The 118,432-nt window shown below is 39.1% G+C and overlaps 11 protein-coding genes and 1 long non-coding RNA gene across 18 annotated transcripts in view; 3 read left to right on the top strand and 9 right to left on the bottom strand.

Annotated features, from left to right (window-relative positions):
• The window catches only part of LOC141776836 (TSC22 domain family protein 2-like), a 25,335-nt gene extending 14,034 nt beyond the window's left edge, over positions 1 to 11,301 (bottom strand). Inside the window, exons 1-2 of one of the 2 annotated variants that reach the window (XM_074650654.1) lie at positions 9,116 to 11,301; positions 102 to 176 (exon numbers count right to left, since the gene is read on the bottom strand). In XM_074650654.1, coding sequence (XP_074506755.1) covers positions 102 to 176; positions 9,116 to 10,935 — 1,895 coding nt within the window. In that variant the 5' untranslated portion in view covers positions 10,936 to 11,301. The remainder of the gene's footprint in view (positions 1 to 101; positions 177 to 9,115) is intronic. The other variant, XM_074650655.1, reaches the window with a different exon arrangement.
• A 7,449-nt stretch (positions 11,302 to 18,750) lies between these two features.
• On the top strand, positions 18,751 to 25,174 carry LOC141776832 (profilin-2-like). The gene is made up of 3 exons (XM_074650651.1): positions 18,751 to 19,099; positions 21,050 to 21,242; positions 23,196 to 25,174. The coding sequence occupies exons 1-3, from the start codon at positions 18,971 to 18,973 to the stop codon at positions 23,291 to 23,293; spliced, it is 420 nt and encodes a 139-aa protein (XP_074506752.1). The 5' UTR covers positions 18,751 to 18,970; the 3' UTR covers positions 23,294 to 25,174.
• Positions 25,175 to 32,974: 7,800 nt separating this feature from the next.
• LOC141776842 (alpha-2-HS-glycoprotein-like) lies at positions 32,975 to 36,017 on the bottom strand. Its single transcript, XM_074650665.1, has 7 exons — positions 35,704 to 36,017; positions 34,879 to 34,989; positions 34,628 to 34,709; positions 34,357 to 34,514; positions 34,151 to 34,246; positions 33,870 to 33,941; positions 32,975 to 33,752 (listed from the first exon to the last, which is right to left on the bottom strand). Exons 1-7 carry the CDS (start codon positions 35,899 to 35,901, stop codon positions 33,234 to 33,236), a joined length of 1,236 nt encoding a protein of 411 aa, XP_074506766.1. The 5' UTR covers positions 35,902 to 36,017; the 3' UTR covers positions 32,975 to 33,233.
• A 2,044-nt stretch (positions 36,018 to 38,061) lies between these two features.
• LOC141776837 (sentrin-specific protease 5-like) lies at positions 38,062 to 45,969 on the top strand. Of its 2 annotated transcripts, none has more exons than XM_074650658.1 (10): positions 38,062 to 38,303; positions 39,921 to 40,998; positions 41,100 to 41,205; positions 41,702 to 41,849; positions 41,970 to 42,017; positions 43,111 to 43,188; positions 44,013 to 44,150; positions 44,281 to 44,364; positions 44,476 to 44,526; positions 44,631 to 45,969. In XM_074650658.1, the coding sequence occupies exons 2-10, from the start codon at positions 40,164 to 40,166 to the stop codon at positions 44,745 to 44,747; spliced, it is 1,605 nt and encodes a 534-aa protein (XP_074506759.1). In that variant the 5' UTR covers positions 38,062 to 38,303; positions 39,921 to 40,163; the 3' UTR covers positions 44,748 to 45,969. The 2 variants fall into 2 exon arrangements, with proteins under 2 accessions (XP_074506759.1, XP_074506758.1); XM_074650657.1 differs by having other exon boundaries at positions 39,918 to 40,998.
• Positions 45,970 to 47,514: 1,545 nt separating this feature from the next.
• Positions 47,515 to 58,332, bottom strand: LOC141776833 (protein crumbs homolog 1-like). Its single transcript, XM_074650652.1, has 8 exons — positions 56,901 to 58,332; positions 55,458 to 56,432; positions 52,457 to 53,007; positions 52,171 to 52,336; positions 49,772 to 50,684; positions 49,639 to 49,680; positions 49,384 to 49,506; positions 47,515 to 48,282 (listed from the first exon to the last, which is right to left on the bottom strand). The coding sequence occupies exons 1-8, from the start codon at positions 56,947 to 56,949 to the stop codon at positions 48,030 to 48,032; spliced, it is 3,072 nt and encodes a 1,023-aa protein (XP_074506753.1). The 5' UTR covers positions 56,950 to 58,332; the 3' UTR covers positions 47,515 to 48,029.
• Positions 58,333 to 59,521: 1,189 nt separating this feature from the next.
• On the top strand, positions 59,522 to 79,441 carry zbtb41 (zinc finger and BTB domain containing 41). The gene is made up of 12 exons (XM_074650653.1): positions 59,522 to 59,681; positions 61,956 to 63,224; positions 63,464 to 63,671; positions 64,641 to 64,710; positions 64,869 to 65,016; positions 65,253 to 65,382; positions 65,499 to 65,594; positions 65,683 to 65,789; positions 67,125 to 67,230; positions 67,365 to 67,453; positions 67,835 to 69,291; positions 79,187 to 79,441. Exons 2-11 carry the CDS (start codon positions 61,979 to 61,981, stop codon positions 68,467 to 68,469), a joined length of 2,835 nt encoding a protein of 944 aa, XP_074506754.1. The 5' UTR covers positions 59,522 to 59,681; positions 61,956 to 61,978; the 3' UTR covers positions 68,470 to 69,291; positions 79,187 to 79,441.
• Positions 70,879 to 75,532, bottom strand: LOC141776844 (complement factor H-related protein 1-like). 2 transcript variants are annotated; one of them, XM_074650667.1, is made up of 8 exons: positions 75,419 to 75,532; positions 74,685 to 74,842; positions 74,405 to 74,596; positions 73,437 to 73,616; positions 73,095 to 73,286; positions 71,602 to 71,700; positions 71,246 to 71,332; positions 70,879 to 71,093 (listed from the first exon to the last, which is right to left on the bottom strand). In XM_074650667.1, the coding sequence occupies exons 2-8, from the start codon at positions 74,743 to 74,745 to the stop codon at positions 71,032 to 71,034; spliced, it is 873 nt and encodes a 290-aa protein (XP_074506768.1). In that variant the 5' UTR covers positions 74,746 to 74,842; positions 75,419 to 75,532; the 3' UTR covers positions 70,879 to 71,031. The 2 variants fall into 2 exon arrangements, with proteins under 2 accessions (XP_074506768.1, XP_074506769.1); XM_074650668.1 differs by lacking the exon at positions 71,602 to 71,700 and having other exon boundaries at positions 70,883 to 71,093; positions 75,419 to 75,529.
• Positions 79,442 to 79,597: 156 nt separating the features above from the next.
• On the bottom strand, positions 79,598 to 85,798 carry LOC141776840 (complement factor H-related protein 1-like). Of its 2 annotated transcripts, XM_074650663.1 has the most exons (11): positions 85,641 to 85,798; positions 85,361 to 85,552; positions 84,390 to 84,569; positions 84,090 to 84,281; positions 82,591 to 82,689; positions 82,424 to 82,510; positions 81,980 to 82,036; positions 81,426 to 81,587; positions 81,160 to 81,330; positions 80,036 to 80,061; positions 79,598 to 79,861 (listed from the first exon to the last, which is right to left on the bottom strand). In XM_074650663.1, exons 1-11 carry the CDS (start codon positions 85,699 to 85,701, stop codon positions 79,850 to 79,852), a joined length of 1,239 nt encoding a protein of 412 aa, XP_074506764.1. In that variant the 5' UTR covers positions 85,702 to 85,798; the 3' UTR covers positions 79,598 to 79,849. The 2 variants fall into 2 exon arrangements, with proteins under 2 accessions (XP_074506764.1, XP_074506765.1); XM_074650664.1 differs by lacking the exon at positions 82,591 to 82,689.
• Positions 85,799 to 90,623: 4,825 nt separating this feature from the next.
• LOC141776838 (complement factor H-related protein 1-like) lies at positions 90,624 to 97,461 on the bottom strand. 3 transcript variants are annotated; one of them, XM_074650659.1, is made up of 13 exons: positions 97,260 to 97,454; positions 96,527 to 96,684; positions 96,247 to 96,438; positions 95,306 to 95,485; positions 95,006 to 95,197; positions 93,542 to 93,640; positions 93,375 to 93,461; positions 93,186 to 93,272; positions 92,977 to 93,033; positions 92,423 to 92,584; positions 92,157 to 92,327; positions 91,038 to 91,063; positions 90,624 to 90,887 (listed from the first exon to the last, which is right to left on the bottom strand). In XM_074650659.1, the coding sequence occupies exons 2-13, from the start codon at positions 96,585 to 96,587 to the stop codon at positions 90,876 to 90,878; spliced, it is 1,326 nt and encodes a 441-aa protein (XP_074506760.1). In that variant the 5' UTR covers positions 96,588 to 96,684; positions 97,260 to 97,454; the 3' UTR covers positions 90,624 to 90,875. The 3 variants fall into 3 exon arrangements, with proteins under 3 accessions (XP_074506760.1, XP_074506761.1, XP_074506762.1); XM_074650660.1 differs by lacking the exon at positions 93,186 to 93,272; XM_074650661.1 differs by lacking the exons at positions 93,186 to 93,272; positions 93,542 to 93,640 and having other exon boundaries at positions 97,260 to 97,461.
• Positions 97,462 to 99,723: 2,262 nt separating this feature from the next.
• Positions 99,724 to 105,531, bottom strand: LOC141776993 (coagulation factor XIII B chain-like). The gene is made up of 11 exons (XM_074650897.1): positions 105,372 to 105,531; positions 105,085 to 105,276; positions 104,305 to 104,484; positions 103,962 to 104,153; positions 102,164 to 102,250; positions 101,956 to 102,012; positions 101,810 to 101,820; positions 101,551 to 101,680; positions 101,290 to 101,460; positions 100,162 to 100,187; positions 99,724 to 99,987 (listed from the first exon to the last, which is right to left on the bottom strand). Exons 1-11 carry the CDS (start codon positions 105,427 to 105,429, stop codon positions 99,976 to 99,978), a joined length of 1,116 nt encoding a protein of 371 aa, XP_074506998.1. The 5' UTR covers positions 105,430 to 105,531; the 3' UTR covers positions 99,724 to 99,975.
• Positions 105,532 to 108,439: 2,908 nt separating this feature from the next.
• Positions 108,440 to 109,353, bottom strand: LOC141776845 (uncharacterized). The gene is made up of 2 exons (XR_012595814.1): positions 108,913 to 109,353; positions 108,440 to 108,764 (listed from the first exon to the last, which is right to left on the bottom strand). It is a non-coding gene; the product is annotated as an uncharacterized LOC141776845 (long non-coding RNA).
• A 768-nt stretch (positions 109,354 to 110,121) lies between these two features.
• Positions 110,122 to 116,087, bottom strand: LOC141776839 (sushi, von Willebrand factor type A, EGF and pentraxin domain-containing protein 1-like). The gene is made up of 10 exons (XM_074650662.1): positions 115,912 to 116,087; positions 115,622 to 115,813; positions 115,014 to 115,193; positions 114,674 to 114,862; positions 112,538 to 112,633; positions 112,339 to 112,431; positions 112,159 to 112,227; positions 111,943 to 111,990; positions 110,417 to 110,578; positions 110,122 to 110,321 (listed from the first exon to the last, which is right to left on the bottom strand). Exons 1-10 carry the CDS (start codon positions 115,970 to 115,972, stop codon positions 110,137 to 110,139), a joined length of 1,275 nt encoding a protein of 424 aa, XP_074506763.1. The 5' UTR covers positions 115,973 to 116,087; the 3' UTR covers positions 110,122 to 110,136.
• Positions 116,088 to 118,432: the final 2,345 nt, after the last annotated feature.

The raw sequence follows: 118,432 nt of genomic DNA, 5'->3' as shown, positions 1-118,432 counted from the left end.
CCATGCATGTGGAGGAAGCAAAGCTCGCTGCTACTGAACACTGCACACATGTTGTTGCACTCTCGCAGGCCTGTCCAGTCCAATCCAGTATAGTACTGTACCTATCAATGTGGGCCTTTGAGTCCCTTATTCTGCTGCCAGACTGGAAGGCCTGGTAGAAAGCCTTGGAGGGGTTCCTGTGTCAACCACATTCGGGGAAAGAAGAGAGAAGAGACAGAGATAGGGAGGAGTTGAAACAGTGAAAACAGACTGACGTTCTGATTCCTAGAAATGTATTCTTACGTAACTTCATTCCTCCTCAGACAACTCCCTCGCTCGTATCGTGCAGTTGACTTGGCTGGAGAAAAGGCTTAGTAGCTTTCAGTAAAACATATGGGACATTTGAAAAGAATAACGCCGAAAACACACACCCAGAGCAGTGCTGAAGTGCGGCCTCCGAGATCAGCGGAAAAGGGAGTCTTGACCTCAATGCAGGAATGTATGTTAAAGGTGCTTCGTGAACTTTAAGCGCCTCCCTCAGGCCATTTCCCTACGGTATGGTGGCCATCACTCATGCTTAGGTTGTTTGTTTCCTCACAACTAAACACACACGGCTGAAAACTCCTCCTCAGTTGTGTTGAGAAATTGCCAGTTCATTAATAAAGCTGAAATTTGTTGCCTTATTACATTGTGGAGCTTTACGATTACCTCCTATGCTCCTGGTGGTTCCCGGCTACGAGTACACTGTGTCCTATGCCATGGGATGCATATTCGGGAAAAGGAAAGGAAATCCCCACTCTGACCCCTACACACACACACACACACACTTGCGCACACACACACATTTAATCTACTCCAGGCTTGTGCCTCTCAAATCTAACTTTTTCACTACCACATTCACACAAATGCACTCTGGCATGAGCATATGCACACATACGCAACTACACACACAGAGGAGCAAGCCAGCGCAGGCAGAGTTACACACACACACACACACACAGGAATGAGGAGTTTCTTTACAGCATGTGCGTGAATGTTATAGCAGCCAAGGCTCTTTTCCTAGAAATCCCTGGCACACTAACTCCCTTTGTCACATTACCTCATGACTAAACACTCTCACAAACCTCCCCCCTATGCCTCTGCTTAATTTTACTTCGCGGGCAACGGCCCTAGAAAAACCTACACAGATGCACGCGTGCGGCGAGCACACACCTCCGCAGAAAACTGCAGAGCTCTGTGCGAGCCAGCTATCGGCTGTAAACCGTCGAGGTCAGATGACTCGGAGTTCGGCCATCTCTTCGCGAATGAGGCAAGAACCGGAGGAGTCATCATTCCTTGTTTTCAAGTAGCAAACACTCGGCTCTCAATGGCTCTCTTTGTGACTTTAAAATCTAACATGTCAATATCCATTTATGAAAGCCCCTCTTTGTAAACCAACTAGTCAATGTGTTGAGCAGTGGTGCAAGCGCCGGCCCCATAAACCCAGAGTATGGCGTGTAAGAAGGATAAAAAGACAAGGGAGTGACCTAGCAGATACAGTATGTATACAAAGGAGCAAACTCGTCTTTGCATTCTCTCTCAAAGCACATAAGCTAACCTGACACAAAAAAACGATGGTTTCACATGCTCAGGCTTTGCCCGATAGTGCCCCAAAGCAAATGTATGACCTGGCAGCAGACTAAAATAACCTTTCGGGCGCATTCTTGCTGGTTGATGTCACACATCTAGCCGGAGCACGACACATGGTTTTTCCTTCAATGTTGCGGGCGCTTGCAAACCAGCGGCCGCATCAAAGGTTAACTTTCACGCCGTTGAACCTCTTAATAATCTTGCCAACTCATTGAGCACGAGAAAAACCACACAGTGGCCTTAAGTGACGAGTGCAAAAAGTGCAAAAATGGGAGAGAGAGAGCAAAGAGCGAAAGGAAAGTACACAGAAAACAAAAGTGTTATAATAGAGTTTTACTTCTGCGTCGAGGTGTTGTGGAGGCGTCATGCATTTTGGCTCCACCCCCATGTTTCCAGTGCCAGTAGAGTAGTGATAGAGAGCGAGCTAGCAAGGCCGATTCCAGTGCAAACCCTGGCCATTCAAACGAGTGTAGCTTTATTGTGTTGGGGCACAGGAAAGAAGGCTGACAAAGTGGGGGTAGCAGAAGACAGACAGGTAGGTCAGGGGGTGCAAAGGGGGAGGTTCGAGAACGGTGTTGAAAGCTCTCACTGTTGGTGCTCATGAGGCTTCAGGTTCTCTGCACCATCCATCCATCTGCCACACAGCAAAAGTAGGTCAAAACTATTTAGATTCCAGCTGCCCACTGGGAGTTTCTTTCAGCAGGTTTTGGGTTGTAGACGAGGGACATGGGAGTACAGGGAGGACCTAGAGCCATTGTATGATTACAGCATGGCCACCGGGGGACATTGGAAGCTTGGATGCTAACATCCCACTAGCATAGGTTAGTGACCGGACATCCAGGAACGTTGAATCTAGTTCAACTTTTTGATCCTGGGCTGCAGCTCTCCAAAAAAAAAAGTCCCTTCTTCCACGGTACTTCCAAGAACTCACTCGGTGTGGAAACGGGTCAAGCTGCTTTATTGTGTGCAGAATGCAGTGAGGCTACAAGCAAGCACTGTTTGTTTGCAGTATAAAAAGGATTTATATATTTGTATACCAGGATTTTTGTTTTCACTGAAAAGCGAACAACAGTTATGCAGCCAACTTCCCAAAACTAAAACACGAGAGAGATAATGAAAGAAACTGTGTGAGCAGGACAGGAAGTGAGAGACGCTAAACTGAAACTTATTTGACAATTCTTTCATTGATGTAATGTATTAAAAAGGGTTCCCCAAAAAATTTTGTTGGGGAGTATTACTGTATGTGAAAAGTTGTATAAAGCCTTTTGTGGTTCAAGAGGGAGTTGTGTGAAATCTGATAAATTTCCTAAAGTGATGTCACTCAAGGACTTACATTTTTAAGTAGATGTTTACATGAAAATAACTGATAGTACAAAAATAGTTAAAGGTGCAGTGTGTAGGATTTGGCAGCATCTAGCGGTGAGGTTGCAGATTGCAACCAACTTAAACTTCTACCGTGTGCCAAGCGTGTAGGAGAACTACGGTGGCTTACACCAAAACATTAAATGGCTCTCTCAGAGCCAGTGTTTTGTTAGTCCTTTCTGGGCTACTGTAGAAACATGGCGGCCGGCTCCGTGAAGAGGCCCCGCTCCGTATGTAGATATAAACGGCTCATTCTAAGGTAACGAAAACACGACGATTGTTATTTTCAGGTGATTTATACACTAAAGAAAACATACTTATTCATGATATTATATTTAATTTCTGCCAATAGATCCCCCTAAATGTCACACACTGTTGCTTTAAATAACTATAAATAAATAATTTAAAAAATCATGTACCATGAAAATAATTATAAGTGTCTGCCTAACTGGTGAAAAGCCAGAAGTAGGCTACAAAATAGCTGAAAAGTGAGTCTCTGTAATCCTTCTAGTTACTTAAGTACCACTTTCCAAAAACAAGATAACAAGCATATTCTCAGCTCGGCTTATCTGCAGCACAGTACAGCACATCCCCAGTTACACAAGCCTTTAAAAACCTTGGACTGCAGTTGGTGACGTTCTTTTCTGCTTGTCAGAACAATGGAGGGCCTCCATACCTGGGGTGGGTTGGGGTGGAGGTGATGACTGAAGCGAAGCCTACAGACTTACAGGCTAGTAGCATCAGCCAAACCAGAACAATACATCTTTCTTTGAAAATATCTCTAAGGCTGAGAGAGAGCAGGGGTCACGAGGATGAACAACTTCACTTGTGTAGACAGAAACATACAAAATACACAGTTCATGGCAGGAGCAGAAGATTAATTATTACACTCAGTTGCCACTAGAGATGTTGCGATACCATTTTTTCCTTCCCGATACTGATTCCAATACCTGAACTTGCGGTATCGGCCGAATCCCGAGCACTGTTCCGATGCAAGTGTGATAAAAAAAATATATATATAGTTATTATTATTTACTACTGACCATGTATGGTGGTGATATGATTACTATCTTTGTTGTATGGCCTCGCTCAGGTTAAACTATTTGTAAAACATGAAAAAATACATACAGAGAATGAATGCAATAGAACTTTCTTTTATCATTCAATAACATAAATTAATAATTAAAAATAAATTAAAAATATGTTATTATATAATATATAAATAATAAATTAATAATAATAATATATAGAATATAAAATAATCTTGTTAAATAAGCAGATTTTTTTCTGGGTTAATAAATTATGTTGTGTTATCAGTGCATAGACTGGAGTACTCGCCGATACCCGATCCCGAATTTTGAGCAGTATCAGACGCATTTCCGATACTGGTACTAGTATCAGAAAACAACTCTAGTTGCCGCTTTATTAGGTCTAATACAACAGTCCCATAACAAGTCCTTCCTTTACCAATATTATAGTGTTTTATAGTGAGATGTTTATTCTACTTTATGACCATTTTGGGGGCTGTAGTTTGTGGTGCTGTTACTCATTATACTGAGAAGTATTAGAAAAAACACCTTTCAGTATGACGCAGCTTCCACAAAAAGACAATCATTACAGTGTACAGTTATAGGCAACTGTATTGCTCCTTTAGAGATACTAGATGAGGTGCTGCAGAGCTAAAAAAGTACAGTATTACAGCATGAATGATGGATTACTATTGAGGCCAAAGATGTCCCAAAAAAAAAAAGAAAAAAAAGAAAAGTGAGGCACTCTGGATAAAATGTGCCCGCCAAATGTCATATGATATGACCAGAGAGCCCCAGTGCGGAAGCGGCAGAGGAGAGAGAGAGCTAAGGAATATTAAATGAATAGAAGGTGGAGAGAGCAGTGTGAGGGACTCGGACTGAAAACAGGATACGGCAGTAAAGCATAGGTCACAGAGGGGAGGGAAAGACCCCATGTTGTCTCTCTGTGTCACACATACACCCACACTTCTTCCACCATGACTAAAAATGAGTCAGCCGTTTAAAGCTGCAGTGGGTAGAAATGGAGCAAACATGATTAAAAAAAAGTTATTTTTATAAAACGGTAACTATATCCTGTCAGTGCATGAGATAGGTAATCAGAAAAAAAATCACGTTTCCTCCAGTGCTGGTATCGGCATCTGCAGGATTTCACAGACCGGAGGAAAACAACTAATCAGAGCCGAGCTGGAGCCTGCCGTCTCTGAGCAGCTGTCAATCACTTACAAACGGCGATCAAACGGTCAAACTAGGCAGCGCTGATCAAATATGAGTCAATATTCTGTTACTGTAATGCCTATTTCTCACCTCAAATGTTTTCAGAAACATCTTGTAGTGTACTGTTTAGCTGTAAAATGAGAACATTTGAGACATGGCAGCCATGTTGAGAAGAGTTGAGGAAATACCAAGCACCGCCCACCAGCCGGAGCACAGCCAATAGGAACGCTCTCTCTCTCTGAAATGACCTGTGATTGGCCAAAGTCTCCCGTCCCAGGCTAGATTTTTTAAAGCCTGAAAACAGAGCCATGAGGAGGTGCAGAAGTCTAGTTATCTATCAGAACACTTGAATTACAATATGCTGAGAGGTTATTATGGAATTGTTGCCCAATGATCCCAAAAATATTCTGTCTACTGCCACTTTAATGGTGAATTTGTTGAAAAGTAATGCCCCAGTTCCTCAGCGAGCGGCCCCAAACCCCCAACATGGATACTTCTTGTGCACACATAACCAAGCTGAGTCGACCCATCCCCTTTTACAGACACACCCCTCATCCACCCACACGGACACAGTCTCTCAATTCATGTCGGCAGTAACTTGCTCCACTACGTCCCTCCCCTCTCCTATACCTCCTAAATCCAATTTTACATAAGCGCTGTCATTACGTGAGGGACAATAAGCCATACCTCCCCAGCACGACTTCAATTACACACAGAGACTACAGAAGCAATACATTTATGCAAATGATCACCGCAAAATAGAAGCAACTCCTCTGCGAGTGCAACAAAGACGGTGTGACAGTCCACCAGTGTTATTTTACGCCTTCAGTAGTTGGAAGCCATCTGGGAAACATTAAGCTGAGCGAATCATATTCTCAAGTATGAGAACAACATCTTCAATCTGTAGTCTGTATCTGCTTTAATTGCTTGCAGGGAAAACTACAGGGGTGGAGGAAGATAGGGACAAACATGTGAGGGCTATACCAAATGGCCGAGAGAGGTTTTCCAGGTTGTGCAAGCTTGTGGAAAGTCGACAACACGCAGTCAGAACTGTGCGCATGTACAATAGCTTTCAGTGTTGTGCAGATTCTACATATTAGGTACTGAAGCAGTTCATTTGAGGAGAAGATGGGAGTGTTTTTGTTGTGTGGGGCAGTAAGAGACAAAATAAACAGTGCAGTGGAAATGTAGAAATGAAGCAAGAGACTAAATAAAGCTTGGGGGCGAGGGGGTGTACCAAGCATAGCTAAAATGCCTGGTGAAGTGAGGCACAACAAGTTTCACTCTGCAGCTTCCTCCACCTCTTCAACATACCACAGTCGCTGCTACAGAGTAATGTCATTCAGCACTTCATCTGTACATGAACAACTGTCATGCCATGTCTGTCAGTCCATCAGTGGGGTAGTAGGTACAAAGCAGCGATCGCACTGATGCTGCACCAAAAAACAAACAAACCAGCTCTGAATGACTGCTGCAACATGCGTGTGGGTTTGACCACGTCCAAAGGCCTTAAAACATACAGCTCACATTGTATTGCAAAAGAAAAGGGCCAACAAGCCCAGTTGGTTGACACACCCCACTGTCAGGTCTCTTATCGGCAGAATAGGGGCACAGTGGAAAGACCACTGCTCAATGTCTGATAGGGCTTACAGCTGTCGTAAGAGGCTCCTGCTCTTATCAGCCTGGGAGCTGGGTCCTCTCACGAGCAATACATAGGTACTCCAAAAACACACCGCCTGTTGCATTGTCACAAACCTAAATAAAGTTGTAAATGGCGTGAAGGTATATCTAAAGTAATTTGGCCTGTTATTACAAATCAACAAAGAGATCATGTTTCATAAGTTATAATTATCTGACCCAAGTGCTTGAATAGTATTTTTTTTTTCTTTTTTTAAGTACTTCCTGAAAAACAACTTTTGTGCTTTTTAAGGACTAAAATAACTCCAGAAACTTTCGAACTGTGAGGCAGGAGAGTTGAAGGGTGGGCACGGAGAAAGAGACGTGAGGCAAAGACAGTGGGTGCTATTTAGTACGCTAAAACAGTATGTGAGATATTTAGTATGTCCGAAACCTTAGTATGAAACCAATAGTACGCAAATTGCATAGTATTTCCGATGAAATGTTACGGTATGCAACGCTGGACACTACAGCAGCATAAATGTCCCACAATGCAATGCGGCAGTAATGAAAACGTTCATAACGGACAGCTCTGTAACATCAATAACGCTTCAATTTCACTGTAAGTTAAGGCGTAATATACATTTTTAATTAATTCAGACTTTGATTCTCACAAACTGCGTTGTCGTCACATGAAGTTGGCATGGATTACCATGGTAACACGTCTCCAACCGGCAAGGAGGCTCTCAGGAAGTGACGACCTAAATTACAGTTCAGTTCGATAAGATACTACTGTTTATTCACACAAAAGTATGTTGAACGATAGTACACCTGTTCAGTGTGTAGTGCATAGTGCATAGTATGCGATTTCGGACGAAGCCGATGCATGAGGTGAAAGGGACAGCTACATCACGTGTTCTTAAAAACAGGATTTTTAAGGGGGTAAAATGAATACAATGACAGTTGTCTCTGCATGCATGGGTGCATTACAAACAGGAACTGCATGCATGGGTGCATTGCTCACAGGAACTGCTAATAGCTAATTCGGCATGCTTTTAATGGTGCCAATTTGCCATAATGTAAACAAACACAGGCTAAGAAACATTAATATTAACCGTTCACGATGCACTACCGACACATCATATAGGTGTGTGCAAAGCCACTTAACAATTGAGGTTTGGTCGGCCGATGGCACAGAAAATAAAAAAATAATAAACTTGTGATCTAAGACTGATAAGTGTAAACTTCCCTAAAGTGCATGGCACACTCAAACACTGTTTAACAAACTGTACGCCCACGTGAAGAAAAAAGTAGTGCCAGTGTTCTGCAGTCTGCATACCCTGTCTGGTCTGGCGTATCTGCAAGACTGTAAATGGAAACCACCGAGATTTCAGGCACACTATCATTTCCGCTCCCGTGTGCCACCTACTACAAGTGAAACTGAGCACTAAAGCTCAGGAATTAAGAAACAGATTACTTTTGCAAAGGAATTTTAGACATACACTTTCAGAGGATATCATGATCTCCGATTTGCCTGAGAGAATCATCACGTTTTTAGGATTGTGCAACCTGAAGGCCAACACTGTAAAATCCACTGTAAACATACTCCAGAGGAGAGCCCGATGGGGTTTTGAGTGGAAACCGTGATATCATAAATGTGGCAACACAAAATCAAACACTATGTTTGTATTGGGAAGTATTTTCCGGAGAAGGAACTAACTTATTAAAAAAAGGTTGAGCATGCAGCACATTTAGCAAGTGGCCAGGAGTAGCCTGAAGCTAAATAGAAAGCTGAGTGCACAGTGGCAATTAGCAACACATCTTTGAATGATTGCAGCCAAGGCCATCACCTCAGACACTGTCCTGTGGGGTGATAGCTAAAGAGAGGGGAAAAGGAGGTTGGTGACCTGCAACGAAATGCTTCCACACACAAAAAAACACACGACGAATCATGGTATTACAGGAGTCATGTGCATGTTTAACAAGTTGTTGCCTGTGCAGTGGAAGCCATGGATGTTCACCTTCTTACTACTAGGCCCTAATGAGAAACATTAAATTTCCTTCCTGTGTGCCACCTCTCTCTTCCGTCTACGCCCTCCCTCCATACCTCCCTGAAACAAAGGGGGGAACCCGGTTGATCTGAAACACTAAATGACCAACGCTGCCTTCTTGTGATCATAACACATGGCCAGATACGCCTGCTATAACAAGCTTCTCTCCTACTGTACACGGAGACAGTTATGTGAGTGTTGAAGTTGTGCATATTAAGATCTAGAGACGGTTACCTGTCCCCTTCCACGTCGACAGGTATGTGGATTCCAAACAGGCTGTTGACAGTGGGAGTGGCGAGCTGCAGGCTCTCAGGCATGAGGGGCTTCACCGGTTCCTTCCCAGAGACGACAGGAAACTGTGCGTTGACGAGACCCTCCAACTTCCCTCCACCAAAACCACCACCCTCCATGTGTCCAAATCCAGCTGCTGGGAGGCCCTGCATCCCCAAAGCCACTAGAGTCCTGCTGTGGGGTATCTGACCTAGAGGCAAACTGGAGGTCGTCACATTTGGCATGGCTGCACTGGAGGCACTGGGCACGGCGGCGGGCACAGTGGCGGGCACACTGGAGCTCGCCGCGATGGCAGGCACGTTTTGTACACCGGAGGATGTAGGGTGGAGGCCGTGGGGTTGAGGCTGTCCGGCGGCAGCGTACGGACCCACAGCCTGCTGCTGCAAAGCGGATCCACCGACCAGCATGGAGCCTCCGACGCCTCCCATTCCTCCGGTCTGCTGCTGCAAGAGGCCCGGAACCGTCGGCTGACCGGTAGGTACGGATCCCCCTCCGGCTCCTGCAACGTCTCCAACCTGACTTGGCACAGAAGCTCCTCCGGAGGCTGGAGGCAACCCCGAAGCGTGTCCTAGTCCCACAGGCTGTGGTCCTGCAGAGAGGCTGGACTGGCCAGTGGAGAGCCCCGGCTGCATGGAAGAGGGCTGCTGATAGTACTCCGTATGGTTCTGTAGAAGTCCAGAAGACTGGCTGGTCAGGTGGTGACCCATAGGAAGCTGCTGCTGCTGCTGCTGGGGAGGGTAAGCGACGGGCTGGGCCGAAGGAGGCATGATGGGGGACTTCTGTATGTGGACGACAGATTGAGGCAGGCCGTTCTGTCCGACGGGCAGCCCGCTCTGGGGCGCAGAAGGCTGCAGACCTCCCACCGTCGGCTTGCCGCCGGAGAAAGCGCTCTGCGTGGCCGACCCACTGCCACCCTGTTGCCGGGCACCGTAGTTTTGATGGTGGATCTGCGGCTGCTGCTGCGGTGGCATCTCCACCGAATGCATGCGGGACGAAGGCAGAGAAGCATCCGCCACAGAACCCAAGCCCTGACCCGAGTGCGTCGCCGGGGCCACCACGGATCCTCCCGTGTGCCCGATCCCACTGTCTCTGTCCGCAGGAGGGTCCAGTGTTGTTGTTGTTGTTGCACTGGCATGCCTAATGCTATCTACAGTCCTACTGATGGCGGAGCCCTCGGAGTCCTTCTCGTAGAACTCTGTACACGTCCACCGGCCTCTTCGGAAGGGTTCTCCGGTACCATGGTCGAGTTTGATGACCCGGAAGCGTGAAGTGCAACCCACCGTGGAGGTGGCAGGAGGAGGAGCTGGACTGGTCAGTGCAGCAGGTTGGGATGTGTTTACTGAGGCTGCTGGAGCAGACTGCTGCTGCTGCATGGCCCCAGGTTGAGTATTAAGGGGTACACCTGGCTGCTGACCACCTTGAGCTGAGCCAGACACTCCCACCTTTCGAAACTCCCCCATGGAGCTGCTTGACAACTGACCAGCTTGATGAGGTATGTGTGACGGTGCCATAACAACAACACTGCTCGCCTCCGGCTCTCCAACGTTATTCAACGCTTCTTCAGACGAACTCCTGTCGTCGCACGCAGGCTCGTACTCAGCCCGCGACATGTCGTATATCTCCGACGACACATCTTCCGTCCGGGACTCGTCCGGGTCGTCCAGACTCTCCGTGTCATCGGCGGCTCCTATAGCCGCCACCTGGGCCTGAGTCACACTAGTGATCTGAAAGCAGCTCTTCTTCTTGGCCGGCATTTTCGACATCTTGTGACAGAGCACTGATTCTCCCAAGTAGTCCTCCGTACGGCTTGATGTTTATATATCCTCCGTCAGAACCTATTTTACTTAGCTTTAGCTAATCAAGATGAATCTACGCCATCCTCTCTTCCTCTCTCGATCTCCTGTTGCGTTTCATGAGCTCATAACGACACACTTCTTCGTTGTCGGTCTTGTCCAGCAATGCGGCTTCTCTAGAGATCAGCAGGATCTGACGCGGATCTGTCAGTCCAGAGCCGGCCTGCTACTAGTCCCGGTTGTACAGTTGTGAAACAGGCCGATGTCGCAGAGTGTGTATCCCAGCTGCAGGACCTACTTTAGGCTGAGGAGGGCCCAGCAGCAGCCCTCCACTCTCTCTCTCTCTCTCTCTCTCTGAAGCTAGCTAGCAAGTGAAGCCAACTGGCTGCTGCACACTCCCCCTACGTCGGAACAAGTCTGCGAGACATCTTCAGGAAAGAACAGTCCTTTTGTGTCCACTCACCTCAAGCAGCTCAAAGTCACTCGGTGGCGACACTTACTCTGATAGCTAATGAAGATCGAGAGAGGAAAACAACGCTGTTAAAATCCACGCTTTTAAAACAAAATGAGGATCTAAACAGCGCCGACAGTTTCACCTCCCTCACTCAGTCACTCCTGACAAGATGGCTATGTTGTATGCAGCCGCGCTGCATGGTGGGTAGGCAGCGTGCGCAAGGATTAGTACGTAAGAGGCGTTCGAGAATCCCCCCCCCGTTCTCATGCTGCCTTCAGGACACCGTCGGAAAAAAAGTACACTTTCACATGTAATCATATTTAGTCAATTCAATTCACTGTGCTTTATTGGCATGACTGTTAGGTGAACAATATTGCCAAAGCTACAATTCAATAATAATGATAATAATAATAAAAAGAGCAAAATAAAAACAGAAACATATATATAAAAGTAAACTTACACAGGTAATCACAATACAACTGAGAAAAGTGAACATTTTCTTAGATAATATAGACGTTTTCATCCCAACCAAATCTCTGTATAGTCTTTAGTCATATTGATAATTTAGTCAATTCAATATGCTTTATTGGCATGACTGTTAGGTGAACAATATTAACAAAGCGTCAATACAATAATAATAATAATAAAAAAAGAACCAATTAAAAACAAAAACATATATATATATATATATATATATATATATACAATTCATTAAGCAAATTACAATATACAGATATTTAAAAAGAAGATGATAATCACAAAACAACAGAGAAATGTATTTATTGCTGTTTATTTATTTATTTATTGGTTACTTAATATTTATTCTGTATTAGTCTATCTCCCTATTTTTTCTGTAAAGAATAATGCAAATTTGTGGATATTTGATTTTGGGTATAAGAATAATGTATGCATGGTCGGATGCTGTGTATTGTATGTATGTATATATGTCTATATATATGTAAATATATGTATATGTGGTATGCAGTGTGCGCATGTAGTGCAATGTGTGGTATATGTGTGTGTATGTGTATGTATATGGGTATGTATGTGTATGTATGTATATATTGCATGTTGTATTGCATGTGCATATTGTATACTATAAATTGTATATTATAAATAATAATTTGCACATATAAGAAAAGATAACAAATAGTCAGTATGATTAAGATAAATATGTAAGTAATGAATAGGTATTGTGATTAAGTTATATTATAAGTAATGAATTGGTATTCTGGATTGATAACAAATTTGTATTTTGATAAGGATAATTATATCAGTAATTCATTTATATTTCTGTATGACACAGATTAAAGGTAATAATTAGGACCAAATACATTTATTATTAAATATAATTAAATTTTCTCTGGTTGCAGATGCTCACATTTGTCGCTTTTCTCAATTCGTTTCATTGTCAATTAAATACTTATAAATAAATAAATAAATAAGAAAACTGGATGCCTGTCACAATTTCTCAGAACCTAAATTGACGTCTTGTCTGACTATAATCTGTCTATACCACCCCGTTCCTCCCACTTTCTGTGTCTTTTTATGTTGGAATAACTACCTGACCCCAGACTTGCTGTGTGGTGATTTAATTAAAACATTTGTTTAGGAATACACACACCACAAAACTGATATGATGAAGGCCCTTATCAAGTCTGTTCATTTTGTCCTTAATTTATCATATTTGAGGACTAATTTTTTATTAAATAGCACAAACTAGATGATAGTCATAGCAACTAGTGATGAAAATAGTAATGTTACATATAATTATCAAGTATGCACATCCTGTGTGAATAAATTATGTCATTGAGCATTTTCCCTTGTTGATTGACTTTGAGTTGTCATGCATGTTTTTATAAACTGAGCTGTAGGATATTTTCCTAGCACCTAAAACACAGCAGCCATCAGAATACTACTGTATAGCATACATTTATTTTGTCTATTCTCTTGTTTCTCGGATCAATCTATTACCTAGGCCAATTATTCCTCTTAACCACAAATGTCAGATTTTATTGGAATGCACTTGAAGGCATCAACTTTCTCTCTCTCTCCCTCTCTCTCTAGGAATTTGTATGCTGCAGTGTTTCTATATGCCAGCTGATATTATCAGAGTTCTCCTACAGGAGCATTTCTCGTAGTGGTTGTACAGTATAGTCTCATAAAAAAAAGATCACAGGATCCTATAGTTCTTGTTTTGTGAGGGTGCTTTGTTAGAAAATTCCTTGTGTGCAATCTACCCCTGCACTTTTATAGAGTCATGGAAAGGATCATAAGAATATCACTACTGAAGAGGTAGACACAATCCCACAGCCTTTCTTACCCAGGGAGTCTTTGATGAGTGAGCAAGGAAAGTTGTTTTTTTAGTTCTCCAGTTTCTTTTACAGTTTCAAAATTGTTGATTTTTTAAAATTAATTTAGATTGCACCATTGCTTTTACACTGGACCTTATTGGTTCGGGGGCATTATAACAGCCAGCATATGACAGAGCATGCAGTAACCCCTGTGATCACCACACTACTTTGTTTCTACCAGTTGGTCAAGAATAAATACATTTTAAAGCATGTCATAGAAAGCAGTGTGTTCTGGAGGAATTGACCAGAGGTTGATTGACCAAGCTGTGGTTGAAGGAATAGTATGAATCATGCACGAGTAAGTCAGAGCACTGCATTACATCTGCAGCATTTGGTGAATAAGTGAACTCCATATGGGCTTTTTGTTATCTAACAAGGTCAACAGAAATAATAATAAAAAAGAAAAAGAAAAAAAATGCTTGGAGCTACAATGTGACTTATATGAGAAGATTTGCATACAATTTAAAATGTTGTATACATCAATCAACCGGAATGGCATTTACAATACATTTCTAAAAATTATCAAAGGAAGTAAATACCTGTTTTTAAGACAGGTTTTTCTTCTGTACTGTGGACTAGTCATGAGTATTTACAAACCATAGAGAACACTGCCCCTGGTGGCCAAGAGGTGAATGTGTCACTTTGAAAGGATGTCATGCTTCTTTATTCCTTTTTTGGTCATCTTCAATGAACCTTGAACTCTCCACCATCTAAGATGGCTTATATCCCTTCATGCTCATTGTTTAATGTCAATAATTATTTGCTAGTATATTAATAGCAAATGCAAATTCAAACAGCGTGCGAGTCTATCGATGATGATCACTGATCTCAAAAATAGAAGAATTTTACACACAATTACATCAACTCATGTCATATAATTCATATAGCATACATATTACTTTTTATGCATTTTATAATGCAGTTATTTGCATTGAGGTTTTTTTATTGAAATTGCAGGTGTTACACCCTGGGAGAGCTTGAACATTTAAACCAGATATTAAAATAATCGTTTCTCATGTATCAGGTCCTTAATTTGTTTATTAAAGGATTGATTGTTTTTCAATTTGAGTATTTTTAAAATTAACTTACTTACTTATTATAAAGCTTATAGAATAAGACACAATTTTATTTTATTCAACCCGGGTGTTTTGTTTATATTGACTAATGGTTTGACCTTTTGGGGACCAATAGAGCTAGGTGCTTTATAATAAGCAGGGTGATAGGGCTGCTTCTGGTATTATTGAACCATTTCACACAAATAAATAGTATTGGTTCAAATAATTTTGGACTTTGTGTTGGTGTGGGAGACAAATCATCTGGTAAAAGGTAAACTTTGTCTTAAATTCAGGCATAAACTCTACCAAAATAATGTTTTCCCTATTGCATGTGACTAGGGTAATGGAAATCTGGGATTAAAATCTGGCCAAGGTGCCTGGTTTGATCCCTGGTTTTGGCAAGATGAAGATGGCCTGAGAGGTTCCTCTTGAGCAGGACACAAAACTTCTCCAACACTTCACTGTAGCACGAGATGAATTGGAATATGGAATAAGACACAGTTTTATTTTATTTTATTTAACCCTGGTGTTTTGTTTAAAATTACTTTACTTCCTAATTGTTTGGCCTTTGTGACCCAACAGAGCTATGGGCTGTTGTGTAAAAATGAGTGATGATAATACCAATGCAAAATCAACCTTTTTTTCCATCAAATATTATTTTTGTTTTCTTCTGACCTCATTAAACCCTTTGCCACAAACTGTGATTGCACATTTGATAAAGGTGATTGAGCATACATGAGCATAAAGCATTGTTGTTACACAAAATTAGATTATTTTATGTTTTATATGCTATATGGCTATGCATGAACAAATATCCTTTTGTTTGTAAACCACAAGTTATGCTACATAGTGAGGTCAATTAGACGTCAAACAGGACTAATTTTCTGTAGCAGACTTCCTCTGAAACATGTCATCAGTTCAAATCATGTTTATAAGCAATTCTCATACAATTAAGAAAAGTCATCATGTATTAAGATGATTAGACAATGTTAAGTAAATGTTGTTTGAGCTGGTCTCCAGGAACCCCCAAATAGAACACTAGGGCTACATTTCTGTTACTTCTTTTTTGTTCTTTATTTATTTTTATTGACAATATGTAAGTATTTGAGTGCCTTAAACATGCAGTAGGCAACACATTTTTGGCATCATTGGGCAAAAATTCCATAATAACCTTTCAGCATATTGTAATTCAAGTGTTATGAGATAATCGAAATGAGAATTTTGTGTACTGTTACCGTTAGTTACTGCAGAGTGGCATTTAGTGTAGCCTATCTCAGTACTCATGAGTAGCCCAGATTTAACAGGAAAATATGACTTGTTAGTAGCCATCAGTGAAGAACTTCCAACCAGGCTCCCACCATTTAAAAACCACATTCTGAGACCCGACTGACTTTACTGTCTTTCAGAGGCTCTAGTAGGTTCAGTGTAGTAGGGCTAGAGTGAAGACACATATATCATATGAAACTAAAACAACCTAAGGAATACATTGGTACCAACCATGTCATGCTACTGTGTTGGGAAGGAGGCTAAATAACGCTACAAAGTTGGGCTAAATTTTAGTGAGGAAAAACTGGCATGGCCATTTTCAAAAGGGATCCCTTGACCTCTGACCTCAAGATATGTGAATGAAAATGGGTTCTATGGTTACCCACGAGTCTCCCCTTTACAGACATGCCCACTTTATGATAATCACATGCAGTTTTTTTCATGCAATATAAATGTGTTATTTTCGCCTATTCTAAAAATGGTGTATTTAAGTATTTCTGCAAACTGGGGTCCCTAAACAGTCTTGGAATTACATAAACTTGGTATCACTGTAAAACTGAGACTCTTGTGGATCCAAATGAGCCCAATTGTATTGACGTGTGATGATGTTAGTCCCCATATTAGCCATTTCATTTGCCATTTCATTTGCCCACTGTATAAAATGACCTGTGGTGACCTCTAGGATAATCACAGCCTTTAAAGCCAGAAACTTTAAAACCACAAACTAGAGACCTAGAGCATTCAGAGGATGGATGACTTTCCTAGGTAGATTGACAATAAGGGGGTTTCTGAGCAGTTTACACAACAGAAGTGCTCACCATCCAATCGCTGAAAAAATGCAATCCTTTCAGTAATCTCAAAGGTTTTTGATACCAAATCACAGCATGGCTTTTTCTATTGTGTTCCTCAAGGTCTTGGTGTCTTAATTTGGTGTTTCGGAGGGATTATTGATTATTTTTTATCAATTCTCGAGTGGTAAAAAATGGTTAAATTTAGCACCAAATCTGTTTAACAAATGGTATCAACCCAAACATTTCTGCAACAACTTATGAGACATAATAGAACATGGGAATGGACATCATATTCTTTGATCATCATGTTCTAAACTTTATATACTTTTACAATTTAAAATGTAAATATTTCTGATTTTTGACTAGAACAACTTGACACACAGTGCTGAGCTACATCTCAAATTAATCTTCAGGTTCCCAGCTTTCAGATGATGTACATCACTTCTATGTGACATCTACTGCTGACCTGTTATCTCCCCCTAAAGACCCCCTATAAAAAGACAAGATCTATTGTGGGTCTCAGAGGGATGAGCAGTAGTTTTATGAAAGTGAGAAGATCATTTTATCCATCAGGGCATTTTGTTTCCATTCGCACTGACTGTAAACTGCTATCCTTATAGCTATACACAAACTGTCTGATGTGACTTGTCTTTGCCATTATTCTTACAACATGAACAAATACCTTCAAGAATCTGGCGATACAATACATATCACAATGCAGGGGTTATGATTCATTATATTGCAATACTGTAATTAAGGCGATATATTGCAATTTCTTAATCTAATTTGAGCAAAACTGTCATAGTATAAAGAACACACCACCATATGCATAAAGGATTGTGCAGGTGGAAATCCCAACCAACCCGAGACTGACACTACTGGGGGACCTCTCAGTTTTACCAGTCAATCTGAGGGGCAATATTCTCTTTATCAGACTAACTAGTCCTAATCACGGCTAGTAAATGTATAGCCATTCGCTGGAAAGATGAGGAGCCCCCTAGTGTATATTTTGGGTTTAAAGAGCTCTCATCATATTTACCTTCAGAAAAGATTATGTTTAATCTCAAAAAGAAACCATGGCTCTTTGATAAATGCTTTTTAACCTTTTTACATACTGGTACTTTTCTTAATGGTGTTGTCCATGGTCAGACCATTTAAGAGAATATACTGCATGTATATAGCTTGTCTATCTCTTGTACTACTATTACTTCTGTAATTCTCTCTTTATTTATATGTGTATGTATGTATATACAGTGCCGTGAAAAAGTATTTGCCCCCTTCCTGATTTCTTATTTTTTTGCATATTTGTCACACTTAAATGTTTCAGATCATTAAACAAATTTTAATGTAAGACAAAGATAACCCAAGTAAACACAAAATGCAGTTTTTAAATGATGATTTCATTTATTAGGGGAAAAAAGATATCCAAACCTACCTGGCCCTATGTGAAAAAGTAATTGCCCCCTAAACCTAATAACTGGTTGCGCCACCCTTGGCACTGTATGTATATATATGAATATATATGTTCTTTCTTCCTTTTCTATTATTTAAGGGGAAAAACTCAATAAATATATTGTTTAAAAAGAAAAAGAAAAAAAATATTGATTGATACCAGCTCCTTGATTTTTAGGTCATTTTGGAGCAAATTCCAGGCTGAGGGTGCAGAATATGCAAAAATACCTTCAATGAATGAAAGAATGACTGACTAAACGATTCAATCAGTACACCCTCATCTGCCTCTGTGTGAACCTGCAGCATTCACCTCTCAGACAGTTGACTCTTGGCTGAGCTGATAAGTGATAAGTCCCTCTTTATTCTTTATTCCGCCGCCTGCTGCCATTAAAGCGCCGGTGGAGCTCATTGTGCGGAGTGATCTGATAACGGACTACACCCAGCCCGCTGCCTCATCACCACCCTGGCTTTCTTTGCTGCCCCAGCCTTGACGTTGGTTAACGTCGAAGTGCGGGTTTAGATTGGAGATTCGTCTGTTAAGGTCTTTTCCCCCCTTTCCTATTTAACTGTCTCCTTGTTTGTGCAACCCGTAACTTCCATTGAGTAGGGTTTTTTTATAGAGCATCTTGAATAATGTCTTGGCAAAGCTACGTGGAGAACCTGATGGCCGATGGCAGCTGTCAGGATAGCGCCATTGTTGGATATACGGACGCCAAATATGTTTGGGCAGCACATGCCGGTGGTACCTTCAACAATATCACGGTAAGAGCTCACACATTGGTGTAATTTAAGAGAGAACGTGTGGGTTTGACTGTGTTTATGTATCAACCACCACGTTAGAAAAAAACGCTCCGCCACACTGAGGAGCGTTAAAACCGTTAAAACCGTTACCTCGCTGGGGTCTATTTAAATGACTAACCGTTAGCTTTAGCTGTGGCCTGTCTCGGTTGTTTCCTGCTGAGGAATCGTTGCGGGATTAGACCTCGTGTTGATCAGATAAGGCACTCATTGTGGGTTTGCATGCACCATAACAAACCTGAAAACAATTACCGTTAGCAAACACTAATATAAATGTTAATGCACTGCTGTATTAAAGCTAAAACCAGCGAGTAGACGGTGTCCGACTTAAGAAAAACGGGCATGCTTTTGTGTGCACGGTGGCTTTGATTAGCTCACGTTAAGCTGCTGCTGCAGCTGCTTTACCGGCTACCTGTGCTTTAAAGGATAGCTCTGGCGGACGTACAACGAGGCTGCATTGCTATTAACGCCAGCAGTGTAGTCGTGTATTCATAAATGTATATTTTGTGATGGGAATGACTGTGTTTTAATTCATTGAGAGGAGGGATGTGCAGGAGAGCTAGAACCGGTGCAGAGACGTCACTGGACTTCCGCTAACGCTCCTCACTGCAGGGATGAGGATGTGTGTGTTGAGTCTCAGACATTCTGCAGCTTTCTTGTGTCTACATAATGTCTGACAAATAGTGAAATATGCTTACTATTATTTCTCAGAACCCCCCAAGGTTGGGTATTATTACAATGGCTCAGTTTACTGTTGAAAATTTAATTATATAAATAGATTTTTTTATAAAAAACAATGTGGAAGTACACAAAGCAGCTGCTCCTGGTGCATGGGGTAGACGTTGTCAACAAGGGAGGAAATGTATTCCACAAAAAGTCAAGGCACACTTTATGGTATTAAAGATAAAAGGCCTTTTTTATTGTAGCTATATTATTATAGCCACTATAATAAAGTTGTTGTTTTTTTTTTTTTACCTCAAAATAGCAGTGCCTTTTTTTAGTTTTGGGGAATTCATGTTCTTTCTTGTGGGCATAGTTAATTTTGTGCCTTTTTATTAGGGCTGTATATTGGCAAGAATCTGGTGTTATGATACATATCACATAACATAAGGTGATATATTGCAATTTTTTAATCTAATTTTAGGAAAACTGTCATAGTATAAAGAACACACCACTATATGCATAAAAAAAAAAAATCCCCAAAAAGTCAAGTCACACTGCTTTGTCAAGGTATTAAAGATAAAAGGCCTTTGTATAGCGTACCTATATTATTACAGCCACTATAATAAAGGCCTTTTTTTTTTTCTTTTTTTTTTACCTCAAAGTAGCAGTGCCTTTTTAGTTCTGGAGAATTCATGTTCTTTCTTGTGGACATAGTTCATTTTGTGCCTTTTTATTAGGCCTGTTTATTGGCAAGAATCTGGAGATATGATACATATCACGATGCAGGGGTTATGATTCAATATATTGCGATATATTGCAATTTTTTAATCTAATTTTAGGAAAACTGTCATAGTATAAAAAACACACCACCATATGCATGAAATTTGAAAAAAAAGTTTACTTTTTTATGCAATCAGAACAGTGGGATCTGCAGTTGCATTTATCACAGTCCCTTTAACGTCCAACATCATAGCACTACTTTGCGAGTACGCATCTCTTTGTAAATTAAATGAAGTATTGATTGAGTTAATCTTTACATGTTAACTATTAATTAAAAATGAATGTAGTGTTTTTGAGAATCAATACAGTATCACAAATCATAATATCCTGATATTTGATTTTTTAAAAATATTTTCTTACACCCCTACTTTTTCTAGAAGAATTAGTCACGTAGCTGGAAGCATATTTGTTACATGTGTCTGAGGATCTGACTGACGTTGTCCCAATCCTGTGGTTTTGTGTTTTTTTCAGCCTCAAGAAATTGACATACTTATCGGTAAGGACAGGGAGACCTTTTACACTGGCGGTCTCACTCTGGGCTCAAAGAAGTGTTCAGTCCTCAGAGACAACCTCCATGATGACATGGACTGGACAATGGATGTGAGGACAAAGAGCGGAGGAGGAGAACCTACATACAATGTCTCTGTGGGAAGAGCTGGAAAAGGTAAACGGTTCATCCGCTGTACATTCACTTGATATTCTCAAAGCCAAACTAACTCAGTCTTCTGCTCCACTGCACACAGTCACCGCCGATCTCGCTCTCTGGCCTCACCACTTACTTCCCACAAACACACCCACTCTAAGCACTGGCTCTGCTCCAAATTAGATACGCTACTCTTACAACAACTGGCTCTCGCCATTCGCGTTTTCATGTCGTCCACCGTAGTTCTCCAACACGCTTGGCACACGGGAGAGGATGACCTCTTCAACCTCACTGCTAGATGTCGCCAGATCTCACACACTGGATCTTTAAGACACCAGATTGTGACGAGCGCTACCTCACATGAGTTTTATGGAAGTGCAGACTGACAATCAGGGGTCTGTTTAATTAAATTTACAATTTTTTTGTAAAAATGTTTCAACCGGTCGCCGTCAGACCAACAACTGGTGATTGCCAATTGATTTGCGCAGGTGATTTTGCTGATTTAGTGCTTCCAAAAAATGAGCGAGATCCGCTGCTCTGTGAGCAGCTGGCACAGCGCTAAAAGGAGGTGTGGCTTTGCGAGACTACTAAGCGACAGACTCTAGTTCAGCGAGCTACAAGTAGCACAAAGGCCAGTAACAGCAGAGAGAGACAGTGGGTGCCAGCATATTTTCACATCTAACTCGGTCACACAAACATCTGCGCGAATATATCGGCAATCGCCGGCTGTTGGGCTGACGCTGGCCGGTTGGAAGTTTTAACATGTCGCCCAACCCAACGCTTAACCTTCTAACACATGTTTTCTTTGCAATATCCACCGGCTCATTAGTGTTGAGTTACATCTGATTTGCTGTTAAAAGCAGAGGTCAGCTGAAGCTGTCCTGATCAATCAAGTGCACTGATCTTCCCGCAGCTTATAATTGTTACACAAAAAATTAAAACGCGCTAGAATGGGGATATTCAAGGCATGTGTTATGGATGACACGCGGGCTCACTTGTTAACTCAGTGAATATTCCCTATTTAAGAAACACAAGTGAGTCATAAATTGCCGTGTTGGACACTGTATTCTCATCATTTGGCAGTCTGAAATGTATGGACTAGGGCTGCACAATTAATCGAATATTAATCGCGATCACAATTTTGGCTTCCTACAATTAAATGAACATGATCACCTGCGATATTGACGTTTAAAATGAACGTTCTGCCCATAGAAAACTCTGCAGCACATCAAATCAAGCGCTTCCTAAACTAACCACTTGATGTTTTGGCTTCACTTTTGGGTATAGATATTATCTATACAACCAATGTGTTTATGATTAAATTAAGAGCGTAAAATTGTTTATCTAGCTCTTATTGTTGCTAATTTTGCTCATGAAGTGCACCAGATTGAAGCATTTACATAACTTTCAGAACTCTAAAATGTAGCTAACAAAGGGGTGGGATGATATATTCCTGTATTTTTTTTCATATTGCAATATATATATATATATATATATATATATATATATAGCAAAATAAAATATTGCAATGTCAGTATTTTCCAACATGGTGTAGTTCTAGTTTGTACATTAGCAGGAATGTAGCACAGCATGGAAGGGAAAACAGTGCTCTGTTTATTTTAATGTGAAAGTGCAATAAAAATGTCGTTGCTAAAATCAATGAATAATCGTGCTATCAATACTGATCAAAAAAATCGTGATATCAATACTGATCAAAATAATCGTGACTATCGTTTTGGCCATAATCGTGCAGCCCTAGTATGGACAATGTATGGTGTCAATTGGTAAAGTTACCTAGTAATGAAATCACCTATTGTGTTCTATGGTAGCAAAGACGACCTGCAGACGGTTAGCCCTGCATGGCACACAGTTGAATATCCCTGGACTACACAAGTCTAGTGATGATACTTGGAATGTCTTTCTTTACTGTTTTTGCTTTCCTTAACTGTCCCTTTTCCATCTCTTCTCTTTCAGTTTTGGTTCTGGTAATGGGCAAAGAAGGGGTCCATGGAGGCGGATTGAATAAGAAGGCTTTCGCGATGACAAAATACTTGAGGGATTCAGGGTTTTAATGTTTTCATGCTCACTTAGATAAAAATTGAGAGACAAAAAGAAGAGAAAAGAAATATTGCTGTTAAGATTTCTCCTGCAAGCAGTCAAAATGTCTTGGAAACTTTTAATAGCAATGAAGAGTGGTAAGATACTGTGTCACCTTTGTTCCCCCCCTTCATCCTGTAGGGGCGGGAGACTCTTCAAATTTTGTTCATTTCTCTTTTTTTCCTTGTGTGCTCCAGTATTGGTTTTAGTCATGGGAAAGGAGGCGGTCCATGGTGGAAATCTTAACAACAAAGCACATTCAATGGCTGACTACCTGAGGAGGTCTGGATATTAAGCAACCTCTCCACCCATCCATCAACTTAGCAGCTCACTCCCACCCACCGCATTGTGTTGGCACTACTTCCAGGATAAGATGGCATACAATGTTACTTCCTTTCCCCAGTCTATTTTTGTAAACAGCCTTTTGTTTGCTTAAGTCTCTCCACACTCCTCCTCCTCTTTTTTTTTTTATAAAACTTCCCCACTTTAACATTGTACTTCTCATGTTTTTGGCACTACAGTAATGGCATGTTCATTTATTAACCAAAAGTGTTCAAAAAATGATTGCAAAGTGTAAAATAAATCTGGACTCGCCTTGTATAACATTCACTTAGCAGCTGGCTAATATTCCAAGGGGAAGTACACATGTAATGGTGGTGATAGTTTGCATAGTTTTGCTTTTTGAGCTTTACTAAAAAGATGCCAGTGTTCTTTTTTTTTTCATCAGCATGTGGGCATTTAAAAATTGCATGCATACCCCTCTTTAGCATACAGATCCCAGCCCCTATCCCCCCCCCCCCCTCTCTGTTCCTGCATAATATTCCAGCCAAAACCATCTTCTCTTCTGCCTCCATCTTCAAAGTCTTCAAGCCTCCATTAAATAAATGACAAATTTCCTCTGACAAAAAGTCCCGTATGTGTGTACCAATTCGCCACCCTCAAGCACAACGTCTCTACCATCACATGCTTTTGCTGTTGTACCTGAATGTGGTCTTAAAGTTAATGATGTGGTGTTGGGCTGTTGTTTTGAGTGTAGTGTAAGGTCAGCATTGCTGAGGTCTCAAAGATATTGTCATGATACTTCACCACATCCTGGAGTCTCAGTGGACATTCCACCTCTGTGACAGCTCGGTCTTTTGTCAGTCAGCTTCTGCTATTTGTACATTTTTCTGTAAAACACTACACACCTGTTACGTGGAGTTATTTTTTTCTCCCCCCCTCCCCTTTGGACCAATTGTCAATAAAAAGAGGATTATCAGAATTACTTCAGCTTATTCTGATGGATGATTGTTAGCATCTCCTGTTGACTGTAAATCATTAAGACAACTTCAGATGACTGTAAAACATTTAACTGCTTCCTTAGACTTCAACACTACTTAAACTTCTCATCACTAATTGATTGGTTGCTAACTTCATATCCATTAACCAATGAAACGGCAATGTCATTTTACTACAGTATGAATGCATTTTGACTGTAAACCGAGGCTGTTGGGCTCCAACACTTTGGAATTATTTGCCTTGTGCTTTAGTCATCAAAAGGTGTATTCACAAATTGTCATAGTACGGTACTTAGAAGTATATTTAAAAGAAAAAAAAACGACGCTGTGTACACTAAACATAATGAAAATGGTGTTGGTTGGAATAAGAACATTTGTAAGTTGTCTTGTGAAAATTTTCTGAGAATAACTGTATTCTGTGCCATAAAATCGATCTGATCTGTTGCTACTACGAGTTGGATTTTTAACTGCTGCCCCAGCAAGAAGTAACTTTTAACGGCACTTTCCTAAGGGATATTTTGGCATCAGTAATCTCCAGACTTTGTGGAATATGTACAGAATTAAACAACAGAAAAAGAAGTTTGCAATATTTTGTCCTTTTTTTTTTCATGAGTTGGAAATTCCTTCTGCCACACAATCTGCTATTTCAAATGCCATGAATTGATGAGACATCTTGTTTACAGACAGATCAAATAAAAGTTATTCCAACCAGAGGTAAAGCCAATATGTCCTGTCTGTTGCCTTGTGAGTACAAACTTGTATGTTGACTGATTCAAGAGTTTCAAAGTCGATTTGTTCTAATTCAGGTATTCAGTTCTAACTTATTATATTGATGATCCACTACATTAGCAACGATGCATACGTCTGGTGGTGGTTTTAACTGTTACTGAATCCCAGAAATAACTAGCCTACTGATTGTTTCTTTGCAGAAAGCTGGAGGAAAATCAACCACATTTTCAATGGGCTGCAGGCTGTCATTGATGAAGAAATTCATTACTCTGAAGGGAATCTGCCTGCTCAAGTAGTGTCGTATTTCAATCAATAAGTTGTTGTGAACAATAAGACTTTTTCAATGTCACAAACATTTTTATATCTAATAACAAAATGTAGAGACTAATTTTCTTGATCAGACTAAAGGAAAGATGGCATGATTTGACAAGGGGAATAAACTACTGGCTTTCATTAATGGACTGCTTTTACTCAATTAAACCATGTAAAAGGTAAACTAAACAGCGTTTCCCTGTTCCTCCCTTTTATTTCCCCTGTGTCTCATATATTCTGTATCTGCTTGTTCCAACTCTTTGAAGCTACACATAATAATTCATATTAGCTGCACAATGGATTCGTTCTAGATGTTGTACATAATTCTAGGTGCAGACTCGCATATTTGGTATTCTTGTAACCTTAAGATGCCCACTAGAATTTAAAATAAAGTTATGTAGGATTGAACAGTGTTTTGCTGCACAGCATGAGTTTGTGACAACAGACCCAACAGTGGCTTGTTAAGGGTTTAAACCCTGACGATACAACGTTGTTGTCCACAGTGTGGCGCGTCCATTTAGCACCCAGTTAGGCCTGAGAAAGACAGCCATAACATTCTAAGCACCTACTTTGTATGCTTTATTCATTTTGAAGATATTTATGTAGCGTTATCAATGTGAAAAACTATTCTCTGCAGGGTCAGGGAAAAGCTAAACAGATACAGGCTTAAGCAAATTCAAATCATATGACTTAATGCATGAAAAGAAATATGATAATCAAGCCTAAAAAACGTGGCAAGGCTGCCAAATAAGCCTTACAAGAAGAACAATAAAATGTTTGTATTTGTCATATTACTCTGACGTGACAAAGACAAATGCAGTCACTACAATTTGTAGTCTTCTACTGCCAAAGACTACATTTCAGTATCTTGGTGTGAGGCGTTCAGGGCCACAAATGAATGCCCCGCCCTTAATTTGCTTGATTGGCAACACCTGCTGTGGTCAGGTGTTTTGATTAGTTGTAATTAGGACCAGACCTCAGTCTTAAATAACTGCCTGACTAGAGGAGAGTTCAGCATTTGCAGCAAACTGCTAAGGCAATTTGCCCATGTTCAGTGCTTTTTCTGTGTTCCAATGGCGTGCCGAGAGAGAAGGGACAGTAGGATTTTACTATGTTTAGGACTTTTAGTGGTTGCTAGTTCATTTTGCCATTGCACAAGACTGACAAAGCTTAAAGCATTGGATAAATTGAGAGGAAACTTGACGCTTAGCAAAGGTCAAGCTAAAGGACGTGATCTGCGCCGTGGAAGACTCTTAATCGGGCAAATTTCTCTGCAAGGTGGTGAACTCCGAGGAACCACAAAGAACTTTCTGGATGTTGATACAGATTATCAAGCAGATATGGGTACGTAAAGATGAAATTCTTATCACAATCCTGCATGAAATACACTACAAAAGTTATTTTTGACAGCGAGGCCTATGCATGTATTAGATTAAAGGCTTTATTAATCTCCAATGGGGAAACTCATTTGCCACCAAATCAACTCCTACAGACTATAATATAGACATTGCATTCACAGTACACAACAAATACACAATACAAGAAATGAATAACACCATAAAGAGCCATTTGAGAAATGATGGAGCTGAAAGATGAGAAGAGGTAATTAAAAAATCAGACCCTTCCTGGAACAAAAGACCTTATCCGCCTGTTCAACCAGTACGCTTTAGTTGAATGTGTGCACCTTGTTGTTAGGACAGTTAATAATGGCAGTGTACCCATTTGAACTTAAACAAAGCCTTGTTTTTAATAGGTTGGGGGGATCCCAAGCAACCTCAACTACAGGGTGATGTCTTTTCGAGGCCGAATTCAAAGCCAGACAATGCGGCAGTGGATCGACTCCTTAAAATGGATCCAAAGGTTGAATGTACTGGAGACTCCATGAAGCTTCAAGTCCAAGATGCTGCTTCTACCCTAGGATCTCTGTTCTTTGTGGACAGGGGTAAGTTTAATCTCTTTTGGAGTTGTTAATTTATAGCTTTATCATTTATACTGAACACAATACTTGGTAGAATCTGCAAAGTAGTTTCATGCACTTTTTAAAAAAAAAAAAAAAATTCTGTCTTTTAATTGCTCAGGAAGTCGCCTGTCTCCTCTGCCTCTGTCCAAGTTGCCACCGAGCTGTGGTTACACCATCAGGTCAACAATGAGAGATTTGGTCTTGGTTGCACCTTACGATGGCTGCTTTGTCGCTCTTGAGGTGGGATACATTTTATTCTGAATGCCCTGCACACTTGAACCGTGTACACTTGCAAAATTTTGCTTTCTACTTTTAGGAGGATTGCTACGTTCTCCCGTTGCGTTGGTGCGGGTTACCCGTGAAGATGTCATGCCCTTTGATGAAGCAGTCTTCACCCAACCCTCCGATGGTCACCTGCCACGCTCAGGGCATGGTCGTGAAAACGGGATGGACAGTATCTGTCGCTAAAATTAACGTAAATTGTAAGTTTTGGGCTTTTTTTTTCTTAATTTCTGTTTAAGATAATCAACACTGAATAAAGGCATGACATGCATTCTGTTAACAAGGTAATGAATCACAAATAATGAATACATCTATTTGGTTGTGTCAGGATAATTGTATTGTCCATCAGCACCATCAATACAGTGATGCAGCATACTATTTTCTGGGGGGGATAATAATTGTATTATCTAAATTTAGCTGTCCTAACTCTTACTATAATTGAGCATATTTTCTTTTTAGTCTTGAAGGAAACTTGACCTCTAATTCCCAAATTGCTGAAAATTTGGGTCTAAACATGGATTACTGGTAGATTTTTAATTAATGGTGTTCAAACGGCTTCTATTTATGCAGTGATAAAATGGTCTGATAGTCTTTTAATCATGTGTTCAGAGTAGCATTGGTATTACAGAAGTTGAAGTGGAAACACTTAACGCTTGGAGGCTGTTTATCTTCAGTAAGCTATGATAACATTATCCACTGGCATTTAATGTATTTTGAAAGGGAAAGAAACTTTCAGTTGTGTCTAGAAGGGAGTCCACAAAGTGTATAATCTGATCTGAGATCCTCAAAAACTTTCATAAAACTCGTGGGCCACGACATGTCCTAACCTTAAAATTCGAGGTCCACGCCTAACCTTACCAATCTCGCTACAGTTTCCCCAATTTGCTAGTTCCCTTCTGGCCACTACCAGAACTTTCTGCCCAGTGTGACTAGATGTCCGTTTACCTTTTTTGTACTTTGTAATGTATTACTTTACAGTGACTGGTAACTGGGAGCCACTGATGAAGGCTTCACCCAGATGTGGGTTCAGTGTAGTTGTACATCCCGAAGGTGTGGTCATCTCTGTTCGTTATGCACCCTGCCTGGAGAAAAAGGTACAGTACAAACTTGTTTTTGAAAATTCCCCTTTAAAAAGAAAAGAAGTTTGGTATAATCTGTTGACCTTTTGTGTTCCAGGATGGAATGTACACCCTTCAATTGGCTGGAGAGGAAGAAATTAAAATTTCCTGTCCATCACTGTCACCAGCTCAAACTGAACACACAAGGCCCACAAATGGTCCAAAACTGCAAACTGAAACCCCAAGCAAAGAGTTGTATCCCTCCACCCCTTTGCCGATAAATCCTACACAAGCTGCTGCTCCAAGACCTCCACAACCTGTTGTCCGCTGGGGCCGAGTACAGCAGCCCTTCTATCCCTTCCACTTCTACCCTCAGCCAGTGCCTGAAAAGCCAACTGCTGCTCCAAGGCCCCCACAACCTGAAGCACCTCAGCCAGAGCCTGAAAAGCCAACTGCTGCGCCAAGGCCTCCACAGCCTGAAGTGCCTCAGCCAGAGCCTGAAAAGCCAACTGTTGCTCCAAGACCTCCACAGCCTGAAGCCCCTTGGGGCCAAGTACAGCAGCCCTTCTTCCACTTCTACCCTCAGCCAGGGCCTGAAAAGCCAACAGCTGCTCCAAGACCTCCACAGCGTGTTGCACCTTGGGGCCAGGTACAGCAGCCCTTCTACCCCTTCCACTTCTACCCTCAGCCAGAGCCTGAAAAGCCAGCTGCTGCTCCAAGGCCCCCACAACCTGAAGCGCCAGAGCCTGAAAAGCCGACTGCTGCTCCAAGACCTCCACAGCCTGAAGCCCCTCGGGGCCAAGTACAGCAGCCCTTCTACCCTTTCCACTTCTACCCTCAGCCAGGGCCTGAAAAGCCAAGTGCAGCTCCAAGACCTCCACAACCTGAAGCACCTCAGCCAGAGCCCGAAAAGCCAACAGCTGCCCCAAGACCTCCACAGCGTGTTGCACCTTGGGGCCAGGTACAGCAGCCCTTCTACCCCTTCCGCTTCTACCCTCAGCCAGAGCCTGAAAAGCCAGCTGCTGCTCCAAGGCCCCCACAACCTGAAGCGCCAGAGCCTGAAAAGCCGACTGCTGCTCCAAGACCTCCACAGCCTGAAGCCCCTCGGGGCCAAGTACAGCAGCCCTTCTACCCTTTCCACTTCTACCCTCAGCCAGGGCCTGAAAAGCCAAGTGCTGCTCCAAGGCCTCCACAACCTGAAGCACCTCAGCCAGAGCCTGAAAAGCCAACTGCTGCTCCAAGACCTCCACAGCCTGTTGCCCCTTGGGGCCAAGTACAGCAGCCCTTCTACCCCTTCCACTTCTACCCTCAGCCAGAGCCTGAAAAGCCAGCTGCTGCCCCAAGGCCTCCACAACCTGAAGCACCTCAGCCAGAGCCTGAAAAGCCAACTGCTGCTCCAAGACCTCCACAGCCTGTTGCTCCTTGGGGCCAAGTACAGCAGCCCTTCTACCCCTTCCACCTCTACCCTCATCCATTGCCTGAAAATCCAACTGCTGCTCCAAGACCTCCACAGCCTGAAGTGCCTCAGCCACAGCCTGAAAAGCCAACTGCTGCTCCAAGACCTCCACAGCCTGTTGCTCCACCTGTGTACTGCCCTCAGATTTGCCCATCTGGATTTTCTAATTGCTGTCCACAAATTGCTTTTCATCAACATCTCCATCAAATTATTCCTGCTGGATTTGCTAGTCAAGATGCACCTTCAGTCAATCCAGGACTGCCATTCCTCCCTTCATTTGCATATTCTGGGTTTGGCAATGGCTTGGGTTCTGCTCCCCTTCCACAAAGGCCAACTGAAGCAATGACGACGCAACTTACCACAACTTCCACCTCTGCACCCATTTCTTCTCAGTCCCTTCCATCAGGAAATAAGTGGCCACATCTTCAGCCACCAGATGGCATCCCTGCTGCACTACTCTATAATCCCAGCAAGCCTGCAAATCCTGAACAACCAACCTACCCTTATTTTGTACCAAATTCACCATATTCTAATTGGCCATATCTACCACAAAATGAAGAGCTGCAAATTTTACCCCAAAGCCATGCTTCAGGCAATGAACCAGTAAATCCAGTGCTGCAATATGAGCCATATAATGTACAGCCCCAAAAGCACCAGAACATCCAATTCTCAGCTGGGGACATGAACAATCCATATGGGCCTAATTTTGTGTCTCATATCAGCCAATATCTACAACAGCAGCATATAGCAAAGCTGCAAAGTACACCTACAGTCAACCTACAACCATCTAACAACAAAGCCAGTGAATCTGAAAGGCAGATGCAACCTGAAGTCCAAAGTGAACTTGATCGTCTTGTGATCCCTTATTATATGCTTCAAGATGCTCAAGTACAACTTTATGACAACTCGATGGCCCCTAACAATGCCTCACAACCACAGCAATTTGTGAGTGGCCCAAAGAAATCCACTAAACCTGATCAGACTGTGCAGTCCTATTCTGAACCAAACAGTTATGTGCTGCTACAGCATGGCCCACCAGGTAGGGAGCCCAACAGTTTTGAGGAATCACCGCTGCCTTTCAGAGATCTGGTTCGTGATGCTAACTTCTTTGCACAAAATCTTGCAAGGCATCACAGTAGTAAATCCCCAAATCCTCAGAATTTAAATCCCCCACAGGAAAAACCCCAACACCCCAAATGGCTGGGGAGAGGAATGTCCTATCCCTTACCTGATGTCAACTACATGCCAAGGCCTGGTGATGAAATCAGAAGATTAACCAATGGTTGACCTTCTGATTCATCTCATGGATGGCCCTCATTTCGTGCCTTTGCCCCAGAACCCCTCTGTCAGTGATTCATTAATTTTAAACCCTAAATTTATTCAGACTTCTGGAGGTCTACAACACCTTTAGGCTCTGGCCAAAGGATTCAACCTCATGTTCCAGGAAATGCATTTCAACGAAGGAGCTGACCACCAAGCAAATGGTATGTTAAGTCAACTTTTTTTTTTTTTTTTTTTTTTCTTCCTTCAAAATCTTTTTTTCTCTTGGACTAATGTGTGTCTCTTGCAGGACTCAACCAACCCATTCAGAGAGGTGGAAATCAAAAGCAGGAATGAGCTGCCTTCATTATGAATAAACAATTGAAACAAATACCTAAGCTTATTTTCTTTTTTTTAAATATGCTTATAGGGATTTGTCAGATGGTTGTTTTGTAAAAGTGAGTGGGGAAACAAACTCTGAAAGCAGAATGTTATAGAAGTCGGTTTCAAAGTTGACAGCTTACCCTTGGTACTTGTTGGCTTATGCTATTTAGAATCAAACAGTGCATTGCCCCTGTTGAACTTGTCTTGCTTATTTTGCCTTGCCATGAACTACCACTTCCTGAACATTGACCCATTCTTGTAAATACACTTACTAGAATTTCACCAACAGTGGCCTCACTAAGTACAACCTTAAAATCTTTGTTTGCTCCTAAAAAGAACTGATTTATTTCAAATATCCATTTGGTTAAACATTCCCTGATTTTTAAAAAAGCCTTTGCCTTTTGAACAAGAATATCCTAAACTTTAATCTGCACGAGATTAGTGAGTACTGGATTTAAATGTTGAAAATGAATACACATAACCTGTAAACTGCCCAACTCAAACTGCCAGACCTTTGGATGTTAAAAGAATCTGCAAACATTTGAGTAATGTTAATTGTTAACTGGGACAAACACTTTTTTTGCTGTTTTTTTGTTTTAGGGGAAATGTATTTGTGGAAATGTCAATGGGTTCACAGGGATGGAAATGCCAATGGGTTCACAGGGATGTTATTGGCACAAGTCAATACAATTGGCAAACAGCACTTTGTTTTGCAGTCACCCTGAAAGATGTGGCATGAATGATTAAATGCATTTTGGTACCAGTTCATTTATTCAAAGTTCTGTGTAGAGAGCTTATCAGTGTGTCCTCATCAAACCTTTAAAAAGGCCTTGGGTGACTTTATCCTTCATTGACTGCTACTAAATGTACTGAACTAGAAGTTTTTCCAATACATCTTTAAGGATGCATGATGACCAAAAAATAAGAACAAAAAAAGCTTTGACTTGAGAGATTTATTCAGCATGAAATGCAAATCTTTATCATCCATTTTACAGATATTTCAAGAATTGTTTTGCAATGCACAATGCTTGTGTATGTGATTTGACAAAGTCAAATAACAGATTTTTCTTTATTTGTAAGGATGTGTATTGGTGTTACATCTACCTACAGGACATCAGTTATCAATTAGTCATAAATTACTCTAGTGCCAGTGTCACTGAAGGAAGCAAGTATAGAGAGTCTGTGGGACCTGAACACTTAAAAGAATCTTTTCCTTCCTGGGCACACTGGCGTAAGAACAATGATGGGGTCTGTTTGAGTCGCAGCGTCAACCATTGCGGTTGCGGCAGATGCATCTCTCTTAAAATTAATATGCGGGACCTCCTTACTGGATGAATCTGAATCTGAGGCTGATCCACTGTCAGCAGCTGGAGCTGGATCGGCTGGAGCTGGATCGGTTGGAGCTGGATCGGCAGCAGCTGGAGCTGGATCGGCAGCAGCTGGAGCTGGATCGGCAGCAGCTGGAGCTGGATCGGCTGCAGCTGGAGTAGGATTAGCAGCAGCTAGAGAAGGATCAGCCACTAAAGGTGTTATGAGTACAACTTCATTTGACTCTCCTGATTCAGACAGATGGCCGCTTAGCTCAGGGTTATGGAGAGTAGTCAGCTGGTGGAACCTCAGACCATGCTTGGGTGACATGCTACCTGTTTGTACATGGACCACTGGTGGCACAACAGGAGCTGCATCTGCAGTGCTGTTGGCATCTACAACAGGCACCTGAAAAAGTGTATACATCAACAGAGGCTTAGGAAAAATCATCAGTATAAAAGTTGATCTGTGACTTATTTTTGGCCGTCAAAAAATTATTTGGAGAAGTTAAATACAGTATTTTACCAGATTTAAAAACATCCTGCAGTCCACTGTGTGGGCAGTGCTCAAACCTTTGGCAGTACAAATACCACGTGCCTGGTGGAGAAAAGAAAAACATGATTTTTATCACAATTATGTTTATTTTTTTGCTGTTTAAGGGGAGCTTTGGTGTCCAAATTTATCACTTTCCTATCTCCTTTAATTAGCTTATAAGCAGGGCTAAAAAAAAAAGTGTACATAATAAATTATTCCAATAATTTAGAGAGCGTCTACTAAAAAACTAAACTGATGCTTTGTGTACTTACAGCCATGGCGTCATCCAGGGGTACGCAGACATCATTAGTGCAATTAGCCTCAACTACAACATATTCCGCAGAATAGATTGGCCCACCAGACACAATCTGAAACAAGGTATTGAGAATTATTGATGTACTTATAGACACATTAACATGTAGGTACTTTAAATCTTATGGGGGAAAAACTGAACTTAACAGAATATGTTTGGGCCCACCTGTGATGTCATCCTTCCAACCTCCATAACAGTATACGTTGCGTCGTCCACAGACATGTTGTTGAAGGTTGCCAGAGAGGCTTGGACAAAGTCCAGTGCGTTGGTGTTATTTAGGGGAAGAAGGGAAGGACAGCCCACGCACAGGTCCTCTGTTGATTCTATATGTCATAGAAGAAGGACGCATACAGGTTTTTGTGCGTAGGGTGACACTTTGTGTGGCTGAATATATGTGGGTGTCATACGGTGTGAGTGTGTGATTAGAAAGGTGTACCTTCTGTTTTACACTTGAATGCTGTGACAGTCAGAGCTCCGCCAACCCTCTTCAACACCACATCGCAGTCTCCTTCTACTGCCTGATTGGAGACAAAGAATCAGTCCAAATAGTACAGAACAGTCAATCTGGACATGTTCTATTCTCATTATTTTATATCATATTATTAAACTATCAGTATCTTGATATTTGGTTGAATTCATGTAGCTCAAGTATGAGAGCTTCTCTGTAGTAATGGTATGCAGTCTCACCGTCAATTCTTTCGGCCTGACTGTGCAGTTGGCAAGAGGTGTGGGATCCAAAACATGACAGTCTGTCTCCAGCAGGTCAACTTCCAGGACAAATGTGTCGACTCCATTAGGCTAAGGACAGATAAAAGGAACCATTATTATTTATTATTTTTAAAATCTACTGCATCAGACAGTCATTTGACAGAACTCTGCTATGTGTTGTATGATGACCACATAGACAGAAACCTTTAAAGTGAAATGTTCTGGTGTCATATTTGCATGGATGAACATCTATATGTAGTTAGAAAATTATAATGAAAAATAGTCAAAATGTTGATTTTTAATCTTTCCTGACATGTTTGAGCAAGTGTTTGCATGCAGAGGCATCACACACCAACTGTTTAGGAATGCACTACATGGCTTGTGTCTTAATTGGGGTGCTGACATAAAATAACACAATTGAAGGAAAGAAATGAAATATGTACAATTTAAGATGTGCAATGATCAAGGGAAGTAAAGACGTATCCTCACCAATGTACTACTCTATATAACATGTACTACTTTATCTAAATTATGCAGTTTTTACCACATTTTTTAAGCTTGGCATATTTTTATGGGATTTGATTTCCTTATTTTCATTATTCAGGGTTGTGTCTACATCATGTTCAAACAAGTTACACATTACAGTTCACAGTTTAATCTTTCAAATTATGTGATCCTGTGTGATGAGTATTCTGCATCCCATGTTCCTGACTCAAAGTTGAACAACAGGAGAAGAGAAGGAGTAACTATCTGTATAAAAGTTTTTTGTCTGTAACCACACAAACTCTACACCTGCTGACTTACTTCAGTATAGATCTTGATGTCTTCGATCCTGTTCAGTGCATACTTGTAGCCATGAGTGTGCTGGGCATTGAGGTAATCCTGAGCCACCAGGGCAGCCTCTTCTCCCTCAGCGGAGTCGCACAGTGGTCGTACCACATTGATCTGAGCCCAGACCCCCGTCAGTAGTCCCAGAACCACAGTGATGCCCAGAGAATTCATTTCTGTGAGAAGTCAAGCAATCAAGCAATCAAGAAGTATCAGAGCAGTCAAGCAGATAAGAGTGAGAAGGAGAGGCCGAGTTCATGCAGCCTGCGCTGTATATATCCTGTACTTTAAACAGGAAAACAGCCAAGTCAAACACCACGATCATCCCTCCTGACTCCTGCGTCACATGTGAGTTGTACGCTGTTTTAGGATTGCTGCCAAAACAAATGTAAGCTGACAAAGTCTGGCGTGGGATGAGCCTAAATCAGTCATGGTTCCCTATGGCGAGACATCTAGAAACATCCCACACTATCTGTGATTTACAGTTTATGGAAGGGCCCAAATCTGACACAAATGTTTCTTGAATTAAATATCATACGAACTTTGTGAATAGCTTCATGTTCAAACACACATTTGTGTAACCAGCAGGGGCTCAGTGACTGGCTCAACGACACATGAGCAAAGAGGATATTTACCAACAGGTGGGGCATAGCCTAGTTCAAGGACAGGGACACTAATGCCACCCACTATTTGCTCTGTATTTCACCATTTGCACATTACACTAGTGTCTCTCCAGGTCATGACTGTACTGATTAAATAATTACTAGTAAAAAGACCCACTTTTTATTTTTTTTGTCTTTGGTTTGGGTTACTTTTCTTTTTTTCCACGCTATTTGAGATGACAATGTTTCCAATCCGTCCAGAAGTGCATGTTTAACTGATTTCTTTGGCAGGTATCCCGACATATTCTGATTATTAGTGCCGTGTGGTTTAGGGACATTGCTGCCACCCACTATTTGCTCTGTATTGGACCGTTTGCAAAATACACTATAGTGTCTCTCCAGGTCAGGGCTGTACTGATGAAAGAATTACTAGTACGTTGCACGTTTAACTCATTTCACTGGCAGGTATTCCCACATATTCTGATTATTAGTGCTGTGTGGTTTAGCAGACATTTAAAAAAAAAATGGTAAGTAGATGGTCTTCCACCAAGGCTCAAGAAGGCCTTAATTACCAGTTCACACGAAAGCCCAAATGACAGTTGTTATAAATATACACAAGCTGTTTCTCTGCTTGCTACATAGACTTAAAACTCAACAGATGCCTATAGGTTTTGACTACTGGTAAGAAAACACTAGTTCAAATAAAATGGAAAGAAAGAACAAATAATACATTTTAGGAGTAGATTTTTATAAGTAAGAAATAATTTAACTTAAATCAGAATCAGAATCTTGTTTATTGCCAGGTGTATGAGGTATACACTAGGAATTTGCTTTGGTTTTGTTGGTGCAAATAAGCAGTAAAAAACAAGAATAGAATAGATGAAAACGTTAGAATAAAATAAGAATAACAAAAATGTAATATATACAATATACAATATAAGCTGAAAACTAAAAATAAACATAATATAAACAGATAGTGGTTGGTTGACATTGCTTTTTTTTTTTTTTTTACTTATTTATTTTTACGTAAAGCTTCTTTAAAAAAATGTTTTATTGTAAGACAAGACAATACATTAACACAACAACAAGAGGACGACAAGAAAAGTGAATACAGGCCAGTTAACACATTTCTGCCATAGGATGAGAGAACCAAATGGTGTGTGCGTGTGTCTGTGTGTGTCTGTGTGTGTGTGCGCGTGAGCGTGCGTACGAGCATGTGCCTTGGGGTGGGGTCTATAGAGTGGATACATGGAGAAAGGAGAAGTTAATATCATTTTTTTTTAAGTATATATATACAGTACATATATATACATATACATATATATATATATATATATATATATACATACAGCATATACATAAATAAATACACAAATTAACAAAAAAAATAGTAAGTAGTTAACTAAGGGGAAGCATAGGGAATGAAATAACTAAATAAATGAGCAAGGAACATAATTAATTCTAATAATAATTAGACTAATCATAACAGTTATATATATATATATATATATATATATATATATATATATATATATATATATATATACAACGATAGAGTCGGGGGTGGTGGTTGGTTGGCATTGCTAAATAATAAAACCAAACTGGAAGAGCTTGTTTTAGGAACATATCTAAATCATGGATGTATTAAAAGAAAGATCTACATCATCTAAAAGCTGCATTTGTCGCTCCTAGTGACACCTCTTTCTCTCTAAAGTCTGATTGGTCTGCGCAAAGAGTGGCGCGTTTCACCCGCGACTCTCAACATGCAGTGGATTGTATACATGATGCTCAGTGCTCTTCTGCAGACTGAGAGCTAAACAGCTAAACAGCCAAACAGCTAAACAGACAAACAGCCAGACATCGTGTCATAAGTTAAAAGTGCATTAATAGTCGAGGCAGTAGACGTGGTAGACGTTTATCAGACCATAGTTCATCCCACTGAGGAGGTACAATGAGATGAACGAGGCAGTAACGGTAAGACATGTTGATGCTACAGCTAGCAGCTCACAGGTGTTGTGTTAGTAGACATGTTCGCTCATTCAGCTAGAGGTATCTGCTTGGAAACACGTGTCAAGAAGAAACTTAGCAGACTGGTAAACCTGTGAGCCTGGAGGAACCCAAATATGAATGTTAACGTCACCTGTGTGGGACATGTGGGACTCACAAACTGAGCTGTGCTGCAAAAAGCTTTGACAACCTTTGAAGCTGCATGGATTCAGGTCTCTCAGGTCTTCCAGGTCTCTCAGCTGCTGGACTCTACTACAATATCTGTGTGTAAATAAATAGTGAACGCGACTGTCTACTGTTTTGTGTAGCTTTAAACGAAGCTCTAAGCAGCTGGTTGCATTGGTGGAAGAAGTATTCAGATCCTTCACTCAAGTAGAAGTACTTTCTATGCAGCAGCAGTGTGTGTGTAGGTATATATATGTATATATACAATATATGTGTACAGTCAGGGAATGAAATTAGCATCTGCCACCTGCCAATTACAGGGTAAATGTTGGCAGTGGCAGGTAAAACATGTCATGTCACCTGCCACCATGGCAGGTTTTCCTTATATTAAGAAATATTATTTTTAAAAAGCAATTACTAAATTAAATATAATTAAAGATTAAGGTTACATGATATATTCCATAATTCTATGGTCTGGTACCACTGACTCAGTATTTATAATTTTAAAGTGTTCTACCTACTGTAGATGTCAGAAGTGGCAGACGGTAGAAATGTTCAGCGACCTGCCACTGTGGCAGGAGAGGAAACAACTTAATTTCAGACCCTGCATACAGTATATGTGTGTATATATATGGTAGCTATTACATACATGTAGTGCAGTAAAAACTACAATATTTCTTGCTGAAGAGTAGTGGAGTACAAGTATGAAATAGAAATTTGAAATACTTAAAGTACGGGTGTCTTTAAACTAGGGATGCACCGATCCGACTTTTTCAGTCCCGATACTGATACCTGGGCTTTGGGTGTTGGCCGATACCGAGTACCGATCCGATAGCAGTGTTTGATTAATAATCTGTATGCCTCACTGTGTGGGAGTGACTGGGATCATTATTTTATGTGTAAGGCAACATCTGACTTGACTTAAACATTACTTTCCCAACAAATGAATACATGTAAATTTACTGAATTGTTCTTTACGCTCCTGAAATCGTACACCAGCAACATGGCAAAAAAATCTTCAAAATTACAATTCAAGTATAAACCTTTTTTTATTGCATCAACAAACTGGTAAAAACTTAAACAGGAACTAAAGTTCCACTATATAATGTATATAGTATATAAACATAGAATTGAATTGAATAGATCGGCCCCATGCCACCGATAACCGATCCAGCTAATTGAGTCAGTATTGGCCTGATGTCCGATCCGGTATTGATGCATCCCTACTTAAAAGTATACTTAAATACAGGTATCGAGTAATTGTACTTAGTAACATTCCACCACTGTCTAGTTAACTACACATTTCAGAAACAAACTCATCTGCTTACCAGGCAAACTATGCATAACTTTTTTTAAAAGTGAGATGAAAATGTGTAGGAGCCCTGACTATAATAACACATCCATTCTGTATTGCAGCAGTTGTTCAGGCTTGGTATTACTCTACCGAAGAAGCCGTCAGAAGCGGAAGCAAAATCTAGGACAGCTGAGTAAGCGTTGAAAATCCTGTCACGGTGTGTGGGTGAGCCGACAGATACATCAGGATCCAACGCGAGTACTCACCTTTCCACTTAAAGTCTACACCGGCTCAGCTGGTAGCAGCTGACCTGATGTTTCAGCTGGGTTCCATATGCATCCAGCAGCTGAAAGGATACCCACAACCCCATGCTCTCATGTGACCCTCCATCGTTCACTCTGATCAGTCTCTCCCAGATGCACCGAACGCAGAGCCACAAAGCAAAATGCCTCAAGAGAAAAAAGCGATTCCTGTCTTCAGTCAAGGGAGTTTCTCATCTCTCCAGGCGTGCCAAGAGACGCTTGTGTTGTAAAATACAGCTTTGGATGTGGAGGAAACGGAGGGAGAAATGCCGTTTTGGGTTATTCAGAGTAAAGAAAAGAGCTTGTGGGATCAGCTCCAGCCCCTGCCTCAGCTTAGAGACACAATCACAGAACAATAAAGTCCCAACATACCACACATCACACCTAGAAAATTCAGTCAGAACAACAGCTCTTGTGTCACCTCTCAGATGTGATAATGGAGATTCAGAAGACACGCTCAGTGGGCAGAATTGTCTGCTGAAGCTGTGTGAATCTGTCATTGTGTCAGAAACGTTCACTGCTTCCAGTTCCTTGGCGAACCTGGTTATGGACACAAATTTTTCTGCGGGTAACATCAGTCAAACCGTGCTAGCAGCGATGGTGCCGTCTCAGAAAACTGAAACTTTGGTACAGCTCAGTGAACATACCCACCATTTAAAACGTTCTCACACTGTCAAACCCCTGTTGAGTACAGAGAGCGATGCATGTGGGTTAACTACACATTTTAAAGAACCAAGGACAATGGTACCAGCTCAAAGGCTCGAGGCTGACGGCCCATCAGGACAATTCACTACTGTCACTCCAGGTCAGGACCAGGCTACAAACAGAGACACTGATGAGAGAATCACTAGTAAAAAGACTTCTCAAACTGATGTCAGCCTTCTAACAAAGGACATCCACGGTAAATATTATTTCACTTTTATCATTTTCCCCTATTTTTAAAATTTTTACATGTCTGTTTTCACAGCTATTTGAGATGACAATGTTTCCACGTTTCTTTAGAATTTCTTGATGACTGCTACAGAATATATGGAAGTTTCATCCCATTACAAAAGAGAGACGTCTTGAGACATCTGGAGAGCAAGTTTAACACAGATTTCAGCGACAGGTAAATCTTTGTTGCCAAATCTTTAAACTCTACAGCGTGTGGCTGGTATTGTTTTCACCTTGTGAGTCTGTGTGTGTCATCATGGCAATATGTGGTCCTGGTTTACACCTACTGTAGCAGGAACTACCACAGAAGCGGTTTTGAGTGCCAGGTGTCTATACTGTTTGTCTGTTTGTGGACAGATTTTGTTAACGTAATAGAGTCACAAAACTCTACAGGTATGTAGTTGAGGTCGAAATGAAGGCAGAGTTCGAAGATGGGTGAGGTCCGAGCAAGGGCCCAAGGAAGTAGAGGGGTAGTAAATGGGGAAGGGGGTATTGGGCCCCCCACTTTTCACCCCTGTCCTGTTGCTCCTGGTGTGATCCCATCACAAGATGGTCTCTAGTTTTTTAGTTGTATTGATTTTTTAAAGGTGTTTAGAAGTGGACCATCCAGAGTGGTATCTGTCATGATTTTATCCCTGGACCAATTGTATTGTATTTTTCTACCTGTGCAGAAAAAAGGTGATCTTCTCAGAAGTTACCAAATACCGAACTGTGGTGGTTCAGAAGCCTGTTCCCTCCTTCCAGGTGGTCTACAAGAAACACACACTGACACTGGATGACTTGTCCACACTGGCAGATCAGAACTGGCTCAACGACCAGGTCATCATCTAACACACCAAGACTTTCAATTTTCATGCAGATTTTTTTGAGTGGAACGATTTATGTGATGAAGAAAAGCCTGAATGTAACTAATATGTATTTTTTTTCTTTCTGCTTAAGGTCATGAACATGTATGGAGAATTAATTATGGAGTCTGCCCACCACAAGGTAATCTTAAATTCTACATAGATAGCATATTTGTTTCTTCTTTTCTAGTTATAATTGGAACACCAGATGGTTGACATTTTTACCTGCGAGTGTTATTGAAATATTGCCAGCTATTAAAGGAATGTTTTGACATTTTGAGCAATGCGTATATAATCACTTTCTTGCCGAAAGTTAGATGAAAAGATGTCTGTTTGCTAAATATGAAACTACAGCCAGCAGCCAGTCATCTTAGAATAACATAAAGACTGGAAACGGGGGAAACAACTAGCCCGGCTCTGTATGTGCTAGGACTGTCGCAATATCAGATTTTCACTACACAATTATTGTGGCCAAAAGAATTTACAATAACAATATTATCGCGATATCTATAGAAAAGTTCAAATTCATCTTTTTTTCTTGTACCTTTCTCTTTTTTGGCAAAAGAATTACACTCAAAATACGAGTGTAGAGAGATAGAGAGAGAGTCTGTTACCATAACTGTACAAAAAACAGTTTATATCTCGTTCGTGTAATCCATACTAAAGCCTAAGTGTGAAAATGACCAGTTGTGGTTTTACAAGGCGGGATATATGCGGGACTATTTCTCGGTCGGACGTAGCGATTTCTTGGAGAGTTGTCATCACTGTGAGGTTGCCAGGCAACCAGTGGATACAAGGGTTTTACCACACTATTCCTTTAGTTAATCAATACTTGCATATAATCGCACTTGCATAAACTATAACTACTGGAAAACAAAAGAAGTCAGAAAGGTATGACATAGTTTTCCTGCCTTTTATAAATGGTTATTGTTAACATAAAATAGATTCAGAAAGTGACAGCATGTTTATTTATATTGCAAATGTTACAAATCTATACTCCATTCAAGTCGCCACTGACAGGCAGTTGCTGTTTACCGTGATGACGCTGCCACCTTGTGGTTTTCCGCCGCGCCCTCGCAATATGCGCGTTCATGAGCAAGTTGCAGTATGTTTTTTAAATCATGTTATATAGCCTCCAGAATAATATCAATGTTTTAAAAATGCCCGTTGTTCTCCTTTAACTTGCACAGGCCTAAATGTAAACATTTTTTATCTCCCTTTGTCCCCACTCTTAGGTCCATTTTCTCAACAGCTTCTTTCACAAGCAGCTCATGACCAGAGGATATGATGGTGTTAAGAGATGGACGAAGCAGGTTAGGTCTAAGATGGAATTGGTGTGATGATTTCTGTGTTTCTAATATAGATGGCTATTGTTGTGTGTAGATTTTTGAAAAAACAAGTCTGCATGATCAAATTATTATGAGATTGACTTAAATGAAAAGAAAGCAGAGTGATGACTGACATTTTTATGACATACTCTGATACTGTGAAATGTTATGGTATATTAGGACTTTTTTATTACTTTTGTTTTATGACATACTATACTAAGACTTTTATATGGCATGCTATACTATTACTATTTTTATGGCTATACTATTACTATACTACTCCTATTATTACTACTACTGTACTATAAGGGTGACCCCGAAGAGTCGACTATTCAACTATTCGATCTACGGAGCCTGATTCGACGGCCAATCTCACAGTTTAATCGTCTCGGTAACGGGAAAATGCGGTAATGAAACAAAGACTCATAATACCAACATAAGGCTGATAGTGTTTCAACTTAAAAGAATATGTCTACATTTATTAATCAGAGCACCCACTTACATAAGAGCATACCACTATCAGAGCACTAAATATCTTTATGAACGATTCTCTACAATTGCGGCACTATAATAATAATAATGTCTTTTTATGGCATACTATACTATGACCTTTTATGGCACACTAGAATATCACTTTTTTATAACATTATTTCATGACTTTTTTATGACTTTTTTTATTACACACTATACTATGACTTTTTCATGGCATACTATACTATAATGTTTATTTTATGATTTTTTTATGACATACTTTACTATACTTTTTTATGACTTTTTTGAGTGGCTTTAACCCCATCTTTCTTGCACAGGTGGATTTGTTTTCTAAGAGTTTACTTTTGGTGCCCATCCACCTGGAGGTTCACTGGTGTTTGGTGACAGCTGACATAGTCAAGAAGAAGATCTGCCTTTACGACTCTCAAGGGAACGCACTCCAGAAGGTTGCAAGGGTAATTTCATCTATTTTTTTTTTTGTCTCTCTAACATACTCTCTGTACTTAAACGTTTCAGTTGCTTTTCCTGCAGTAAGTTCTTTAAGTAATTTTAAAACTATTTTCCTTTATGCTTTGCATATGATAGAACATCCTGAAATACTTGATGACGGAAGCAAAAGAGAAGAAGCAAACAGATTTTTTAAGTGGATGGGTCGTGTCATTCAATGAGGTATGTTCTGTTGGTGTCATAGCCCGTAATGGTAGACTACCAAAGCTAGTGGCACAAAGGACTACAACAGATCTGATGTGATGTTTTGTCTCCCCCTGCTGTCCTTTACAGATAATCCCACAACAGACCAATGAAAATGACTGTGGAGTTTTTGTCTTGGAGGTACCAACATGCTTCCCAAGCTCAATATGCATGATTTCAGTCATTATGGTGTCTAATTGTTTGAACTCATTACATACTAACTCTATTTTCTATCTCCTTTACAGTATTCTAGATGCCTTGCTCTGTCAAATCCTCTGCAATTTTCACAGAAGGACATACCAAAGATACGCAAGAGGATCTACAAAGAGCTCTGTGACTGTAAGCTCCATGATCAGTGCTGACGACTATCTTACAGTTGTATGTATGTATTGCTGATATTATGTGCTGTTTCTGATTAGGGTAGGAAATCACCAGTCCACACTTGTCTCTTTTTAGGCCCTCATTAGCAGCTCTACAACAGCCTTAAGGCCCTGACACACCAAGCCGACGGTTGGCTATCGGACAGGCTGGGGCCGTCGGTGAGCGTCTTGTCAACCTAGTTTTTGCGGTGTGTCCCACAGCGTCGGCTCTAGTCTGCCCGTGTCGGAGGCTTTTCGGACAATTTACCATGTTGAATCAGCGGCGGAGCTCGTCACTGAGAGAAATCACCCTGATTGGCAGTTCAGCTTAAGCGAATCAGTGCACGAGAAGAGAGTTATTTCATCTCACGCAGGCGCATAACGTACGTGCTAACTGACCGTCGGCTTTAGACTTTACAGTGTGTTCAAATGCAACCGGTCAGCCAAGACAAAGGCGACGTAAGGAGACGCAACAGTCGGCTTTTATCGTCGCTATTTCTTTGATGTCGGCTTGGTGTGCCTGGGCCTTTACAGCACTGTGAGTGCCATGGCTGGCCCCGTAGGAGTGTCTTATATCAGGTGCACTGTCGCAAAATCATAATCCTTGGATGATTACTGTATTTATATGATCAATATTTAATCAGGCATGTTATTTAAGAAAGAGATCCATATGTTCCTGTTCGGGATGTTAATTTGGAATTTCTTTTGTAACCGATATCCGTCCCTTGTTTACCGATTATCAACCGTTAACCGACAAGATTAGTGCGTTTCATGCAGGTGTGCGCAAAACAGACAACTGTGTCCCCAGTTCACCCGTCCGGGAGAGTTACTGTAGCAGCCACGACGCTGCGTTTATTGTTGTGGACACATGCAGCCACTTTCCCACATCTACAGTGCACCAACAGAGCCTTACCGAATGGACTGCCTGTCAAAATGGATCTAATCTGTCAGGGTCTGTGTTTAAGTGTGTTACTTATTTTCTGATATCTGTACACCTTATTTGCACATTTAATAAGTCAAATTTTGCTTCCATTGACATTTGTTTGCATCATAGTTTACCTGTTAGCACCAGATGACTGAATAGAAGCTACCGGTATGTGTATTTTGTTTGTAAAGAAAGTTAGGTTGTCACACTGGAATCAGTGTCCAAAGTATTATTATTTTGTTTGTCTGCAAAATAGAAATATGTTTATAAAGTTTTAAATAAAAGCAGAATGTTTCCAAACATTTCACAAAGTTTATTTTATGTTTTCACCATACAGATCAGGTTCTATATGCACTGCATACAAAATGCACTTTCATGAAAAAGTCATATTATAGTATGTCGAAAAAATTCATGAAAAAAAAGACCTAGTATAGTATCGCGAAAAAAAGTCACAGTATAGCATGTCTGAAAAAATTCCTGAAAAAAAAGACCTAGTATAGTATGTTGAAAAAATTCATGAAATATAATCATAGTATAGAATGTAGAAAAATTTCATGAAATATATTGATAGTATAGTATGTCGAAAAAAATCATGAAAAAAAGTCATATTATAGTGTGGTGAAAAAATTCATAAAAAAAGTCATAGTATAGTATGTCAAAAAAATTCATGGAAAAAGTCACAGTATAGTATTTCGAAAAAATTCGTGAAAAAAAGTCATAGTATAGTATGTCAAAAAAATTCATGAAAAAAAAGTCATAGTACAGTATGTCGGAAAAAAATTTCAGCAATTTCATGAAAAAAAGTCATATTATAGTATAAAAAAATTCCTGAAAAAAAAGTCACAGTATAGTTTGTCGAAACATTGCCTGAAAAAAAGTCACAGTATAGTCTGTTGAAAAAATTCATGAACAAAAGTAATATTATAGTATGTCGAACAATTTGATGAAAAAAGTCATAGTATAGCATGTCGAAAAATCTCACCAAAAAAAGTCACAGTATAGTATGTCGAAAAAATTCATGAAAAAAGTCATAGTATGTCACATACTATGACTTTTTTTTAGTCTTTCGCCATACTATACTATGACTTTTTTTCCGACCTACTATCTATTACATTTTTCACATTTAAATTTATATGACTTTTTTGCATTTTCTTTGACATACTAAACTATGACTTTTTTTACATACTATGTATGAAATTTTTCAATTCTTTCAACGTACTATACTATGACTTTTTTTTCGAGATCACATACTCTGACATTTTTGCATTTTTCAACGTACTATACTATGATGTTTTTTTAGATATACTATTACATTTCTTTAATTTTTTCCGCATACTATACTATGAATTTTAAATTGACTTTTTTTGCATTTTTTTCAACATCCTATACAATGACTCTTTGCATTTCTGTCAACGTAATTTATTATGACTGTTTTTCGACAAACTATACTCTGACTTTTTTTTGCATTTTTTCGACATACTATACTATGACTTTTTTTTCAACATCCTATACTATGCCCTTTTTTGATGTTAATCGACATACTATACTTTGACTTTTTTGCATTTTTTCGACATACTTCACTGACTTTTTTTTCGACATACTATATTCTGACTTTTTTTTTCGATACACTATACTTTTTTGCGATTTTTGTGACATTTTTAAGACACACTATACTATAATTTTTCATCATTTATGACACTTTTGAGTGGCTTTAGCCCCATATTTCTTGCACAGTTGGATTTGTTTCGTAACAGTTTACTTTTGGTGCCCATCCCCCTTAAGTTTCACTGGTTGCAAAGGTATTTTTAATGTTTTAAATAAAAGCAGATAATTTCTATTTCTACATTTCACGTTCACGTTTTAAGTTTATTTTATGTTTTCATCGTACAGATCAGGTTCTGTATGCACTGCATGCAGAATAGCCTTTATCATTTATATTAGGCTACATACATATTTGTAAATACACAACTTCCTAGCTATAGATATAGGTATTTTTTTCATATCCAGTAGATTATAACTGTATGTGAGTGTGTCCCTGAACAGTTATAAAACATATACTGATTAGAAAAGTGTTCCAGATAAAACGTGGAAATTTAAGGCACAAGACAAACTCTAAAGTGTGGCTTTCAGTATGAGAACCAGATAAAATGTATAAATATACTGTATGGAGCAATTAGTATTCATTACTATATAGTTCTGTTCACAACAGACACACTTCTATTACTGGCATTGTCAGTACACTAGATACACTAGGTTCCTGATAACACATTACATGATTTTTGGGTACCAAATTTGTTCAATTTTACTCCAGTGTGACCATCTACCCGGATCAAGTTTAGTCTCGTTTGACAATCAAGGGTCTAATCGTTGACGTTGAATCCCCACTCAATTTCTGGCTCATCGTCCATACGCATCAGAAGGTAGGACGCCAACTGGAAGAGGTTCTGCCATAGGCCCAAGAAGAGGTACAGGTAGAAATCACTGATGTCCATTTGGCAGTGTATCCCTGAGTGATTGATATCACACACGCACTCAAAACTGTTCACATAGTTGACGCAGAAGCCTCCGTTCATACATGGGTCTGAGGCACATTCATCCACATCTTTCTCACACCTGGAAGGAAACATAAGGACAGAAGGGTTATAGAACAAAAACAAGAAATAGTAAAACATAACTCTAGAAAGTTAGGGCTATCCCAAACAAACTGACAGAGCGTTTATCTGCCACAAGAGGCACTGTGGTTAAGCCATAGTGGTGGTGGGCCATTGTAATAGTTGTGAGGGAGAAAATAGTGTAGTGAAAGTGTTAAAAATTTACACAATTTAAAATCCAAATGGGAGACTTAATCCTGTAGTAATATATTTTTGGCCACTTGAGGGCAGCAGGAACAAGCTCCAGTGACATATTATTACCTTTTAAATTGATATGTGAATTTGTCAGCAAACAGTGTCTTATTTGCACATAGCATTTATTTGAAGTCGTGCTTCTGGCCACAATGTAAGGCAAATATTCACTCTTTTTTTAGCTCTGTTTTTGGTCTCCACTAAATCCTGTGGGAAATATCTGGACCTTTAGCTGCTAAACGTTTCACTGTGTTCACCAGCTGGTTGCTAATTTTGTCTGTCTGCAGTTTGGTGCTCAACAGGTAGCATACAGTGAGTTTTTAGAGCTTTTTTCAGCAAAAGATGCATCTAAAATGAACACTGATGAAAGCGTTGAGAGTGAACGAAGACAGACAAGTTGCTGACTGTAAAACCAAAACAATGAGCTGAACTACAGAGTTGGGTAATCATTTTCTGTGAGTTTGTCAATTCAAACGATTCATCCATCCATTATCTGTAACCACTTATCCTATTGGAGGTTGCGGGGGGCCATTCAATCCAATGTTAATATCAAAACATTGGCGATAGCAGCTTTAAGAACAGACCTGGCTGGTTTTTGTCAACCTTTTCTGGCTCAAGATCCTGATTTTAGGTCCCAAATTTCTCATCTGCAGAGGTATTTACAAATTAATTTACTGGCAATTATGCTGTGTTTAAAACCAAGAAAATTATTCCAATTAATTTAATTTTCAAAATGTATCACAGACTTATGATATATCAAACCTTTTCTGAATATTTAGTGACTCCATGTGCGGCCATTAGGTGCTGAACCCTAGGCTTAAGAAACCTCTAGGTCAGCAAAGAGGATTAAATATTAATATGCATGTCTTACCACTGTCCCGTGAAACCAGACAGGCAGTAACAGGCGTTGTCTGCTTCAGAGCAGTTCCCTCCATTAAAGCAGTTGTAGTTCCATCTTGTACCCGTGCATGTTGATACAGGCAGCTGAGGAAGTCTTAACAGATAAAAGAACACAACAATAAATGACAATGCCCTTTCAGATTGGCACAGGTGGATTTAATATTTAGTGGGATAGTGAAACAATGGAAATGTGTTTATTTTTAGTATTTAACGTAAAAGCACTTACGGATTGGTCTCAATGTACCATGGGATTTCAGGAATTTTCTGCCTGTAAGAAACCAGTTTATATTATAGATATAGATATATGCTACTTTAAGCTTGGTGTCACAGAGATATTTATAAACTCTGGAAGAACTCACTCGCAGTATTGGCCCGTCAGATTATGAGGGCAGAGGCACGCGTAGCTCTTGAAACCTTTGAGGCAAATGGCGCCTTTGCTGCAATTGTTGTTTTCACACATGTCAACTTCCACTTCACACTGTTTACCGCGGTACTCCGGCTCACACACACACTTGAATCCTTCAGTTAGGTCGATGCAGTCGCCGTGGATGCAGGGGCTTGAGATGCAGGTGTCTGTCGGGTCTTGACACAGTGGACCCTTCCACTCAATGGGACATGTGCAATGGTGCAGGTCAAACAGGTCCTCACACACACCTTCGTTATTACAAGGGTTGGGTTCGCACACATTGGCTCCCCAGCAGCCGTAACGTAGGGCAGCGTTGCCGTTTATCCTCTCAAACTGCTCCTCCTGAGGTCTGGGGAAGTTCAACTCTGTGTCCAGGTGGAAAGGGAGAGGAAGGCCTCCGATCTCCACCAGGCCCAGACAGCCAGACAGGTTCACTCCGGTGTCCAGACTCAGTCCCCCCAGGAAAATGTCTGCTCCCTCCTTAAGAAAATCCACGTTCGTCACAGCTGTTTTGAATACGCTTAGCTCCTTCTTGCCTCCATCCACAGCCATGATCCACCTGGAGGTCGAGAGTGTCTGGTTCTCCGTGCTGAGCTCCACAGTGTGCCATTCTCCATCACTGATTGGACCCTTGCTTTGAACTGTCACCTTGCGGGAATCAGCCCCCGCCTGGAGCTCCATGACCACATGAGAGTCCAGGAGGGAGACGGTGAGGTAGTCCGAGTCCTTTTGTGCATGCAGTAAGGTGGCAGCGGACTGTCTTGAGCGGAAGCTGAGGGAGACACTGCTGAGGCTGCGCTTGATCTTCCCATTGCTCCGGTAGTGCAAAATACTGCTGTCAACCCGAAATGTCACGTTGGACAAACCTGAAGGAGAGAAATGGAAGAGACTTAATGAAGTGAAATGAAATTTTACAATTTACTGTAATTTTTCCATTCATTTAATCTATTCGCTATTCTTATTATAATCATCCCTGCTGAACCTTAAAGCCTCTGAAAACTTAGTTTCAAATCTTAAAGAGTAACTTAACACCAGGCTGTAAAGCGATTACTGCTCTCGTTTCAAGCCTGTTGCATCTGTAGCCACGCCCACTGGTGATGTCACAGTGTCCTAAAGTACACCTGTACATCACTATAGGAAGACAAAAAGTTAAACCAAGAGGTCATCAAAATCAAGCTTTTCAGGGTGTATTAAGTTAGTCTTTACGATTTTTCGCATAACATTAAATACTCGTGTCTAATAGCAAACAATCATCTTTGTTATTATTTATGTTTGCATGAAAATCTGCTTCATCCGGACTGTGTGATTTGATTTTATTAAACTTGACTTGCGGTTGCCTGGCAAACTAAGCAATAACCCGACAACTGTGATCACGCTTTGATGAAAGCATTGCTCAATGGTATTATGTGAAGTCATCTTTTTCCAACTTAGCCCACTTTAAACCAGTGCGAAGATCACAGACAAAAACAATATGAAATGTAAAACAAATGTAAAAACTTTTCGAACTTTGGCAAAAAATCGTGTGTTCATGTAGGTACCCATCGGTCAAAGTGTCAAGCTAATTTTAAAAATAGATTTTATGGGTTTAACCATTTAAATAGAGCAGTTTAAAACATTATTGTCTGTTTGTCTGAACAACAGACAAAACAAACCATGGATAAACAGCATATTGTTCATCTATTGGGTGATTGGCGGTGACGTGACATCGACGAATCCACAAAACAACAGAGGAAAAAGGCTTCCAAAATGTGTCAGTAATAACACAAAGAGAAAAAGAGGAGAGCTGCCGTTGAATGCAGAAAAGTGAGAAAACTAATTGTAAACATGTGTGCAAAATACAACCACTTGATGGCATGGAAAACTCAGGGAAAAAAAGGCTTGAACTGGCAGCTACTCTGGATCAACGGCTCCCCTCCTTTTCTCTTTGTGAACATGTGACATCTCCATGAAGACTTGTCATCATAAACTCCCACAGGCACTTGGCGGTAGACTTAATCTGACCGGGGATTAACACGTCTTAGAGGAATCCTATGTGGGATCCCTGCCTCAACTCTGTCCCCTCTGTAATCAGCCTCGCTGTAATTAATCAGTGCCCGCGCACTGCAGAGAGTCCCTCCAGTGGATACAAACCAAGACCGGAAATGGGCTTATACATTTATTATGGATCCTTTTTCTTGGCAATGTCTTTACGTGTCAGGGTGGATGTACACATTGTACTATTCATAGCATGGATCCTATCCCTTTCCATTCTTAGAAAGCCACTTAGACTTTTTTAGCCCATGTATTTTTAAGACAATGTTCTTTCCAGGACAGGAATAGTGCAATAACAGGTCCTCATCTCAAGACACTCACACTCAAAGCCCTGAGAGCGGGGTTGGCAAACAGTAGCGGCGGGGCAGGGAGAGAGCTCGCACCATTTCACTTCCTCACAGCGCTGCCCTGCGGTGTTGGGGGGGCAGTTACAGATGAAATCGTCCCACATGGAGTAACACACTCCGCCGTTGAGACAGGGGTTGACCTAATGAAGAGAAAACAAACCCGAGTAAATCAAGCCTATAGCCTCCAGTGTCCTCATTATTAGTGCAGATAAGGAATGAAAATGTGTTACAAGCTCATTAAAGACAACATAATGACTCACAGCACAGGCATTGTCACTGCTGCATCCTTGTGCAACATTGATGAGTTGCTCCAGGCTGTAAGATCCCACTGGAGTTGCAATGGCATAGAACTGCAGTCGTTTGCTGTTAATCCTCAGATCCTGGACACATCCTTTAAAGTAGCCACCAAACGAGGCAGAAGCCCTTGAGTCTGGTAGTCCGCCAACAAAAAACAGATCCCCGGGATGGGCTCGAATGGGCCTAATGGGCATAGAGCCCTGGCTTCGGGCTGACTGGAACAATGTGGCCGCCGTTCCTTCCAGCTTCACAGTCACCAGATGGAAATGTCCGTCATTGACCGCATCCCGACCAACAAGGGTCTCAAAGTTGTTGACCTGAACTTTGACCCTGCCCTCTTCCAGCCACAGACGGAGGTACTGGCTGGTGCTGTTGGCCAGGATGAGGAGCAGGCTGCTGGACTGTCTGGTGCGAATGAACATGGATGTAGTTACAGAATCACCTGGGTCATCATCCAATGAAAAGGACGCATAACTCTCCAGGTCTTTGTTTCCAAATCTTGCTGTGATATGCTCTGCATGGGCACAGGGAAGAGAGAGAAAAGGCCATGACAGTCAAACTTAAACAAGACTTCATGAACAGTGCATCTTAAAGGAATAGTATGATATTTTGTAAAATATGCTTAAACGCTTTCTAAACAGTCAGATAAGAGGATTGAAACAGTCTTATGTCTGTCCATTAAATATGAAGCTACAGCCAGCAGCCGGTTAGCTTAGTTTAGCTCCATCCAGGAGTCTCCACTGGTTGCCTGGCAACTGCTCAGAGCCAAGAAAGAGTCCAGCACATAACCCCCCGTAAAACGATAAATTGTCGTTTTTACACTTCGTTTCTTGTGACTAATGAGATACGACTTGTTAATAAATTAGTTTAAATCATAGACTGAATATAAAGATGGACGATGCGTCTCCACTTCCTCCAACTGTACAGAAGTGAAGCCAAAATGTCCCGGATACGGGAGCTGCCTTCTTGAGATTTTGATGTCATTTGGAGCCAGAGTCTGCGCGGTAGTTATCGGGCGGTGGAACCGCGGTATCGAAGTCACCCGCCTGGACCAATCGCAAGCAAAGATCGGCCACAGCTTGTTAGCGAGAGAGACTCACAGCTGTCAATCATGACGTCTCACACACTTATAGCATCAAATAACTAATTAAAACAAAACTAATCAGAAAAATGAACACTTGAGCAGACATCAGTGTGATAAGAACTACCTAAAATGACAGAAACCATCTTTGGGAAAAATGTATTTGACGTGTACTTTTGACTTTTTAGTTCGGCCCATGTCCTATCCGCTAACATGGAGGGGGCGGGCTTTATGACCTATACTGCAGCCAGCCACCAGGGGGCGATCAAGATGTTTTGGCTTCACTTTTAGGGAGCTGTCATGTCGTACATCTTTATATACAGTCTATGGTTTAAATATTCAGTTTCTCCCTGTTTCCGGTCTTTATACTAAGCTAACCTGGCTGTAGCTTCATATTTAATGGACAGACTTGAGAGTTGTATTGTACTGTATCTCTTTGCCAAAAAGCAAATAAGCGTATTTCCTGCAGCTATCAATATTATGGACCATGAACTTAATAAAAGCCTGTTTTGACAGACAGGTGAGGTTATGGACTATTTCCAGCATTGTTTTGATGATGAAGAATGCTTTCTGTTCGGTGACAAGAAGCTGCCGCTGAGGAAACCAACCAACGAAAATGCCTCTCTGTGACGCGAGTCCATAAGACTCTCAGATTTGTCAAAGTGAAGGCATGCAGGGTGAGCAGCTCAAACCCACGTTTTTTTAATCCTCAGCCCAGGTGTTGCTGAATGCCTCCTAATTGCATGACTGTGTGGCTAAACATGGTGCTATTTCTACTGACTAAGTAAGCTCCTTTAAAGTCTACTGACTAATTTTATTAACCCGCTGGGCGGCTCTCTTTGTAGCTAACCATTGAGATTTGTGCTCTGAGGTTGAACTTGACTTGACCTGTAGCATGTCTTCCAGTAATTCTGTTTAGACAAGTGTCATACATTTCTACATACAGTAAATCTGTTCATACAGTTAAGCATTCGGTTTTATGCAAATCTAATCCTCATTAAAAACCTATAACAGCAATGAGAGCTATACACCATACACAAACACATCAAATCTCAGTTTCATCATCCTCGGGTAACTCTTGTCTGACATAGCCAGGCGGCAACCACCGGTTCTGAAAAGTGAAGCCAATGCTGAAGTGCCTTAAACTTGCATTCTTTCTAACAGCCAGCAGGGGGCGACTCCTCTGGTTGCAAAAAGAAGTCTAATTATATAGAAATCTATGAGAAAATGACCCTACTTCTCACTTGATTTATTACCTCAGTAAACATTGTAAACATGAGTTTATGGTCTCAATCGCTAGTTTCAAGTCTTCTTCAATACAGCATGATGTTCATTTAGTAAATTATGGTCCCATTTAGAGTCAAATAGACCATAAAGCAGGAGATGCTTTAGGACGTGGCTACCTTGTGATGGACAGGTCGCTACCACGGCGTTGTTCGGTCTGGAACTAGTCCATATTTTCGTCTTACAACTTTAACCCTTTAAAAATGTCTTATTCAGCGTTCGGTTGTACATAGCTCCACCCTTTCGTGTCACTTCTGATTGCGAAAAAACAAGATGACGACGGCCAAAATGCTGAACTCGAGGCTTCAAAACCGTAGTACACAAACCCATGGGTGATGTCATGGGGACTACGTCCACTTCATATATTCTATGGTCATAGGCCATATTTTATAAATTAAATAACATGTCTTAAAGGTGTAAAGTGCTAAAAGTGGTGATGCCTCCTCAAAGCAAAAAAATAAAGTTAAGCTCTTATTTTGAGAGGTAACTCAAGTTTGTTCAAGTTTTCTTGGAGGAAAGAGGCAAAAAGGAAGAAAAGATTCTGGGAACTGAACCCACTGGTTGCAATAATTTGCTGCCAGTGTGCGTGTACGTCTTACCATCTGCACAGTTGTTTCCTTCATATGGCCTGTGGCACTCACACGTGTAGCTCCTCCAGCCCTGGCTCACACAGCGCCCTCGGTTCTGACACGGGCTGTCATCGCACTTGTCTTTGTCGCTGCATCCCTCGGTGATGTTTTCCTGGGCGTCTGAATCTTCTGGCACTACAGCAGGCAACACCAGAAGCGAGTCCACAAACACATCTCTGAAGCAGCCCAGAAAAGCAGGCAGGTAGTCTGCTGCTTCAACCGCTGCTCTGCCCGAACCCCAGTTCCCCCCGACTGCTCCTATGAAGAGGCTTTGACGAACTGTTCCTGGCTCGGGGAGAGCAGACGCTTGCTCAAGCAGCTGGACTTCACCCCTGGAGTCTCTGGTGCAGCCTCCCTCGGTGCAGAGCAGCCTGATGAGGCTGACCACGCCACCCAGTGATGCTTCCACTGTGTACCACTTGTTGTTGGACAAGTACTTCGGCAGCTCCTGAACCAGCGTGCTGGAGCCTTGACCTCTCAGGCTGCGCAGGCAGAGACGTCCGTCCATCAGCTCAATGCTGAGGAGCAGGTCATCCACCCTGCGTTGCAAGAGGGTGCCGACCGGCCTCGCCGTCCTGAAGCTGAACGTCACATTAAGAGGAGCCTCTGGGTCTAGAAGCCGAGTCTCTACGTACATGTAGCCTCGGGACTCAAATGAGAAGACGGTGAAGGTCTGGCATCGGGGGCCTACGAAGCCAGCAAGGCAGATGCATGTATAAGCGTGCTGATCATTGACAAGCAAGGGAGAGCATATTCCTCCATTCTCACATTGGTTGTCATCACAGCCTGAAAGTGCAGTTGTGCAGTTCTCTCCTCCATATAGGCGCCCATTTTGGCTTTGTTGGGAGCAAAGGCATCTGAAACCTCCATTGTGGGTCTCACATAGACCACCATTTTGGCATGGCTGCTGATCACATCCGTTGATGTCCTCTTCGGAGAAAGTGCCTGGGGAGACAAATACAATCCAATATTAACTTCTTAAAAACAATGAATCAAATAAAACTTAAGCTGCATGCAAATTTTAAGCACGTGTCAGTGAGGTTCAGCATACAGTCACAGATATGTGTGTATAAGCAAACTAAAGATGAGAAACCAAAACAACAAAACATAATAACTGCTTAATTTAATCTAATTTATTTTATTTTATTTTATTCTATTTAAAAAATACAGTGTAAAAACCAAAAACTAGAATGTAAATCAACTGTACAAATGCATGTTTTGTTTTACATTATACACTTGTTGGACACTTCAGCCAAAAAGTATTTCAAAACATGACAATGATCAGATTAGATGACAATCAGGAAAAACATATTTATTTTTTTAAACAACTTATCTTTAACTATAATGACTAACATATGATAAGCATTTGCAAATAATATCCATCTCTAATTACATACTGTATCCAAACATTACCCGCATAAAGCATCCATAACATCCACACATGCACGCTGAATCTCAACATTGTCCTCAACAAGTCCTCCGAAATTAATAAATGTTTGGCAATGTCTTCATTTCAGGTCAAATACAGGTGGGGAGTTCTTGTGTGTGCAGCTCCATCTTCAGCTCTGCTCCTCTGTGCATGTATGTGTTTACTGATGTGCGCGGGAGCGGTGCAGGCCAGACAGAAGGGATTAGGCTAATGCACTTACAATGTGGTGGCGAAGGGAGGGGTGCATCCAGGTGGCTAATTTGAGCAACTCCAAAAATCCTCCCTAGACGGAAGTCGGATGAAAACAATGGGATGTGAGAGATAATGAACTTTACCAAAAACTGAAATTCAGTTTCTCTTTATTACAACTTCAGTAGGGAATATTCCCACAATTCAACCATAAATACTCCCTGAAAATGGACATAAACATGTTTATACACGTGGGCACAAGCACGCAAAGGTGTACTACAAGGCGTGTCCTCAGTTGAGTACTTTGGCTGCAGCAGTTGGCTGGACCGAGGCCCGGTCTTTCAAAGAAGTAAACTGGTACTTCTAATCTGGGAAGAACCTCTGCCGTTAAAACGTCATCACTAGTAATTTACCTGAAGAGACCTAAGAGCTTTCAATTGGCTTAATAATAATACTTACTGTTCTTTTTAGAGTTACTTGTTTTGCAGTTGCTCTGGCTCAGGTTTCTATAATTGCACGCACGGTTTGTTATGGCCCAGGCTTTATAAGAGCATATGTTCATTTTGGAAGTATGTGTAAGTGCAAATATAGCCAGTGTATTTGCACACATATCTAAATCTATAGATAGACTCATAGGATAAACCTTGAGTTAAGACCAATGGTTGAATAAGTATCATATATTTTACTTAAGTAACAGTAGCCCTACCACAATTTTAAAATACTGTTACAAGTTAAATTCCTGCATTCATAACCTTACTTAAGTAAAAGTAGGTAAGTGCTATCAACAAAATAGCTAAAGTTTAATAGTAAAAGTATATCATAAAAGTACTCTATGAAGCCAAAAAGTCAGTGTTACATAATTATATATTATACTACTAAAGTATCATTAGTGGTGTGTTAACATGTAAGCAGCATATTAATGTTGTGACTGGCTGCATTAGAGGTAATTCTAATCATTATTATGTTGGGTGGTTTAATTTACTGTATTTCACATGGTCAGGTTTTTTTAAATATTCATTTGCAAAGTACTATAACTTTAGCTGTCAGACAAATGTAGTGGAGTGAAAGGTATAATATTTTCCTTTTTGTGGAGTAAAAGTATAAAGAAACAAAACTTTAAAGTACTAATATAATAAGTAAAGTACAAGTAGGCCTACGTCAGAATTGTACTCAGGTATGCTACATACTGTATGATCATACATGTAATCACCGTATGACCCTGTAAGATCTCACTTGTAGGTCCATAACTGCACTGTGGAATATTGCACAAGCAAAAATAATAACCCATAAAGATCATCTCAAATAAAACAATGTTTAAATCATAAGTTTATGAAGGAAGGAAAATATATATAATTCTCCTATAATTCTCGCTATAAACATTAACCATCATTTAAAAAACACGTATGTACAATATGTTTTCCTTCTCCATTTTAAAACTGTGATCATAGACAGTGTTTTCTTATAAATTTAACTAGTTGTCAGAGTTTTCATTGGGTCTAAAATTTGTATTCGTCTGCTTATCCATTTTTATTTTTATTATCACGCATATTCACTTAAAGCATTCTTCGATTTGTTTTTGGTCTTTGCTTTTAATTTAAAGGTCCCATATTCAGAAACTTTGCATTCGATACAAGCTGTCAGGATTTCTGCCCATTCGTGATGTCACAAATATACAATATTTAGACCCTTGACACAATTTTAAACGTAAACATTCTAAATGTGTCTCAGTTTATTCCTGGTTAAAGTGTATGTGAATGACATCAGCTGACAAGATGTACACATGGACCCAAGCTGTTGCCTAGCAACGCAATTCTGTTGCAATTCCGTCAAAATGTGCTAAAACGCAGCGTTTCAGACAGAGGGTAAATACAGGCATATTCAGGCTGACAGTATGAGGAAATAAAAGGTTTTTTTAAACATTAAAGTATGTAAACATGTTCTAGTAGAAACACAAAATACAAAGATGAACCTGAAAATGACCATAATATTGGACCTTTAACTAGTTGTCAGAGTTTTTATTGGCTTTAAAAATTGTATTTGTCTGCTTATCCATTTTTATTTTTATTATCACGGATATTCACTTAAAGCTTTCTTAGATTTTTTTGGTCTTTGCTTTTAATTTAAAACAATGAATACCTTGAATATTTTTGCCTTTCCTTTAGAGCTGTACTGATTAATCGATTAGTTGTCAACAATCAAATTAATCGCCAACTATTTCGATAATCAATAAATCATTGTTTTTAAGAGAAAAAGTCAAAATTCTTGCTGCATACTTGAGTAGATGTATATAGTTGCTTTCATAGACATTATACTGTATATATGTCAATAGTTGCTTTCCACCACTGTAGAAGACTGAGTTACTACTATTAGCTTCCAGACTACATTACCCATGATGCCCCTCGTCTCATGAACCCTCTCCTGAACCGTATGATACGTTGTCCGACATCTCTGCAGGATGGGACGCTGGGCCATTACAGACAGATACTCACGAAATCACCATTCCTCCGTCTATTTTCCACATTACCTGCATCAGTCGGAGTGCACAGTGCTTTGTAAACACGGCTCGTGTCTTTAAGGTAAGATTTATAATAAAAAAACATCCGGATGTAACGGTAGACGGCTATTTCCGGGTAGCAGTAAGGGTCGTTTGTCACAACACTCCTCGGAGGGGGGCCAGGCCGTCACACTGAATAACATGTTGGGGGTCCTCGAGGTGGAGAGAGAGAGAGACAATCTGCAGATGTCTTGAATTCAGGATAGCAGTGAGGTTATTAGCTTAACATCTCCACCAGGCCTGTGTTATCTATTCTAACTGTTAGCTATTCTTTCTGCTTTGTTTTAATAAATGGGATAAATACACCTCAAACGTTCGCAATAAGTCGTTATTGTGCTTCTTTTCATGCACAATGTCCCCTTCATGAACAGCTGTTAAAGTCAAGTACATTTACATGCTAAGCCATTTGCCTTCTTGTATTAGGGATGTCATGGTACCATAAATCTAGTAGTCGATACCAATACCAGTGAATTTACACGATTCTCGATACCACGGTAAAAAAAACAATAAATCCCATGAAATTCAACACGCACGCGTTTATCAAAACATTTCAACATTACAAAAAAAAAGAGGCATGTAGCCTTTAAAGGGACTATTTGTAACTTTCAGAAATGCTTCTTAACAGCGACACCTGTGGCCGTGAAATCAACGAAAGTCAGAGTCGGGCTCGCGCTTGCTCGCTCTAAATATACCTGAACGAGCATCGCTCAAAACAGTGAGACGACACACGTCAGCTAAAAGCACAATATCACTCTATATTTCAGCTGCTTGGCAGTAATGTTAGCTGACCAGACGAAGGTCTCTCCATGAACATGATTTAGATCTGGTCCTAGTGTTGGCTTTTCCTGCCTAAGTGCAGGCTGATGCAGCGGGGCTCTGCAGCGAGTCTCCTCTGCTCTCTCCGCCCGCAGCCGGAGAGAGCAGAGGAGACACCGGCACCCGGTCGGTAACGAGAAGACAACGTAGATCTCTGTAGAGCTCTGTCACTTCACAAGACACGGAAAGCCTCTGTTGGTCTGGAGGAGCTGCAGCAGTTATTTCTGCACAAACGTCCCCTGTGCATTCACTAGATATTCTCAGAGCTAAACTAACTCTTCTGCAGTGTGGAGTGAGCGCGCGTTCACGTCTAGAGGTGGAGCGAGCTGAGCTGTCTTAGTGTAGGCGAGCAGGCAGAGGAGGAGGGTACAGCGGCTACACGCGAACGCGCATATGCGAGCGCGCATGTGTGACGACCCGCTACATTTATACGCGTACAAAGTTACAAATAGTCCCTTTAAGTAATAAATAAAAAGATACGTCTATTAAAGGGACTGTTTGTAACTTTAAGAAATTCCTTGTTAACAGCGACACCTGTGGCCGTTAAGTCAACGAAAGTCAGCGTCGAGCTCGCGCTTGTGCTCGCTCTAAATAGACATGAACGAGCATTGCTCAAAACAGTGAGGCGACACACGTCAGCTAAAACCACAATATCACTCTATATTTCACCTGCTTGGCAGTAATGTTAGCTGACCAGACGGAGGTCTCTCCATGAATCACTGCTGATCCTTGTGTTGGCTTTTCCTCTTCCTTCCTCAGCCTCCGGAGCTGAAGAAGGAAGAGTAACGTTATTGTCTGCGAGCGCGCCCGCAGGGAGACACCGGCACCCGGTCGGAGACGGTAACGTTTCTCTTCCTGCTTCAGCCCCGCTGATAACGTTTCTCGCTGCGGAGCCCCGTCACTTCACAAGACACAGGAAACCTCTGTTGGTCTGGAGGAGCTGCAGCAGTTATTTCTGAACAAACGTCCACTGTACATTCACTAGATATTCTCAGAGCTAAACTAACTCTTCTGCAGTGTGGAGTGTGCGTGCATGCACGTGAGGTGGAGCGAGCTGAGTGAAGGCAGGCAGAGGAGCAGAGACTCCGGCCCTGGAGACCAAAGCTACGGTCTCCCCCGCGTCCTCCGTTTGTGTTGGAGTCTTGTCTGAACAGCGTAGCCACACGCGAGTGCACATGGGACACCGACCCGGATTGATTTATACGTGTAAGAAGTTACAAGCAGTCCCTTTAATAAATGGGAGAAATATACCTCAAACGTTCGCAATAAGTCGTTATTGTGCTTCTTTTCATGCACAATTTTCACATATAACAATGTCCCCTTCATGTCAGCTGTTAAAGTCAAGTACATTTACATGCTAAGCCATTTGCCTCTTGTGTGTCACAATCCTAATCAAATCTGAATCAAACCCTAGTCATGGAGAGAGTTAGCACATCCATGTTCAATCTCAAACACTGTTTGTATTCCTCTGGTTTTTCAGGAGTGATTCATGGTCGCCCACCGATGAAGAAAAAGCCTTGTAATCCGCTGCGTCCCAAACGCAGCAGGCAGGTCAGCGCCAGCGTCGGCAATGAAGATGCTACAGAGCCGGGCACTGTGCTGGGCTCCAACGCCCCACAACCGAACTTTGAAACTGTCCTAGAGTCAACCTCACAAATCAGGAGCTTGGCCATGTCGCAGCACAGTCACAACCTCCTCAAATTCTTGAATGAGGACCGGACCCGACAGAGGTTCTGTGATGTGTCGGTGTCTGTGGGTGGGACGCTCTACAGTGCCCACAAGGTGGTGTTGGCCCATGGGAGCAGCTACTTCCACGCTGAGCTGTCCAAGAATCCTGCTACAACGCATGTGACTCTGGACCATGTGGAGGACTCTGTTTTCCAGCACCTGCTTGGCTTTTTGTACACCTCTGAGTGTGCTGTCGCACAGACGGACCTCCCGGCTCTAACTGAAGCGGCCCGATTCCTGGACATGATGGATATACTCAAGCTGCTGTGTGAAGAAGGGGGCAACAACCCAGTACGTGTGATCCAGGCACAGGATGAGATAAGAGGGTCTCCTGAGGTGGAAATGACCACGAGCGACTCGCCAGCAGGTGACACAGACATCCAGAGTCCAGGTGACGTTCAGTGCACCATGTGCGGTCGCCAATTTACCACTGAAAGCTCCCTGCAGAACCACCTGGCTGAGAGTCACACTGATGCACAGCATGAAACCTCAACTGAGAAAGAGAAGACAGCAGTTCAGAGGACTGCTACCACGCGGAGATCAGCTCGCAGGAGGAGAACACCCACCAAGTACCAGAGAGACAATGTGGAATACACTATCAACCCTCCCGAGGAAAAACAAAGGACTGTATCCCCCAGAGAACGAGATGAAGAAAGAATTGAAGAAGCAGAAAAGCTGGTTGTGGAAAACCAAGCGGCCAAACCGGACGCGAACGAGACATCTAAACCAGCTCAGGGGGAAGACGTAGTGGACGAGGAGGGAGAGGAAGATGACATGAATGAGGACGTGGTTGCCCAGAGGAAAGTTGTTGAGGTTTGCGCAGCAGACAAGAGCGGAGGTCAGCAGGGTTCAGATGTAGAAAGGGCAGAGCACCAGGTTGATGGACAGGTGGAAGTGCCTGCAGCAGGAAGCTCTACCCAGGGTCCAGTGTATCCTGAGGGTCTGGCTCCAGTCATCATCCAAACCTCCAACAAGCGGATTCTCAAGTGCCCCAAATGTGACAAGACCTTTGACCGTGCAGGTGGGAACCATGGAGTAAGATCTAGACTATTAGCGCTATCATTAATATTATCGCTTAGTAGCTGTGTTACTCACTCAGCTTACCATGCCAGACGGACTGAGATGCTAAAAACAAGAATCTCCTCTCTTAAGTTTCTAGTTTTACTTACTGTTTGGTCTATAAAATGTCAGAAAGTAGTGAAAAATGCCAATCCTAATTTGCCCCAATATTAACTTATACACCCTTCCTGCATTTTATAGGGAAGTATGAGAGTCACACCAGAGTGCACACAGGAGAGAAACCATTCCAGTGTGACATCTGTCTTCAGCGCTACTCCACCAAGTCCAACCTGACCGTGCACAAGAAGAAGCACGCCAGCGACGCTCCCTTCCAGAAGAAGGAGCACAAATGCCCCTTCTGCAACAAACTCCATGCCAGCAAGAAAACCCTAGCCAAGCATGTCAAGAGGTGAGACACTACATTATATTATTATATTATTTTTGATCTGATGATGGCACTAGAGGAAAAGTTAAAGAGGACCTATTATGCTTTTGTGATTTTCCCCTTTCCTTTAGTATGTTATAAGATTTGATAAGATAGAACTTTATTAATCCAGAAGGAAATTCTTGTATATATAGTTATTATTAGTATTATATTATTATATATATATTATATGATATAGTTATTTGTGCATGTAAAAGTTCTGCAAAATGACAAAGCCCAAAGTCCACGCCAAAGGGAGCTACTCTTGAAAACGCCTAGCTTGAAGTCCCACCTTTTCTTCCGTAACATGCTGATGTCACCAAGTAACACATTTGCATAATACCTGTCTAGCGGCTAGTTTGGCACACCCTCAAACAGAGCGTTTCAGTCAGAGGGTGAACAGAGGTGCTGCAGCACAGCCAGCATGAGAAAAATAAAGTGTTTTTTGAACGTTAAATCATGTAAACATGTTCTAGTAGAAACCCAAAATACATGTATGCACCTGAAAATAAGCATGATATGTCCTCTTTAAGGAATCACCAAAGTTTTTACAATTCATCCTGAGGGGGAAATTATTTCCTATACCATATGTCATGGCAATCCGTAGAGATATTTCATTCATGACCAAAGTGGTCGGCCGGCTGACATTGGCATTCCTAAAATCATGTTGTTAGGATGGCTATAAAATCTACAGTTTTATACCTTAACATAAGTGTGTTATTAGGTGTAGTATGCTAGTATATAATGTCAGTAAAAAGGGGTCAATTTATAGAACATTTTCTAGTTGGTCGAATTTGGGAAAAATACTGTATATGTTCATTTCGACTGTATTGTAAATTCTATATACGTTTTAGAAAGCTAGCTACTTCTACAATAGATCTCCACGATAGCAACAGCTGTTTTTGCTATCAGATTATATGATGATGGTGTCTTGTATCTTGACTGTCCTGCCAGGTTTCATCCAGACCACATCCAAGAGTTTCTCACCAAGAAGAAGAGGAAGAGTGAAGGCTGGAAATGTGCTGTAAGAATCTGTCTCAGTCATGATTATTGCCTGATTATGCAAGCTGATCTTAAGTAAATGCTGAATGAAGATAGATAAATGCATTTTCGCAGTTAATAAATGTTACACTCTATATAAAGAGTTTATTTTGACTGTAACGTTTGAACCTTCGGAACCAGATTTGTCTGAAGACCTTCACCCGCAGGCCTCACCTGCAGGAGCACATGATCCTGCACACCCAGGACCGGCCTTTCAAATGCTCCTACTGTGATGAATACTTCAAGTCCAGGTTTGCCAGGCTGAAGCACCAAGAGAAGTACCACTTAGGTGAGAAATATACAGTAAAAATAAATTCTTAAGCTCCTGGGGTTAAAAATAAACCTGTACTCTGTAAACCTTCAGAGAAAAATATGTGGTGTTTTTGCATCTGTCAAACCTATATCGAATGACAAATCTGTCCTTAAACCTTATAATGATGTCCCAGCTGTAACTGTGAACCATGTTACTGTGGGAATTCATGCATTAGATGAAAGAGTTTTCATCATTTCCTTTCTCATTTTCAGGTCCCTTTCCCTGTGAGATTTGTGGCCGACAGTTTAATGACACAGGCAACAGGAAGAGGCACATGGAGTGCACACATGGAGGCAAAAGAAAGTGGACCTGCTTTGTTTGTGGGAAATCTGTAAGGGAACGGTACGTCTCGGTCTCTAGACTTAACCCTACATCTTCCTTATTCCCACAACTCTTACTTTGACATGCTGAGCTGCAAAAAAACTGCTTTATTGAGAGGTGTGCTTTTCTTCTTATAGGACAACCTTGAGAGAGCACTTGAGGATACACAGTGGGGAGAAGCCTCACCTCTGTAGTATCTGTGGCCAGAGTTTCCGTCACGGCAGCTCGTACAGGTTGTAGATTTGAAGAATGTGACTGTGAATGTTTCAAGCTCTGTTTTTTTAGGGTTGCCTATAATGAACATTTTTTTTCCTTTGACAGGCTCCACCTCAGAGTCCACCACGACGATAAGCGCTATGAGTGTGACGAATGTGGGAAAACCTTCATACGCCATGATCACTTGACCAAACATCAGAAAATACACTCTGGTACGGTATAAGACAAGCTTTCACACATTTCATTTTGTTTCTTGTTACTATGTAGTACAGTCAGGAATACTGTTAAAAGGGATAGTTCGGGTGTTTTGAAGTGGGGTTGTATGAGCTACTTATCCATAGTCAGTGTATTGCATACAGTAGATGACGGTCGGCACTCCCCCAGTTTGGAGAAACGGACAGGAGTACCGGCAAGTTAAGCACTGTGCTGCTGTGGACAGGGGTAGCAGTGGAACATATTTTAGCAACCTATAGTAAAAGAAAGGCTCACCTGAAAAAAGGCAAGAAAACCCAATAAATACATTTGAGTAATAATAAAAAAAAAAAATCAATATCAATTTAAGTGTACACTATATTTAGCATATTTTCACTGCTTTACCTTGCCGTTAGACAGCCCCTTCTGGCAGGGAACTGAAGCCGTTATCTGTGCTCTCTTCAAAGCTACCAGACTTCTTTAACAAAAACACCTAATTTTACATCGCAGAACATGGGGGTTGCTGGTCTACCGCTGCATCAATCAGTTAGTTTGTTTGTTTTATTGTGCAACTTTGGTGTTTTAAAGGGTTAGTTCAGATTTTTAATCCTATTTCAATCAAATTTCAACTACCACCAACCAAACTAATACTTAAAACTTAACTAACTTAAAATCTAAAAGATGAATTCCTTCGCTTGGTTATTGCTCTTTGCAGTATGATAGCAGTTGGTTACTATGACTACTATTACTGAAATAAGATTATATGGCTTCCCTGCACTTTTAGGGTATGGCACCTTTGAGCTGATCTATTGTTTTTTAATGTGTGTGTATGAAACTGTTTGTACTGTTTGCCATTCTCGGCCAGGTCGCTCTTGAAAAAGAGATTTTAATCTCAATGGGTCTAAACCTGGTTAAATAAAGGTTAATGAAAAAATGAAAATTTACCAAATTACTGTTTTTGTTAGAGGAGTCTGGTGGCTTTGAAGAGAGCATAGATAACGGCTTCAGTTCTCCGTCAGAAAGGGCTGTCTGACAGCAAAATAAAGCGGTGAACATATTTTAAATATAGTGTGCACTTAAACTGTTATTGATTTTTTTAAGTGAGCCTTTCTTTTAGGTGGCTAAAAATAAGTTTTGCTGATGGCCCCGTCCAAAGCAGTACATTGCTAAGTTTTCTATCGGTACTCCTGTCTGTTTCTCCAAACCGGCGATCGGCTGACCGCCATCTACTGTAGAATACACTAGCTATGGATAAATACCTCATACAACCCCACTTCAGACAATCAAAAATATCCCTTTAACCTTTCACTGTCTCCAGTCAGTGATTACTTTAACTTAACCTGTGTTTATTACAGGTGAGAAAGCACACCAATGTGAAGCATGTGGCAAGTGCTTCAGGCGCCATGATCATCTGACGGTCCACTACAAAAGCATTCATTTGGGGGAGAAAGTTTGGCAGAAGTATGTCACCTTATAAATCACAGTCACACACACGTATTCTGTTTTTTGATATTGTTGTAAAAGTGGTAATATTTCCTTTAGTTGCCCCTTGTGTTCTTGGTTTCTGTCTCTGTTAATGAGGATTTTGTTTACAGGTATAAAACCGCTGTGCATCAGTGTGAGGTTTGCAAGAAAGAATTCAAGGGAAAGTCCAGTCTGGAAATGCACTTCAGGACCCACTCAGGTAAGGAAACAGAGACGTCAATGGATGTATTTGCTTGAAATCATATATGAGATCAGAAAAGTGGCAGTTAGATGCTTTGTGAGGCAAACGGTTGTTAGTTTTCTCAATAGACCGTTCACTAAGCCCCGCCCCACTTAGCAACTGTTGCTACGCTTGTCATTCTTTCTATTCTACCACAGCACATATGCAGTTTACAGTGACAGTGGCAGATCTACGACTCGAAATACATACTCCTGTACGAAACCAAATGGGTCTTTGATTTCATACAGGAGTATCAAGTCAGCATTCTTACCAGTTGATGATCCATTTAGAGGACATGGAAATAAAGAAGCAAGCTATTTAAACATACCTTTTTGATGTTCTCTCGTATTCACGTGACAGGTGAGAAACCCCACAGATGTCCCGAGTGCAACCAGACATTTCGCATCAAGAAGACCTTGACAAAGCACATGGTGATTCACTCAGACGCTCGTCCTTTCAACTGCCCCCACTGCAGCGCCACCTTCAAAAGAAAAGACAAGCTCAAGTACCATGTTGACCACGTGCACAGCACCCGGTTTACTGAGCAGCCCCTCGGCACACTCCGCGAGGACAAAACAGTCTCCATTCCCTTTGAGGAGCCCTCCAAGGCATACCGTGCTGAACCTAAGTCAGCCCTCCAGAGCGCGCCTCCTCCTACGAATGTCTGCGTGCCCGTCACTTTAGTTCCCGTCCAGATGGCAGGAGGAGCGCAGGGCGTCCTGAACGCTCACAGGGTCTCGTCTCACTCCTCCCAAACTCACAGCGTTGTGAGCATGCAGGCTCAAGGACAGCAGCAGAACTCTAGCTACCAAGCCGCTACAGACCTGGCATTCTTAGAAAAGTACACCCTCACCCCCCAGCCCGCCAACATAGTCCACCCCGTGAGGCCCGATCAGATGCTGGACCCCCGAGAGCAGTCCTACCTGGGCACGCTGCTGGGACTGGATTCAGCTTCCTCTGTGCAGAACATCTCTAACTCTGATCACACACACTGATGCTCAGTCATTTAAGTCATTAAAAAGAGCAGAAGCTACAGTATTCACATTCACACTTGAGTACAGAGGGCAATTAATGTCCACTATGTAAAATGATGAAATTCAAGACAAGCATGGGAAAACCTCTTTGATGTTCAGCCTGGTCTCAGGAAATTCACACCTCGTTGTCACTAAAATAAATGTATGTGTGATGTTTGTACAAAAAGAAAAAAACTGTGTATTTAAACAGTTTTTTTCTGTTGTAACTAAAGTTAAACAATGACAAATATCGAAGTAACTCTATACAACTGAACTAAAACTGAAAAAGACAGGCGTGGGAGCATTTTTTGTACCAATAAATATGAGATGAAAACACAAATTTGAAATGTTACTAATACCGAGGCAACCCTAATTTTTGGTGGCACAGAGTAACTTGCGTTTTAAGTGTGCCACTTTTCATTGTATTTTTATAAGAGACAAAGCTATTTGTTTTTTAAGGGGTCCGTTGATCAGAAAAGTTATTGATGACAATATTGATAAATTTATGAATCATTGAAGTCATTTATCCAGTAAAAATAGCAATAATTTGCTGGTTCTAACTTTTCAATTTTGGTTGTATTAACTTATGATAAACTGTCACTATTTGTAAAAATTAATTGGATTACCAAATAAATAAATATCAATATGTGTACTTGTAATGCTGAGTAAACTTAAATAGTGGCCTTAACATGTACAGTATTGTAATTTGTGTACTGACAACATGTCACTCAACAGTTTTGCGTTTGTAATTGTGTGATGCACGGTTATGTGGCGTACATATGAGCACAATGATTAGAGGTCGATGTACTTATGTATGTGTGCAAGAACCTTATTTTAAAGACGTTAAATCACGTTAAATGTGATTTAAAAATTGAAATAACAAACACTTTAATAACAAATAATCTGTTTTAATAACTAAGGAGTTCCAGTTACAGACATTTGTTCACAATTACTTGTTGGAAAGTGGCTGCTCTTCTCAAACTTTGTGTTGTGAATAAAATGAGATTTGAAAGTATTGATGTTTGTGAGTTATTAACCGTATGACAGACTGGCAGCCTGTCCAGGATGAACCCCACCTGGGAGAGCCTCCAGCCACAGCGTGGGTATGGATAGTAGATGGAAGAATTTGGGGTCATTTTGACACAAAAACTCTGCAGACTCAATGTAGAGTTGAAATCCAAGTTGAAGACTTTATTGGGGCCTGTCCATCAAATATACACTGTATTTGTTGAGGTATTTTTGGAGCTTTAAAAACACACAGACAATTTGCTGATGCATTATAGGCGTTCACAGATCAATATGAAAAGCCCAACACAGTGTGTGACAGCATATTCATAACTTGGTTGTCTCCAAAGTTTTAAGTCGATGTCGAGCAAAATCCAAAGCAACAGTATCTCCCCTTTGGTGATAGAGCCTCAGCATTCATTCTGGTTACAAGACAAAGGTTTTACAATCAAAAACAACATAGTAAAATATAATAGAAAACAAAGAAAAACATAAATGCATAATCGTAAATGTAAATAAGAAATTAATAAACAGTAGTAGTGCTTCATGTGAGACATCAGCGTAAATACTGTGTGTAAATTCAGGAGTAACACTCACCTTCTTTAGTTCAAACCAGCCACAACCTGAAAACAATCCCACAGAAGCACAGCGGTTAATATGTGGAGCAGCTTGTTGACTCCTCATAGGGAGGTGAAGTCTGTCTGATTTACTAAATGTCTGCAGGCTTTTTGCATGGCACAGAAGCATATACATGTAATGTGTTAAAAAGCTGTTTTTCTTTGGTGCAAAAAAGTAAACAAAAAACTTTCAGATAGTTAGCACACACACTGTATCTTAGCTGACAATGTTAAAAGAAAAAAAATGCATGAAATGTAATGAGCTTAAAGTGATACTTACATTTGGAAATTGACAGTATTCCAAAAGTGCACCGGCCTAAAGAATAATGTGTTGTCCACCAGTGATCCAGTTGCACACACTCCAATCTCACCTTCTCACCATCTTTTATATATTTAACTCCACCAGGTATTAACTGAGGATATCCATCAGTGTTCACACTGCAGAAGGCAGCTGCATAACAGAAACAACAACAACAAAAAAAGTTAACTTTTTTTCCAGTCAAACTCTTTGATGGACTCTTTACAATTGACTTGTTTTTACCTTTGCAGGTTGGTACTTCTGACCACGTGCCATCGCTGTAACACACCACTCTCTCTGGACCCACTCGTTTGTAAAACTGAGTGCATTGGTACCTCAAAACCATTCTATAGTTTCCCACGACATCACCATTAGGAACTACGGGTTGTTTTCCACAGTTCGTGACTGAAATAGAAAAAATAAAAAAAGATTTTTGGAAACAAATATTTTCAAGCTGTCAAAATTTCACCCACATTGGGATTTCCTCAGCGCTTTACCTGTCTCATTGCAGTCCTGAAATGTTTTAATCTTGGTTCAACCATGTTAACCACTGTAATTCTGTTTTGAAACATGCTGTATAAATAAAGTTAATTATATATTATGTAAAAGGAGTAATTAATGTACTTATTTACTTGTGATTTGATGTTCAGTCTCCATCTCATTCAACCCAGAGCTGCTAGAAGATCCTGTAAAATACAGTGGACACACCACTCAGTATCGCACTGGGATGTCGTTTATATTTATTTCCTTCAGAATTTGATGATACAGAAGAGGAAATTTAATTTGTATTTGACATTTAAGAAATAATAGTCTTCATCTCAAACAAATCATAACCTACCTCCACCCACAGGTGGTGTCCCACTACCAGTAGATGTAGTGTGTCCCCCACCTGCAGATCCACCATCTCCAGTACCCGGTCTGCTGCCTAAGTGGAAAATAAAGACTTTACATATACAGTGTATACATATTCTAGTGAGATTAGATAAATGGATATACTAATTCATATTTAATCTAAATCATAACCGACCTCCACCCACAGGTTGTGTCCCACTTCCAGTAGATGTAGTGTGTCCCCTACCTGCAGATCCACCATCTCCAGTACCCGGTCTGCTGCCTAAGTGGTAATAAAAGACTTTAGATATACAGTGTATACATATTCTATAGTGAGATTAGATAAATGGATATACTATACACCTGCAGGTTGTGTCCCACTGCCAGTTGACGTAGTGGACCCCCCACCTGCTCCCCCTACTCCAGAACCACCATGTCCAGTACCTGGTCTGGTTCCTCTGCCTGAGGGGGAAAAAACATTGCAAATACATACAATATATTCACTGTCAATTACTTCAACCTGTTTTAATTGTTTTTACCACTTGGGGGCAGCAGAACAACAACAAGCTAACAAAGGCAATGAAGAAGTTGCCAAGTGAGATTAGGGCCACATTTAGAAAAAATAAATACATCTGAGATTTCTAGAATAAAGTCATATTATTACAAGAATAAAGTCATAATATTACAAGAATAAAGTCATAGGTTTACGAGAAAAAAGTTGTAATATTATGAGAATAAATTCAATAGTTTACGAGAAAAAAGTCGTAGTATTATAAGAATAAAGTCAAAAGTTTACGGGAAAAAAGTCATAATATTATGAGAATAAAGTCATAAGTTTATGAGAAAAAAGTCATAATATTATAAGAATAAAGTCCAAAGTTTACGGGAAAAAAGTCATGATATTATAAGAATAAATTCAGGCGTTTACGAGAAAAAAAGTCGTAGTATTATGAGAATAAAGTCATAATATTATAAAGTAGTAATTTTACGTGTTATTTTAGAGGGGAAATCGAGCATTGTGTGAAAATGAGGAACGTGGAGCATCTTGTGATGTTATACTTTAGTATAGGTTTTACAAATAACCTTGAAAGGACCTTGAAAAGATTGTGCAAGAAACTGCATTTATTCCGAAGAAAGAACCACACGGACCTGATGGGTAAACTACTCTTTTGTGAAGGAGGAAATTACTTTTTCTCTCATAAAGTTATGACTTTATTCTCGTAATATTACAACTTTTTTTTCTTGAAATAGTATGGCTTTATTCTCATTAAATTCCGAGTTTTTTTCTCATAATATTATGATTTTATTCTCGAAATCTCAGATTCTCAGATGAATGTAACTATTTTTGATTTCACATACATTTTTACCACCTCCAGTTTTATCGATTCATTTTTTTCCACCCCTCATACATCTTTAAGTCGTGTAAAGTTGCTATAATAATAATAACAACAATAATAATAATAATAATAATAATAATAATAATAGTAATAATAATAATAATAATAAATTCAACTTATATAGCGCTTTTCAGGAACTCAAAGACGCTTTATAAATCTCACTATAAATCTCTGTAGAAATGAGGGAAACTGCAGAGTCGGGTGATAATTATCTTAATATTATCTTTTGTAACTACGAGTGACACCTTTCATAAATTCACGTTTGATCCATTGTTAATATAGAAATATTGATTATAGCAGCTTTAAGAATAACACAATCTATGTCTCCTAGAAATGACTCTTAATGTTCATTGGCAACGTTCTTTCATGCGTCATGTGATCCACTGTTGATACAAAAACATTGATTAGTCACAAATTCATAAATTTATCCCGTCATATCTCAGCCCATTGTCCACTTACTGCACTTTGGGCCTTCAGTCCAGTTTCCAGCGATGCAATAGATGGACTTTTTGGTGTCTACTCCCTCTACAGTATATCCATCTTCACATTCATACTGCACTGCTGTACCTGCAGGAAACACCTCCTGGTATTTCTGATGAATGATGATGGCATGGGGGATCTTAGGGAGCTCACCACATGCATGGATACTCTCTGTAAATATAAGCACAATTATCATAAAAAGAAGAGGTAAAAGATGAGTGGTTGGTTTGATTGGTGTAGCTGGTGAGAATTAAACGTGAGAATTACGTGTATTCGTATTACAGCTTGCTGGTATAGAACATCAACATCCGACAGACTTACTCTCACAGATCGGCACAGAGGTCCATGCTCCATTTACACATTCAGATGTGGTGTCCCAGTCTTTGGGTTCATATCCTTCATTACATTTTATTCTGAATATGTGTCTCTCCTCATACCAACCATTTGTGTTTACAGTGTATATTGCATTGGGGATAGTTGGTGGCATACAGGCTTTTTCATCTGAGGAAAAAAGAACAAAACTACAGTCAACATTTTCATACTTTACAGAACGACTTTTATGAAATGATGACACTTTCTAAAGACAAAGTAAATTATTTAGTTGTGTCCATATCACAGGTTTCAAGTTGTGAATAGTTCAATTTAAGAGTGATGCTTCCTTCTCAGTTTCATTTGAATCATTTTTCAAGGTTTAAAGATTTTAAACTATACATAGTTTCAAGAAGCAAAGATTAGAGGCTGTTTGAACAGATTTGTTCTTATTTCCGACTGGCAAACTCTTTGATTCATCTCATGACCACTTGTGGGGTCCCAGGTTTGAAATACCAATAAATGTCATTATAAATGACTCGCTCTTTAAACGATATGAAGCAGGTGGTTGCTCCTGGAAGACATTTAATATTTGAACATATAAAGCATTTGTTACAGGTGGAGCAACACATTTCATTTGCATTTTTACAAAGATTCAAAAGTATAGTGAATGTACTTGAACTATTCATACGTTTGTAGATAATATAACACTTTAGTTCTGTGTCGGCATCTTATTTCAGTTTGGTTTTTTTACATTTAGACACTGGACTTATAGGCCTTTTTGAAAGTGTTGCACTCAAAACATCATGCAGAACTGTAAAATGCCATTTCCATGCTATCTGATGTCATTATTTTGTTTTTATTGAATGTGTACTTATTTTCAGTTTATCTTGTAAGACATTATTCCTTGAATTCCACCTTGAACTTTAAAAGGTTTCACCCTCCAGACAACCCAGTAGAGATACTTATGGAACACTTACCTATACATTGTGGTTCATGAGACCATGTGCCATTTAAACATGTGGTCGTTGGCCAGCAACCCACCACTGCTTGTTTACGTCCGTTATCACAGGCATAAGCGAGATTTGTTTCATGAGGGTAAGTGTCTTGTTCAGGGACCAAATAACCACCATTCAGTCTGGGAGCACGACAAGGCACATTTGCACTTTGTGCTGAAATACAACGACAAACAAAAGTAAATATTAAACAAATATTTAACAAATTAAGATGTTTCTAAGTTAGAGAATTTAATGTTCTTACCATGCAGCGCTCCTGGAAACCAAACCAGGAGAACAAATCCAAGATATCTTCCCACGTACATTTTGTCAGGACTTAAATCACAACTGGTTTCAAATCAAAGCAGAGCGAAGAGCCCATCTGGACCGGTTAATAATTGTTGAGGGCATTTCCCCAAAAAGCTAAGAGGTGAAGAAATAGTAAACATTACGCTGAGTTACAAACAGGAATTGTGTACTCTAGTCAGATCAGTCACATTTTTACAGCAGTGTCTTGTTCAAATGAGATTACAAATGTAAACCAAGTACACAGATTAATATTACGTACAGCTGTTGCTCCATATGCTGTCTTTGTCTTTGCTGTCTTTCTACAAAACACTGCTCTTGTTATTTCACCTTTGTAAATTTGGTTTAGCTCAAAATGATTCACTTGATGTCTCAGACAATGTTTTCTACAAAAATCTATGAGACTGTTTACAGTACAGATTTCAAATTGATTACATGGACTACTGCGATCAGCATTATGAAATCACAAAACAAAAATCAGGGCAAAGGACAGACTTTAGAAAGAGATGTGAAATTTAGTAAGCTACATTTAATTACAAGGCAAGATAGATATGAATAAATGATTAATCATAGGCTCAAATACAAATTAATTAAGTTGTAATAGTGCTTGTGACACTTATGAGACCCTCCAAGATAGAAGAGAACATCAGTATGTGTGTTTCTTTGCAAAGTAGATTCAGGAGTAACACTCACCATCTTTAGTTCCCACCAGTTACAACCTGAAAACAGTCACATAGAAGCACAGCAGTTAATATATACAGTATGTGGATTCCACGTGGAGGTGAAATAAACGAAATGTGTGTTCCTTTTTCTGCCTAAAACAATCATACATGGTGTAAAAGGTTTTAGTGAATCAGCTTGTTGATAGTTAGTTATGCTCTCCCCAGTTCTTTCTTTTCTTTGGTGCAATGCAAGCAAACAACTAATTACACAGTCCAACACTCTAAAGTGCAGATTGCGTAACAAATGGGGGGAAAAAAAACATTATTTTCCCTTTATATGATGATTTCACTAATATTTAAACCTTTGTGGCTTTAATTTTCTTGCTCTGATGACGGAGGACTGTGAAAATCAGCTTGCAGACACAACACTGTATGTTATCTGATCTGATGTGATCTGAAATTATGTCTCATTTTAAGTCAAATTCACATTTTTTAAATCCAGTCGTCACCATATTTTCAATGCACAATGGCATTAATTACAAATACCCCTACAGCATGATAAATATAATAAAATGTTACAGCTGTTTAACTTATACAAGTTGTTATAATCTCCTGTAATGATAATTTTTAGCCATGTTAGCAGCATTGCTCTGTGTGGATATTAATGTTGATTGGTCAGTCAGCCACCACTTTGGTCCAGACTGAAATCTCTCTACAACTATATGATGAATTGTTGTAACTAGTAAGCCTAGTATCATTTAATTTGTCCTATAATTTGGTGTATAACTAAATACCTGCAAAACTTATGACACCATGGCCCAGGGGGTAGAGCGGGTCGTCCTTTAATCACAAGGTTGGTGGTTCAATCCCCGGCTCCTATACTGTCTACATGTCAATGTGTCCTTGAGCCAGACGCTGAACCCCAAGTTGCTTCCCGGGCGATTTACAGCAGCCCACTGCTCCTAACATGCTTAGGATGGGTTAAATGCAGAGGTCAAATGTCATGTACCTGTAGGCTATGTATGTGACGATTAAAATAAAGTTTTACGTTTTTTTAAACTTAAAAGTTTTCTATACGATATCCACAGCATTAATATAGCAGCAAACAACGATTTACTATGTAAAGATATACAGGAGTACCTGACATAACTGTTAGCACCATAAGCTGCAAGCCTCCGGCTCAGCCGTCGCCATGTTGAGAGCCGTGTGGAGGCAATAGAAATGCTCCTAATCTCGCATTTAGCACCTTTAACTTTTATAGACTTACTGTACTCTGTGTTTACTGCTATTGACCATGTGAGCCATTGCCATTGTCAACATGTTAGCATGAAGCTCAAAGCAGCTGTGTCTACATGCTAACGTCAGAGCCGCTAGGATGGCTGTAGACTCCTTAACTATGTGTTTACCTATAGAGAGCCTACGTCACGCCCCTTCCAGTGGATATGAACGGTAGTCAACGGAGAGACATACATATTTATTTGATCCCGTTTGAATTGTGCCATGAGTGACACATATGATGTTTGTCAATTTAAAACATAATTCTGCAAGTCAAGAAAGTCACAGTTTGTCATAGGTTTGTCGTAGTATCATTTAGTTTTGTGTGAAACCGCTCAATCAACTACATCTCTCGTCTCGCACGATATACGTGACCAACACTAGCTAGCTAACTTAGCTATGTTCCACGCAAAAATGTTGGGACTCACCATTCAAGATGGTGGCAAGAGACCACATGAACTCAGTCACATGATCCTTGACCCATGGACTCAGCTCAGTAGCCATTGGCTACTGTAGCATGATGACTCATTCACACATACTTGTGAAATTCAACCAGGACAAAACCAAAGGACAGTTTTTCCCCTGGGCTTCCTCTTCTCCTCTTCAACCCCCTGCTGACCTGCAGGCGGTTAGCTGCTGCTCTCCCTCCGGACAAGAAGCTGTAGAAGCAGCTCTGCTCTGGATATGTCTTGTTAGCAAACAGACATATACACACACAAGGAATTTCTAAGCAGAAGACGCAAGAGCCTGCCCTTTGACCAGCTAACTTCAAGCAACAAGAGTTAGGAAGACAGCACCAAGCTGCAGAAACAGGACTGGACCAAGTTCCCTCCAAACTGCACAACTGGATTTATGCAGAGCAAGGACAAAGATTTTAACCCTGGAACCACTTTCTCCAGCCTGCTTTCTCCAACTCCTCCAACTTGGAATTGCAACCTTCTCCTCCATGGATTGGTAACGTACTGGGCTTACTTTAGCATTAGCAATTGCACACGGCTGAGCAAGACTATTCAACTTTGATTTTTGGAATGTACCTGTATTATAGATTTGAAAGTATTGATGTTTGTGAGTTATTAACTGACTGGCAGCCTGTCAAGGATAAATCCACCTGGGAGAGCCTCTAGCCACAGCGTGGGTATGGATAATAGATGGATGAATTTGGGGTAATTTTGACACAAAAACTCTGTAGACTCAATGTAGAGTTGTAATTCAAGTTGAAGACTTTATTGGGGCCTGTCCAACAAATATACACTGTATTTGTTGAGGTATTTTTGGAGCTTTAAAAACACACAGACCAATTGCTCCTGCATTATAGGCATTCACAGATCAATATGAAAAGCCCAACACAGTGTGTGACAGCATATTCATAACTTGGTTGTCTCAAAAGTTTTAAGTCGGTGGTGAGCAAAATCTAGAGGCGACAGTATCTCCCCCTTGGTGATATGTTTAATGCTATTCATTGAGTTTGATTGTTGTGATATTATTTGTAGTTAATATATTTGGGTAGCTGGCTTTGCCACATCTGATGTGTTTAGTTTATGCTTCACATAGACATAGACACATAGATAACATACTTTACATAAACTGTGAATTAGTTTTAAACATAAACATACACATTCAAATAATCTCTACCTCCACATCACATCCCCCTTTGTCCTTCCTGAGCACATGTGCTCCAAAGAACAAAGAGGCCATGTGGTAACATGTTGGCGGCCATCTTTGATCCAGCCATCTTTGTAGTTTTACAGTGTGCTCTCTCTCTCTCTCTCTCTCTCTCTCTCTCACACACACACACACACACACACACACACACACACACACACACACACATTGTAAATAAATGTTTGTGGATTATACATGCTGGTCTGTTTAATGTTGTACAAGAGTGAATAATGCCAACCTCTGCAGTGTCAAGAACTCCAATATCCTTCAACCTTTACTATTTATTTTGGTTATAGTTATTAATTTAATTATTAATCAAAGTTCCAAATTGATAGTTTAGTATATTTAATGAGACTTATCTATGAGATTACATTAATGTGCTATCATTTTCTCTTTGATTCAGTGAGTGGTGCCCTGAGGATGATTTAATATAAATTAAATCATATTATTCAATATAATTAATAATTATTTTGATAATTATCATTTACTTTTGATAGCCATTTAAATGTCTTTTGAGTTTATGTACCAATGTAATTTGGTGCCCTCTTATTATTAACATATATTGATAATTTATTAATATTAATATTGATAATTATCTTTAATATTTTCAAATAACTACACCAGCTTATATCTGCGTCCCCAACACAAATGAAACGTTATCTTACCTGATGTGTTTTATCCAGCGACTCCTGGTCTTTTTGTATCCTGGTCTTTTTACCAATATGTGATATATGACCAATATAAGAAGAACTATTAACTTTTAACAGGGTATTAAATGATAAACTGTCACTATTTGTAAAGTTTTGCATTTGTAATTTTGTGATGCACGGTTATGTGGCGTACATATGAGCACAATGATTAGAGGTTGATGTACTTATGTATGTGTGCAAGAACCTTATTTTAAATACAGACGTTAAAACACGTAAAATGTGATTTAAAAAATGAAATAAACACTTTAAAACAGATAATCTGTTTTAGTAACTAAGGAGTGCCAGTTACAGACATTTGTTTACAATTAATTGTTGAACAGTTCAATTTCAAATTGTTCACTTTCACATTTTGAAACAGTGGCTGCTCTTAAACTTTTTATTTGTGAATAAAAAGAGATTTGAAAGTATTGATGTTTGTGAGTTATGACAGACTGGCAGCCTGTACAGGTGAACCCCACCTGGGAGAGCCTGCAGCCACTTGACCCCAAACAGGAAAAGTGGGTATGGATAATAGATGGATGAATTTGGGGTCATTTTGACACAAAAACTCTGCAGACTCAATGTAGAGTTGAAATCCAAGTTGAAGACTTTATTGGGGCCTGTCCATCAAATATACACTGTATTTGTTGAGGTATTTTTGGAGCTTTAAAAACACACAGACCAATTTGCTTCTGCATTGTAGGCATTCACAGATCAATATGAAAAGCCCATCACAGTGTGTGACAGCATATTCATAACTTGGTTGTCTCAAAAGTTTTAAGTCGGTGTCGAGCAAAATCCAAAGGTGACAGTATCTCCGCCTTGGTGATAGAGCCTCAGCAAATATTCTGGTTACAAGACAAAGGTTTTACAATCAAAAACAACATAGTAAAATATAATAGAAACAAAGAAAAACATAAATGCATAGTCGTATATGTAAATAAGAAATTAATAAACAGTAGTAGTGCTTCATGTGAGACATCAGCGTAAATACTGTGTGTAAATTCAGGAATAACACTCACCCTCTTTAGGTCAAACCAGCCACAACCTGAAAACAATCCCACAGAAGCACAGCGGTTAATATGTGGAGCAGCTTGTTGACTCCTCATAGGGAGGTGAAGTCTGTCTGATATACTAAATGTCTGCAGGCTTTTAAAATCATAGTGCATGTCACAGAAGCATATGCATGTAATGTGTAAAAAAACAGGATTGGCTTCCTTCCACTTATTTTTCTTTGGTGCAAAAAAGTAAACAAAAAACTATTGTCAACGGCCAACACCTTAAAGGTGTTATTGATAAAATTTTTATGTAGATAAATATTAAATAAAACAAAAAAAAGTATGGCTTCTCCTCAAAAAAATATTATGATTGTGAATTAATCATTTTTTTTAAATCTGGCGGGTCCAAAATTAATGTTTTGTTTATCTCTGTGTGAAAGCTGAAATGTTGCCTCAAGTGATGTCACACGAGTCAGCGTCGGTTGGGGCTAAAAACTACGAGTCTGAAACTGAAAGAAATCTGTTGCTGTGGAGTTATAAAGAAGTGAGCTGTAGCCCGCTCCTCATCTCCGTTTGAGGCGCCAAGCTACATAAGCCACTAGAAGCATAATAACACATTGGAATGACTGATTTAACAGTTGGCGGCTGAGTTGCATTCTGGGTAATGTAGGCAACCGGTTTTGACAGTGAGTCCGATAGTGTTAAATGAGTTGACTACAATGCTAAATCAGTGAAGTACTCTTTTTAAAGGAATAGTCTTGACATTTTGGGAAATTTTTGTGTTAGATGAGAAGACCGATACCACTCCATGTCTGTATGCTAAATATGTAGCTAGTAGGGGGTTTGCTTAGCTTTGCATAAAGACTATGAAGGCTTCATTCCAAATTGCATACTTTTTATTTGTATCTTTAGTACATACTGCAGCTGCCCCTATAAAGTGCATACTGTTGCATGTAGTATGCATACAATGCGGACATACTAAATATTTTTCTTGCGTACTAAATAAATAGTATGGTAGTATGGATATTGGAACGCACAGACTAACTGAAAAACTATCTAGCAGATAGTTAGCACACACACTGTATCTTAGCTGACAATGATTAAGGAAAAAAATGCATGAAATGTAATGAGTTTAAAGTGATACTTACATCTGGAAAGTGACAGTGTTCCAAAAGTGCACCGGACTACAGAATAATGTTGCGTCCACCAGTGATCCAGTTCCACACACTGCAATCTCACCGTCTCACCATCTTTTATATATTTAACTCCACCAGGTATTAACTGAGGATATCCATCAGTGTTCACACTGCAGAAGGCAGCTGCATAACAGAAACAACAACAACAACAAAAAATTTTAACTTTTTTTCCCCAGTCAAACTCTTTGATGGACTCTTTAGAATTGACTTGTTTTTACCTCTGCAGGTTGGTACTTCTGACCACGTGCCATCGCTGTAACACACCACGTCCTCTGGACCCACTCGTTTGTAAAAATTAGCGCATTGGTACCTCAAAAACCTTAGATTATTTCCCACGACATCACCATTAGGAACTACGGGTTGGTTTCCACAGTTTCTGACTGAAATAGAAAAAATTAAAAAAGTTTTTTGGAAATAAATATTTCAAGCTGTCCAAATTTCAACCCACATTGTGATTTCCTCAGCCTTTTACTGGCTGCCTCTCTGATGAACCTAATCTATCCCCAAATCACTCAATACAGTTATTGATAAATGACTGTAGATTCATCTTTGTAATTAACTGGCCAGAAAGTTATGAAATACATTTTTGACCAAATAACCCTGAATTGTCTGATATTATCCGGTACATGTGATGTACCTGTCACATTGCAGTCCTGAAATGTTTTAATCTTGGTTCAACCATGTTAACCACTGTAATTTTGTTTTGAAACATGCTGTATAAATAAAGTTAATTATATATTATGTAAAAGGAGTAATTAATGTACTTATTTACTTGTTGTGATTTGATGTTCAGTCTCCATCTCATTCAACCCAGAGCTGCTAGAAGATCCTGTAAAATACAGTGGACACACCACTTAGTATCGCACTGGGGTGTTGTTTTTATTTATTTCCTTCAGAATTTGATGATACAGAAGAGGACATTTTATTTGTATTTGACATTTAAGAAATGATAGTCTTCATCTCATACAAATCATAACCTACCTCCACCCACAGGTGGAGGTAGGTTATGATTTGTATGATTTGTATGAGATGAAGACTACACTACATCTACTACCAGTAGATGTAGTGTGTCCCCCACCTGCAGATCCACCATCTCCAGTACCCGGTCTGATGCCTAAGTGGAAAATAAAGACTTTACATATACAGTGTATACATATTCTAGTGAGATTAGATAAATGGATATACTAATTAATATTTAATCTAAATCATAACCTACCTCCACCCACAGGTTGTGTCCCACTACCAGTAGATGTAGTGTGTCCCCCACCTGCAGATCCACCATCTCCAGTACCCGGTCTGCTGCCTAAGTGGTAATAAAAGACTTTAGATATACAGTGTATACATATTCTATAGTGAGATTAGATAAATGTATATACTATACACCTGCAGGTTGTGTCCCACTGCCAGTTGACGTAGTGGACCCCCCACCTGCTCCCCCCACTCCAGAACCACCATGTCCAGTACCTGGTCTGGTTCCTGTGCCTGAGGGGGGAAAAGCATTGCAAATACATACAATATATTCAGTCAATTACTTAAACCTGTTTTAATTGTTTTTACCACTTGGGGGCAGCAGAACAACAACAAGCTAACAAAGGCAATGAAGAAGTTGCCAAGTGAGATTAGGGCCACATTTAGAAAAAATAAATACATCTGAGATTTCTAGAATAAAGTCATATTATTACAAGAATAAAGTCATAATATTACAAGAATAAAGTCATAGGTTTACGAGAAAAAAAGTCGTAATATTATGAGAATAAAGTCATAATTTTACGAGAAAAAAAGTCGTAGTATTATAAGAATAAAGTCAAAAGTTTACGGGAAAAAAGTCATAATATTATGAGAATAAAGTCTGAAGTTTATGAGAAAAAAGTCGTTATATTATAAGAATAAAGTCCAAAGTTTACGGGAAAAAAGTCATGATATTATAAGAATAAATTCAGGCGTTTACGAGAAAAAAAGTCGTAGTATTATGAGAATAAAGTCATAATATTATAAAGTAGTAATTTTACGTGTTATTTTAGAGGGGAAATCGAGCATTGTGTGAAAATGAGGAACGTGGAGCATCTTGTAATGTTATACTTTAGTATAGGTTTTACAAATAACCTTGAAAGGACCTTGAAAAGATTGTGCAAGAAACTGCATTTATTCCGAAGAAAGAACCACACGGACCTGATGGGTAAACTACTCTTTTGTGAAGGAGGAAATTACTTTTTTTCTCATAAAGTTATGACTTTATTCTCGTAATATTACAACTTTTTTTTCTTGAAATAGTATGGCTTTATTCTCATTAAATTCCGAGTTTTTTTCTCATAATATTATGATTTTATTCTCGAAATCTCAGATTCTCAGATGAATGTAACTATTTTTCATTTCACACACATTTTTACCACCTCCAGTTTTATCGATTAATTTTTTTCCACCCCTCATACATCTTTAAGTCGTGTAAAGTTGCTATAATAATAATAACAACAATAATAATAATAATAATAATAATAATAATAATAATAATAATAATAATAATGATAATAATAAATTCAACTTATATAGCGCTTTTCAGGACCTCAAAGACGCTTTATAAATCTCACTATAAATCTCTGTAGAAATGAGGGAAACTGCAGAGTCGGGTGATAATTATCTTAATATTATCTTTTGTAACTACGAGTGACACCTTTCATAAATTCACATTTGATCCATTGTTAATATAGAAATATTGATTATAGCAGCTTTAAGAATAACACAATCTATGTCTCCTAGAAATGACTCTTAATGTTCCTTGGCAACGTTCTTTCATGCGTCATGTGATCCACTGTTGATACAAAAACATTGATTAGTCACAAATTCATAAATTTATCCCGTCATATCTCAGCACATTGTCCACTTACTGCACTTTGGGCCTTCAGTCCAGTTTCCAGCGATGCAATAGATGGACTTTTTGGTGTCTGCTCCCTCTACAGTATACCCATCTTCACATTCATACTGCACTTCTGTATCTCCAGGAAACACCTCCTGGTATTCCTGATCAATGATGATGGCATGGGGGATTTGAGGGGGCTCACCACATGCATGGATACTCTCTGTAAATAAGCATAGATAACAACAGGAAACGGTAGTTGGTGACATGGGATTAAGATTTTGACACTGATATGATTTTGGTCACTGAGTAACACATCCGACAGACTTACTCTCACAGATCGGCACAGAGGTCCATGTTCCATTTACACATTCAGCTGTGGCGTCCCTGTTTTTGTGTTTATATCCTTCATTACATGTTATCCAGATTTTGTCTCTCTCCTCATACCAACCATTTGTGTTTACAGTGTATATACCATTGGGGATAGTTGGTGGCATACAGGCTTTTTCATCTGAGGAAAAAAGAACAAAACTACAGTCAGCATTTTCATACTTTACAGAACGACTTTTATGAAATGATGACACTTTCTGAAGACAAAGTAAATTATCTACTTGTGTCCATATCACAGGTTTCAAGTTGTGAATAGTTCAATTTAAGAGTGATGCTTCCTTCTCAGTTTCATTTGAATAATTTTTCGAGGTTTAAAGATTTTAAACTATACATAGTTTCAAGAAGCAAAGATTAGAGGCTGTTTGTATAACAGATTTGTTCTTATTTCCTACTGGCAAACTCTTTGATTCATCTCATGACCACTTGTGGGGTCCCAGGTTTGAAATACCAATAAATGTCATTATAAATGACTCGCTCTTTAAACGATATGAAGCAGGTGGTTGCTCCTGGAAGACATTTAATATTTGAACATATAAAGCATTTGTTACAGGTGGAGCAACACATTTCATTTGCATTTTTACAAAGATTCAAAAGTATAGTGAATGTACTTGAACTATTCATACGTTTGTAGATAATATAACACTTTAGTTCTGTGTCGGCATCTTATTTCAGTTTGGTTTTTTTACATTTAGACACTGGACTTATAGGCCTTTTTGAAAGTGTTGCACTCAAAACATCATGCAGAACTGTAAAATGCCATTTCCATGCTATCTGATGTCATTATTTTGTTTTTATTGAATGTGTACTTATTTTCAGTTTATCTTGTAAGACATTATTCCTTGAATTCCACCTTGAACTTTAAAAGGTTTCACCCTCCAGACAACCCAGTAGAGATACTTATGGAACACTTACCTATACATTGTGGTTCATGAGACCATGTGCCATTTAAACATGTGGTCGTTGCCCACCAACCCTCCACTGCTGGTTTACGTCCGTTATCACAGGCATAAGCGAGATTTGTTTCATGAGGGTAAGTGTCTTGTTCAGGGACCAAATAACCACCATTCAGTCTGGGAGCACGACAAGGCACATTTGCACTTTGTGCTGAAATACAACGACAAACAAAAGTAAATATTAAACAAATATTTAACAAATTAAGATGTTTCTAAGTTAGAGAATTTAATGTTCTTACCATGCAGCGCTCCTGGAAACCAAACCAGGAGAACAAATCCAAGATATCTTCCCACGTACATTTTGTCAGGACTTAAATCACAACTGGTTTCAAATCAAAGCAGAGCGAAGAGCCCATCTGGACCGGTTAATAATTGTTGAGGGCATTTCCCCAAAAAGCTAAGAGGTGAAGAAATAGTAAACATTACGCTGAGTTACAAACAGGAATTGTGTACTCTAGTCAGATCAGTCACATTTTTACAGCAGTGTCTTGTTCAAATGAGATTACAAATGTAAACCAAGTACACAGATTAATATTACGTACAGCTGTTGCTCCATATGCTGTCTTTGTCTTTGCTGTCTTTCTACAAAACACTGCTCTTGTTATTTCACCTTTGTAAATTTGGTTTAGCTCAAAATGATTCACTTGATGTCTCAGACAATGTTTTCTACAAAAATCTATGAGACTGTTTACAGTACAGATTTCAAATTGATTACATGGACTACTGCGATCAGCATTATGAAATCACAAAACAAAAATCAGGGCAAAGGACAGACTTTAGAAAGAGATGTGAAATTTAGTAAGCTACATTTAATTACAAGGCAAGATAGATATGAATAAATGATTAATCATAGGCTCAAATACAAATGAATTAAGTTGTAATAGTGCTTGTGACACTTATGAGACCCTCCAAGATAGAAGAGAACATCAGTATGTGTGTTTCTTTGAAAAGAAGATTCAGGAGTAACACTCACCATCTTTAGTTCCCACCAGTTACAACCTGAAAACAGTCACATAGAAGCACAGCAGTTAATATATACAGTATGTGGATTCCACGTGGAGGTGAAATAAACGAAATGTGTGTTCCTTTTTCTGCCTAAAACAATCATACATGGTGTAAAAGGTTTTAGTGAATCTGCAGCTTGTTGATAGTTAGTTATGCTCTCCCCAGTTCTTTCTTTTCTTTGGTGCAATGCAAGCAAACAACTAATTACACAGTCCAACACTCTAAAGTGCAGATTGCGTAACAAATGGGGGGAAAAAAACATTATTTTTCCTTTATATGATGATTTCACTAATATTTAAACCTTTGTGGCTTTAATTTTCTTGCTCTGATGACGGAGGACTGTGAAAATCAGCTTGCAGACACAACACTGTATGTTATCTGATCTGATGTGATCTGAAATTATGTCTCATTTTAAGTCAAATTCACATTTTTTAAATCCAGTCGTCACCATATTTTCAATGCACAATGGCATTAATTACAAATACCCCTACAGCATGATAAATATAATACAATGTTACATCTGTTTAACTTATACAAGTTGTTATAATCTCCTGTAATGATCATTTTTAGCCATGTTAGCAGCATTGCTCTATGTGGATATTAATGTTGATTGGTCAGTCAGTCCACCACTTTGGTCCAGACTAAAATCTCTCTACAACTATATGATGAATTGTTGTAACTAGTAAGCCTAGTATCATTTAATTTGTCCTATAATTTGGTTTATAACTAAATACCTGCAAAACTTATGACACCATGGCCCAGGGGGTAGAGCGGGTCGTCCTTTAATCACAAGGTTGGTGGTTCAATCCCTGGCTCCTATACTGTCTACATGTCAATGTGTCCTTGAGCCAGACGCTGAACCCCAAGTTGCTTCCCGGGCGATCTACAGCAGCCCACTGCTCCTAACATGCTTAGGATGGGTTAAATGCAGAGGTCAAATGTCATGTACCTGTAGGCTATGTATGTGACGATTAAAATAAAGTTTTACGTTTTTTTAAACCTAAAAGTTTTCTATACGATATCCACAGCATTAATATAGCAGCAAACAACGATTTACTATGTAAAGATATACAGGAGTACCTGACATAACTGTTAGCACCATAAGCTGCAAGCCTCCGGCTCAGCCGTCGCCATGTTGAGAGCCGTGTGGAGGCAATAGAAATGCTCCTAATCTCGCATTTAGCACCTTTAACTTTTATAGACTTACTGTACTCTGTGTTTACTGCTATTGACCATGTGAGCCATTGCCATTGTCAACATGTTAGCATGAAGCTCAAAGCAGCTGTGTCTACATGCTAACGTCAGAGCCGCTAGGATGGCTGTAGACTCCTTAACTATGTGTTTACCTATAGAGAGCCTACGTCACGCCCCTTCCAGTGGATATGAACGGTAGTCAACGGAGAGACATACATATTTATTTGATCCCGTTTGAATTGCGCCATGAGTGACACATATGATGTTTGTCAATTTAAAACATAATTCTGCAAGTCAAGAAAGTCACAGTTTGTCATAGGTTTGTCGTAGTATCATTTAGTTTTGTGTGAAACCGCTCAATCAACTACATCTCTCGTCTCGCATGATATACGTGACCAACACTAGCTAGCTAACTTAGCTATGTTCCACGCAAAAATGTTGGGACTCACCATTCAAGATGGTGGCAAGAGACCACATGAACTCAGTCACATGATCCTTGACCCATGGACTCAGCTCAGTAGCCATTGGCTACTGTAGCATGATGACTCATTCACACATACTTGTGAAATTCAACCAGGACAAAACCAAAGGACAGTTTTTCCCCTGGGCTTCCTCTTCTCCTCTTCAACCCCCTGCTGACCTGCAGGCGGTTAGCTGCTGCTCTCCCTCCGGACAAGAAGCTGTAGAAGCAGCTCTGCTCTGGATATGTCTTGTTAGCAAACAGACATATACACACACAAGGAATTTCTAAGCAGAAGACGCAAGAGCCTGCCCTTTGACCAGCTAACTTCAAGCAACAAGAGTTAGGAAGACAGCACCAAGCTGCAGAAACAGGACTGGACCAAGTTCCCTCCAAACTGCACAACTGGATTTATGCAGAGCAAGGACAAAGATTTTAACCCTGGAACCACTTTCTCCAGCCTGCTTTCTCCAACTCCTCCAACTTGGAATTGCAACCTTCTCCTCCATGGATTGGTAACGTACTGGGCTTACTTTAGCATTAGCAATTGCACACGGCTGAGCAAGACTATTCAACTTTGATTTTTGGAATGTACCTGTATTATAGATTTGAAAGTATTGATGTTTGTGAGTTATTAACTGACTGGCAGCCTGTCAAGGATAAATCCACCTGGGAGAGCCTCTAGCCACAGCGTGGGTATGGATAATAGATGGATGAATTTGGGGTAATTTTGACACAAAAACTCTGTAGACTCAATGTAGAGTTGTAATTCAAGTTGAAGACTTTATTGGGGCCTGTCCAACAAATATACACTGTATTTGTTGAGGTATTTTTGGAGCTTTAAAAACACACAGACCAATTGCTCCTGCATTATAGGCATTCACAGATCAATATGAAAAGCCCAACACAGTGTGTGACAGCATATTCATAACTTGGTTGTCTCAAAAGTTTTAAGTCGGTGGTGAGCAAAATCTAGAGGCGACAGTATCTCCCCCTTGGTGATATGTTTAATGCTATTCATTGAGTTTGATTGTTGTGGTATTATTTGTAGTTAATATATTTGGGTAGCTGGCTTTGCCACATCTGATGTGTTTAGTTTATGCTTCACATAGACATAGACACATAGATAACATACTTTACATAAACTGTGAATTAGTTTTAAACATAAACATACACATTCAAATAATCTCTACCTCCACATCACATCCCCCTTTGTCCTTCCTGAGCACATGTGCTCCAAAGAACAAAGAGGCCATGTGGTAACATGTTGGCGGCCATCTTTGATCCAGCCATCTTTGTAGTTTTACAGTGCTCTCTCTCTCTCTCTCTCTCTCTCTCTCTCTCTCTCTCTCTCTCTCTCTCTCTCTCTCTCACTCTCTCTCTCTCTCTCTCTCTCTCTCTCTCTCACACCACACACACACACACACACACACACACACACACACACACACACACACACACACACACACACACATTGTAAATAAATGTTTGTGGATTATACATGCTGGTCTGTTTAATGTTGTACAAGAGTGAATAATGCCAACCTCTGCAGTGTCAAGAACTCCAATATCCTTCAACCTTTACTATTTATTTTGGTTATAGTTATTAATTTAATTATTAATCAAAGTTCCAAATTGATAGTTTAGTATATTTAATGAGACTTATCTATGAGATTACATTAATGTGCTATCATTTTCTCTTTGATTCAGTGAGTGGTGCCCTGAGGATGATTTAATATAAATTAAATCATATTATTCAATATAATTAATAATTATTTTGATAATTATCATTTACTTTTGATAGCCATTTAAATGTCTTTTGAGTTTATGTACCAATGTAATTTGGTGCCCTCTTATTATTAACATATATTGATAATTTATTAATATTAATATTGATAATTATCTTTAATATTTTCAAATAACTACACCAGCTTATATCTGCGTCCCCAACACAAATGAAACGTTATCTTACCTGATGTGTTTTATCCAGCGACTCCTGGTCTTTTTACCAATATGTGATATATGACCAATATAAGAAGAACTATTAACTTTTAACAGGGTATTAAATGATAAACTGTCACTATTTGTAAAGTTTTGCATTTGTAATTTTGTGATGCACGGTTATGTGGCGTACATATGAGCACAATGATTAGAGGTTGATGTACTTATGTATGTGTGCAAGAACCTTATTTTAAATACAGACGTTAAAACACGTAAAATGTGATTTAAAAAATGAAATAAACACTTTAAAACAGATAATCTGTTTTAGTAACTAAGGAGTGCCAGTTACAGACATTTGTTTACAATTAATTGTTGAACAGTTCAATTTCAAATTGTTCACTTTCACATTTTGAAACAGTGGCTGCTCTTAAACTTTTTATTTGTGAATAAAAAGAGATTTGAAAGTATTGATGTTTGTGAGTTATGACAGACTGGCAGCCTGTACAGGTGAACCCCACCTGGGAGAGCCTGCAGCCACTTGACCCCAAACAGGAAAAGTGGGTATGGATAATAGATGGATGAATTTGGGGTCATTTTGACACAAAAACTCTGCAGACTCAATGTAGAGTTGAAATCCAAGTTGAAGACTTTATTGGGGCCTGTCCATCAAATATACACTGTATTTGTTGAGGTATTTTTGGAGCTTTAAAAACACACAGACCAATTTGCTTCTGCATTGTAGGCATTCACAGATCAATATGAAAAGCCCATCACAGTGTGTGACAGCATATTCATAACTTGGTTGTCTCAAAAGTTTTAAGTCGGTGTCGAGCAAAATCCAAAGGTGACAGTATCTCCGCCTTGGTGATAGAGCCTCAGCAAATATTCTGGTTACAAGACAAAGGTTTTACAATCAAAAACAACATAGTAAAATATAATAGAAACAAAGAAAAACATAAATGCATAGTCGTATATGTAAATAAGAAATTAATAAACAGTCGTAGTGCTTCATGTGAGACATCAGCGTAAATACTCACCCTCTTTAGGTCAAGCCAGTCACAACCTGAAAACAATCCCACAGAAGCACAGCGGTTAATATGTGGAGCAGCTTGTTGACTCCTCATAGGGAGGTGAAGTCTGTCTGATTTACTAAATGTCTGCAGGCTTTTAAAATCATAGTGCATGTCACAGAAGCATATGCATGTAATGTGTAAAAAAACAGGATTGGCTTCCTTCCACTTATTTTTCTTTGGTGCAAAAAAGTAAACAAAAAACTATTGTCAACGGCCAACAACTTAAAGGTGTTATTGATAACATTTTTATGTAGATAAATATAAAACAAAAAAAAGTATGGCTTCTCCTCAAAAAAATATTATGATTGTGAATTAATCATTTTTTTTAAATCTGGCGGGTCCAAAATTAATGTTTTGTTTATCTCTGTGTGAAAGCTGAAATGTTGCCTCAAGTGATGTCACACGAGTCAGCGTCGGTTGGGGCTAAAAACTACGAGTCTGAAACTGAAAGAAATCTGTTGCTGTGGAGTTATAAAGAAGTGAGCTGTAGCCCGCTCCTCATCTCCGTTTGAGGCGCCAAGCTACATAAGCCACTAGAAGCATAATAACACATTGGAATGACTGATTTAACAGTTGGCGGCTGAGTTGCATTCTGGGTAATGTAGGCAGCCGGTTTTGACAGTGAGTCCGATAGTGTTAAATGAGTTGACTACAATGCTAAATCAGTGAAGTACTCTTTTTAAAGGAATAGTCTTGACATTTTGGGAAATTTTTGTGTTAGATGAGAAGACCGATACCACTCCATGTCTGTATGCTAAATATGTAGCTAGTAGGGGGTTTGCTTAGCTTTGCATAAAGACTATGAAGGCTTCATTCCAAATTGCATACTTTTTATTTGTATCTTTAGTACATACTGCAGCTGCCCTTATAAAGTGCATACTGTTGCATGTAGTATGCATACAATGCGGACATACTAAATATTTTTCTTGCGTACTAAATAAATAGTATGGTAGTATGGATATTGGAACGCACAGACTAACTGAAAAACTATCTGGCAGATAGTTAGCACACACACTGTATCTTAGCTGACAATGATTAAGGAAAAAAATGCATGAAATGTAATGAGTTTAAAGTGATACTTACATCTGGAAAGTGACAGTGTTCCAAAAGTGCACCGGACTACAGAATAATGTTGCGTCCACCAGTGATCCAGTTCCACACACTGCAATCTCACCTTCTCACCATCTTTTATATATTTAACTCCACCAGGTATTAACTGAGGATATCCATCAGTGTTCACACTGCAGAAGGCAGCTGCATAACAGAAACAACAACAACAACAAAAAATGTTAACTTTTTTTCCCCAGTCAAACTCTTTGATGGACTCTTTAGAATTGACTTGTTTTTACCTCTGCAGGTTGGTACTTTTGACCACGTGCCATCGCTGTAACACACCACGTCCTCTGGACCCACTCGTTTGTAAAAATTAGCGCATTGGTACCTCAAAAACCTTAGATTATTTCCCACGACATCACCATTAGGAACTACGGGTTGGTTTCCACAGTTTCTGACTGAAATAGAAAAAATTAAAAAAGTTTTTTGGAAATAAATATTTCAAGCTGTCCAAATTTCAACCCACATTGTGATTTCCTCAGCCTTTTACTGGCTGCCTCTCTGATGAACCTAATCTATCCCCAAATCACTCAATACAGTTATTGATAAATGACTGTAGATTCATCTTTGTAATTAACTGGCCAGAAAGTTATGAAATACATTTTTGACCAAATAACCCTGAATTGTCTGATATTATCCGGTACATGTGATGTACCTGTCACATTGCAGTCCTGAAATGTTTTAATCTTGGTTCAACCATGTTAACCACTGTAATTTTGTTTTGAAACATGCTGTATAAATAAAGTTAATTATATATTATGTAAAAGGAGTAATTAATGTACTTATTTACTTGTTGTGATTTGATGTTCAGTCTCCATCTCATTCAACCCAGAGCTGCTAGAAGATCCTGTAAAATACAGTGGACACACCACTCAGTATCGCACTGGGGTGTTGTTTTTATTTATTTCCTTCAGAATTTGATGATACAGAAGAGGACATTTTATTTGTATTTGACATTTAAGAAATGATAGTCTTCATCTCATACAAATCATAACCTACCTCCACCCACAGGTGGTGTCCCACTACCAGTAGATGTAGTGTGTCCCCCACCTGCAGATCCACCATCTCCAGTACCCGGTCTGATGCCTAAGTGGAAAATAAAGACTTTACATATACAGTGTATACATATTCTAGTGAGATTAGATAAATGGATATACTAATTAATATTTAATCTAAATCATAACCTACCTCCACCCACAGGTTGTGTCCCACTACCAGTAGATGTAGTGTGTCCCCCACCTGCAGATCCACCATCTCCAGTACCCGGTCTGCTGCCTAAGTGGTAATAAAAGACTTTAGATATACAGTGTATACATATTCTATAGTGAGATTAGATAAATGGATATACTATACACCTGCAGGTTGTGTCCCACTGCCAGTTGACGTAGTGGACCCCCCACCTGCTCCCCCCACTCCAGAACCACCATGTCCAGTACCTGGTCTGGTTCCTCTGCCTGAGGGGGGAAAAGCATTGCAAATACATACAATATATTCAGTCAATTACTTAAACCTGTTTTAATTGTTTTTACCACTTGGGGGCAGCAGAACAACAACAAGCTAACAAAGGCAATGAAGAAGTTGCCAAGTGAGATTAGGGCCACATTTAGAAAAAATAAATACATCTGAGATTTCTAGAATAAAGTCATATTATTACAAGAATAAAGTCATAATATTACAAGAATAAAGTCATAGGTTTACGAGAAAAAAAGTCGTAATATTATGAGAATAAAGTCATAATTTTACGAGAAAAAAAGTCATAATATTATGAGAATAAAGTCTGAAGTTTATGAGAAAAAAGTCGTTATATTATAAGAATAAAGTCCAAAGTTTACGGGAAAAAAGTCATGATATTATAAGAATAAATTCAGGCGTTTACGAGAAAAAAAGTCGTAGTATTATGAGAATAAAGTCATAATATTATAAAGTAGTAATTTTACGTGTTATTTTAGAGGGGAAATCGAGCATTGTGTGAAAATGAGGAACGTGGAGCATCTTGTAATGTTATACTTTAGTATAGGTTTTACAAATAACCTTGAAAGGACCTTGAAAAGATTGTGCAAGAAACTGCATTTATTCCGAAGAAAGAACCACACGGACCTGATGGGTAAACTACTCTTTTGTGAAGGAGGAAATTACTTTTTTTCTCATAAAGTTATGACTTTATTCTCGTAATATTACAACTTTTTTTTCTTGAAATAGTATGGCTTTATTCTCATTAAATTCCGAGTTTTTTTCTCATAATATTATGATTTTATTCTCGAAATCTCAGATTCTCAGATGAATGTAACTATTTTTCATTTCACACACATTTTTACCACCTCCAGTTTTATCGATTCATTTTTTTCCACCCCTCATACATCTTTAAGTTGTGTAAAGTTGCTATAATAATAATAACAACAATAATAATAATAATAATAATAATAATAATAATAATAATAATAATAATAATAATAATAATGATAATAATAAATTCAACTTATATAGCGCTTTTCAGGACCTCAAAGACGCTTTATAAATCTCACTATAAATCTCTGTAGAAATGAGGGAAACTGCAGAGTCGGGTGATAATTATCTTAATATTATCTTTTGTAACTACGAGTGACACCTTTCATAAATTCACATTTGATCCATTGTTAATATAGAAATATTGATTATAGCAGCTTTAAGAATAACACAATCTATGTCTCCTAGAAATGACTCTTAATGTTCCTTGGCAACGTTCTTTCATGCGTCATGTGATCCACTGTTGATACAAAAACATTGATTAGTCACAAATTCATAAATTTATCCCGTCATATCTCAGCACATTGTCCACTTACTGCACTTTGGGCCTTCAGTCCAGTTTCCAGCGATGCAATAGATGGACTTTTTGGTGTCTGCTCCCTCTACAGTATACCCATCTTCACATTCATACTGCACTTCTGTATCTCCAGGAAACACCTCCTGGTATTCCTGATCAATGATGATGGCATGGGGGATTTGAGGGGGCTCACCACATGCATGGATACTCTCTGTAAATAAGCATAGATAACAACAGGAAACGGTAGTTGGTGACATGGGATTAAGATTTTGACACTGATATGATTTTGGTCACTGAGTAACACATCCGACAGACTTACTCTCACATATCGGCACAGAGGTCCATGTTCCATTTACACATTCAGCTGTGGCGTCCCTGTTTTTGTGTTTATATCCTTCATTACATGTTATCCAGATTTTGTCTCTCTCCTCATACCAACCATTTGTGTTTACAGTGTATATACCATTGGGGATAGTTGGTGGCATACAGGCTTTTTCATCTGAGGAAAAAAGAACAAAACTACAGTCAGCATTTTCATACTTTACAGAACGACTTTTATGAAATGATGACACTTTCTGAAGACAAAGTAAATTATCTACTTGTGTCCATATCACAGGTTTCAAGTTGTGAATAGTTCAATTTAAGAGTGATGCTTCCTTCTCAGTTTCATTTGAATAATTTTTCGAGGCTTAAAGATTTTAAACTATACATAGTTTCAAGAAGCAAAGATTAGAGGCTGTTTGTATAACAGATTTGTTCTTATTTCCTACTGGCAAACTCTTTGATTCATCTCGTTACCACTTGTGGGGTCCCAGGTTTGAAATACCAATAAATGTCATTATAAATGACTCGCTCTTTAAACGATATGAAGCAGGTGGTTGCTCCTGAAAGACATTCAATATTTGAACATATAAAGCATTTGTTACAGGTGGAGCAACACATTTCATTTGCATTTTTACAAAGATTCAAAAGTATAGTGAATGTACTTCATACGTTTGTAGATAATATAACACTTTAATTCTGTGTCGGCATCTTATTTCAGTTTTTTTTTTTTACATTTAGACACTGGACTTATAGGCCTTTTTGAAAGTGTTGCACCCAAAACATCATGCAGAACTGTAAAATGCCATTTCCATGCTATCTGATGTCATTATTTATTTTCAGTTTATCTTGTAAGACATTATTCCTTGAATTCCACCTTGAACTTTAAAAGGTTTCACCCTCCAGACAACCCAGTAGAGATACTTATGGAACACTTACCTATACATTGTGGTTCATGAGACCATGTGCCATTTAAACATGTGGTCGTTGCCCACCAACCCTCCACTGCTGGTTTACGTCCGTTATCACAGGCATAAGTGAGATTTGTTTCATGACGGTAAGTGCCTTGTTCAGGGACCAAATAACCACCATTCAGTCTGGGAGCACGACAAGGCACATTTGCATTTTGTGCTGAAATACAACGACAAACAAAAGTAAATATTAAGCAAATATTTAACAAATTAAGATGTTTCTAAGTTAGAGAATTTAATGTTCTTACCATGCAGCGCTCCTGGAAACCAAACCAGGAGAACAAATCCAAGATATCTTCCCACGTACATTTTGTCAGGACTTAAATCACAACTGGTTTCAAATCAAAGCAGAGCGAAGAGCCCATCTGGACCGGTTAATAATTGTCGAGGGCATTTCCCCAAAAAGCTAAGAGGTGAAGAAATAGTAAACATTACGCTGAGTTACAAACAGGAATTGTGTACTCTAGTCAGATCAGTCACATTTTTGCAGCAGTGTCTTGTTCAAATGAGATTACAAATGTAAACCAAGTACACAGATCAATATTACGTACAGCTGTTGCTTCATATGCTGTCTTTGTCTTTGCTGTCTTTCTACAAAACACTGCTCTTGTTATTTCACCTTTGTAAATTTGGTTTAGCTCAAAATGATTCACTTGATGTCTCAGACAATGTTTTCTACAAAAATCTATGAGACTGTTTACAGTACAGATTTCAAATTGATTACATGGACTGCTGTGATCAGCATTATGAAATCACAAAACACGGTCAGGGCAAAGGACAGACTTTAGAAAGAGATGTGAAATTTAGTAAGCTACATTTAATTACAAGGCAAGATAGATATGAATAAATGATTAATCATAGGCTCAAATACAAATTAATTAAGTTGTAATAGTGCTTGTGACACTTATGAGACCCTTCAAGATAGAAGAGAACATCAGTATGTGTGTTTCTTTGCAAAGTAGATTCAGGAGTAACACTCACCATCTTTAGTTCCCACCAGTTACAACCTGAAAACAGTCACATAGAAGCACAGCAGTTAATATATACAGTATGTGGAGCTGCTTATTTATTCCACGTGGAGGTGAAATAAACGAAATGTGTGTTCCTTTTTCTGCCTAAAACAATCATACATGGTGTAAAAGGTTTTAGTGAATCAGCTTGTTGATAGTTAGTTATGCTCTCCCCAGTTCTTTCTTTTCTTTGGTGCAATGCAAGCAAACAACTAATTACACAGTCCAACACTCTAAAGTGCAGATTGCGTAACAAATGGGGGAAAAAAAAACATTATTTTCCCTTTATATGATGATTTCACTAATATTTAAACCTTTGTGGCTTTAATTTTCTTGCTCTGATGACGGAGGACTGTGAAAATCAGCTTGCAGACACAACACTGTATGTTATCTGATCTGATGTGATCTGAAATTATGTCTCATTTTAAGTCAAATTCACATTTTTTAAATCCAGTCGTCACCATATTTTCAATGCACAATGGCATTAATTACAAATACCCCTACAGCATGATAAATATAATAAAATGTTACAGCTGTTTAACTTATACAAGTTGTTATAATCTCCTGTAATGATAATTTTTAGCCATGTTAGCAGCATTGCTCTGTGTGGATATTAATGTTGATTGGTCAGTCAGCCACCACTTTGGTCCAGACTGAAATCTCTCTACAACTATATGATGAATTGTTGTAACTAGTAAGCCTAGGATCATTAAATTTGTCCTATAATTTGGTGTATAACTAAATACCTGCAAAACTTATGACACCATGGCCCAGGGGGTAGAGCGGGTCGTCCTTTAATCACAAGGTTGGTGGTTCAATCCCCGGCTCCTATACTGTCTACATGTCAATGTGTCCTTGAGCCAGACGCTGAACCCCAAGTTGCTTCCCGGGCGATTTACAGCAGCCCACTGCTCCTAACATGCTTAGGATGGGTTAAATGCAGAGGTCAAATGTCATGTACCTGTAGGCTATGTATGTGACGATTAAAATAAAGTTTTACGTTTTTTTAAACTTAAAAGTTTTCTATACGATATCCACAGCATTAATATAGCAGCAAACAACGATTTACTATGTAAAGATATACAGGAGTACCTGACATAACTGTTAGCACCATAAGCTGCAAGCCTCCGGCTCAGCCGTCGCCATGTTGAGAGCCGTGCGGAGGCAATAGAAATGCTCCTAATCTCGCATTTAGCACCTTTAACTTTTATAGACTTACTGTACTCTGTGTTTACTGCTATTGACCATGTGAGCCATTGCCATTGTCAACATGTTAGCATGAAGCTCAAAGCAGCTGTGTCTAAATGCTAACGTCAGAGCCGCTAGGATGGCTGTAGACTCCTTAACTATGTGTTTACCTATAGAGAGCCTACGTCACGCCCCTTCCAGTGGATATGAACGGTAGTCAACGGAGAGACATACATATTTATTTGATCCCGTTTGAATTGCGCCATGAATGACACATATGATGTTTGTCAATTTAAAACATAATTTTGCAAGTCAAGAAAGTCACAGTTTGTCATAGGTTTGTCGCAGTATCTTTTCGTTTTGTGTGAAACCGCTCAATCAACTACATCTCTCGTCTCGCACGATATACGTGACCAACACTAGCTAGCTAACTTAGCTATGTTCCACGCACAAATGTTGGGACTCACCATTCAAGATGGTGGCAAGAGACCACATGAACTCAGTCACATGATCCTTGACCCATGGACTCAGCTCAGTAGCCATTGGCTACTGTAGCATGATGACTCCAGCATTTATCCAGCGACTCCTGGTCTTTTTGTATCCTGGTCTTTTTACTAATATATGATATTTGACCAATATAAGAGGAACTATTAACTTTTAACAGGGTATTAAATAATAAACTGTCACTATTTGTAAAAAATAATTGGCTTACCAAATAGATAAATATCCATAGGTGTACTTGTAATGCTGAGTAAACTTAAACTGTGGCCTTAAAATGTGTTGTAATACTAACAACATGTCACTCAACAGTTTTGCGTTTGTAATTATGTGATGCACGGTTATGTGGCGTACATATGAGCACAATGATTACAGGTCGATGTACTTATGTATGTGTGCAAGAACCTTATTTTAAATACAGACGTTAAAACACATAAAATGTGATTTAAAAAATGAAATAAACACTTTAAAACAGATAATCTGTTTTAGTAACCAATGAGTGCCAGTTACAGACATTTTTTCACAATTAATTGTTGAACAGTTAAATTGCAAATTGTTCACCTTCACATTTTTTTGTGAATAAAAAGATATTTGAAAGTTTTGATGTTTGTAAGTTATTAACCGTATGACAGACTGGCAGCCTGTCCAGGATGAATCCACCTGGGAGAGCCTCCAGCCACAGCGTGGGTATGGATAATAGATGGATGAATTTGGGGTAATTTTGACACAAAAACTCTGCAGACTCAATGTAGGGTTGAAATCCAAGTTGAAGACTTTATTGGGGCCTGTCCATCAAATATACACTGTATTTGTTGAGGTATTTTTGGAGCTTTAAAAACACACAGACCAATTTGCTTCTGCATTATAGGCATTCACAGATCAATATGAAAAGCCCAACACAGTGTGTGACAGCATATTCATAACTTGGTTGTCTCAAAAGTTTTATGTCGGTGGTGAGCAAAATCTTGAGGCGACAGTATCTCCGCCTTGGTGATAGAGCCTCAGCAAATATTCTGGTTACAAGACAATGGTTTTACAATCAAAAACAACATAGTAAAATATAATAGAAACAAAGAAAAACATAAATGCATAATCGTAAATGTAAATAAGAAATTAATAAACAGTCGTAGTGCTTCATGTGAGACATCAGCGTAAATACTGTGTGTAAATTCAGGAATAACACTCACCCTCTTTAGGTCAAGCCAGTCACAACCTGAAAACAATCCCACAGAAGCACAGCAGTGAATATGTGGAGCAGCTTGTTGACTCCTCATAGGGAGGTGAAGTCTGTCTGATATACTAAATGTCTGCAGGCTTTTAAAATCATAGTGCATGTCACAGAAGCATATGCATGTAATGTGTAAAAAAACAGGATTGGCTTCCTTCCACTTATTTTTCTTTGGTGCAAAAAAGTAAACAAAAAACTATTGTCAACGGCCAACAACTTAAAGGTGTTATTGATAACATTTTTATGTAGATGAATATTAAATAAAACAAAATAAAAAGGAAGATACTGAATAAAAGTATGGCTTCTCCTCTATATAATATTATGATTGTGAATTAATCATTTAAAAAAATCTGGCGGGTCCAAAATGAATGTTTTGTTTATCTCTGTGTGAAAGCTGAAATGTTGCCTCAAGTGATGTCACACGAGTCAGTGTCAGTTGGGGCTAAAAACTACAAGTCTGAAGCTGAAAGAAATCTGTTGCTGTGGAGTAAGAAAGAAGTGAGCTGTAGCCCGCTCCTCATCTCCGCTTGATGCACCAGGCTACATAAGACACTACAAGCATAATAACACATTGGAATGACTGATCTAACAGTCGGGGGCTGAGTTGCATTCTGGGTAATATAGGCAGCCAGTTTTGACAGTGAGTCTGATAGTGTTAAATGAGCAGACTACAATGCTAAATCAGTGAAGTACTCTTTTTAAAGGAATAGTCTTGATTTTGAGTGTTAGATGAGAAGACCGTTACCACTCCATGTCTGTATGCTAAATATGTAGCTAGTAGGGGGTTAGCTTAGCTTAGCATAAAGACTATGAAGGCTTCATTCCAAATTGCATACTTTTTATTTGTATCTTTAGTATATACTGCAGCTGCCCTTATAAAGTGCATACTGTTGCATGTAGTATGCATACAATGCGGACATACTAAATCTTTTTCTAGCGTACTAAATAAATAGTATGGTAGTATGGGTATTGAAACGCACAGACTAACTGAAAAACTATCAGATAGTTAGCACACACACTGTATCTTAGCTGACAATGATTAAGGAAAAAAATGCATGAAATGTAATGAGTTTAAAGTGATACTTACATCTGGAAAGTGACAGTGTTCCGAAAGTGCACCGGCCTACAGAATAATGTTGCGTCCACCAGTGATCCAGTTCCACACACTCCAATCTCACCTTCTCACCATCTTTTATATATTTAACTCCACCAGGAATTAACTGAGGATATTCATCAGTGTTCACACTGCAGAAGGTAGCTGCATAACAGAAACAACAACAACAATTTTTTGTAACTTTTTTTCCAGTCAAAGTCTTTGATGGACTCTTTAGAATTGACTTGTTTTAACCTTTGCAGGTTGGTACTTCTGACCACGTGCCATCGCTTTGACACACCACTCTCTCTGGACCCACTCGTTTGTAAAACCCACATTGTGATTCCCTCAGCCTTTTACTGGCAGCCTCGCTGATGAACCTAATCTATCCCCAAATCACTCAATACGGTTATTGATAAATGACTGTAGATTCATCTTTGTAATTAACTGGCCAGAAAGTTATGAAATACATTTTTGACCAAATAACCCTGAATTGTCTGATATTATCCGGTACATGTGATGTACCTGTCACATTGCAGTCCTGAAATGTTTTAATCTTGGTTCAACCATGTTAACCACTGTAATTTTGTTTTGAAACATGCTGTATAAATAAAGTTAATTATATATTATGTAAAAGGAGTTATTAATGTACTTATTTACTTGTTGTGATTTGATGTTCAGTCTCCATCTCATTCGACCCAGAGCTGTTAGAAGATCCTGTAAAATACAGTGGACACACCACTCAGTATCTCACTGGGATGTTGTTTTTATTTATTTCCTTCAGAATTTGATGATACAGAAGAGGAAATTTAATTGTATTTGACATTTAAGAAATGATAGTCTTCATCTCATACAAATCATAACCTACCTCCACCCACAGGTTGCGTCCCTCTACCAGTAGATGTAGTGGGGCCCCCACCTGCAGATCCACCATCTCCAGTACCCGGTCTGATGCCTAAGTGGAAAATAAAGACTTTACATATACAGTGTATACATATTCTAGTGAGATTAGATAAATGGATATACTAATTCACATTTAATCTAAATCAAGAACCTACGTCCACCTGCAGGTTGTGTCCCACTGCCAGCCAATTACTTAAACCTGTTTTAATTGTTTTTACCATTTGGGGGCAACAGAACAATAACAAGCTAACAAAGGCAATGAAGAAGTTGTCAAATGAACAGTTTTGATTTCAAACGTTTAGGAAAAATCAGCTTTGCAAATGATTTATGAGGAAGGAAACGCATTCAAAACATTTGTTAGGCTTCAAGAATACACATGTAGTTAACTTTGGTGAGTAACAGTAAATGTAAAAAGAAACACAGGGCATCTGTATGAGGGGTGGAAGTAACCAAAATTTGAAATGAAAAATGGAGTGATAAATCATCAAGTGATTTGATTAATTTATAGTCGATTTGACTAAAACAGTTGTGATATAAAGAAAACAGAGTCATGTTTCATCATTTTCACCATCTTACATTCATCATTCATAATTTACAACACAAAATTGCCATTTATCATTTAAAGAAGCCTCAAGAGTGGAAGTAACAAAAAAGAATTGAAGAAAAGGGAAGTGATGGAAATGTATGTGAATTGAAAAATAGAGTGATAAATTATGTATATACATATAACACACACACGCGCACACACACACACACACACACACACACACACACACACACACACACACGCACACACACGCACACACACACGCACACACACACACACACACACACACACACACACACACACACACACATATACGTATATATACATATATACATATATATACACATATATACACACACATATATATATATAAAAAATAATTTATAAACTAATTATTTCACATTACACAAACTAATGATAAACAGAAACAGAAATTATAGCACTACTAAGAATTAGTAAACATTATTAATTATCATTTCATTGTTTGTTAACAGTAAAATCACTATTAACTATGTTCAATTAACTATAAATGTACCATATATAAATGATGGTTATTATAAAGTGTTGATGTTAGACACATAAACCAAGTCATGTAAAAAGAGCAATGAATCTGAATGACTTGCTTGTTGTGAAATGGATCCTCTCATTGGAGCCAGAGGAGGTAGACGATCCTGTAAGATAAAGACACACCAGTTAGTACTGTATCACTTTGGGATGTTCTTTGGCGTTTCTTCCTGATTCAGAGTAACTTCTAAACAATTTACCAGCAGAGAGATCTTTATTTGAAACAGACTTTAACTTGACACTGGCCTGTATTCCTACCCTGTTATACAAGTATATTGAACATATTTGTTAAGATGTCTCCCTGTTTTTAGTGAACATCAATGTTAAACTTAAGCTAAACTGGCATGTTAACGTCTGTGACATATGCACAGTAGTCACAGACACAGTTTAATCACTTCCTTACACTTTTGCTTTGCATTTTTGGTATTGGATAGTTGGTTAGAAAAAAACATCACCCTCCAAATTCTTTAGATACTGAGTGTCAATCTTTTTATTAAAATCCAAAGCTTGACAGGCCTGCCATGTCTTATGGTTTCTACACTATGGTTGGACAATCGCTGTTCAGGGACTGGGTTTAGTGATCAATTGTCTCCTTTGCGTTCAATAAAAAGTATTTATAATCACGTCATAGCTCAGCGCATTGTCCACTTACTGCACGTTGGGCCTTCAGTCCAGTTTCCAGCAATGCAATAGATGGACTTTTTGGTGTCTGCTCCCTCTACAGTATACCCATCTTCACATTCATACTGCACTGCTGTACCTGCAGGAAACACCTCCTGGTATTTCTGATGAATGATGACGGCATGGGGGACTTTAGGGGGCTCACTGCATGCACGGATACTCTCTGTAAATATAAGCACATTTATCATAAAAAGAAGAGATAAAAGATGAGTGGTTGGCTTGATTGGTGTAGCTGGTGAGAATTAAAAGTGAGAGTTACGTGTATTCGTATTACAGCTTTGCTGGTTTAGAACATCAACATCTGACAGACTTACTCTCACAGATCGGCACAGAGGTCCATGCTCCATTTACACATTCAGCTGTGGCGTCCCTGTCTTTGTGTTCATATCCTTCATTACATTTTATCCTGATTATGTGTCTCTCCTCATACCAACCATTTGTGTTTACAGTGTATATAGCATTGGGGATAGTTGGTGGCATACAGGCTTTTTCATCTGAGGAAAAAAGAACAAAACTACAGTCAACATTTTCATACTTTACAGAACGACTTTTATGAAATGATGACACTTTCTAAAGACAAAGTAAATTATCTACTTGTGTCCATATCACAGGTTTCAAGTTGTGAATAGTTCGATTTAAGAGTGATGCTTCCTTCTCAGTTTCATTTGAATTATTTTTCAAGGCATAAAGATGTTAAACTATACATAGTTTCTCAGTAAAGAAGCAATGATTAGATACAAAATAAACAAAACTTTGTGTAACAGAATTTAGTTTTTGTTTTCTTATTTCCTACTGGTGACCTCTTTGATTCATCTCGTGACCACTTTTGGGGTCCCAGGTTTAAAATAACAATAAATGTCTTTATAAATGACTTGCTCTTTAAACGATATGAAGCAGGTGGTTGCTCCTGGAAGACATTTATTTGTTACAGGTGGAGCAACACATTTTTCATTTGCAATTTTACTTTATTATGTATTGAGATAATTGAAGACATTATTCCTTTGCAGCATACACAGTATTTCACGACCACCTTGAGATTGAAGGTTTCAAAGCACCTACAGACAACTCAGTAGAGATACTTATGGAACACTTACCTATACATTGTGGTTCATGAGACCATGTGCCATTTAGACATGTGCTTGTTGCCCACCAACCCTCCACTGCTGGTTTACGTCCATCATTGCAGGTATAGGTCAGCTTTGTTCCATGAGAATAGGTCTCTTGCTTTGGGGCAAAGAAACCACCATCCAGTCTGGGAGCACTACACGACTGTGTTGCACTTTGCGCTGAAATAAAATAATAAGCACGATTACTCGACAGTGACAATATTTGTTTTCAACAAATTCAAATGGTTGTATGTGGAAGTATTCAATTTTCTCACCATGAAGCGCTGCAGGAAACCAAATCAGAAGAACAAATCCAAGATATCTGATGCACATTTTGTCAGCAATGAAATCATCCCACGACAAAGTAGAGAGCCGAGTACAGATCAGAATCAGTTAATTATTGCTGAGAGCGTTTCACCAAAACATTTGTGGAGTAAACACTCCTGTTGCTCTGGAGCCAAAAGAAAAAAAAGGGCAAACAGGCTTCATGCTCACACCTACAGAAGAGGAGAAAAAACATACATACACTCTAAGTTAGTCTTTTTTCTTCTTCTTACGCAGACAGAAATCCCCTCATAAAAGCATGTTTGTTAGAATTACTTTACTTATTATGAGAAGGAAAACGTTTGGATCACTCCAGATTCAGATCAGTCACTTTTGCAAAAGTATCCTGTTTAAATGAGGCTCGAAACAAACATTATTTTATAGTTTTGTGTTGAGCATTGCTTTTTGACCTCAGATGATACTGTCCATTAAATTAATTCATTAACTTCAAGGAGCAGCAAGGTTGTTTTTTAATTCAGGCTATTGTATTAATTCCACATGAGTCAACTATCAAACTAGTTAACTTGGGAAAGGCCTGTGACAATGATTCATTTGTCCCTATCTACCAGATAACCTCAGATCATTTGATTTACATCTCTTTACAAAAATCAATTTTATTATTTAGAGTCCAAATTTCAAAATGATTTCCCGGACTGGTGTGATCAGAGGTCAGTCTCCTGATTCAAATATTTATCCAGCCAGGTTTCCACAACTTCTGGGTTAACAGAATGATCTAAAAACACATATTTAACATTACATGATTCAATCTGATGTTCTCTTAAATTACAGCTTTTTTTACAAGCATTTTTAGAGCTGTTCAGAGCAAATACTTTGCTTTACTGAAATCTGTGACGGTTTATTACATTTTATATACACTAAACATGTACATTCAATCATGTACAGTGTGAGTGAGTTACCTCCATCTGCTCCTGCTGTGAGCCTGAATTCTGTGAATTCAGTGACACTCTTGCAGATAAAAGCAAATAATATCCTGAGATCAAGTCAGCCTCCCACATTTTATGAGAAGTCTACAGCTGCAACTTCATACAGGAATGTATTTCAATAATAGTCATAGATACTGGGTTTCTTCATGAGGAGGAAGGAGTAGTATGTCATTTTGAGAATGTTTAACTATTTAATTGAAGTTTTTTGTAGAAAAAAATACATATCATACACAAATGATCATTCAAAGTGGAGTATCTTTATACTGTATATTGTACAACATGTCTGAAGGGGATCTTTAAGCAATCAAATATAAAAAAGGAGGAATTATGTCTCATTTTAAGTCAAATTCACATTTTTAAAATCCAGTCGTCACCACATTTTCAATGCACAATGGCATTAGTTACAAATACCCCTACAGCATGATGAATATAATAAAATGTTACATCTGTTTAACTTAAACAAGTTGTTATAATCTCCTGATCATTTTTAGCCATGTTAGCAGCATGGCTCTATATGGATATTAATGTTGATTGGTCAGTCAGTCCACCACTTTGGTCCAGACTGAAATCTCTCCAACTATATGATGGATTGCTGTGAAATTTGGTGCACACATTAATGTCCACCTCAGGATGGATTGTTGTAACTAGTAAGCCTAGTATCATTTAATTTGTCCTATAATTTGGTTTATAACTAAATACCTGCAAAACTTATGACACCATGGCCCAGGGGGTAGAGCGGGTTGTCCTTTAATCACAAGGTTGGTGGTTCAATCCCCGGCTCCTATACTGTCTACATGTCAATGTCTCCTTGAGCGAGACGCTGAACCCCAAGTTGCTTCCCAGCGCTTTACAGCAGCCCACTAATATACTATGCAAAGATATAGAGGAGTACCTGACATAACTGTTAGCACCATAAGCTGCAAGGCTCCGGCTCAGCCGTCGCCATGTTGAGAGCCGTACAGAGGCAATAGAAATGCTCCTAATCTCGCATTTAGCACCTTTAACTTTTATATATTTACTGTACTCTGTGTTTAGTGCTATTTAGCACGTTAGCAGCATGCTAACACACTCAACCAAGATAGTGAACTTGGTAAACATTATACCTGCTTAGCGTTAGCATTTTATCATTGCCATTGTCAACATGTTAGCATGAAGCTCAAATCAGCTGTGTCTACATGCTAACGTCAGAGCCGCTATGATGGCTGTAGACTCCTTAACTATGTGTTTACCTTTAGAGAGCCTACGTCACGCCATTACGCCATGAATCACACATATGATGTTTGTCAATTTAAAAGACAATTCTACAAGTCAAGAAAGTCACAGTTCATCGTGGGTTTGTGGTAGTATCATTTAGTTTTGTGTGAAACCGCTCAGTGAACTACATCTCTCGTCTCGCACGATATACGTCACCAACACTAGCTAGATAGATAACGTAGCTATGTTCCACGCACAGATGAAACGTTATCTTAACTGATGTGTTTTATGCAGCGACTCCTGGTCTTTTTATCAGCCGGGAAGAGAGAGAACGATCAGACCCGTTGCTGGTGTGAGCACAACCCAGTATGAAACACACAGGTATCGTAGCTTCAGAGAGAGAGACGTCACCTACGCAATTCAAATGGGATCAAAAAAGTATTTGTCTCTCTCCGTTGACTACCGTTCATATTTTCTCCGAAATAAGGTCCCATGGGGTCCACCAGAAGGGGCGTGACTTAGGCTCTCTATTGTCGTTTATCGTGATTAAATTGAATCAGTACACTTATGATTCTGTCGATGAACCATCATGAATTGTGTTTCCACATCAGTGTTAGTTATGCAGCCACAGGCCTACCTGTATTTCAAAGATACATGGCTTCAGATTATATTTTGAAATGCTGTAAATGTAAATTTTGTACAGTGGTGTTTTGAAAATGGACAATTGCTTTGTGAGTCTGTCGGGCCATGAGTCTGCATACTTCACAGTGATGCTGTCTCAAGTATATCAATATAAGAAGAACTAACACTTTGTGATGTATCCATATTTAGTGGAGACTGTTCCACACAATGTGTCAAGAAAAATAATAAAAAGATCTCTGTTAAGATTTCTATATTTAACATTTTATTCAGACTTTGGTTAGACCATATAAACTTTGTTTTTATTCACTGTATATGTTGTGTTATTAGTGAAAGAGTTCCAGTCATAAAGATACAAACTGACTGTTAAAGAAAATCAGCTCCAACATTGTGGTATGTATTTTCAATCAAAATGAAAAGAAGCAACAACTGGTTTAAAAAAAATCAAATACAAATGTGACTGACGATGTGTTTCTGGGCGTAGTTGTTTTCTGGTGGAGATAGCAAGTTTCCGTTGTGTTGTCAGTCCAGCAGTGATTCCTCTGCTGTGCTTTACGGGCAAAGTCGCTGGTTACAAAACAGACAATGAGCAATAATGTTAACAGTTTAAAACTGCTGGATAAAATAATGTTAAAGTGCTACCAACAATAAACACACAAAAAAAACTGAACAATCATGTAATTATTTGAAAAATAGATCCAAGAATAACACTTACAGGGTCATGGTAATTTTGATAACAACCTGAAAATAATCCAATAACAGCAGAATAGCAGTGATTATTTCAGTAGGTAGTTTCACTTCACACAGACGTTTGTTATTGAGGTCAGATTCACTAAAGTTTCTGTTATTTTATCATTAGTTTGTGTAATATGACATAATTAGTTTTTAAATTATATATTGTATCATAGTTGATAAGAGACGATAACAATTACACATATGTATGTGTGTGTGTGTGTGTGTGTGTGTGTGTGTGTGTGTATACTGCATGTGCGTATATATATATATATACAGTATATAAAATGTGTGCAACAATATACTGTTATAAGAACATAAATTATAGCATTAATAATAATTAGTAAACATTAGTTATCATTTAGTTGTTTGTGAACAGTAAAATAGCTATATACTAAATTTAATTAACTATCAATTTACAATTATTAAAGGGACTATTTGTAACTTTTTAAGCGTATAAATGTAGCGGGTCGTCACACATGCACGTTCGCATATGCGCGCTCGCGTGTGGCTGGAGCCTCGTCTCCGCTGCCTGCTCTCCTTCACTCACACTGCAGAAGAGTTAGTTTAGCACTGAGAATATCTAGTGAATGCACAGGGGACGTTTGTGCAGAAATAAATGCTGCAGTTCCTCCAGACCAACAGAGCTTTCCTGTGTCTTGTGAAGTGACGGAGCTACGTTACCTTCTCGTTACCGACCGGGTGCCGGTGTCTCCTCTGCTCTCTCCGGCTGCGGGTGGAGAGAGCAGAGGAGACATGCTGCAGAGCACCGCTGCTTCAGCCTGCACTTAGGCAGGAAAAGCCAACACTAGGATCAGATCTAAATCATGTTCATGGAGAGACCTTCGTCTGGTCAGTTAACATTACTGCCAAGCAGGTGAAATATAGAGTGATATTGTGGTTTTAGCTGACGTGTGTCGCCTCACTGTTTTGAGTGATGCTCGTTCAGGTATATTTAGAGCGAGCAAGCGCGAGCCCGACGCTGACTTTCGTTGATTTCACGGCCACAGGTGTCGCTGTTAAGAAGCATTTCTGAAAGTTACAAATAGTCCCTTTAAGTGATGGTTATTATAAAGTTTTACTGATTATTTCAAAGCGTTACTAATGGCACTTGATTTGGATATTTTCATGTCAAATTTGGGATTATACTCACATACAGTATGTTATCTGACAATAAAAATGCTGAAACTAAAAGCATTGTGGCAAATTACAATGTAAAGAGCATACTGATATACTTACACTGGGAAATAGATAGTCGTCTGTTATTGCACTGAACACGGCTGAAGTAATTATTCCAAATACATGGAATGATCTTCTTCTCTCCTTCCTTTATATATACAGCTCCAGGTAGTATACGATTGGTTATAGGAGGATTCAGGACACAGAAAGCCGCTGCACAAAATTAACAGAAAAAACATATGTATAATTTGGGTAACATCGTTGACAGACATTGGGAATGAAAAATATTGGTAGTGACTTGTTTATACCGTCGCAGAAGGGTAGTTTTGACCAACTGCCATCACTGTAACACCACACGATGTCTAGACCGACTTGAGTGTAAAAGGCATTACATTGGTATTTCAGAAACATTGGCTCCTCTCTCACAACATCCCCGTTTGGAACGATTGGGTATGCTCCACACCGAGTGACTAAAATTAAAAAAAGAGGTTATTTAATATTAACTCAGAATCTCAGTGAAATAGTGATCACAACAGCAATAGCAAAACTTATTGTTATTCCCCTGCAATGTGGTCTTTGCCACCTGATGACGCCAGCTTCACAGGGAGTGTAACACACAGACAATACACACTATCCCTACCACATCCCACCCTCTCCAATGCAGGCACCCCAACCAATCATTACCAGTCATTAATACATGATCCCTCACTGGCATCCCACCAGCCACCCAATTGTAGTTGTTGCACTTCCAAGCCAGAGGTAACACTACAGAGAGCTGAAAACAAGCAAACTCTGCAGTAATGGGCAAACGTTTTGACCCCAAACCACTCAGTAAGGCTGCACTCAATCGATACAGATTTCTTTTAAATGACCAGTGGCTATAAATTCAGTTTTTATTATTACAGTCACTGGTCAGCGAGGAAAAAATGTTTGAAAAGTTACAACGGTAACACTTCATAATAACCAGCATTAATAAATGGTAAATTGATAGTTAATTAAACTTTAGTTAATAGTTAATTTACTGTTAAACAATGAAATGATAATTAATAACGTTTACCAATTATTAGTAATGCCATCATTTATGTTATTTTAACAGATCTTTTAACGCACACATATATATACAGTATTTATATATATATATATACAGTATATGCATACATATACATACAGTATACATATATACATATATACATATACACATACTGTATATGCATATACATATACACATATATACATATACAGTATACATATACAAATATTTAAAACATCTATAAACATTACATAGATAGTTGGACTAGATATTTGTAACACTTTGTTAATGGTTAATAATTGATTTGTAAACCATTTATGCAATTGATGATTATAATATTTAGTTAAATGGTTAATAAATACTTTTTAAAGCATCTATAAACATGATTTAGATCGATTGTTTATACTTTGTCAATGATTAATAATTGGTTTCTGGTCCATTTATCTATGAATGTTTATATATGTTTTACAAATAAAATTAAAACAATTAAAAACAATAAACTGTTAATAAATACTTTACTAATGTAATATGAATGTAATTGTTATCGTCTCCTATCAGCTATGATACAATATATAATTTATAAACTATTTATTTCATATTACACAAACTAAACTAAACAGAAATTATAGCACTACTAAGAATTAGTAAACATTATTAATTATCATTTCATTGTTTGTTAACTGTAAAATAATTATTAACTATGTTCATCAATTTACCATATATAAATGATGGTTATTATAAAGTGTTGATGTTACACACATAAACCAAGTCATGTAAAAAGAGCAATGAATCTGAATGATTTACTTGTTGTGTAACGGTTTCTCTCATTGGAGCCAGAGGAGGTAGACGATCCTGTAAGATAGAGACACACCAGTTAGTACTGTATCCCTTTGGGATGGTCTTTGGCGTTTCTTTCTGATTCAGAGTAACGCCTAAACAATTTTCCCATTATTCTTTTTGAAAATTAAAGACTGTATATTGTAAAGTAAATCTAACTTTCAATCAAAGTCAATAACCTACCTCCACCCGTAGGTGTCCCAGTGCCAGATGAACCTCCACTATGTCCAGGATCTGGTCTGGTTCCGCTCCCTGACAGGATGAGAGAAAACTCATTAGATATACATATTGTACATATTCTATAAAGGGACTGGATTGCAGATATAAATACTCATTCAAATCCAATTCATGTCAATAACCTACCTCCACCTGCAGGTGTCCCAGTGCCAGTTGATGTAGAGTGTCCTCCACCTGTTCCTCCCCCTGTGGAGCCACCTTGTCCAGTACGTCTAGTGTCTAAGTGCAAATAAGAAGACATTATATACAATATATACATATTCTATGGGGAGATTAAATGAATGGATTTCTCATTCATTCATATCCAAATATGACAATAATCTACCATCAATTTCAGGTTGTGTCCCACTGCCAGCAGATGGCCCACCTGTTTCAACCTCTGCAGTAACACCCTGTCCAGCACCTGGTCCGGTTCCTCTGTCTAAACGGAAAAACATAGAGAGATATTTGATGAAATGGATATACTGCAAATTCTCAAATTTACCAGCAGAGAGATCTTTATTTGAAACAGACTTTAACTAGACACTGGCCGTTATTCTTCATTTCCCCTGTTATACAAGTATATTGAACATATTTGGTTTAGATAGAGTGAACATGAAAGTCGTCTCGTAATTCGAGAGCGGAGTATCCCAGAATACGTCATAGATTTTCCACCAACTTTTGGGGGTATATATATATATATATATAGAGGACAGAATTAATGTATTTTTTCTATAATAAGGAAAATAACTTCTGTTGTTATTAACAATACAGACTGTAACCAGGATCGTAGTGTAATTAAGTTACTGTACATGTAATTTACACTATTTAGTGTTACGTGACTCTTTAATGCAAACTAAAATCTTTCTGCTTGTTTACCTGTTAACTGTTAACTTAATAAATACACTATAAAGGTAGGTCTAACTTATACTGTATTTAGAACTTCCACAGCCACCATCTCTCTCGGCACAATGTAGTTTACAAAGACAGCTTTGGCAGATTTACTCCCCAAAATTGTTACTAATTCTGGAAACAATGGCCGTTTTTTTTTGTCCAGAAACAAACAAAAGCAGGTTCCTCATTTCTAGCTGAAGACTGTGGATTTTGTTGCAGACTTGCTCAGCTGTAGCTAGCTAGCTCAATCTAATGCTGAAACTCAATGAGTGGTTTGCTGTCTTTATAATGAGATACGCCTGTGAAAAGGTCTTAAATAGGTCTTAATTACTACAGACATGGTATAATGCTAACAGACTGAGGCTACATGTCCCAGATGTCGGCATCCTAACCGGCTGATCCATTTTGAAGATATGGAAATAAAGGAGCAGCATTGTCCATGTAGAGCTAGTTAGCCCTAGTATTATAGAACAGTATTATCAATAACTAGAGACCATCTTGTGATGGGATCACCAGCCGAGCTGCAATGCCAAATCAGGCCAAGGGCGTAAAGTGGGGGATCAGGGGCCGCTATCCTCACTTCCTAACCCGTCCCTACTTCCGGCACCCTTGCTCGAACCACACCCATCTTCAAAATCTGCCTTCATTTTGATCGCAGCTACACACCTGTGAAGTTTCGTGACTGCATCTTGCACGGTTGGGACTATTTGTGACAAAAATTGTCAACAGACGTATTAGACACCTGGCAAAGTACTCAAAACCGCTTCTGTGCTAGTTTCCGCTACAGTAGGTGTGTCCAGGACCACATTTTGCCACGATGACACACACACACACTCACAAGGTGAAAACAGTACCATCAACACCGTCAATGTCGCGGCTGGTAAAAATGTAAAATATTCGTAATATAACTAAATATAACCCTTGGTTGGACTGAAAGCTTACTACAGAAAAATGTACTTGGACAAGCGACACAGTGGCTGGTTGCTAAGATGTTTATCAAACAGTGTGCTTCACTTTTACAAGAGGAAAGGATTTAAGGATGAGGAATAACCCATGAGATTAGAAAACATACTTTCTAATGCAAGTTTGGCGGAAGTTGCTGGAGTTTAGACTTCCCCAAACCAAAACAATATCAGTACAGAGCAGCTGAGCTATCGCTATTCAGATCTCAGACATGGTGGCAGCTTGGCTCCTGGGCAGCGGATGTCCAAGTCCTGAACAAGTATCTTTCTAATGTAACTGGTAACCCCTTATAATAATATATTATTAATGACTTAACCTAAACTGGCATGCTAACATCTGTGGCATATGCACAGCAGGCACAGTGTAATCACTTCATTACACTTTTGCTTTGCATTTTTAGTATTGGATAGTTGGTTAGAAAAAGACATCGCCCTCCAAATTCTTTAGATACTGAGTATCAATCTTTTTAGAAAAATCCAAAGCTTGACAGGCCTGCCATGCCTTATGGTTTCTCCACTATGGTTGGACAATCGCTGTTCAGGGACTTGGTTTAGTGATCAATTGTCTCCTTTGCGTTCAATAAAAAGTCTTTATCATGTTATATCTCAGCACATTGTCCACTTACTGCACGTTGGGCCTTCAGTCCAGTTTCCAGAGAAGCAATAGATGGACTTTTTGTCTGCTCCCTCTACAGTATATCCATCTTCACATTCATACTGCACTTCTGTATCTCCAGGAAACAACTCCTGATATTCCTGATTAATGATGACGACATGGGGGATCTTAGGGAGCTCACCGCATGCATGGATACTCTCTGTAAAAATAAGCACATTTGTCATAAAAAGAAGAGGTAAAAGATGAATGGCTGGCTTGACTTGTGTCGCTGGTGAGAATTTAAACGTGAGAATTACGTGTATTTGTATTACAGCTTGCTGGTATAGAACATCAACATCCGACAGACTTACTCTCACAGATCGGCACAGAGGTCCATGCTCCATTTACACATTCAGCTGTGGCGTCCGAGTCTTTGTGTTCATATCCTTCATTACATTTTATCCTGATTATGTGTCTCTCCTCATACCAACCATTTGTGTTTACAGTGTACATTGCATTGAGGATAGTTGGTGGCATACAGGCTTTTTCATCTGAGGGGAAAAAACAAAAAACATGTTTTTACTATGGTGGCAGTCTTTAAACTCTTTATTTTTACAATGCCTTTTTTTTTTTTTTTTTGCATGAAAATTATCTCCAATGATTTATTGTACTGTAAGAATAAATGACTTGCTGTTAAAGGGAATGCTTCACTATCTTTAATCACGATGAAAAGAAATCAGAATTTTCAAATATAATTGTTTGTATCATTCAGAAATATCACGTCGGGTTTTCACTCTACAGTGTCACACAACAACAGATGGGAGTCCTCTTGCAGTATTTACACATTGAATAAATATCATAAAAGTTTTTAAAGGTGTATTAAAATAACATTAACATGAGAGGTGACCTACAAAAAGACTTCTGCAGGCTTTCAGCGTCTCATTCAAACAAACCAGTGGAGATATTATAGAACACTTACCTATACATTGTGGTTCATGAGACCATGTGCCATCTAAACATGTGATTGTTGCCCACCAACCCTCCACTGCTGGTTTATGTCCGTTATCACAGGCATAAGTGAGGTTGGTTTCATGATGGTACGTGTATTGTTCAGGGACCAAATAACCACTACTCAGTCTGGGAGCACGACAAGGCTGAGTTGCACTTTGTGCTGAAACAGTGATAAGTGAGAGAGCACTATAGTGAAACACCAAATCACCAAAAGAACAACAAATTAAAATGATAGGTGATACAATTTAATGTTCTTACCATGCAGCGCTCCTGGAAACCAAACCAGAAGAACAAATCCAAGATATCTTCTCACGCACATTTTGTCACAGGAATTAAAAAACTGCAAGACCAAGCAGAGCGAAGAGCCCAGCTCACATCAGAACCAGTTAATAATTGTCAAGGGCATTTCCCCAAAAAGTTAAGAAACATGGAGTAAACACTCTCTGTGACTCTGACATCACGCTGTTGCTCCGAAGCCAACACATTGATCAAATGCAGCAAACACATACTGCATAATGATCTCAGAGAAACATGTGAGATACACAGTATGGAAGAATACTTCTAAAAAACATTAAAATAAAATCAACACCGACAATTGTTTTTTTTTATGTCCCTATAATATGACTTATTTAAAATATTGAGGAATTTTCTAATAATTATGTGATAGTGAGTCAGAGTTATGACATAAACACAGAGTAGTAGTTATAAGACAGTACCTCATTATTATGAGTTTCTCTTAATTATAAGAAAGTAATATTAATGATTTATGATATTATCTCCATATTACCAACAACACCTTAATTTTGATTACAAAGCCAGTCATTGGGACGGTTGTTGTTGTTTTCCTGATCAAAGATGATACTGTACGTTTGGCTTTAGTATGAACTCTAATTTAGTATATTTTATACGTGCAACGTTCCTGCAGACGTTGCAACATTCGGGAATGTTTCTTCCAGGTTTGTTTACACAGAATAGAACCCGGAACCGTGATTCATTTGTTTAGAGTCAACATTTCAAAATGATTTCCCGGACTGCTGTGATCAGAGGTCAGTGTTATGAAATACCAAACACAGTCAGGCCAAAGGCCATGCTGCTGTAACAGAGGTGGAATTCTGTAAACAAAAAAAACATTTGATTATAAAACAAAAGACTAGAAGCCGTCCTCCATATTATGTTTTAAAATAACTTGTATTATTAATGATTATGATGTGATCATACAGTTTGTCTTTGAGCTCCAGTCTGTCTGTGATTGCCATCTGCTGGATCCTCATGTGCTCTACATCCAGTTATAATCACAATGAACATGTCAGAGCAGCGTACTGTAACGTTTCTATGAGGAATACACTGATATATATTTATTATTTTAATAATAAATAATTAATTACATTTATATCTATGTAGTCATTGGTCTCATTTTGTTTTACAAAGTTAGGAAAGGAATGTTTAAGTCAGGCCTGATGTTGCCTTACACATAATAACAGAATTATCTCAGTGACTTCCACACAGTGAGGCATACAGCTTGTTAATTAAACACTGGTATCGGATCGGTACTCGGTATCGGCCGATACCGAAAGCCCAGGTATCGCTATCGGTATCGGGACTAAAAAGTCAGATAGGTGCATCCCTAAGTTCTATCTTTCTATCACAGGGGAAACGTGGACATGCAATGTCTCAGGAAAGATCTATGAAGTTGGAAATATATATGTAAAATACTGATATTTATTCAGGTTGGGATGTATTTACTTCTAAAATTGTTTTACATTTGTTCTAATTGGTTGGTAATGGACAATGCATTTGTGAACACCATAAAGCACATAAATATACACGTTTGTAAATCTTGTTTATATTTGTAGGTCAGCATGCATTTGTCATCAATATTGAAACAAATTTGTCATCACAGGAAACGACCTCAGAAACCTAAAATATGTGGCTTTTTCAATTGACTTACATTGTATTAAAAAGAAAAACATCAACTAAAATTAAGTATTTGGTTCCCAAATTTAATTATTTTGAATGCTGAAACATAAAATTTAATGAGTTTTACATAGTTTGTTATTTAACCTGTCATCTAAAGATAACTGCAGTGCAATTCATATGGTAGGTATGATGCTTTTTTATAGGGAAATTTAAAAAAGTAAAAAATTAAACATCAAGGTAAAAGTACTTCACAAAGTTTTTTTTTTTTTAAAGAATCTATATTTCTAGAACAGTACATACATATTTAGTCTAGATATTTCGTTTTTAGATTACACATTTAGTGTACCAGTAAGGCCCTTTTAAAGAGGCCAAGAGTCTGAATGCGTCACTGCAACCACTGATGGTTTCAGAAAGGAGCATTTAATGAGAATGCCGTATTAAATATCACAGTTAGTGCTAGGTTGATATTAGTTGATATTTATTTTGCATACTGAGAAATGTTACACAGATTAATAACAAGAAATTGGAATTTGTAATCTCATGTGTTTGATGGTTTTGAAGTGTTTGCACTAAAACATCCTTTAAAACAGAAAGCTCACAACGCCACAAAACACCTCACATTCACACATTCACACATTCACACACACACACACACACACTTTTTTTCTTCCTTTTGATAAGCCATTCTCTTTAGGCAATGTTTCTCATTTGCAGGCATGAAAAGAACAGCCAAATAATTCTCTTTCATTCTTCCCCTCCGTGCAACTTTGCCTGCTGACTTCAGGGCTCAAAAGTTACGTCGCAGTTTCAAAACAAGGAAATGAAAGCACACTATCTTAGAGTCTGATCGGCTTGTTTGTGA

The sequence above is a fragment of the Sebastes fasciatus genome, chromosome 11 (genome assembly GCF_043250625.1).
Source record: "Sebastes fasciatus isolate fSebFas1 chromosome 11, fSebFas1.pri, whole genome shotgun sequence".
Taxonomy (NCBI): Eukaryota; Metazoa; Chordata; class Actinopteri; order Perciformes; family Sebastidae; genus Sebastes; species Sebastes fasciatus.
This window is presented reverse-complemented; position numbering and strand designations above follow the sequence as displayed.

Coding starts and splice junctions, on each gene's coding strand:
- LOC141776832 (XM_074650651.1), top strand. CDS start 18,971: ATGTCTTGGCAAAGCTACGTGGAGAACCTGATGGCCGATGGCAGCTGT. Junction 19,100..21,049: donor GTACCTTCAACAATATCACG/GTAAGAGCTCAC, acceptor TGTTTTTTTCAG/CCTCAAGAAATTGACATACT. Junction 21,243..23,195: donor TGTGGGAAGAGCTGGAAAAG/GTAAACGGTTCA, acceptor CTTCTCTTTCAG/TTTTGGTTCTGGTAATGGGC.
- LOC141776842 (XM_074650665.1), bottom strand. CDS start 35,901: ATGAATTCTCTGGGCATCACTGTGGTTCTGGGACTACTGACGGGGGTC. Junction 34,710..34,878: donor TCAGGCCGAAAGAATTGACG/GTGAGACTGCAT, acceptor GTCTCCAATCAG/GCAGTAGAAGGAGACTGCGA. Junction 33,942..34,150: donor CCCTGGATGACGCCATGGCT/GTAAGTACACAA, acceptor TTTCTCCACCAG/GCACGTGGTATTTGTACTGC.
- LOC141776837 (XM_074650658.1), top strand. CDS start 40,164: ATGCTCTCATGTGACCCTCCATCGTTCACTCTGATCAGTCTCTCCCAG. Junction 40,999..41,099: donor TCTAACAAAGGACATCCACG/GTAAATATTATT, acceptor ACGTTTCTTTAG/AATTTCTTGATGACTGCTAC. Junction 42,018..43,110: donor TGGAGTCTGCCCACCACAAG/GTAATCTTAAAT, acceptor CCCCACTCTTAG/GTCCATTTTCTCAACAGCTT.
- LOC141776833 (XM_074650652.1), bottom strand. CDS start 56,949: ATGTTGAGATTCAGCGTGCATGTGTGGATGTTATGGATGCTTTATGCG. Junction 56,433..56,900: donor GTTATGGATGCTTTATGCGG/GTAATGTTTGGA, acceptor TTGTCTCCCCAG/GCACTTTCTCCGAAGAGGAC. Junction 50,685..52,170: donor CCGCTCTCAGGGCTTTGAGT/GTGAGTGTCTTG, acceptor TCTCTCCTTCAG/GTTTGTCCAACGTGACATTT.
- zbtb41 (XM_074650653.1), top strand. CDS start 61,979: ATGAAGAAAAAGCCTTGTAATCCGCTGCGTCCCAAACGCAGCAGGCAG. Junction 65,790..67,124: donor ACATCAGAAAATACACTCTG/GTACGGTATAAG, acceptor TGTTTATTACAG/GTGAGAAAGCACACCAATGT. Junction 67,231..67,364: donor GGGGAGAAAGTTTGGCAGAA/GTATGTCACCTT, acceptor TTTTGTTTACAG/GTATAAAACCGCTGTGCATC.
- LOC141776844 (XM_074650667.1), bottom strand. CDS start 74,745: ATGTACGTGGGAAGATATCTTGGATTTGTTCTCCTGGTTTGGTTTCCA. Junction 74,597..74,684: donor GTTTCCAGGAGCGCTGCATG/GTAAGAACATTA, acceptor GTTGTATTTCAG/CACAAAGTGCAAATGTGCCT. Junction 71,094..71,245: donor GACACCACCTGTGGGTGGAG/GTAGGTTATGAT, acceptor TGTATTTTACAG/GATCTTCTAGCAGCTCTGGG.
- LOC141776840 (XM_074650663.1), bottom strand. CDS start 85,701: ATGTACGTGGGAAGATATCTTGGATTTGTTCTCCTGGTTTGGTTTCCA. Junction 82,511..82,590: donor CAGTGGGACACAACCTGCAG/GTGTATAGTATA, acceptor ATTACCACTTAG/GCAGCAGACCGGGTACTGGA. Junction 80,062..81,159: donor AACACTGTCACTTTCCAGAT/GTAAGTATCACT, acceptor GATTGTTTTCAG/GTTGTGGCTGGTTTGACCTA.
- LOC141776838 (XM_074650659.1), bottom strand. CDS start 96,587: ATGTACGTGGGAAGATATCTTGGATTTGTTCTCCTGGTTTGGTTTCCA. Junction 95,198..95,305: donor CTCTGTGCCGATATGTGAGA/GTAAGTCTGTCG, acceptor GCTTATTTACAG/AGAGTATCCATGCATGTGGT. Junction 92,328..92,422: donor AAAAGTACCAACCTGCAGAG/GTAAAAACAAGT, acceptor TCTGTTATGCAG/CTGCCTTCTGCAGTGTGAAC.
- LOC141776993 (XM_074650897.1), bottom strand. CDS start 105,429: ATGTGCATCAGATATCTTGGATTTGTTCTTCTGATTTGGTTTCCTGCA. Junction 105,277..105,371: donor GTTTCCTGCAGCGCTTCATG/GTGAGAAAATTG, acceptor ATTTTATTTCAG/CGCAAAGTGCAACACAGTCG. Junction 104,485..105,084: donor TCATGAACCACAATGTATAG/GTAAGTGTTCCA, acceptor TTTTTTCCTCAG/ATGAAAAAGCCTGTATGCCA.
- LOC141776839 (XM_074650662.1), bottom strand. CDS start 115,972: ATGTGCGTGAGAAGATATCTTGGATTTGTTCTTCTGGTTTGGTTTCCA. Junction 115,194..115,621: donor TCATGAACCACAATGTATAG/GTAAGTGTTCTA, acceptor TTTTCCCCTCAG/ATGAAAAAGCCTGTATGCCA. Junction 110,322..110,416: donor AAAACTACCCTTCTGCGACG/GTATAAACAAGT, acceptor AATTTTGTGCAG/CGGCTTTCTGTGTCCTGAAT.